Consider the following 144,179-nt stretch of genomic DNA (forward strand, 5'->3'; position numbering starts at 1 on the left):
TTGGAAATGAGTGAGGACTTTAAGACAAAAGGCAAAAATGACTACATAAGCACTGTACTCCAGTTAATAATGCACACATCTGAAACCTTTCTATACATGTACTGGAATTCAACCAGTAAGTAAGCAGATGACAATGGTTGGAGTCATTTCTCACTATTAGAGTTGGAGGTTGTCCATAGACAATGGGGGATAAGGTTAGAATGATCCATGTGGAATTAGGTTAGAGTTGGAGATGTTAGTGTGAACTTATGTGTGGTTTGCAATAGATACAGATAGGTATGTGTGTATACATGGGTTAGATAAACACCTATGTCCTTCCTCTGACAGTTTCACGAGGCCTAGAAGCAACCTCACCCAGTAGCAACAAGCATGTCCAGTCCTCAGATCTTCAATTCTAATACCATTTTCAATCAAAAGAATCAAGGGATCCTTGGAGAAATGGCTGATTCTAGGACTGGGGCCAGAAATATTATGAGTCTGGAGCATCTTGTAGTGTTAGAAAATATGGGAATGTATGAAAGACTCCACAGGGGAATGTATGAAAGAGTCACAGGAATCAACTGTAAGAACTCCTATTGATCAAAGCTTAAACACTTTGAGCAAGAATATAAATAAAGTCATACTGGATTATAACTCAAGGTATAAAATAAATATCATTGAGTACACTGATATAAATAAGTGGTTGAATAAATAAATAAGTGAGGGAGGAGAGATAAATCATGCAGAAGGATTTAAAATATTTATGTAAATACCTTAAGGAGTACTTAAAATTTATGAGAACACTTTAAGGAGGTTGATCATAACTCCTCATTCCTTATGTGTGGGCTGTGAACACTGACATTCTTCAGTTAAAGAGCACAGTATAGAGAGGGAGGTAAAAAAGAGTAACTTTACAGTACAGAAATCTGACAGTGTGTCAACCCAGGTGATCAAGGTCAACATCAACATTGGTAGGTCATGTTGATAGTATGTATCCTTGATATGATCTGATGAGAATGGCACTTTATCTTTGTAGTCTTCCTCTCCAAACCCACAACCTCAGTTTAATCACAATAAAAACATCAACAAACCCTAACTGAAGGGCAGTCTGCAAAATAGCAGAACAGTACTCCTCAAAACTATCAAGCTCAGTGAAAACCAGACATGACTGAAAAACTATCCTGACCAAAAGAAGCTCAAGAAGACATGATATCTCAATGTGATGCTGTGTCTCACATAAAATCTTGGAACATAAAGACAGGAGGTAAAAACTAAGAAAATCTTAATCTTTAAAGTATGGTCTTGGGGCGCCTGGGTGGCTCAGTTGGTTAAGTGCCCGACTCTTAGTTTTACTTCAGGTCATGATCTCATGGTTCATGGGATCAAGCCCTGCATCAGGCTCCATGCTGACAGTGTGGAGCCTGCTTGGGATTCTCTCTCTTCCTCTCCCCCTCCCCCTCCCCTCCCCCCCCCTCCTCCTCCTCCTCCTCCTCCTCCTCCTCCTCCTCCTTCTTCTTCTTCTTCTTCTTCTTCTTCTTCTCTCTTTCCCTCTCTCTCTCTTTCTCTCTCTCTGTCTCACTCAAAATAATTTAATAAACTTAAAAAATAAAGTATGGTCTTTAGTTAATAATAATGCATCAGTATTCTTTCATTAGTTGGAAAAACATTTACTAATGTTGGATGTTAACAATAGTGGATACTGGGTATTGAATATGAGAATTCTCTGTACTATCTCCACAATCTTCTTAAAAGCTAAAATTTTTCTAAATTTAAAAGTTTACTGAAACACAATGACAAAAACATAATATTTGCTATATGCTTTTAGAAGATGAACTTAGATTTAGAAGATGAAATTAGATTAAAGTAGCTTCCTTTAATCCTAGGTTGGTTATTTGTCAATTATAAATAAGAATTGAATTTTATTCAATATATGTTGACATGATATTTTTGTTGGCCTGTTAACATAGTAATGAGTACAGGAATACCTCATTTTATTGTGCTGTGCACATTTTTTTTTCTTATACACTGAAGGTTTGTGGCAACCCTACATTGTGCAGTGCAAGTCTGTTGGAACCATTTTTCCAAAAGCATTTCCTCACTTTGTGTTTCTGTGTTACATTTTGGTAATTCTCACAACATTTTAAACTTTTTTTATTGCTATTTTATTTTAATTGCTGCAATCTCATGATAAAACTTTAATGGATGAGGAGTTGCTGCTTATGGATGAGCAAAGAAAGTGATTTCTTGAGATGGAATCTACTCCTGGTGAAGATGTTGTGAAGATTATTGAAATGACAACAAAGGATTTAGAATATCACATAAAGTTAATTGATAAAGCAGCAGCAGTGTTTGAGATGACTGACTCCAAGTTTGAAAGTTCTACTGTGGGTAAAGTGCTATCAAATAGCACCACATGTTATAGGAGAAATTGTTCGTGAAACGAGAGTCAATGTGTCAAACTTCATTGTTATTTTAGGAAATTACCAGTCACCCCAACTTCAATAAACACCACCATGATCAATCAGTAGCCACAAACATTGAAGCAAAATCCTTCACCAGAAAAATGATTACATTTGCTGAAAGGTCAGATGATGGTTAGCAACTTTTAGCAATCATATTTTTCTTAAATTAAGATGTGAGGGGTGCCTGGTTGGCTGAGTCAGTTGAACATCCAACTTTGGCTCAGGTCATGATCTTGCGGTTAATGAGTTTGAGCCCTGCATCAAGTTCTGTGCTGACAGCTCAGAGCCTGGAGCCTGATTCGGATTCTGTGTCTCTCTCTCTGCCCCTCCCTGGATCATGCTCTGTCTCTCTCTGTTTCAAAAATAAAATAAACATTAAACAATTTTTAAACTAAGGTGTGTACACTAGTTTCTTTTTCTTTCTTTCTTTTTTTTTTTTTTTTTGAATAGTGCTACTGCATACTTAATATACTACGGTATATTGTAAACATAACTTTTACATGCACTGGGAAACCAAAAGATTCATTTGTCTTGCTTTATTATAATATCTGCTTTATTGGGATATTCACTTTACTGTTGTAGTCTGGAATCAAATACGATATATCTCCTAAGTCTGCCTATATCTCGCTTTCCAGGGATACACCTTTTTTACAGACTTTATTGTGTTCTCCCAGATTCATATGTTTAAGTCATAACTCCCTACTATGACTGTATTCGGATATAGGGCTTATAAGATGATAATTAAGGTTAAATGGGGTCATAAAGGCAGGACCCTAATCCGATAGGACTGTGTCCTTAGAAGAAGAGAAAGAAACATCAGACCTGTTTCACTTTCTCTCTGTGTGTGCACAGGGAAAAGGCAGCCATCTACAAGCCAGGAAGAGGCCTAACCAGAAACTCACCCTAATACCTCCTTGATCTTAGACCCCAGCCCCTAGAACTATGAGAAAATAAATTTGTTGGTTAAGCCATCAATACTGGAGTGTTTTGTTATGGTAGCCTGAGCTGACTAATACAATCCTATTTGATGATTATTAATTTTTATGTTTTTTTAATTTGGTTTGCTATTTGCAGTGTGGTTTCTATTTCTAATTCTATAAGCTGTACTGTCCCAAATTTCTTTCTTTTCATAGTACTTAACTAGCTTTAGTAGTTTGGTTTGTTTTTCTATTAGACAAGAAAAAATTAAACATTAATGATGTAATCATTTAACTAAGAAGTTATAATAGAAATAAACTAGAAACATATAGGCATGAAGGAATTTAAAAAGATATGAATTAATGAAAAAATAATCAAGTGCATAATAGCAATTTTAAAAACTAAAATACTAAAATAGAGTAGTTAAGAAAAAAAATAATATAACAAGATAATATCAAGAATGAAGAGTAGGAACCAAATATATATATACATATATATATATGTATATATACGTATATGTATATATATATGTATATATATTTCATTTATTTAAGAAGAACGTGTTTTCACTAATTGTTGGGTGTGCATGCTTTTATAAATGCTCACCATACCAAATTTCTTAATTTCTTAATGTTTGTCAATCTCCAATATACTTTGTCATTTTGGCCGGTTGGATTTTTTTTTTCAGCAGATTTTGCCTGTTACCTGAATTTGCTGTCTTACAAGGGCCAGAAATGTCCTCTTCAATTATACCCTTTCGCTTCCAAAGTGTTCTTACTACTTAACAGTCATTGATTATTTAGATTTGCATTTAAGTTAATGCTCTTTGTCTCCTTTAAAATCTGTGTTTTATTTTTTTGCTGTTTAATAGTTTCACCAGCTTCACTATCTAATGATGAATCTTTTGTTTACTTAACATGATCGCCACTTTTTTTTTTTAGATTTTATTTTTAAATAATCTCTACTCCCAACATGATGTCTGAACTCATGACCCTAAGATCAAGAGTCACGTGTTCTACCAACAAAGCCAGCCTGGTGCCAGATCATTGCTTATTGTACTTCCTCAATTTGATATTTATATTTTTTTCAGAACTGAAACCTCTTAGTCATTTTATCTTTAAATTTGTTTTTAATGTTTATTCATTTTTGAAAGAGAGAAAGAGATAGAACGATAGGGAGACAGCATGAGGGGGGAGGGGCAGAGAGAGACGGGGACAGAGAATCCAAAGCAGACTCCAGGATCCCAGCTGTCAGCACAGAGCCCAATGCAGGGCTCGAACCTGTGAACTGAGAGATCACAACCTGAGACAAAGTTGGACGCTTACCCAGCTGAGCCACCGAGGCATCTCTTAGTCATTTTTTCTTTAAATAATTTCTCACCTATTCTTTTTATTAATGTTTTTTAGGACTCCTAGTAGATGAGTTCTTATTCTATCCTTCTTATCCCTTAACCTTTCTTATCCAGGTGATTTTCTGGGTACATTTTTCAGCTCTTGCTCCCAGAGTACCAATGCTTTCTTCATCATTAGTCAGTCTCCTCTTTAACACATTTGCTAGATTTTCAATTTTAATTGTTATGGGTTTTTTCCTAGATGCTCGTGTTTTATTTTCTGTTTGTTTCTTTTCCTCCGTGGTTTGTTCTCTCCTTATGCTATTAATTCCTACTTTATCCCCTGTATATCATATTACTGATACTGCTTACCTTTGTCCTCTCTGCCCAGGCACAGATAAAAAGATTGCTTTCCAGCTTCTCTTGCTTGAAGTTGTGATTAAGAGACTTGGCTCTGGCCAGAAAATGTGGGCAGAGATGATACAAGGAACTTTAGTCTTGGTCCAGGTACGCCTCTACTTGTTTGCAGGCTGTGTAAAGGTTGAGGCTCCAGCAGACTTCAATTAGCACATTCCTCCGGTCCCCAGAACACAGTCAATCCAGTTGTTGAAAGGATCTTGTATCTTTAAAAGACTTGAGGAGCTTAGCCACCTAGGGAAGTCACTGGAACTTTTTGATTATGGTATGAGAGAGAAATAAACTTTATAGTGTTATGCCAACAGGATTTGTGGATTATTATTGCAGCTGATATTACTTAATAAGTTTGGCATTTTAAACATACTTATTTTATAGTTTTTTTCCCCAAATCATCCTCTTATCTCATATTGTGGGGTACTAACTTTTTTTGCCTGTGGTCTGTGTACTTTCACTTACTATTGGCTATTGCCTCATAGGGGATGTAGTTTATTTCGGAGTGGGTTTTATATTTTTTAGTTGGAGTTCATTTTCATGAAAGTCATAGTTTTTTTGAGCTCCATGTGTGTAAATTTATAGAAGCTGTTCCCAGAGGGATTCTTGAATTCTAAACCATGTAAGTTGTATACAGTTGGGCACACACCTAAGCACTATGCATTTTTTTCAAAGTTTGTATTTACTTATTTTGAGAGAGACAAAAAGAGAGAGGGAGAGAGAGAGAGAGAGAGAGAGAGCGAGCAGGGGAGGGGCAGAGAGAGAGGAAGACAAAGAATCCCAAGCAGGCTCTGCGCTGACAGCACAGATGAACCCAATGTGGGTCTCGAACCTATGAATCACGAGATCATGACCTGAGCCGAAATAAAGTGTCAGACGTTCAACTGACTGAGCCACCCAGGTGCCCCTGCAATTTTGGGTTTATAAATGTATAGTTACCTTTTCTGCCTATCCAGACTCAAAGCAGAAAACATGTTTCCTCCCATTACCCTTGGTCATGTTTAGGGTTTGCTGGTCTATTTTTACATGAAAGGGGAGATTTTTGCAGGCTCTAGATTTATCTGGATATTTTTGTTCCAGTCCCCCACCTCTCATAGACTCAAGACCAGTTTGCTTCATTGAGGTTTGTTAAAATTTAAGACTCTTATCCTTGGAGCCCATGTCTAGATATGCCTCTCTCCTGGACTATGATAATAGCACCAGCTTGTGAGTAACTATTCTGGGTTTGTTTCTGGTCCCTGCCTTTCTAAGCTCAAGTATGTATTAATTTTCTCTTACATTTTACTTACTATTCATGTTGGGAATGGGAGTGAAAGGGGTACCTGCAGCTCTGTCAGCTCAACTCCCAGAAAGTCCCACTCCTTTCTTTATTTTACAAATGAAAAAACTGAGTCTTATATGGGATGAACACAGCCACACTCACAGACCTATTTACTGGCACAGCACAGACTGAAATTTATTTATCCACACTCATGTTAGCTCTAAATTGTAAACTGAGTGAGTGGATTGTGCTTGTAGGTCCTACAGGCATCTAGCAGAACATAGGACATACATAAAAACTCATTGACTGGTTGTCCCACTAGAAAACAGTTTAATTCTAGGTTTCTGATATTATGGGTACAAGGGACAAAAGAAGTTTTTATGCTTTTAGGAAGGTGATCCCAATGGCCAAACTCAAGGTACATGAATTCCCTTGGCCCCTCTAGGCTCATGTCCCTCTAGAATGGAAGGCTGGGCTTTTAGACACTTTCAGGAAATGTGTTTGAGAGCTAGTGTTGCATTCAGATGACCAGTGGGGATGGCATGCCGGTGAGAATCTCTCTGTTGTGTCCTATGCCCCCTCTATTCTGATATTTTATTTTCTTTCTCTGACTCTTTGCCAGCAGCTGAAACCCTTTAGTTGATTTCTTCAGCAGTGCCAGCTCTGTGGGTATCCAGACTGCCAGATTGCAGAACTCAGGAGCTCGATTAAAGCTAAGAGCATACCTGTCTGCTCACCAGGAAATTCTATTCTGGTGTTCCCTTCTCCTGGCTGGACCCTTCCTTTGTGGCAAGCCCAGGTTGGCTGTCATGTGTATGAACTCTTCCCCAGAAAGAATCAATCTTTCTTTCCTCTAGGACCTTCTCTTAGTTCAAAGCTTACACTCATTATTTGCTTATACATGCATCAGTTAACAGGTGTGAATTTGCTATCAGACACTTCCTTGCAAGACTGTCACATTTCTTTGTTTTTTTCCAAATCAAATAACTGGCTCAGTCACCCATTCCTGCCGCTCCGGTAAATTCAAAGGCAGTCACGTTTTGGTGAGCTTTTCTGGTGTTTTGTTTGTTTGTTTGTTTTTAATGTCATCCAAAAATCCCGTGTCTTATGCAGTGCCCAAATGTGGGCTTTGCCTCTGCCGGTCCAACCTGCCTGAGCTCTTGGTGTAGATCACTTTGGGGCAGCGCCCCCTACGTGGGTGCAGGGAACCTGCTGCACTCAACTTTCTGCAACCTTCTTGCAGAGAGCTAGTGGGACAGAGCTTTCCGCCTCTCTATCCTCACCCCCTTCCTCTTCCAAATCCAAGCCCCCTCCTTAACGTCTAGGACTCGACTTAGCCTCTGACCATTTGACTGATGTTTACTCTGAGCCTCCCCATGTCAATTAACTCTCTCCCGAGTTAAAAAGGAGAAGGAGAAGGAAAAGGAGAAAAGCCTAAATCACACCACCAAGTTTTGGTTGTCTTTCCAGAAAGGGGTGGGAAGTAACTTTTCAATTTTAAATCTCCTTTAAAAGAGAACGAGACACAAAGAGGGTGTCCACTGGGATTGCCATCACACACTTCTGCGGCGTTTCTCCTCCCCTATATAATGTCTTCCAGGCAGAGATTTCCCCTCTTCTCCCAGCACCTAGATGAGAACCTAGATGAGAATCGGACTGGTGATGCCCAGCAAATGGTTGCTGACAGAACACCCTGGCGGGAGGTAGGAGGGGGGCTTCCTCTCATGTCTGTTTTGTCTGGTTGGAGAGACGTCCCAACCTGTGGGAGCCTGGTTCCTAGTCGCTGTCACCCAGCCACTGTCGTAAGGGAGGGGAGGACCCTGGAAGACTGGACCCCAGAATTGTCCCGCTCTCTCTCAAGGACCCGTGCAGCTTCTGTCTGAGAGCAGGAGGGAGCGGAGTGGGGACCAAGGACAAAAGGGAGAGACAAAACCTGGCCTCGGACAGCCCCTGGCTCGGCCGGAGGTGTGATGCGGAGGGACCGGGACAACGGTGGAGACGGAGGCGGGGCGGGGTGCCCTGGCTGTAACCAGTACTCCGGAGCGCACTTCCCACTTATACCAGAGGGCTGCAGTTCCCTGGGCGGCCGCCGAGCCGCCAAGGGCCCCGCTGGCTGGCTGGGGTGGGGGCGGGGGCGGGGGCGGGGCTCGTCACGTGGAGAAGCGCGCGGAGGCGGGCGGGGCGGGGGCGCGCGCTCGGCTCTTTAAAGGCGCGCGAGCCGAACCGGGAGAGGCGGCTCCGCGGCCGCAGGCGCAGGCCCGGGCCGACTAGCGAGACGCTGGGCGCGCCGGCCGCGGCAGCTCAGAGTCCCAACATGCGCCGGTCGGTGTGGCTGGCGCTGGCCGCGTCGCTCTTGCACGGTAAAGCCGCCGGATCTCCCAGTCCTCTACTCCTCCTCCGCGGGATCCCGGGCGCATCCTGGCTGCTCCGTGCGCCCCGCGCCCGGGCCAGGTTTGGGGGCTCGCGCCAGCGAGGGACAGTGGGCGGCGCTGCCGGGGGCTGTCCTGGGAATGAGAGCCCCTTTCGTTTGGGTTGCTTGCTTTGGGCGGTGGGGATCCGCGGGCAGGGGGTGTGGGGTGCACCCCCGGTGGCCTTCCCTAAGCAGCCTGCTGGGCTCTCCCTAAGTGTCCCTGCAAGGCGAGTTCCAGAGGAAGCTCTACAAGGAGCTGGTCAAGAACTACAACCCCTTGGAGAGGCCCGTGGCCAACGACTCGCAGCCGCTCACCGTCTACTTCTCCCTGAGCCTCCTGCAGATCATGGACGTGGTGAGTCCTGGCCCCGGCCACAGGGCTGCCCTCTCCCCACCTTGGGCTCTGAGGGGTCGCGGAAGCATCAGGCGGGGTGGCTTGGCTTGGACGCGCTAGTTGGCTCAGGGTGAGGCGGGCCTGCCCTCTGCTTCCTACCTCAGTTTCCCCATCTGCTGCGTGCCTCAGTTTCCCCACCAATCGAGGAGGAACCCCGTGAAGCATGTTTCACTGCCCCAGCTACTTGTGCATGGGTACTTCAGTCCCACCTTTCCCTCAGCTTAGAAACTCAGGATGAAAGTATCCCCATCCTGAGCCAGAATCAGCAAGAATAAGGTCCAAATGATCACATTTTAGTGCTCCTTATGTGCTAAGCGTTAGCATACAGTCTGTGCCAATTTAGCCATCTCTAGACTTTGCTGGTGCCTGAGGTATGTAATTTCTTTGGGTAGGGGCTTGGCCTTGGGCTTTGTAGTTGGTTAATGTGTCCAGGCAGTTGGCCAGCTGTGAGCATTTACACGCCCCTCACCACAATACCAGTAATGGACTTTCCCTGGCCCCTTACTGGTGAGAGTAGTGCTGGTAGTCCAGCTTTGGGTCCACACCCGAGATGCACTTGTCTGTTCCTTCAGGCACCTGCTCTCAGCCCCATGGGGTTTTTTCTTTGTGGACTTGCTAGTGCTCATTTCAGTGGACAAATCTGTATCATATGTACGACAAGTTCTTTTTTGCTCTTCTAGGCTGCTCTGAAGGTTCAGTTTTCATTGTTATATCCTTCATACAATACAAATATTTTACAAAAGCGTTTCATTGTTAAAAATGGGTTTCTGTGCGGTGTCTGTACAAGGCATCAGATTCTGTTCTGGGGCACATGAGGATAAGAGTGGGACACAGGGATGGTGGTGTTCAGGGAGGAAAGAGGTGTGCAAATGGCCTAAGTTCCACACAGAAAGTGCTAAGAGCCACCAGAGAGGTTCAGATAAGTGGTGTAAGAAGACATGTGATATTTCATAATTTTACAAAGAGTACCCACACTACCACACTGATGCGTGCTGCATCACTTAACCTAGTTAGAATTGCCACAATGAATGCCTTCCTCTCCCATACTACACCTGTGTTAAATGTGTACTTTCTCCTACAGACAGAACTATGCTTTAAAATATTCAATGCATATGTGATGACATGGTCAACTTATCATGAAAGGAGGGCTGTAAAGAAAGACAAGTGCCATCATACAGTTTGCAAAAATTGCTGTTTACAGAGCTCGGATTATAGGAGAGGGGAAAGGATTAAGAGTTGGAGTTAGGGGAAGAGAGACTGAAAAAGAAGCTCTAGCATTGAATGAAGCCAGGTCAGAGAAATCCAAGTACAGAGGCCTTGGGAGGGGCACAAGTCTCTGGGTGTTTGGAGAGGCAAGTACTTTACAGAGCAACTTCTCTTTTACTTCAAGAGGTTCAGGATTTGTACTTGGGAGCCTTGATGGGTTCTGGCTTTGACAGTTTGTGGATGATTGCTATTAGGTAAGTTTTATAAGTGATCGGAGTCTGTACTGTGCATGATAGCATTTCATTGGTCACTGATGAGCTAAATATGTGAATGCACTTTGAGAGACCACAAAGTTAGCACATGACTGTGGTCATTTTCAGTAAAACATACCAAACCAAACAGCACTCCCCACCCCATCCCCTACACACATGATAAAGGACCAGTCAACACACTCCACAGTTGGTGCATGATAGTCTGGGAAGGTGAAACCCACCTCCCACTGTCCCATTTGCCTAGGATTGGCTCCAGCCAGCAAGACAGCCTTACCATGGGTATGCTACACAGTTGCCTCTCTTGAGTGGTCCTTGTGCTGGCTGGATGGTATGTGAAGTTACAGTGGCTACTTAGCCAAGGAATAGGAACAGTGAGCAAGTGAAGCTGTCCTCCTAAGGCTGGCCATCTCTTTTGGAGAGGAGACCACTCACTGAGCAGCTGCAAGCCTTTCTGAGTGCTTTTGACTCTTTAAGAGACCCTTAAGGGATCAGGTTATATAAGGGATTTGGGGGTCTTATGAGAAGTTTAGGCATAAACTTGAGTTACACAATGTGACAAATAATAAAACACAAACTTGTGTCAAGTTAGGAAGTTTAAAAAAAAAACAAAAATCATGAATACTGGATATCATCATCATTACAGTATTAGAGAAACACATGAAGACAGCCATTAGCAGTGTGAGGTAATGGGAAGGTGGGAGGGGAAAAAGCCTTGATCTCACCTTGGCTGTCCAGCCATGACCCCATTGAACTTCCTAGGCAGGCAATGCTGCTAGCTCATGGTGTGGCCTTGAACAGATTTCTTTACCTCTTTAATCCCTGTTTCTTCATGTGTATAATGAGAATGGTAATACCCACTTCACTAGGTTTCAAGAGGATTAAATAAGAAAAAGTGCTTGACATACGCTAGTGATTCACTGAAGGTTTGCTCAATCTTAATTATGTAGCTACTCAACTCAGAGATTGGGAAGTTGATGCCTAGAAAGCTGTGGTCACTTGCCCAAAGTTGCTCATTGGTTAGAGGCAGGGCTGCAAGGAAAACCCACATCTGACTTGCAAGTTCTTTGCATCTCTTGCCTCCTTTAGAATTGATAACTACTTTTGCAGAATAGTTAGCTTGATTTATTTAAACTGGCTGAACTGTAACTGATTGAGTGTGACTGTCCTGAGATCCTAGGTGAAAAGGAAGTCTCTGTATCAGAAGTAATGAAATATGCAAACATTTGTATTCCAGTTGGAATTGACTCTGCCTGGTTTTGAAGCAGGGCTCTTCAGCTGGAATCTTAGCACCGTGGACAGAGACACAGTGGCTCTCATAAGGGATTCATGTGACAGTCTTGACTGGTGCAAAATTCTCTTTATAAATCTGGTAACAGGGGTCATTTATGCACTCTGACTGAGCTGTTCTAGAGACCATTATCCCTCCCCCTAAGTCTTGCTTTGTTCCCCTTTTTGCCAGCAGAGGTTTCCTGGATGGAATGATGGAGAGTTGGCATATGATGTTGCATATCTTATTTTCATGAAAGATCATTTCTCTTTCACCAATTTATTCCACACATATTTACTGAACTTGTTTTTGTGAACATTACTTGATTCAGAGGATTCATAAATGAATAAGGGATGGTTTCTACTTTTAAAACTCCTCACAATCTGGCTGGGGAGACTGACATGGAGATCCAAGACTACGACGTGTGTAATTTAACATACATGCCTATACAAAGTGCTACAAATACACATAGGAGAAAACATTTATTTCCAGCTAGCATGGCTGGGAATGGTTTCAAAGCGGAGGTAGTTATATTTCTAAAAATGAGTAGGAATTTGACAGTTGGAGAAAGTAGGAGAGACTTTCCAGGTGATGGGGGCAGGGTGAGGAAAGACAGAGATTTTGGTGGAGGGCAGCATACCTTCAGCAAGATGGGTTCTATGAAGCACTGTCTCCTGGTAAACCTTCACTACAAGTTTTACTGCAAGACTTCTTAGAATATTGAATGTCCTTATGTTTATTGAGAATTTCTAAAAGAGGGATATAGCATTGACCAAACTACTAATTTTTCTTTACAGACTCTTTTGTAAGAATTATGTTCTAGAAACACACCTTGCAGGGTGAAGGATAGGATTATTTTTTTGGTAGGATTATGAGTTGAGTTCAGAGACAGGAGGGGAATAGAGTGTAATGTGTCGTGTATGCTTTTGCAGAGTTGAGCTTTTGCCCTCGTCTGGGTATCTCAGAGGGCATGAGGAGGCAGTGAGCCAGGGGATTTGTGAAGCTGCAAGATCAGCTTGCCATAGCATATTTTCCTAGAAATGGAAACAATCCAAACTGTGATATTTGTATTAAATCCAACAAGTATAAATTATAGATTAGACTGAAAAAAAAGATGCACACATTTTTAAAGACAAAGCATGTGTTTTCAAAGGGATTGTTTTACCTGCTGTGGTCTGTTCTAGCTATTTAATAGGCTCCTTGGTGAAGTGCTAGGTGTAGAGTGGGAAGGCCTGGTGGATTTTTAAGGAGAGGAGGGATGTAACCAGATCTGTGTTTATTTAGATAGAGGATGTTGAGGGCAGTATGTGTGCAGAATTGTTTGGAGAGGAGGTGAAGTGTATGTAGGCAAGGGATGAAGAGGTCGAAAAGTGGACAGATTCCAAAGACACTTTGCATAGCCAATCTGTGATGTATAACTGTTTACGTAAACTTCATGTAGCTACATAGATAAATTTGTTATGTAAAAGTGCCTGAGTTATTCCTAAATGCATACTCTGACTCACAGAGTTTATTAATTTACTTCGTGGGTTTGTAACTGGGCTGCGAATGAGATAAGACACAAGAAATCATTTTGAAGTGTTGCAAATGCAGGGTTCTAAACTGCCAACAGTTTCCATAATATTTCTCCTTTATTTGTGCCATTTAGTCATTCACCTGTATGCATACATCTTAAGGCCATTCTAAGTGTTGATTTGCATAAAATAAATGTGCACAGTTATGAAAGCCTGTCCAGAAGGCAAAGTATTTAAAATGAGTAATGTGAATCAACACATAATTATTATACAATGTAAAACACATAATTATGCACAAATGATTTTTGGTATTTTATAGATTTTACTTTTAGATTCAGCCTTTTAGAAGCGTTAGTCACAAGACAGTTGAACTAAGTGGTCATGCATTTGGGGTTTGCTGCTACCAGTGGCGGGCATGGTTGTGGAGCCTGATATCCTAAGGGCTTGTGTGTTACCTGACACATCCTCACGGGGCCTTTGCTTTTTCCAGGCTTAGAATTTTTCATCTACCAGCCACTATTTAAAATGCTATAACTCTAACTTAATGTTATCAAATATTAACTGTAAAAATTGTACATCTTGAACATCATGTGTGAAGAAAACCCAGTGTTCAATTAAGTATCCTAATGTTTGTAGACATATTTCTTAAAACTACAAAGGTAATATATATTTTGTGTAGGAAACAAACAAACAAAAAGGCCCGAGGGGAAAATCATCACCCAAATTACCATTACTCAAGCCATTCTGGTGTAGTTCATGGTCTCTTTTCTCTATAGAGTGTGTAGAGAAATATTTAAAAATTAAAAGTTTCCTAGGTAACTCATTTGGTGAAACATCAGACTCTCAATTTCAGCTTATGTCATGATCTCATCATTCATGAGTATGAGCCCCACATCAGGCTTAGTGCTGGGGATAGAATCTGCTTAAGGTAACCTCTCTCCCCCTGTCCCTCTGCCCCTCCCCTGCTTGTGCATGCACTGCACACATGCTCTCTCTCTCTCTATCAAAAAAAAAGTGGGGGCTCCTGGGTGGCTCAGTTGGTTAATCATCTAACTCTTCTCCTCCCCCCTCTCAAAAATAAACTTAAAAAAAAGTGTATAACCCCATTACAACACCTTAAACCATATTAACAGGCATCAATTTTAAAGTGATGCAAAGAAAGCCCAGGGTCCCCCAACTTCTCCACCATATTAACTCCTCCCCCCAATATGCCATGTAGTAAACAAATACGAGTTTTAAAATAAAATCAAATTCATTTTCCACTATCCTGCATTTCTCACATTAGTGCATGTTCAATCTCTGTCCCTCTTTTTATTTTAGAAATCGTTTAAAAAGTGTATATTGAAATGATTCATGATGTGACTTTTAAGTTACATGAAATGATTCATGATGTTGTTTCTAAACCTGGTTGCCTTTTTATTTTGTCCCAGTGCATATGAAGAATTGTAGGTATACTTTGAGGGTCTTGAGGATACTATCTTTATCAACTTTCATGTTTGTTTCTGGCCGACATCTGGGTCATGGCACCAGCACAAGCACAAACTGCCTTAATCCAGTTAATCATTGAGATGATGAGGGCCTGGACTTCCATCCCTGTAAGGGCTGCTCTGCTGTTTATTTTTGCTTATACATACCTAGATATAAATATAAAGAATTTGCTAGAGTCTTCTTTCTTTTCAGTGGAACTTGAACTCCTGTTTGGTTCCCCTAGCTCTCAAGTCTGTCAAGATGTGCTTAATTTTTTGGTCTTTTAGGCATTGTTTCAGGAATCATCAAATGGTTCCCAAAAGGTGCCCCAAACTCTGTTATCTACCCAGGGCTTCCCTCTCCTTCTGGATCTTGGTGCTGCAATTTCTCATTGCTCTATTAATTTCTCTGGTGTTTTTATGCATGTGATCATTGCATTTTCCATCCTAATTGTTCTAACTGGAGGATTCGTGAGAACCACTTTGTTCATCATTGATGGTAGCAGAATTGAAATTCTAAATTAAGGCATGTTTACAATGCATCCTTATAATTGATCCAGATTTATTATGGTGGAGATTTTATCCCTCTCAAACCTCTTTATGGCTTTGGGACATAAATAAACATACAAATTTTTTAGCTTTATAAACTGAGAAGTATGGACACTTTTACTAAAGGAATCTTTCTTGTAAATGTTGCTTTTCAGGTCTACCACTGAAGGTATTCCCCAAAGGGTTCAGTTTTCTCAGAGTTCCTGATTCATCCTTGACATGCTGTTAAAGGAAGAGAAATAGTCTTGTTATGGAGGGATGCCAACCAAAATCTCTGTTCTCTTATTGATTTATTAGGATTAGGTAGTGTTTTACTCCTCAGAGAAAAGGAGAGTCATTTGGAACCTTCTAATAGCAATTCCCATGGTATTTATTTCAGTAATTTATTGACAGTCAACATCAGCTATAAATCATTTTAGCAAAAACCAAAAACAAACAACTCCCCTAAACCAAAACTATTATAAAAATAATGGGTCTGTGTACTTATTTATGTGTATATAAACACACACACACACACACACACACACACACACACACACACACACATACGTTCTTATCTCTCCTTGTTGAATATTTTCTTTGGGTACCTCTAAATGAGATATCATATAGTATGCTTAAGTTTCCATGAAAAAAAGCTAGAAGTTACAGAAAAATCTAAGGAATCACAGCTCCCAGATTTCCAAAATAATTGGATAAAACTAACATGATATTAAATAAGGAATTGTACAGGGGCGCCTGGGTGGCGCAGTTGGTTAAGCGTCCGACATCAGCCAGGGCGCGATCTCTCGGTCTGTGAGTTCGAGCCCCGCGTCAGGCTCTGGGCTGATGGCTCGGAGCCTGGAGCCTGTTTCCGATTCTGTGTCTCCCTCTCTCTCTCTGCCCCTCCCCCGTTCATGCTCTGTCTCTCTCTGTCCCAAAAATAAATAAAAAACGTTGAAAAAAAATTAAAAAAAAATAAATAAGGAATTGTACAAAAACCCACATTTTGTTTTAAAAGTCACTGAAGGAGAATGGGCTCTGGGAGAGTGTTGGACATGTGCTGACTCCAGGCCCCAAGTCAGGTAGTAGATGAAGGAGCTGATCTGTCCCAGTGACAGGTAGAAGTTGGTAAAGGGGGAGGGAATTGTAACTGTCATAGTTAACAAATGCCATTTGTGTGAGATGATTCTCAAAGTGGGGAATTTACTCCCAGATCATTGTAAAGATTCCTGACTTGGGGTAAAAGAGGTAGTGTCTATATTCCATGGAGAAGGCATATCGATAAAGTAAGAAAATTGCATTTATTTCTCACTGAAAAACCATTAGTATGACACTGAGCACCACGATTTAGTTTTTCCCTTCTCTGGAAGTTTATGCAGGTGGAATAATGCAAGCACATGGTGTGTATTCTTTTGGGTCTGGTTATTTTTGCTCAATTTTATTTTTGTGAGAGTGCATTCAAGTTGTTGCCTATTGTAATTTATTCATCTTTATTGCTATTCTGTTGATGGATATTCGGATTCCAGCTTTTGTCTATTAATAAGAACTCTGCCATGAATATTCCTATTGTACATATATTTTGATGCACATGTGTATGCATTTCTGCCTATCACATGCATATATGTATAGAAATGGACTAAGTCATAAAGTGGCAATATCTTTAAGTTTTCCAAATGAAGCCAAATTGTTTTATTTATTTATTTGTAAGTGTTTATTTTATTTATTTTGAGAGAGAGACGTAGAGAGAGAGAGAGAGAGAGAGAGAGGGAAGAGAGGGGCAGAGAGAGAGAGAGAGAGAGAGAGAGAGAGAGAGAGAATCCCAAGCAGGGTCCACGCTGTTAAGTGCAGAGCCCGATGTAGGGCTTGAACTCATGAACCGTGACATCATGACCAGAGCTGAAATCAAGAGCTGGCTGCTTAGCCCACTGGGCCACCCAAGTGCCCCCAAATGTTTTAAAAAATGGTTATATACCAATTAGTATTCTCACAGAAGTGTATGAAAAATTCTTATTGCTCTACATACTCACCAACTCTTGGTATTTTCAATCTTTTTTATTCACCATTCTGGTGGGTGGGGATTTTATTATTTATTTATTTATTTACATGTTTATTTATTCTGAGAGAGAGAGAAGGAGACAGCATGAGCGGGGGGGGGGGGGAGAGAGAGAGAGAGAGAGAGAGAGAGAGAATCCCAAGCAGGCTCAGTGGGGCTCAACACCATGAAACTTGAGATAATGACTGGAGCTGAGATCAAGAGCCAATCCTTAACCAGCTGAGCCACTCAGGCCCCCTTCTTTGTGATTTTAGTTTATTTTTGAGAGAGAGAGAGAGAGAGACAGAGAGAGACAGAGAGAGATAGAGAGAGACAGAGAAAGCAGGGGAGGGTTTGAGAGAGAGGGAGAGAATCCCAAGCAGGCTCCACAATGTCAGTGCAGAGCCCAATGTAGGGCTCGAACTCACAAACTGAGAGGTCATGACCTGAGCTGAAATCAAGAGTCAGGTGCTTAACAGACTGAGTCACCCTGGCAGAAGTGTCTATTCATGTCTCTTGCCTGTTTTTATCATTTCTATTTTTTTGTTTTGTGTTGTTTTTCCTTTTTGATTTGTATGAGTTATTCTGTATTATGGATATGAGTCCTTAGGCACTTAAATGCTTTTGCAAATATTCCCTCAGACTCTTGGCTTGTCTTTTTGCTCTTTTAATGTTCTTTCTGTCTTTTGTAAATCTTTAATCAAAGTATAATATACTTCTAGAGAGATGCTGTCTTGATGAACAGCAATTCATTATAATGTGGCCCAACTCATGAAACCGTATTTTCTATGTTTAATGCTTATTGTGTCCTATTTAAAAACTCTTTCTTTTTCTCAACATCATGAAGATATTTTCCCATAGAGGCGTTTTGTTGTTCTTGTTTTACCTTTCATATTTTATGTACCATCTACCTAGAATCGATTTTTAGTTGAGCATAGTTTATTTTTTTAATGTTTATTTATTTTATTTTGAGAGAGAGAGAGCGAGAGCAAAAGAGAAAGAGAGAGAGCAGGAGCAGGGGACTAGCAGAGAGAGGGAGAGAGAATTCTAAGCGGGCTCTACACTGTCAGTGCAGAGCCCGATGCGGAACTCCATCCCATGATCCATGAGATCATGACCTGAGCTGAAATCAAGAGTCAGATGCTGCCCAGGTGTCTCTTAATTTAGTATAGTTTAAAGGGTATCACTTTTAAAGTAGTTTTGTGGAAATCTTGACTGATGATTAATTTATTTTGTTTTTTAAAAGATAATTAAAGGATTGTAGTGTATTTGCTGCGTGAATGTTGAACTATATCACACTTGGACATTGTGTATCCACTGTGTCTGCCTTCAGATAGATGTTTCAGTTATTTAATGTGTGTATAATATGGATAAAGTGTATAGGCTGTGACATTTTTAAGTGTTTAAACATGTCAATATGACATACAGCAGTTACAGAGCCAACAGTAAAGGATTTATAAGAAGCCCTAACCCCTAACCCCACATTTCCCATTGCTGTTCATTCCTCAGAGACCTCCAGTGGTCTGTTTCTGGTTATGACTCCTGTTTTAATACTCCATTTATTATTCCTTGATTGATCAACTGTATCCACTTGCTATTGACTTCTTGTTATGACAGGATATGAACTTGGCTCACTCACCACAGCTCCCCCCTTCTACTCTCATACCACTGTTGTCATTTTCACTGATCACTTTTATACCTTCAAAAGACAGTTCTTAAGGCTTTTTTTCATTTCTGTTATCCATAATTGGGTTTCCCTCTCTGTAAGCACTCTAGTTCTGTCCCTACTTTTCTTTAACTCCTTCTGCCTCCATGTTGGTAACCTTTACATTCTCTCTTTTAATCATATTTAATTTCTCTGCAATTTGATTCTGTTTTTTTAAAGCAGTCTTTATGATTTTGTGACAATGTAAACTGTATTGTCTGCAAAGCCATTTTTCTGAGCCTATACTTCCTTCTGTATGGGTCCAATGCTGTGGCTTCTGTGCCATTCAGTGGGGTGGAGTGTATCTGTTGTCTACTGATCCTGGTGTCTGTCAAATTCAAATGTTCTTCTCTTTTTAAATGTTTTGTTTATTTTTATTTTTGAGAGAGAGAGAGAGAGTGAGAGAGAACACACACGCATGAGAGAGCGCGCATGAGCAGGGGAGGGGCAGAGAGAGAGAGAGAGACACAGAATCCAAAGCAGTCTCCAGGCTCTGACCTGTCAGCTCAGAGTCCGATGTGGGGCTCAAACTCCTGAACCATGAAATCATGACCTGAGTCGAAGTCAGATGCTCAACTGACTGAGCCACCCAGGCGCCCCTATTTGTCTTTTTTTATACTCTTTACCAAGTCATATCATACCTTTCTTTTTCTAAATCTTTAGTCATGCAGTTTATTCTGTGGATCCTCCTTTTATTATTCTCTCTGTTCATTATACAGTTGATCACCTTTCTCAAATGATATCAGTTGAAGATTATTGTTCATTTCTTTAGTTAGTTTATGTGTTTTAAACTGGATTATATTATTTCTTCTAAGGTAATTTATTCTTTTTCTTTTAATTTTGCTCATTTATTTATTTGTCTTTCTGTTTATTTTTACGGTTTGTTTGGCAAGCTTTCCTAAAATGACTTCTGATTCTTAGAATTCTTTTTGTATTTTATTTTTTATTTTTATTTTTAAATTTTTTTTTAACTTTTTTAAAATTTATTTTTGAGACAGAGACAGAGCATGAATGGGGGAGGGTCAGAGAGAGGGGAGACACAGAATCTGAAACAGGCTCCAGGCTCTGAGCGGTCAGCACAGAGCCCGATGTGGGCCTTGAACCCACGGACCGCGAGATCATGACCTGAGCCAAAGTCGGCCGCTTAACCGACTGAGCCACCCAGGCACCCCATCTTTTTGTATTTTAAAATTAGGGAAGAGAAGCATTGGTGGAAGTGCTATATTTGAGAGTAGGATTTAGTGTCTTTCAGCTCTGGTTTTAGGGCCTGAGTGAGGACTGTTAAAATTTTTGAGGCCCCTAAATGCCAAAGAGCTGGATGGTTTGCCTCAGGGGCATCTCTTATCACATTAACTTCTTTATTCTCTAATTCATTACTATCCAATAGAAGTATAATGTCGGCTACAGATGTAATTTTAGATTTCCTAGTGGCCACACTTAAAAACATATAGGTGAAATTAATTTTAATAATATATTTTACTTAACCCAATATATCTAAATTATTAACATTTCAACACATAGCAAATGCAGAAACATTGTTAATAAGATGGTTTACACTTCTGGGGGAGGGCAGAGCTGAGTCTTAGAAATCACATGTGTATGTTGCACTCAGCACATTTCAGCAGTGGTCACTTATCAAGGACTCACCTTTTCCTTGCTCCTCCCACCCTGCAGTCAGTCCCCTCTCCAGTATTTAGCAGTGGCTACCTTCACTCTACCTTTGCAGTCACCAAGCCTCCATGCACATGCTGTTTTCCTGTAATGTATTGAAATATTTTTATTTATGATTCCATTTATGATTTAATTCCCATTCTCTTTGTTTGGGGGTTTTTATACCACTTCCCTTCTTTATTTTAATTTCAGTGGTCTTAGAGGGAAAGGGGAAATAAATGGGTATGTTTAGGCTGACATCTCAAAGTGGAAACTTACAGGATATTCTTATCAGCAACTTAGCCAATGGCATAAATATGTTGTTTTGTATTTTTAATCCATTGTTTGATTCACATGTCCATGTTGATACTTCTGTAATACATTTATATTTAAAGGTATCCTTTAAACTGATTGGGCAGTGAACACTTGGGCACAGTTGTTTCTGTCATTTTCTTATATTAGTGCAGTTCCTTGGAATGCTGTATGACCATGTCCTTCAGATGGCATTCTGTGACCTGTTGAATATATGCTTAGTAGGTATTGTCTAAAAAATACAGGTAGAAGTTATAATTTCCTCGTCCTTGGCAACACCCTTGAATTTACCAAGAATGAGATAATAAGCATTTTCACATATGTCTTACATATACAGTTTATTTAAATGTAAATAAATGTTTTCTTTTAAAGTAGCCTCTGTAGAAAGTGATACATTTACTCTAATGAACTACTATATTATCAAATACTTTTGGACTCCTGTTAGGGTTAAAGCACTGTTATTTGAAAATTTTCAGTAGGGAATTTTTAGTTTCAGGATAAGTTTGTTTATGATGAATGACAGGGTGTTTCTTAAAGTGGGGTCTCATGATGAAGATTCATGGCTCCTAAATGAGATGGAAATGGATATTCTGTTCTCTTTCTTTTGGATGCTTATAATCTGATACTGAAGAAAAATCAAAATAAAGTTCTCCAAAGTGTCCTAAGCAACTTAAAATCTTTCTATACTATTTTCAAAGAGAGCCTGTAATGAGATAATGAACTTACTGGTACGTAAGCTTGAAAAATCTTTAGTTTATATTCATACCTTATATATTAAATGAAATGTTTTGTGGGTTTTAAAAATTAATTAATTTAAAAATTAAATGGTTAAAGCTTTTTTTAAAAAAAGTTTTTATTTATATTCCAGTTAGTTAACATACAGTGTTAATATTACTTTCAGGTATACAATATAGTGATTCAACAATTCCATATAACACCCAGTGCTCATCACTACAAGTGTACTCCTTAATCCTCATCACCTACTTAACCCATCCCCAACCCAACTCCCCTCTGGTAACCCTTAGTTTGTTCTCTATAGTTAAGAGTTTGCTTCTTGGTTTTCCTCTCTCTCTTTTTTCCCTTTGCTCATTTGTTTTGTGTCTTAAATTCCACATATGAATGGAATCATATGGTATTTGACTTTCTCTGACTGATTTTGCTCAGCATAATAATCTCTAGTTTCATCCATGTCATTGCAAATGGCAAGATTTCATTATTTTTATGGCTGAATAACATTCCATTGCATATATACACCACTTTTCTTTATCCATTCATCATTTGATGGACACTTGAGCTGTTTCCATAAAATGACTATTGTAAATAGTGCTGCTATAAATATTAGGGTGCCTGTATCCCTTTGAATTAGTACTTTTGTATCCTTTGGATAAAAACCTAGTAGTGCAATTGCTGGATTGAGGGTAGTTCTATTTTTAACATTTTGAGGAGCCTCTATACTGTTTTCCAGAGTGGCTGCATCAGTTTTTTCAGTTTGCATTCCCACCAACAGGGCAAGAAGGTTCCCCTTTCTCGCATCCTTTATAATACCTGATGCTTCTTGATGTTTCTTTCTTGTATTCTTGAGTTTAGCCATTCTGACTGATAATGAAGTGATATCTCATTGTAGTTTTGATTTGCATTTCCCTGACGATCAGTAATGTTGAACATCTTTTCATATGTCTGTTGGCCATCTGGATGTCTTCTTTGTAAAAGTGTCTATTCATGTCTTCTGTCCATTTTTTAATTGGATTGTTTTTTTTGTTTGTTTGTTTGGTTTTTTTTGGGGGGGTTTGAGTTCTTTATATATTTTGGATACTAACCCTTTACCAGGTATGCCATTTGCAAATATCTTCTTCCATTCTTTTGGTTGCCTTTTAGTTTTGTTGATTCCTTCACTGTGCAAAACCTTTTTATTTTGATGAAGTCCCAATAATTTATTTTTTCTTTTCTTTCCCTTGCCTCTGAAGACATATCTAGTAAGATGTTGCTCCAACTAAGGTCAAAGAGATTGCTGCCTGTGTTCTCCCCTAGGATTTTGACGGTTTCCTGTCTCACATTTAGGTTTTTCATCCATTTTGAATTTATTTTTGTGTATGGTATAAGAAAGTGGTCCAATTTCATCTTCTGTGTGTCACTATCCAGTTTTCTCAACAGCATTTGTTGAAGAGACTGTCTTTTTCCCATTGGATGTTTTTTCCTATTTTGTCGAAGATTAATTGACCATATAATCATGGGTTTATTTCTGGGTTTTCTATTCTGTTCCAATGATCTATGTGTGTGTTTCTATGAATTGGCAAAACCTTTACAAATACTTAGTAAAATCCTCAACATTTAAAAACTTCTTTAAAAGGTTTTCTTTTTAAAACTAAAATGTAACTCTTAGATTTTTCATTAAATGTTATAGTTATACTCAGAAAATTATTCCTGAATCACTTACAACAGTATTTTATATTTGCCTCACATATCTGTAGATTGAGGATCAATACAATTCTGAGTGATGAAAACTAAAGAATAACAGGTATGTTGATTAAAAATGGGCAAAGTCCATAGAATCTTGGTATTTGTGAACATTCAGATATTTCTGGTTATTTTTCAGGGGCATATCCTAGAGGCAGTTGGAAGTCAGGAGATAGGTTTTTGGGTTTTTTTGTTGTTTGTTTGTTTGTTTTCTTTTGTTTGTTTTAAGTGACATAAAGAGCCGGCCGTGTAGATAGCTAAAGCAGGAGAATTTATCTAAATTTGTCTTTGAGGCTTCCCTGTTCTTTATATTAGTAGTCATGTGTTTTATTGTTCCAGAATATTGCATCAAGGGCTTTTTTCTCAAAGTCATTAGGCCAAGGAGTTGTATTTTCTGACTTAGGGTCCCAGGAATGAGAGAGGATTTTAAAGCAGCTCTCTGGAAGCTGGAACAGAACTGGAATACAGTCCATAGCCACAGGGAGTTTCTCCTTATTTTATTTCCCTCAGAGGGAGTCAGGACAGTTGGACCCTTCATCTTCTTCCCACGTATGGAGCAATTAATGTAACAGGCATGGCCTTGGATGATCCTTTGTCAGTAACCATTGGGTGTGTATTAAAACAGCAACATACAGATGGCACCTTCATTGCTTATGACAGAGAAAATTAGGGGCAGTGGATTACATGAAAAACTGAAAGGGAATATTCATGATAGCAAATGCGTTTCCTTTCCAGTAGTGGTTTGCACCAGCAGGGAGCAGCTGGTCACTGAAGTCTCTTCACAAACAATCTTTCCACTGGCTTCCTGCATTTTTCCAAATAGCATACCAGATTAGAGAGAAATGCTTATAAAGTGCTTGAAACTTAATCTCAAACAGAGGAAATGAATAGCAAGATGGAATACATGGTGTAGCATTGTGTAGATGGGAAAGATTGCACTGATTTCAGAAATCTATTTTTTTGAAAATGAGTGTCCTTCTGACATTATCATTGTATCTGCCAGGAAATCTGGAAAAGGCTGTGGGTAGGTGGGTAAGACCTGAGGTGGGTAGGATTCAGGGTCTGGTTCCCCTACCTATAAGTAGCTTTGATGGTTTGACTTTGGGTGTATAGCTCAGTGTCTGTATTTGAAAAGAGCTTTAAAATGTCATCATCTGTATGTATATAACTTTAAAGTTTCAAACACTGTCACACACCTTATTTTTGTCTCTTCAGTAATCATGTGAACTACACGTTATATTATTATGGTCATTCTTGTTTAGGCAGAGAAACTTTGGGGTTCGAGCCCAGGTCTTCTCCTTTTTTTTTTTTTTTTTTTTTTTTAATTTGGGGATTTTTAAATAATATATTATGCAATATTGAAGATTTTAAATGGGTGACCAATGAGATTTTATTATCATTTTGAATTATTCTGGGGGATATTTGATATGTTTTATTGCATTGCAGTAAATATTTCTAAATGCTCAAAATGTCGGGTTACCTCCTGTGTCTTTTTGGCATGGTTTCTGTGACCATGGATATTTTCTCTGTTTCTAGCACAAAATAAAATGAGGTGTCACAAGTTCATTGTGTATCTCCCACTCTAGACCTAGATCCCCTTTTATCAAGAAGCCTGTCAGTGGGAAATTGTGTTTGGAAATCACTGATTGACAGTAGGTAATAGAATAAATTCTGACTTGAGTCTACTATATATCTCAGAAAGAGATAACTGAGAAAATGGGAAGTAAGAATAATAAAGAAATGATTAAAAAAAACCTTCTAGAGTTCAAGGAAAACATGAAAACTTAGATGAAAAAGTCACACTGAATACTTCAATTTTAACACGCCAAGTAAAGGAAAAGAAAATCTTTAATTCGTGCAGAACAGGCAAAAATCATTTTGCCAGAGGATGATGGCCAAAATGACATCTGTCATATAGGAGGAAACCTTGGATTTGAGAAGACAATGGGCTATAATGCCAAAGCTTAGATGAGGAACTGATTATTATTATCCCCCAAATCTCTACAAAGTCAAGTAGAAAAGAAAAAAAAAAAGTTTCAAATATGTAAGGATTCAAGGTTTACCACCCACAAATTATTTAAAAGAATTGCTATCCAATGTATTCTAGTTATGCAAAAACAAAAAGCAAACCCTAACCAAACCTTTATAGGTGGGGTATAAGAAATACAAGTAGTCAGAGATAAGAAAAAAAGTCTCATTAAGCCTAATTAAAGTGTCAGGCAACAACAATGCCTGCAATTTTAATAGCAGTCTATAACCCACATCTCTCTTTTGCTCTCTCAATGTATATATGAATGAAAATATTTTTTTTCAAAAATTTAAATAAGCACTATAAGAAAATTATAAAATTTTCAACCTTGAATGGGAAAAATGAAGCAAAGAAACTTGAATATTCCAGTAATATATACAGATGGTTTCAAGAAACACACCAAAAACACTGTGGGGAAAATAGCAACCCATTTTGATGACAGAAACAAGGCCAGTCTTAATCCATAATCACTACTGTGAAATGGGTAGATGCACCTTTAAAAACAGGAAGCCCAGATTCATTTTTCAAAGTTCCAGCTAAATGCCACTTCCAAATTAATTTCAAATTAATCAAATTATGCCACTTTTAAATTAAAACTACTCAGGTACTAATAGATAAAAAGACATAGATAAATATTAGATGGGAAAATGCTGCAACTGGGAGATATAACAGTGGACTCACTATTGTATCTTCCTCTATTGGAGGCTCACTGTGATGGTTAATTTTATGTCAACTTGACTGGGTAAGGGATGCTTAGATAGCTGGTAAAACATTATTTATAGGGATGTATGTGAGGGTGTTTCTGGAAGAGATTAGCATTTGAATCTACAGACTGAGTAAAGAATATCACTTTCATCCATGCTGCTGGGCATCAACCAATTCATTGAGGGCCCTAATGGAACAAAAAGGCAGATGAAGGGTGAATTTGTTCTCCATATTTAAACTGGGACATCCACTTTCTGCCCATGGACATCAGTGCTCCTGGTTCATGGGTTTTCCAACTTCACACTTCTGGAAGGACTTATACTGTTGGCCCCTAGTTCTTGGGCTTTTGGACTCAGACTCAGACTGAATTACACCAAGATCTTTTCTTGTTCTCCAGCTTGCAGACAGCAGGTCATGGGACTTTTTGGCCTTTGTAATTGTGTAAGCCAATTCCTATAATAAATTTCGTGTGTGTGTGTGTGTGTGTGTGTGTGTGTGTGTGTGTCCTATAGTTACTGTTTTTTAGGGGAATGCTGACTAATGCACTCATCAAGGGAGGCCATCTGCAATTGGGCTGGGAGGGAAGGTGGCTTCAGTGAGGTGGGAAGGCATTGAAGCAAGTATTCAAAGTCCACTGGAAGGACAGAGCATACATGTCAAGGGGTGATGGCAGAGCTGTGTACCCTGAGGAGCATTGTGGGCCTTGGGGGCTCTGGATGCTCACTGTGAATTATAACATCAGAGGGATGACAGCAGTAACCAATGTCAGTACCTGGCTCTGGATTTAGTCCTTGCTGCAGCCCTGCAAATGAACTGCTATTCACTGTATTTTGTTAATTGGACACCAAAGTTGGTGTGAGTTCATGGTAATTGTAAAAGTGGAGCTGCCATGTGTTGAGAAACTACAAATGGCTTAAAAACCATTGAGAGCTCAGCAGCCCTTGCATCAGGAGTCATGAAGTGGACTGTACTTACTGCTTCCTTCACCCAGCCCAGACCAGAAGCCAAGTCAAGGCAAGAGAGAAGGGAGGAAAATTGTCTAGGCATTTACCCTGCCTGTAAAGAGCAGTCTGAAATGGTTCCTGGCCTAGTTCAAATGACATTTCTATAAAGAGATTTCCTGGTCTCTTCTAGTCAGAATTAATCTTTTTCCCTTTGGTGATATCAAAACACTTCACTTATTTCTAAGTTGCTGCTAGGTAGATTCAGACAGATACACAAGATTTGACATCATAAGAAGAGAGTTTAAAACTGAGCTCAGGGGTGCCTGGGTGGCTCAGTCAGTTAAGTGTCCACCTCTTGATGGTCATGATCTCACAGTTGTGAGATGGAGCCACCTTCAGCTCCACGCTGGGACTGGAGCCTGACTGAGATTCTTTTTCCCTCAGGCCTTCCTCCCTTCCCTGAAAATCAGTCAATCTGAGCTCAAACCCTCCTAAGTTGTGTGAGCTCGGGAATGCTGCCACACCTCTTGGATACTGTCCCCTAAAATAATAATACTTACTGTGATAATGTCACAGTACTGTTGTAGGTGGTGATACTTTTAAAAATTTGTATTTTTGTTAATATAATTCTTGCACATAAATTAAGAACTGAAATAGATCTCTATGGCTTATTTATATATCTGCCTCCATTTACATTTTCCAGAAGCAACTACTTTCATTTCTTAGCTCTTTCTTTGAGATTCACATCTATATCTTTAAATGAAATGCTTGCAATAACCACTACCTTTTGGTTTAGAGTTATGTTCACTATCTAAGTACTTCCCAATGCTGAAGTGAAGATTTATTTCTCCATTCACTCCCCACCCCCAAACAAGTAATACACTTCCCCCTTTCTTCCCATTTTCTCTCAATGGAATTATATCATCATTTTTGGTTAAGTTAATATACAGTATGAAATATAATTATGAAATTACTATTCACATCTGAGCCATGTAGTAGACTTTGATTGTATTTATTTTCTAGCATATTTTTTTATTTTCCTCAAAGCTAATGTTATTATCTTTTTCCAGTCATTGAATTTCTTGTGTAAAAATCACTGTTTCATCCCTAAACGTTTTAGTAGAAGTATAAATTGTACTTCTTATGTTCAGACACATGTTGTTTTTTATTTTTCAGGTTCTCAGAGACATATCTTTTGAAGCATTTTGTCTTCCTGTTTGAAACTAAATTGGTTGTTCCCTAGGTCTGCTGCATAGCTGTCACACTGGTATTTTCTTTAACTATTGGGTTCTGTCAACAAATCTCAAATACCAATGGGGTGTCCTACAATTCAATTCAATTCTCATCCCAACTACCCAAAGTTAGCATCAGATCTGACAAGATAAGGGCATAGAACCCAGCCAGACTGCTCTTCCTTCAGATACCAGCCACAAGTGGGGTCTCCAGGCTATCAGCACTTCTGCCAGGGCTTTCCAAAACCCCTCAGGTTTGATAATTTCCTAGAACAATGCACACAACTCAGGAAAATGCTATGCTTGCAATTATTGTTTTATTATAAAGAATATAAAGGAGTAGCCAAATAAAGCAGTATGTAGGGCAAGGTCTAGGAGGGTCCCAAACACAGAAACCAGATCATGTCACCCTCCCTGTACACCAACCAGGAAATTCTTCCAACCTCTGTTGTCTAGAATTTTTAATGAAATTCCATTTTGTAGGCACCCTTAATTAAATTATTGGCCGCATTATTGAACTCGATTTCCAGCATCTCATCCTCCTCCTCCTCGAAGGCTGAGCTGAAAGTTCCAGCCCTTTACTCTCATCTAGGGTTTTTCTGATGATCACCCTCCATCCTGAATCCTTTTAGGGAATCCCCTGCTTTTGCCTTAAGTGCTTCATTAGCGTAATGAAATCATTATTATCATTCAGGAAATTCTAAGAAGTTTTAAAACTAATTTCAGGAACATGGAACAAAGATTGTGTGTGTGTGCGTGTGTGTGTGTGTGTGTGTGTTATTTTTTACTATGCCACAACTATCAAGTACAGAATTTCTGTTGCTCATTCTCTAGTTATGTCCTTTTTAGGAACCCATGATGTCTTTCTATGTTTCTGTTCTCATTCTGTTGGATGGTGACCATCAGTAGCAGTTCGAGAAAGGGAGCATAGAGGAATATGCTTATATGAAGCAAGGTCTTTTTGTGACTTTATTTTTTGTTGTACTTGATGGATAGTTTAGCTGGAAATAAGCTAAATAATGTTTCCTCAGAATTTTGTTGTTTCTTTGTCCTCTATCTTCCAGTGTTCCAGCTTTCAAGAGCTCTGTTTTGCATTCTGAATGTTTCTTGTTGGTAGTGTCTGCTTCTTGTTGAAACTTGTTCTTCTTGCATTGATGCCATAGCTTCTCTTCCATCTCTGAAGTTATTTTTTTAAAGTTTTGAAAGTTTTCATCTGCTCCTCATATTGTCTGTTTCTTCAGAGTCTCCTTATTCATTGCTTATTTTGGTCTCTGTTTTTCATGTTAGAGGCTTTCTCACAGTGAGGTGATCTTTGGTAAGAGTGGTGTTGTATGTATCCATGAATATCTTGGTGATGGTGGGGGAGCGGATTTCACTATAGCATGGTCTGGCTGGGAAGATATTTTGTGGACCTTAGTACTTTTAGATCTTTTCTTTGGGGCTTTTCAGTTTGCCACGAGAAAATATTTCTATTATGCAACCTGGACAGTATGAGCCTGACAGAGTTCTGGGAGCCAGGAAGGGACAGGGGCTAGGGAAGTCAAGTACTCTTAACCCCACATCTATTTTCAGTGTGTTATCTCTGTTGAACCTGTGTGTCTCATACAGAGCCCAGAGAGTAAAGTTCTAAAATTCTACCAGGACAGGGAGGAGCAATTGCCAGATGTGAATGTGAGTATATTGGGGCATTTAAATGATTCTTATAAATACTTTGCTCCAGTCCTCCTGTTTTAACCCCATCTACACTTTTAGTGTCACAGTTAGGTGCTCCCTTTAATTTGTGACCTGTACTGGGTCCTGTCTCAGCTTCCTCTATGTTGACTTTGATTTGTACTTTTCAGACTCTGACAAGTCATCATCATTTCTTGTCCACTTAGGTTTCAGATTCCAAGCTGTTTATGTTGTGTCTCCTTTCACCTTTCATATTTGTCTTTTATTGTAAATGTGAATTTATGTCTTGACACATTTTGTTAACATTTTTTTTTAATTTGGGAAGAAGAGAATGCATATCCCAATTTCAGTTTTAATAGGAATTTTCTGAATGGTGGTGTTGAACCAGGACTATGTGCCAGAGCCCTATGAAGAACTTGGTCAAATATGAGTGCCTTAAGGGTATAAGTGAAAATGTAGAGTAAGGAACCCCTGAGAATTCTCTCCTCCAGAAAATCAAGAAGAAAAGTGAAATTTTTTTTATAAAAACAACTTCTTGGGGCACCTAGGTAGTTCAGTCATTTGGATGTCTGAGTTCGGCTCAGGTCATGATCTCCCAGTTCACAAGTCTGGGCCCCACGTCAGGCTCTGTGCTGACAGCTCGGAGCCTGGAGCCTGCTTCAGATTGTATCTCCCTCTTTCTCTCTATTCCTCCCCTGCTTGTGCTCTTTCTCTGTATCTCAAAAATAAATAAAAAAACATTAAAAAAATTAAAAAAGAAACTTCTTAAAAGCTTTGGAAATTAACCAAAGACTTGTAGAAGTCTGGGGGAGCATTAAAGAAAGTCAACTGAATCTTGGTAAGAAGAGTGAGCTTTGTAACTTGCCCTGTTTCCCTCTGCATATTTCCAGCTGTCCAGGAGCCTTGAAACCTACAGTCTGCAATCATGCTCAAAGCCATCAGCTTACCAGCACTGAAGGGAACAGAACAGCATTAGGGTTCCTTGAAAGTCTCATTGTCAGAGAATGGCCATTATTTGATCCGTCTGGTGATTCTTTAGTAAACACTACTTGCAGGGCTATCTTTAACAGGCCTAATCCAGATCTTTACGGAAAAAGGTCCATAAGACCTTTTCCATGGGAGCATTTGTTGAAAAAAAATTTTTTTTTTCCTCTGACTTTCATTTCTATATTCCTTCGGTACCATCATAATTTCTTTGTTTTTGTATTTTTTTTCTTTTTACCTATTGACTCCTTTTGCCCATTTCTCCCCCCACTCCAACCCCACATATTCTCTGTCTGTATTCATGAGCTTGTTTTTTGTTTTCCTTTTAGATTCCACATATAAGAGAGATCATATGGTATTTGTTTTTCTGTGTCTGACTTGTTTCACTTTGTATAATATCCTCTAGGTCTATCCATGTTGACACAAATGGCAAGATCTCACTTTTTTTATGGCTGAATAATATACCATTGTATATATGTATCCCACAATTTCCCTATCCGTTCATATATTGATGGACAGTTAATTAGGATGCTATTGGCTATTGTAAACATATCTTGGCTATTGTAAACAATGCTGCCATGAACATGGAAATGCAGATACCTTTTTGAGTTAGGTTTTTCATTTCTTTGGATACTCAAACATTGAATTGCTAGATCGTATGGCAGTGCTATTTTTAATTTTTTTTTCAACGTTTATTTATTTTTGGGACAGAGAGAGACAGAACATGAACGGGGGAGGGGCAGAGAGAGAGGGAGACACAGAATCGGAAACAGGCTCCAGGCTCTGAGCCATCAGCCCAGAGCCCGACGCAGGGCTCGAACTCACGGACTGCGAGATCGTGACCTGGCTGAAGTCGGACGCTTAACCGACTGCGCCACCCAGGCGCCCCAGTGCTATTTTTAATTTTTTGAGGAATCTCCAGACTATTTTCCATAGTGGCCGCACCAAATTATGTTCCCACCAAAAGTGAATAAAGGTTTCCTTTTCTCCACATCCTTGCTACCATTTCTTATTTCTTGTGGTTTTTTGTGTTTGTTTGTTTGTTTGTTTGATTGATTTGGTAAGAGTTATTCCCACAGGTATGAGGTGATATTGTGGTTTTGATTTACATTTCCCTATGGTTGACCCTTTTGATCATCTTATAATGTACGTGTTGTCCATCTATATGTCTTTGAAAAATGTCTGTTCAAACCTCATTTTTTAAGTTGGATTTTTTTTTTGCTATTGAGTTGTGTTTTCCAGTTTGAAAATTTTAGAAGCATTTGCTTAAGCTTAGAATTGCCTGAGTCAATGGATGGCATGTGGGGGAAAATACCAATCTAACCAAAAGACTAATAGTAAAAGTTAGGGAATTAGATGCCGATAGGGTCTTTGAAAATCTCCAAAAAGCATATGTAAGGCTATGCACATGCTAAGCAAAGACCTGAGAAGCCCTAACTTTTCACCTTTGATTGACCTTGAGGCTGTGTGCAAGCAGGAAGTAAATGTCAAAGAAAAGTAGTCACCTGCCTGGCTGACTGTTGAAAATTTACTTCAACACATACACAGAGCCTGTTGACAAAGATTAGGAGACTTACTTGTTACAGGTGTTTAAGGAAATCTCTATTCCATTATTAACTATAACAGATACTTCAGTGGCCACACACAAGGATACAGACTAAACAAATAAATAAACAACAACAAGATCAAACCTGGGGGAGGGAAAAATGATTTCCAGAGTTGTGACATTATATTATATAAAGTGTGTACTTTTCAACAAAAATATACAAGATGTGCAGCAAAAGAAGAGAGTGTGGCCCATATACAGAAACAAAGCAATCAATAGAAACTACTCTGAGGAAGCCCACTTATTGGATATGCTAAACAAAGACTTTAAATCAGCTGTTTTACATATGTCCAATGAACTAAAGAGAATTATGTCTAAAGAACTTAAGGAAAGTATAAGAATAAGAATGATGCCTCACCACATACAGGATAAAAAGATATAAATTATTAAAAGGAGCCAGATATAAATTCTGGAGTTAAAATTACAGTAACTGAAATGATAAACTCACCAGGGAGTTTCAACAGCAGATTTGAGCAAGTGGTAGAATATAACTAGGCATCTGAATATAAACTAATGAGATTATCCAATCTGAAGAATTTAAAAAGAAAAAACAAATGAAGATAAATGAACTAAACTTCAAAGACCTGTGAGACACCAACAAATGTATCAATGTATGTAAAATGGGAGTCCTATGAGGGAAGATAAAGGGAAATAGATAATATTTACAAATATAATGGATGAAAATGCTCCAAATTTGATGAAAAACATGAATCTATACATGCAAAAAGCTCATTGAACTACAAGATCAACACTTCATAACTGATAAATGAATGGATACAGAATATGTGATATATGCAATGGAATGATATTTAGCCATAAAAAAGAATGAGATCTTGCCATTTGGAACAACATGGATGGAGCTAGAGAGTATAATGCTAAGTGAATTAAATCAGAGAAAGACAAATACCATGTGATTTCACTCATATATGTAATTTAAGAAACAAAACAAATGAACAGAAGAGAGGGAGGGAGGGAGGGAGAGAGAGAGAGAGAGAGAGAGAGAGAGAGAGACCAAGAAACTAACTTGTAATTATAGAGAACAAACTGATGGTTACCAGAGGGGAGGTGGGTGAGGGGGATGAGTTAATTAGGTGATGGAGATTAAGGAGTGCACTTGTCATGATGAACACCAGTATGGAATTGTTGGATCACTATATAGTACACCTGAAACTAACTAACACTGTATGTTAACTAACTTGAATTAAAATAAAAACTTAAAAAAAAAACCTTCATTATCAAACTATTGAATGCCAAATTCAGAAAGAATCTTGAAAACAGTAGAATGCAAAGTATCCTCAGATTAACAGCTGATTTATCTATACAAATCATGAAGGCTAGAAGGCAGTAGGATGAAATATTCAAAATGCTGAAAGAAAAAAGACTCAACTAAGAATTGTATATCTCTCAAAATTATCTTTCAAAAATGAAGAAGAAATTAATATATTTTCAGATTTCAAAATTGCACATCATTTTGTAACTATATATGGCGATGGATGTTAACTAGACTTATTGTGGTGATCATTTTACAATATATGCAAATATTGAATCATTATGTCGTATACCTGAAACTAATATATGCAATTATACCTCAATAAAAAATGAAGAATAACTGAATAATTGGAAAGATATCCCATATCTGTGGATTTAGTATTGTTAAAATGGGACTACTCTTCAAATTAATCTGCAGATTCAATGCAATTTGTATCAAATTCCTAGCTGACTCTTTTTGGACAAAAGAATCTTGAAAAAAATGTTGGAGGACTTGCTCCAGTAATCAAGACTGTATGATACTTACATAAAATTAGACATGAAGATCCAAGGATTAGAGTTGAGGATCTTGAAATCTATAAATTGTTGGCTAATTGCTTTTTGATGAGTGTGCCAAGATAATATGAGTAAGAATTTTTTAATAGGAGTTTCTAGGTGGCTCAGTCCATTGGGTGTCCAACTCTTGATTTTGGCTCAGGTCATAATCTCATAGTTTATGAGATCAAACTCAGTGTTGGGCTTTGTGCTGTCAGCCCTCTCTCTCTCACTCCCCTGTTCATGCTCACTCTCTCTCTCTCAAAATCAAATAATAATAAAAAAATATGTAGCTTTAAAAAAGAATACTTTTCAATAAACAATTCTGAGACAATTGGATATCATGTTAAAAAAATAAAATTGGACCTCTACCTCATACCATATACCAATATTAGCTCAAAATGTATCAAAAAACTAAATGTAATTGCTAAAAACTATGTAGCTCTGGGAAAAAAATATGGGGTGTATCTTCATGACCTTGGATTAGGCAGTAGTTTCTCTTCATGACCTTGGATTAGGCAATGGTTTCTTAACATCTAAAGCACAAGTAATAAAACCAAAAATACATTGGATATTGTCAAAATTAAAAACATGAGAAGTTACTATAAGAAAGTGAAAAGGCAAGCCCAAGGTCCTAAAGATTTTCTCCTATGTTTTCTTTAAAAGTTTAAAGTTTTACATTTTACATTTAAATCTGTGATCCAATTTACTTTTTTTTATAAGTTATGATACTTAGGTTTACTTTCTAAAATATGATATCTAATTGCTACAGCCCTACTTGTCAAGAAGATTATCCTTTATCTCTTGAATTTTTGCATTCTTGTAAAAATCAATTGACCACACTACTGTGGGTCTTCAAATAGGTTCTTTATTTTATTCCATTGATCTGTGTGGTAAACCCTCTGCTAATACCACACAGTCTTTATTAATGAATCTTTTTAATAAGAACTGAAATATAGTAGAGTATATTCTTCACATTTTTTCAAAGTTGTTTTAGTTATTCTTGTTTCTTATTATCTTTCCATATATATTTTAAATAATATTGTGAATATCTACAACTATCTTTCAGAGATTTTGATATAAATTGCATCAAATCTATGTATAAATTTAGAGTATTGAGTCTTCTAATTCTTGAATGTGTTATGACTACATATTTATTTATATCTTTGACTTTTATCACCCATATTTGTAGTTTATAGCATATATGTCCAGCAGATATTTTATAAGATTTACTTCCTCCCTCCTACCTCCCTCCCTTCCTTCCTTCTTCCTTTCCCTTCCTTTCATTTATTCTTTCCTTTCTTTTTGTAAACAAATATAAATAGTAATGTATTTTTTTTTAATTTTCATGTTTTGTTCACTGCTAGTGTGTATAAATAGAATTGATTTTGGTGTATTCATTTTGTATCACCACATTGCTAAACTCATTTATTATTGGAGCTATTATTGTAGATTCCTTGGAGTTTTCTATGCAGACAGTCATGTTTTCTGCAAATAGTAGCACTTTATTTCACCCTTCTCCATATGTATGCCTTTCATTTTTTTTTTTTTTTTATCTTGAACTTACTGTCCTGGCTAGAACTTCCAGCGCTATGTTGAATAAGAATATTGAGAGCAGACTTCTTTGCCTTATTTCTGATCTTGAGGAAAAATTGTTTTTTTGCCACTAAATATAATGTTAGCTGTAGATTTCTTGTAGATGTTCCTTAAGAAGTTGAAGGCATTCCCCTCTACTCCTTTTATTTCTAAATTTATTATTATTTTTTTAGAGTTTAGTGCTTATTTTGATGCAGTAGATATGATTGGATGATTTTTCTTGTTTGCCTGTTAATATTTTGATTTTTATATTGACTGATCTTTAAATGTTAAACAAGCATCAAATCCTTGGAATAAACTGTGCTTGGTCAGGACACATCATTCTTTTTTTATATTGCTGAATTCCATTTGTTCACGTTCTGTTACTGATTTTTCTGTCAATGTTCATGAGAGATATTGTCATATGTTTTATCTTTTGTACTTTTTTGTTTTCAGGGTAATACTAGTTTCATAAATATGTTGGTATGTCTTCCTCTTCTAATTCTGGAAGCAGTAGCATATAATTGCTGTTAATTCTTCTTCAAATGTTTGGTATAATTTAGTGAAATCATCTCAGCTTTGAGATTTCATTTTTGACAGTTCTAAAATTACAAATTCAGTTTATTTATTAGTTATTGGGCTTTTTATGTTATTTTGTATTGGATGCATTGTGATAGTTTCTTTTTCTTTTTTGAGGGAGGTGGGAGGAAGAATTGGTCTATTTCTTCTAAACTTTCAAACTTTCATGAATTGAGTTCTTTGTAATATATTATCTTATTATCTATTGGTTGTCTGAAGGATCTTTTCATATCCTGTTTTATTCTTTATGTTTGTTTTCTTTCATTTCTTTGTTGGTCTTGCTAAGTGTATATTACTTTTATTGATCTTTTTAAAAATTATCTCTTTGTTTCATTGATTTTCTCTATTTGTTTTAAAATTTATTGGTTTCTGCTCTTTATTTTTTTATTATCTTTGCTTTGGGTGTTTTTTCTCTTCTTTTGATAGATTCTTCAGGTGGTAATATAGATTATTAATTTGAGACTTCTCTTTTCTCATGTATGCATTCAAATGCTATAAGTTTCTCTCTCAGCACTGCTTCATTTCTCTTCTACAAATTTTGATGTTATATTTTCATTTTCAATGTAGTTTTTAAAATTTCTCTCGTATCTTCCTCTTTGACCCACTCATTATTTAGAAATATGTTTTGCAGGGGGTGCCTGGGTGGCTCAGTTGGTTGAGTGTCTGACTTCAGCTCAGGTCATGATCTCACAGTCTGTGGGTTTGAGCCCCGTGTCAGGCCCTGTGCTGGTAGCTCTGCGCCAGCAGCTTGGGGCCTGGAGCCTGCTTTGGATTCTGTCTCTCTCTCTCTCTCTCTCTCTCTGTCCCACCCAACACTCACACTCTCTTTCTGTCTCTCTCAAAAATAAATAAACATTAAAAAAATTGAAAAAAAAGAAATATGTTTTTCAGCATTTTAGCCTTTGAATAATTTCTTATTGTCCTACTATTACAGATTTCTAGTTTAATTTCATTGTTGTTGGAGAACACACACTTTGTATGATTTCAATTATATTAAAATTTTTAAGGTTTGTTTATGGACCAGAATATGATCTATCTTGGTATACATTCAATGGACACTTGAAAAGAGAGTGTTCTGATATTGTTGGTTGAAGTGTTATATAAATGTTGATTAAAGCCTGTTCATAGGTATTGTTGTTAAGTTCTTCTGTAAGCTTGCTGATTTTTTTTCTGCTTGTTCTTTCAAGTACTGAGAGAAGTATGGAGAGCTCCAACTATAATAGTGGGTGTTTCTGTTTCTCCTCTGATTTTTTTTTCCAGTTTTTTTCTTCTATGTGTTTTGCAGTTCTGTTGTTTTGTGCACACACATATAGAATTGCTATATCTTCTTGGTGAATTGACTCTTTTATCATTATGTAATGCCCTTATCTGTCTCTAATAATTTTCTTGCCTTGAAGGCTATTTTATCTGACACTAATATAGCCAGTTCTGATATATCTGGATAAGGTTTACATGCTATTTATTTTTCTTTCTTTTTACTTTCAACTTTCCTGTATTGTTATTTTGATGTAAGTTTCTTGTAGACAGCATAGTTAGGTCACTTTTTTAAATCTACTTTGCCAGTCTGTGTCTTTAAATTGCTGTATTTAGGCTGTTTACATTTAATATAATTAATGATATGTTAGTGCCTAAGTCTGTCACTTTGTTTTTGTTTTCTGATTGTTTCTCTCTTTTTTCATTTTTCTATTTTATTTTACCGACTTTCTATAGGTTATTTAAACGTTTTCTTGGAATTTCATCTTGATTTATCAAAAGTGTTTTTTTGTTGTTGTTTGTTTTGTTTTGTTTTGATAGAGATAGACAGCACAAGAGCAGGGGAGAGGGGCGGGTGGGGGGGTGGAGGGAGAATCCCAAGCAGGCTCCCTGCTCATTATGGAGACTGTTGCAGGACTTGATGCCATGACCCTGGGATCATGATCTGAGCCAAAATGAAGAGTCAGGTGCTCAACTGATGGAGCCACCCAGGCACCCCATATCAATAGTGTTTTTGAGCAAAATTATTTGTATAAATTTCTAGTGGGTGTCTAGGATTATGTTATGTAGAAATAGCTTATTGGTTACTGATGTGGTCATTTTACCTGCTTCAGTACAGCATAGAAGTCTTACCTCTGTTTGCATCCTTTACCATCCGTTGTTTATAATATAATCATCTCCACTATTTCTTCTTCATACATTTAGAGCCATCTCAGACAGTTGTATAATTTTTGTTTCAACCATCAAACACAATGCAGAAAACTTAACAGGAGAAATAAAGCTGTATTGTATTACTTGCTCTGTTTTTTTCTCCTTTATGTCCAAGTTTTCTTCTTTCACTGTCTCCTTTGTTTAATGAACTTTATTTATCCATTCTTTTAAGGTAGGATAATAGGCCACAAATTCTTTTAGTTGCTTTCATCTGAAAATGTCTTGAGTTCTCCTTTATTCCTGACCAATATATTTCACTTGATATGGGATTCTGAATTGACGTTTATTTTAACATATCAAACTGTTATGCCACTTCCTTCTCGTCAGTATGGTTTAGGATAAATAATACACCATCATTTAAATTACTTTTGCCCTATAGGTAAGTTATTGTTTTTATCTTGCTGTTTTTAAAGTTTTTTCATTGTCTTTAGTTTTTGACTATGATGTATCTTGGTGGAGATTTCTTTAGATTTACCTTGTTTGGAGTTTACTCACTTCTTGAATCTATAGATTTGTTTCTTTTGTCAAATTTAGGAAGTGTCAGACATTATTTCTTCATGTGCTTTTTCAGTTACACCTTCTTTTGATTCACGACTCCAGTAGTACCATTATTATATCTTTGTTGTAGTCCCATAGGTCCCTGAGGCTTTATGTTTTCTTTTTCTTAGTTTAATTTTTCTCCTTTTTTTTTTTTTCAAATTGGGTAATTTCCATTGGTCTATCCTCCAGTTCACTCATTCTTCAATCATTCTGGTGTTGAGCCTATCCATTTATTTAGGTTATTTTATTTTTAAGCTCTGAAGTTTTTATGATTCTTACTTAAATCTTCCATCTCTTTGCCGAGAATATCTTTTCATTTATTACTGTCATGTTTGTAATTGATCATTGAAGTACTTTTATGATGTTTGCTTTAAAATTTTTAGCAGATAATTCTGACATATTTTGCTTGTCATCTTGTTGTTGGCAACATTTGATTGCCTTTTTAAATTCACTTTGAGATCTTCCTGGTCCTTTGTATGATGAGAGGTTTTCAACTGGAACCTAGACAATTTGTTATTATGTTGTGAGACTCTGGGTCTTCTTTAAACTTTCTAGCTACCTGGCTTTTTCTGACACCATTCTAGCAGAGGAAGAAGGGGTATTGTCTAACTGCTAGGTGAGGGTGGAAGTTGAGATTTTCTGTTTGGCTTCTGTTGACATGAGGGGAGGCAAAAAGGATAAACTCCTCCTTACTCCTGGACAGATACGGAGTTCCTACTCTGCCCCCCCCCACCCCCACCCCGGCTTACTGACTAGTGGAAATGAAACTCATGGCTTCCAAATTATCTTTATGGGATGTAAGAATCAAAAATAAAACCCAGGAAAGTCACTGCAGTATTGTTCCATGGGTACTAAGGCATATAGGCAGTCTACTTTCTCCTGTATACTTTTAAGAGTCTTCCTGTGTTTACTTTACATGTAATATCCAGAATTTTTAGTTGCTTTTAGTTGTATTTAGTGGTAATAATGGGAACAAGTATATCTATTCCATCTTTCTGGAACTTAGGCATTTTTATTGCTCTTGCTATAAGCATTTAAAAATTCTATAATAAGTCAAAATATATACTATCAAAAAATCAGATAAAAATCATAACTCCTGTAGTTTTTTATATGTAAGGTCAGTATCACATCCTGCATATATTTTATTTGGAGAGGTCAAGTAATTCTTAGTAAAGCAGGTTGGATGTAAAGAAAGATTTAAGAGATCAGTTCAATATTGAAATGATCAGATCATATTCATGACTAAACAGGGAGTGAGAAATATGAGGATCACAGAATAGAATTTAAACAATGGAAAATGTTATAAGTACAATTTATGGGATGCTTTTCTCCCATTTTATATTTTAATGTGTTTTTCATATGATTACATTCTTTTTTTTTAACTTTTTAAAAATTTATTTATTTTGAGAGAGAGAGCACGCCCACATGTGTGTGAGCAGGAAAGGGTCAGAGAGAGAAGAGAGAATTCCAAGCAGCTCTGCACTAACAGTGGGGAGCCCTGAAGTGGGGCTCAATCCCAGGAACCATGAGATCATGACCTAAACCAAGATCAAGAGTCCAGTGCTCAACTGACTGAGCCACCCAGGCACCCTGATTACATTCTTTTAAAAACATTTTAATAATTAATTACATAGTATTCCCTTTTATGGATGTGCTGCAATTTATTATGGCCATTTAACTTGTTTATAATATTGTTGGCACTATCCATTACATAATCAATACCTTTGTACTTATTTGTTTATTCTGACTCCCAGCTATTTCTTTAAGGTTATTTCTTAGATGTGGAATTAGCCCAAAAAGTTAATAGTTTTGTTTTTTAAATCTTTTGACATAAAGGCAAATTTAAATGTTTCTTTGAAGAAAGTACATAACAGTTTACAAACTGACTCACAGTGCTGGAAACTGCCAGTTTCACTATACTGTCATCAACTTTTACATCTCATCATTTTAAAATACTTAAAAGGAGATTTGGTTTATTTTATATACATACACCTTTGCATTAGTACAGATTTAAGAAAATGGTCTACAGTTGTGGAAACCAATAATTCTTTCTTTCTCAGGATCATATCTTACTATCTACAGTGAAAAATCCATGAGCCCACACCCAGAGGAGGACGAGTCCAGGATGTGAACATGTAGCAATATTTCAAAGTTTTGTGCACTATTTATAAATTTGATGTTAGAATTAATCCAATACAATGGGAGAAGACAAGCATATTCAATGGCAACCTGCCACTTGTTTCCCCATGTGTATATTTTGGGAAGCCTCATTTTACCCCTCAGCCAAAACAGCAATACATATTCATAATGTTTGTGATTTTATTCTTTCCCTCTTTATTTGTGAGTTTATTGGGCAAGATTTTCTTATTAGTGTGTTTATTCAGTTTTCAAAAGCAGAAAGAGAAGGTGTGTACTAATTACCTTAACCATCATTCCCCTAGGCCTTTCTGATGGAGATGACCACCATCAGAGACTGTAGAAACACAGGAGAACAGAGGAGTGCCTTTAAACTCCTGGTAAAACAACTCCGGTTGCATCTTGGGAAGGTCCTTCTGGGGGCAGAGGAGGAAGTGAGTGTTGAGTCATGTGGTTGGTCAGGGGAGGGTAAGATGTGTCTTTGTGAACTGGGAAGACTATAGAGAACTTTCAGAAGTTATTGAAAGTTCTTAAGAAATGTCAAAGGGGCACTTCCCTGGGGATCTCTTCTTATTTTATAACCTAATCTTTTTTAATAATTTGTCTATGAAATCCAAGTTAGGGTAAATGCATCCCCTTGTTATATTGAAGAGAAACCAATTGTTGTTCTAGATTACAATGAGTATAAAATAGGTGCAAGTTTATTCTGATCTACAGGTTAAGGCATGATTGTAGATAGAGGTGAGGAGGTGGGAAATTGTGGAATAGAGATTCAGCTATAATTGTTGTAGATTCAAACTCAAGCATCCCCTGCACTAAACATTTTCTACCTAGCTAATTCAGGGTTTATAATGAAAAAAATTTCCCTGACATATTAAGTGGCTTATACATAACAAAAGGTCATTTATTAAGGAAGGGCATACTTTGGAACTTCATGCAAACTATTTAATCACTGGAATTACAAAAAAGTTCCAAAGTCATTCTGTTCCTGATTTTGTGATAGGAACATTTTTCTTGGTAATTGGTATAGTGTGCTTTATGGCATGAATCACTTCATTGTACTTCCCAGAAGAAGAAATGAGGTCTGTGAATAGTCTGAATTTGGCTTATTTAGCTCCTCATTGTTCCTTATAGAATAGGACATCTGAATATGCTGTGTATTAGGAGAAATGGACTTTTGGGCTGGGGAAGAGGTATAGAATTTCCTTTCTTAGTGTTAGAACTCTGCAGTGATTGGTTAGAATGAATTGCCAAGTTATTTCTGGGCACTGGTAATTTATTCGCTTTCTACATACAAGTCTGTAAGAAAAGGATTAGAGCCTAAAGATCTGTAGAGGACTCATTATTTATAGATTGTATAGGATCCTATAGTTCCATTGTAAACCACAAGTTCTTCGAGACTTCTCAAAATCCTTGTGGTAACAGTGTGAACCAGGAATCTGTGAGAGAGCACTGTAGTGCTTTCTCTTCATTGATGTACATCTTTTGAGTAGTACTCTTTAGCCCTCAGGTTTCCACAGTGACCCTGATGAAATTTAAAGTGTGGCTCATGAGCAAATGGCTAAGAAAGAATTCTTGAGACATTTTTGGTGCTAAAATATGGTTTTATTATAGCACAGGGACAGGACCTGTGGGCAGAAAGAGCTGCACTGGAATTGTGAGGAGTGACTGATTATATACTTTTAAGTTTGTGGAGGGAGAGCCAATAGAGATAAAGTAAGTTTCCAAGGAATTTTGAAGCAAGGCTTTGAAGACCTTATGGGGTAGCTGCTGTTAAGATAAAGACTTTTAGTCTTTAATAAAACAAAATTATTAAGGCACTAAGGCAGCCATGAGTTCCTTAAGGAAGGTCATGCTCTGTATGCCTCAGGTATCTATCAGTGGGCTGCAAGCTGTAGGGAGATTTAATTTAAGCTACATTTCTCTTGCCTTTGTTTCCCTCATCAACTCCAGCCCAGTTTCCTTAAAGGGTGGAACCTCAAATGCAAAGTCCTCTGCTACTGTGTTCCTAGGCTCAGAGTTGGCACTGGGGGCTGCCTCGGTAGCAACATTAATGAGAACATTAAAAACTCAGAACAGGTGGGTTGGGCCACCTTTAGGTCAGGGTGGGGCCTGTGGAGCCTCTGTAGAGGGTAAAGTGTTGCCATGTAATGCTCAGTGCTCCTGCTACTCCCTCAGGTATCTATATGGCAGAGAGTAGGAACTTAATAAAAGCGCATCACCAGGACTGGGCATTTAGTCCCATAATTAGCTTGAAGAGGAAGACCTTTTGAGTCAACTGTGTGGGAGGGACCTGCTACTTTAATGGTGTTCACTTCCCCATGCTCATGTGTCAGGGACCCACTGTACAGACTGTACCCACCCCTGCTCTCAGATACCACCTGACCTCTGACTCCTCTGAAGGCGTCTCGGAGTAGATATTGGCTTCTCTTTTTACAGAAGCCCCCACTATCTTGCCTCTCTCTTACTAGATCTTTGCTTGCTTTAAATGTCCATCTTTTCTGTTCCTGTTGTATTTTGTTGAAATCTTTAGAAGAGGGAAGTATTCCCATTTTGCTTCTTATAATCCTTTTTTATTTAAAACATTTTTTAATGTTTATTTATTTTTGAGAGAGAGAGAGAGAGAGAGAGAGACACAGAGCATGAGCAGGGGAGGGGTAGAGAAAGAGGGAGACACAGAATCTGAAGCACACTCCAGGATCTGAGCTGTCAGCACAGAGACTGACATGGGGCTTGAACTCCTGAACCATGAGATCATGACCTGAGCTGAAGTCAGACGCCTAACCAAGCCACACAGGCATGACTTTATAATCCTTGATTGAGGTGTGCAGGGTAACATGCTACTGGGGAATGGGTGACAAGGATTCTCAACTTCTTTTCCTGAGTTGCAGTTGTTTATTTCTCTGACATCACCACAATGAAATTCATTATTTCTGTAATTCCCATAGTTTAGCAACATATTCCTATAGGTTATTCCCAATTAGCCTTCTCTGCTTGAATGAGTTTAAGAATATCTGCAAACTTAGAAATTTCTCTGCCTTTCAGATAATGTATAAAAATCTCCATGTTGGTTCTGGAAGGAACTCCCATGTAGGCTCTTTGCCCCCACTTGTTTTTCGAACATTGGAGTGAATGATGTTGAGATGGATTAGAGAAGTCTCTGCTACTTTTCATTCTTTATCTTTCATTATCTGTAAAAATAACATTTTACACCATAGTCCATCAGTTCTGAGATGTTTATTTTTTTCACGTTTTAACATTTTTGGAAAATATATATGTCTTACAGTTGAGTGGCGTTTGAAATTTGATGTCAGAGCCTTGTTCTGATGCTTGCTTTGTCTCTTTTGGATTATTTTTTTCTTGTCTTTTAGTTGCCTTTTGGTTTTTCTGTGACAAGCTAGAAATGACCTTTAAGGTAATAGGAATTGAAGTAAATACACCTTTAGCATGAGAATTATGTTTGTTTGACTACGGTTACACTTTACTGTTTGCTGTAGCTGTACATTCTTCTAGTGTCCATATTTTTGTCTCCCCTCCCTGAACCTTGGCCTTCCCTTGGCACTCCTGGGCAGAGAGTCTGTAACTCTTTCAGTTGTACCCACTGGTGTCCTACTGGAGCCTTGTGGTGTGGTGAAAAGGTGGGGAGAAGAAGCATTCTGTAATCTTACGATAAAATCTCACTCTTTTGGTAGGCCTGTGCTCCTGGGCTTGAACTTCTCAGGTATTTCCTGGTGATACAGCTCTTCCCTCTCCCATTCTGGTGAGAGAGAAAGACTACAGGGTACTGATGTGGGCAGGATGTCCTCTCCCCAGCAGGAATAAACCTCTCATGAAGTCTGGAGGATAGGCTTGTGCTGAGGAGAAGGTGCTGGATGGCTTATTTCCCTAGAGTTGCTCCTTCCCTCCCCATGTCAGAGTTTCAAGATGATTTTTCTTGCATAGTTTTCATGAGAACTTGGTTGAGGCGGGGGGCTCCTGGAGATAAAATCCATGAAAGTGTAGGGGTGTCCATAGGATTGTGGCCTGTGTCACGTGGATGAATGAGGTGTGGGGGTTTGGTTCAGCTCCCCTCTACCTGTGGAATCAAAGTTTGTCCTCAGTACCAACAAGGCACTGTTCAAACTCTCTGTGAACATAAGTAGTCACCATTCACATTCACTCTGTGACTGTAAGTAGTCACAGATCTCTGCCAGCATCAACTTGTGCACTCACAATGTGCTTTTTACGTTCCTCTTGAATTTTTTGTTTGGGGGATTTCTTGTGCTTTTTTTATGAGCTTAGATTTGTATTTTAATAGATTTCAGAATTTCTAGGTGTTTTATGGCACAATGGTGTTAAGGTTATGGAGTCTACCATTTCACCAGGACCAGGGGTATGTCTTCTGTGCATTATCCCAGAACACTTACTATTTCTCATGTGTCTGTTCTCCATTTCAGCTCTAGTCCTGTCTTCCTGTGTCACCTCCATCTCCGACCTCTTCTTTAATTGACTTAATCTCTTTGTGTTTTTCCTCTGCACAAACTGTGATTATCTCATGCCTTGCTTTCATGCCAATAACTCAATTTTTAGCTGGATCTGTTTTGTCCCTTTCTGTGTCTAATTTACTAGCTATGTAATCATGTTGTTTTGGTTCTAAGTTTATTTATTTAACTCTGCAGTTTCCCTTTCACTTCATTTGGTTATTTAATGATCTTGTCTTTGAAATCATGTTTAATTTGATTCAAGGCTTTATTAAGTTATATTGTATAAAGAACTCATGGGAAGCATGTCCTTGTTTGGGCTTTTTTTCCAGACTATATTTTATATTTTATTTGTGCCTATCTGCTTGCCTTCCTTTCTTCCTTGTATTTGCTATTTTAAAAAAGTGTATCCATCCCTTCATTCATATACTGCTATATTTTGTTTGTGCAGCTGTCATTCCAGATTTTTTTTCAACTTGCCAAGAACTTGCCCTCATGATATGTATACCCATAATTTTTAATAATCTGTATTATAATGGTGGCGAGCTATTTTTTATATCATTTTTCCTTATTTTTGGTCTTATTTATTTGTCCTTAATTCATGAAACCAATTAATCTACATTACTTGTAGAAATATTAGAAATGCCAAATAACTGGGCACTGGATGACTTGGTTAAGCATCCAACTTAAAATATTTTTTTTAATATTTATTTTTGAGAGAGAGAGAGAGAGCATGAGCGGAGGAGGAGCAGAGAGAGAGACACAGAATCCAAAGCAGGCTCCAGCCTCTGTGCTGTCAGCACAGAGCCCGACGTGGGGCTTGAACCTACGAACTGTGAGATCATGACCTGAGCTGAAGTTGGATGCTTAACCAACTGAGCCACCCAGGTGCCCTAAGTGTCCAACTCTTGATTTCAACTCAGGTTATGATCTCACAGTTTGTGAGTTCGAGCCCTGCGTCAGGCTGTATACAGACAGTGTGGAGCCTGCTACAGATTCTCTGTCTACCTTTCTCTCTGCCTCTCCCCTGCTGGCACTTTCTTTCTCTCTCTCTCTCTCTCTCTCTCTCTCTCTCTCTCTCTCTCTCTCTCTCTCCTTCAAAAATAAATAAAAATTAAAAAGTTTAATAAAGGGGCGCCTGGGTGGCTCAGTCGGTTAAGCGGCCGACCTCAGCTCAGGTCATGATCTCGCGGTCCGTGAGTTCGAGCCCCGCGTCGGGCTCTGTGCTGACAGCTCAGAGCCTGGAGCCTGTTTCAGATTCTGTGTCTCCCTCTCTCTGACCCTCCCCCCGTTCATGCTCTGTCTCTCTCTGTCTCAAAAATAAATAAACGTTAAAAAAAATTTTTTTTTGAAAAAAAAAGTTTAATAAAAATTGCACATGGGTGGCTCAGTTGGCTGAGTGTCCAACTTTGGCTCAGGTCTTGATCTTGTGGTCTGTGAGTTCAAGCCCTGCATCAGGCTCTGTGCTGACATCTCAGAGCCTGGAGCCTGCTTCGGATTCTGTGTCTCCCTCTCTCTCTGCCCCTCCCCTGCTCATATTCTGTCTCTCTCTCTCTCTCTCTCTCTCTCTGTCAAAAATAAATAAACATTAAAAAAATGTAATAAAAATGTCAAATAACAACAAAGAAAAATGTTACTGTTTTTACATCCTGCTCCTTCCTTTCACGTACATCATCCCCTTCCCTTCGTCCTTTTAAACACACCTTTGCACCAGTTTCACATGGAGTGTTATGTTGGGATCCCTGTATCTATAGTTCATGTCTTTAGAGGACCCTAACTGTGATAAGATGTGCCAGGACCAGTTCCTGCTTTTCATTGGAAAAGCCTGGTGTTGAAGCTGCACACATTTCTGTAATTTCTCAGGCATTTGTGGGGTCTGGCGGTGGGTGCAGTTGTTTACTCTTAGCCCTGTAGGAGATAATGTGTTATGTGTGTTGCGTTTGTTGTAAACAGTGAAGGCAATGCTTGGACGCTAATTCAGTTACAATGATGGTTTAAGTGTAAAAGGGAAATTTGTCGTGTCTGTTCAAGGAGAGTAGAGATAAATCTTCATTCTGGGGTCACTGAGTGCATCTGGAGCCCTTCTGCCTCTCCTGCACTCCATAATCTTCTTCCCACACTCCTGCTTCCTCCTTCCACCACCCCCTCCACCTCTCAGCTCTTCTAAGTCAAGGTGCTGTGTCTTTGTCAGGTTCCACTCTCACAATCCCCTTTCACAGCTTTGTTCCTCCAGATTTGGGTCTTCTGGGGGAGATAAGGAGGCCCTTCCTTTTACAGAAGTGGAAAGAAGACCTTTTAGTCCCAGTTAAAAGTACACTCTTGAAACTCCATGCCTCCCTTGGGGAACCTGGGCAGTGCTGGGTATGGGGTCCACCCAGCGGGAACCAAATGGCTACACCGTCAGGGTGGGTCACTTCCCTAGAATATCCCTCTCATACCTTCACACACAGACAGCTGGAGTGGCTCAGTGATGGGCCCTAGTCCCTTCAATATTGCACTGGGCAGTGGGTTTTATGGGGGAAAGAAAATCAGTTACCATAGGTGCAAGGACCTAAGTGCCTGAGACACGCTTGTCACTAGTTCACCTGGCATGCATACTTCCCAAAGGAGTCAGCCTGATGGGGTCAGTTTTGTACCGTTCATTATGATGTGTCTTACCTGGGATTAAGTCAGTAAAGAATTACACACTGACCTATTGGGAGGAAAAAAATGTGTATCTGTTATATACTCTGGCATGATTTTAGAGATTTCCTCAAGTCTTTTTCTGAATTGCTCCTGAAAACAGTGTTCTAGAGATATGTAGGATTAACTTTGGTAGCTAAAAATGGAATAAAAGGGTCCTAAATCACTTTGGGGAGTTCTAGAGACAATTTTCCAAGGGCTATAGCCTGTCTCTGTGGAGTTCTTTGGAGCAGTATCTACAGTATCACGCTCTTCAGAGTGCTGTGTTTTAAAGGGACAGAGCACACACGTTTCCTTTATTTGTTAGTACTTAAAAATACTGCTAGAAATAAGTGTATATCTCTAAACAGGTAAGTGATGATTAAGGGGTTCCAGAACCTGGGTGGGAAAATAGTGAGATTCCTTGGCCAAGCCTGCTGTGAGGCTGGGTAGCTGGTGGAGGGACGTTAGATCCAATGCTTGAAGGAAACTGTGTTGCATACATTCTTTTTGAAAAGATTCATATCTGAACATGCATACATCACAGAATAACCCTCAACCCATTAAGAAAATTAAGTGTTGAGAGGTGCCTGGGTGGCTTAGTCGGTTGAATGTCCTACTCTTGATTTTTGGCTCAGGTCATGATCTGACAGTTTGTGAGATCAAGCCCCGAATTGGGCTCTGCACTGACAGTGTGGAGCCTGCTTAGGATTCTCACTCTCCCTATTTTCTGCCTCTCTCTCTCAAAATGAATAAACTTACAAAAATTAAATGCTGACATTGAGACATTAACCTCATAGGCCCAGATTTCAGTGAGAATAAAACTAATGTAATGATACACCACACTGAAAGGTAGGCAGTTGGAGAAAGAGAGATGTTACCTATTTGGGCCAAACTTTCTAAGCCTCTCCAGTACCTTTGTGTTGGAAGAACTTATTTCTGATAATTGAAAGTTGGAAAGTTTTCCTATGTTTTAGTCACTTTTGGTGTGGTACTCATTTAATCCTTGCAACTTGCTGGTGATGTGGCAATCAGTTTCCTATTTTTTGTTTTTATTTATTTATTTATTTATTTATTTATTCGTTTATTTATTTAGAGAGACAGAGAGAGAGAGCCAACACAAACTGGGGAGGGGCAGAGAGAGGGAATCTGCCAGCACAGAGCCCAGTGCAGGGCTCAGTCTTGTGAACTGCAACATCATGACCTGAGCTGAAACCAAGAGTTCTATGTTTAAGCCAACTGAGCTACCCAGGTGCCCCTCAGTTTCCTATTTTTACATATAGGAAACCGAGTCTCAGAAAAGCTCAATGACTATTCCAAGTCTACACAGCTTGATGGTGACCCAACCAGGTCTGCTTGTGATAGATACCTAGATTTTTCATTTGCACTCCCAAGACAAAGATCATGAGCAACCCCAAATGAAAACAAAGATGGAATAGGGGTCTGCACCCTGAGAGGGCCAGGTCTTTAGGTACAAGAAACAGGGTGTCTTATGAATGCCTAGCCCTATACCAGTGGCTCTCAAACTTTTAAGCTTCAGAATCCCTTTGCTCTCATAAAAGCTATTGAGAATTCCCCCCATTTTTATGTGGATTATATCTATCAATATTTACCATGTTAGAAACGAAAACTAAGAAAATGTTTCAAGTTCATTAATTCATTTTTAAATTGTAATAAACAATTACAAATTGTTAACGTAACTAATATTTTGTGGAAATTAACCATTTTTCCCAAGCAAAACAATTTTACTGAGAATGGTGGCATTGTTTTATATTTTGTAAATCTCCTAAATACCAAGATTAATAGAAGACAGCTGGATTCTCTTATCTGCCTCTGCATTCAGTCTGCTGCTGACATCATGAGCCATATGGTCTCTGCAAAGCTCTCCCCTCTGCTCATGAGGAAATGAGGGGGAAACAGCCTAAAAACTTCTAATGATTATGGAAAAAGTTTTGACTTCACTGATCCTCTAAAGCATCTCAGAACCTCAGAGGTTTCCATACAGTAATTGAGAATTTCTCTGCTATACAGATACCAAAGGGGACCATTTTTTTATTAGCATCACCAAGGTGCTCACTGTTGTGATATTTGGAGGAGTCTCAGGGTGCCTCAAACACAGGTGTTGAGATAAACAGATAAAGATAAGGGGTTGGATCTCAGATTCTACACTGAGCTGTGTGACCTAGGGCTAGGAACTTACTTTGTTTACAGATGCTATCTTTATTCACCCCTTCTCTCTTGATTATAAAGGTTATATATGCTCACTGCAAAACATTGGAGCAGAACAGAGACATATTAGGTTAAATTTGGGAGCCTTCCCATTATCTCAATTGGTAAATGAGAATAATAATAGTACTGATTTTCCTGGGTTGTTGTCACAAGACTGATATAGTTTAAAAAAAGTGTGTGTGTGTGTGTGTGTGTGTGTGTGTGTGTGTGTGTGTGCGCACGCACACATCCACGCATGACATTTGCAAGAATCCAAATGTCTACTGAAGGTTTAGCTATGTTTTTTTTTTTTTCAAAAAAAAGTTAATGTTTATTTTTGAGAAAGAGAGAAAGAACGAGCACTAGCTGGGGAAGGGCAGAGAGAGAGGGAGACACAGAATCTGAAGCAGATTCCAGGCTCTGAGCTGTCAGTACAGAGCCTGATGTGGGGCTTAAACTCATGAACTGCAAGATCATGACCTGAGGCAAAGTCAGATGCCCAACTGACTGAGCCACCCAGGTACCCTAGCTATGTTATTACTGATATTCTTTGTGGTGAAAATCATGTGCTTGTTCATCTTTTGCCCATTTTTCTCTTGGATTGTCTGCCTTTTTCTTATTGATATGTAGGAGTTTATTTCTTATTCTGGGTATGAGTTTTTTGTCAGACCTGCGATCTCGCTGACTTAGGGGAAGTCACGGACTCTCGGTTTATTATTCTGTAAAACTAGGGCAAAAAAATGGTTGGTGTAAAATTAAATTTGATAAAAGAAGTAATCCTTGCTATAAACTACAAAGACTACCGAATAGGAATTTATGTTATCCAGCAATTTTCTCTGCAAACAAGAACTTAGACAAAGTGAGATGTATTGTTATCTCCTTTTCTCAGTGTCTACACAAAAGCAAAAAGAAAGTGTTGGGAACTATGAAAAATAATTTTGAATAATGTTGCTGTATAACTTCCAGAAGAATAATTGCTATATGAAATGAAAGGTAGCACATTACACATTATCAGAACCATTGTACTCAAAACAGATACATAATTATTCTGGGAGATTGATTCAAAAAAGCATAGCTACTTAAATCAAAGTGTACTTTAAAAAAAACACCAACTTTATTGAAGTATGATTGACGTACAAAAACTGTACATATTTGATGTACACAATTTGACAGGTTTGGAGACAAGCATATACCTGTGAAACCCTCCCTAAAATCTGTATCATAAACATAGCCATCACTTCAAAAATTCCCTCCAGCCCTCTTTATTTATTTATTATCATTATTAATTTCTGTGATAAAGTTTAACATTAGATCTACCCTTTTAGAAATTTTTTAAATATGTAATATGGCATTGTTAAGTATAGGCTCCATGCTGCACAGATCTCCAGGAATTATTTATCTTACAGAGCTGAACATTTGTCCCCATGGACTAAGACCTTCCATCTCCCCCTCCCCTAGCCTCTGGTAGCCACCTTTCTACACTGTGCTTCTGTGAGTTCAACTAATTTAGATTCCTCATGTAAGTGTAATCAGGTAGTACCTGTTTTTCTATGTCTGGCTTATTTCACTTAGGATAGTGTCCTCCAGGCTCATCTATGCTATCACAAATAGCAGAATTTCCATCTTTTTTTAAGGCTGAATTATATTCTGAAGTGCTCAGATTTTTTTTTTTTTTAAATGAGGCATTAGACTAGTTGGCTATGGGGGTGCTTTGTCACAAGGGCATCCTGTGATTCCATAGCAACCGTCAGTAGTGTCTCCTCTTGTGTGGTCCCAGGGTTAGGAAGGAGTGTGGGTCTTGTAAGAGAATTGTGTGTGTGAGGGCAGCCCCACAGGAACAGCCACTGGCACTGAGTCACATGTCACAGCTTGTATGAGGCTGCCCTCGCCTCTCCCACTCTGGGCGGTGGTCAAGAAAGCTGTTGTCTCCTTATTTTCTGGGAGAGAAAATTGAAACCCACAGAAACTGAGTGCCTGAGATTAGAGGGCTGAGATTAGAGTCTGGAGGGTCTTCCTCTGCATGGGGTCTGCTCCACCATGCTGTCCTGCCAGGCAGGGTCATCACTGAAACCATATTCAGATTCCGTTCTGCTTGCTGGTTATTTATTCAGAGGCCCTTGGGCTGGGGTTTGGATTCCTTCCCACAGGAATCCCAGTGTTTGACCAGTGTGACATCCAACTCATGAGGAAAGAGACTACTGAATGCAGTTTCATCAGCTGATTCAGGATTTAAACAAGCTCAAGCGCAGTACAGGAGGCTGGTGGCTTTGCTGTCAGTGGAGGATGTTTAGATGAGAGGGAAGGAAGTTTCCCTCCTGGGTAGAATAAGTAGATTTTGGGAGAGGGAATGGAGCCCCTGTATGTTCTTCCAGGAACATCCTAATGCCTGAAGCCAGAGAGACATCTGGGAACTGCAGATCCATCTGCCAACTTTCTAAGCCAAAGGCTCAGTCTCCATGCCCAGTTCTCCACATCACCTCATCATGCACAGCAATGTGTAAACTCTGAGGCATGGCAGTTGAATGCAGGCTGAAGTTGTGCCTTGGGCCCTCTTGCAGAAGGCTCAGGAAGCAGGACACTGGCTATCCTCAGGGTGGCAGGAAGGAAGGCCAAGTGGCTGGTGTAGGGGGTGTAAGTGTGGGCACTGGGATGTGTAGGAGACCTGGCCACTGTAGACTGCACAGGCCCTAGGTCACCAGGACTATACCTTCAGAGGGCCACCGAAGGATGAAAGTGTCCTTTCCAGGTAGGTGGCTGTCCTCTGTGTTTATAACTCCAGGAGCTGGTTGCCACATCCTTTCTGAAGTAGGCTGAACTGTTCTAGGCCAGGGAGGTTCTTCCTCATGTTGAACTGAAATCTGCCTCTCCTCACTGACTTTCATTCTCCTATGCAAAGCCAAGGTCTGTCTGGGTTGCTGGCTCTGTGCTGGAATCCCTGGTGATCGAGGAGGCAACTTCAGTCCAGGGCTGCCTGTTGGGGGTCCTGGCCTGGAGCAGGAGAAAGGAGGAAGGTATGGGACAGGGAAGGCCCTGGGAGGTAAGGAGGAGTGAGTTCTTAAAGGGCAAGTGGTACAGGTGATGGCGTGAGGGATCTGTGTCTTTCAGTATTCCAATATCATAGGGTGTAAAAGTGAAGGCTCATCCTTGGGACTCTACCCCTGTCATCCTCTCTGAAGGTGTCTCATTCCTTTACTATCACCTTTTGAAATTATATCATTGTTGAGTTGTGTAATCCCACCCCCCACTCACATTTTGTATTCCATGAGCTCAAGAACAATGTTCAATTCCTACTCTACATGTCTGGATAGCATAATGCGTGAGACAGGAAGTACTCTGCAAACATTTGTTGAATGAGTGAATAAATGAATAAATGAATGAATGAATGAGCACATGGCTGGACTATGGCTTGTAGAAAAGGCTGTGTGCTACACTGAGAACCTTGGTCTTAATTCTTTGATCAGTGCAGCTGAAGGAGGGCAGAGAGCTCCATCTGGAGCTTAGTGGAGGTCAGACTGTGTGTGGTCTTCATCAGCTTGGGCTACCATAACTTAAATACCACAGACTGGGTGGCTTAAACAACATGCATTTCTTCCTTACAGTTGTGATGCTGTTTGTAAATCCAAGATCCATGCACTGGTAGATCTGGTATCTAGTGAGAACCTGCTTCTTGGTTCATAGACAGCCATCTTCTCCCTATGTCCTCACATGGCAGAAGGGGCGAGGGAGCTTTCTGGAGTCTCTTTTATAAGGCACTAATCCTATTCCTGGGGGCTCTGCTATCATGACCTAATCTCCTTCCAAAGGTCATCTCCAGATACTGTCCCAGTGGGGTTGAGTTTGAACATGTGAATTTCAGGGGAATGCAAACATTCAGTGTGTAGTGTGGAGAGGACGCTGCATCTCAGGGGTGGTGAAGAGGTAGGACACCTTGTCTCTGTGCGGACTGAGAGAGGTGAGAGCCTCAGCCAGCCGGTGGCCCTGGGATGGAAGCTGGGAGGAAAGAGACCTACTCTGGGAATGCCAACAGCAGCCTCCTTGCTGATCTGCAGGCTGGTCCTCTCAAATCTCCACGGAAGGCTCCCTTACCTGGCATCTTTGTGCTCTCCAGCAGTGGCTGGCTGCTGCTCAGTGTTGATTACAGTTTGAAATGCTGGCACTTTAGTCCCATGCTGCTACACACCACAGAAATTCCGTTTCACTCTAATGAGGTTTCAGTTCAAATGTTGGAAAGAAGAAAGCCTTTTAATTAGATTGGTAGTAATTGAGCTCCCAAACCACAGAAGCCTTTTTCTCAGAAGCTGAAGACACAGATGCAATTAAAAGAAGGAAAGCCACCCAAGTGGAACACCGGCTAATTTTAAGTCCATTAAAAACAACAACTCCTTAATAAGTTGACACAACGGATGTATGTCCTAAAAGAGTTCACTGATGCTTTCAAATAATATTGGAGATTGAACCGGAACTAGAGTACTCATGCAGTTCAAATATATGGCTCCGTTGGGAACCATTTGCTTAGTACGGAGTACAGAGAAATGTTAGCTCCATAACTTTTTCCACCCAGAAGACTCTGCCATGTTTTATTTTGGAAAATAGAATGTATTTTTCCTGTAACCAAACTGACATCTACTTCTGGATTCAGCTGTGTCCTGAGACCCTACTAGGACATTCTTCCCTGTCCCTCCTCAAGTAGCCCTGTTCTTTCTTCAGGATTCAGATACCTCCCTACCTCCTAGTTTCACCTCTCAAAGGTGCTCAGAGTGTGAGTTGCTGGGCCAGGGCCATTGATGCATCAAGTAATCTTTGCCAACTCCTTACATGTTCAATACATTTTTATTTTAATGAGAAGCAGCATTTGTTTCTCGTTTGCATCCCTCCCTATGACCACGCCCCAGCAGATGCCATGTTCTCTCTGCCATTGGGATTGTTTTTGTGTATGCCATAACTGGACCAGGTAATTCCTGCTGGAGGAGCTCACAGTCTCAGCTTCTAGGCACTCTGCTTGGGGGCATTAATAAATACTTTCTCTTAGAGAGAATGGCAGTTGTCAATTTGTAGAGTCCTTTGGGTGGGAATTGAGTGCTAAGTAGTGAATACCACTATCTCAGTATAAGTATTGCATGGAACTTGGTCATTGGTGTATGCACACTGGTTTTTGCTAGGCCATGTTGGGCTCAACCAGCTGTGGTAAAACACTGCTTGCATCCCAGTTGGAAAGGCTGTTGTTGACTAGAATTTTCTTTAGGTGTCCTGTGCTGGGACAAAGCCATGGTTAGTACACTATCCCAAGCTCTGATTAAAGCACAGACTTGGCACTCTTCTGGATGCCACCCGTAGGTGGTTCAGAAATGTGGAAAAAGGGGCTTTGGGTCAGAAAGATCCAAGTTTGAATAGCTCCTTCATAGAGTCACCTCACCTTTCTGAAACTTGGTTTGCTCGTTAGGACAGAATTTACCTTGCAAGTGTGTGTCAAGGGCCAGGAATACTTCCTGGTAGATAAAAGATGAGAGAAAAGGTAAGCAGATCCACAGGGACCAGGGAGAAATGTGGCCCACACACTACCATTGGCATATGGTACAACAGCTGTCATAGGTCATGCTCCCTTTCCTGGGGGAGGGAAGCGTGAGATTTATATTTGTTTAAAACTCTATACTTTCTGGTAATAAACTTGACTTTAAAAAATTGGAATTTGTACCCAACTTTATTTTTTAAGCATATAAATTATTTTAAAGAGTACAAAGGAAAGTAAGCTAAATCATTAGGAAGTGTCATCTCTGGATGGTGGGGCTGTGGGTTTTAATTTTCTTCTTTATACTTTGCATTTTGTAAGTGCTCTGTAATAAATGTCTGTTACTTCAGAATAAAGAGAACAAGCTTAACTCTGGGGAAATGCGGCTTGAGTGTGTTTGGAAGTGCTTGGTTCCTCCTAGTTTCCATGCATTCCCACAGCCCCAGTAGTATGATTCCTGCATGAATAATGGCATCAGTCCCTCTTTTGTAAACCATATAAGCAATATTTATGGTTCTTTCTTTTTCTTTGAAGGATGAGAAGAACCAAGTTCTAACTACCAACATTTGGCTGCAAATGGTAAGTTGAGACAAGGGCAGTCCTCTCCCGTGGGTCTTCCTGCTGTGGTTTCTCAGATGCTCCTGCTTGAAATGCAGCGGAGGAAGAGAGCCCCTGAGAAGAGTCAGGATTGTCCTCCCTAACTCCACACATGCCAACTTATGTGAAGTAGAACATCCACTTTTGGGTATTTCTCACTGCGTCCAGCAGGGCTCAGTGAATGCGTGTATTTCCTACAGGGTGATTTGGGGAAATTTTAAAAGCACTCATGCAAAACAAGTAATAAGATGAAGATCTACATTGTTGGTAACCTGTTTGTAACATGCACCTTAACTGGTCCCCAGGGTTTAGGGACACCCGCCTCACTCTCTATGCCCTCTAGATGCGCATAATGGGAATCCTAGAGAGTTGCCTAAGCCAGAGGCTGTCACAGTCATGCTTAGTGCTCTGGGGACCCCTGCAAGAATTCTGAAATGCTGTATTCCATTCATGCATTTTTAGCTTGACATGTAAAATTCTCACCTAAATTTAATGAATTGCAAATGATGTCTCTTCCAGCAAATTGTAAATATTGGCATTTAAAAGTAAAACTGTTAGTCTCTATTTTAAGTGGAAACTAAATACCATAATGATTTGATGCCCATATCATTCATGTAGGAAATATATAAAGAAGGCCTTCTAGCTGCAGATGTCTTGCACAGTCCCTTCCTTTTATTATTGCACTTGTATTGCTATGCCACTTTTCACACAGAACTTATCCTAATGTTCTGTAATTTCATGTTTGCAGGTTATCAATCACTCTGTCTTGGTTCTCTCAAATGTAGATATTAACATGAAGTCATTCTTTTAGACAATAAGTGTTAATTTTTTTTTCTTCTGGATTGATTTAGGATTACAATGATTATTGGTTCTTAATTCATCACGGTGGCATTCATGTCTCTACCAAAGATGGGGCTTTGTTTTAAATTAATTCATATGTTTGTAGATGATGATTTTTTTCATTACGAAATGAGACACTAATGCAGATTTCACCATCAATTCTATGACTTTTTAAAATAGATGTAGTAGTGTATCGTTCATTATGAAAGGCATTTTGTTAAAACGTTAGTCAATTCCTTGAACTTCTTCCAGATTACATGACAAAAATAATATAGTTTCATTGGAATGTATTAGCTGACAGCTTGCTTAGTTTCTCATTCAATTTTGTTGAAAACAAGGAATTAAAACCTGCCTGATCTTTGAAAGTTTTTGTCACCTGATTTTTAGCACAATTTACACAGACACTGGTATTTTGAATCTGCCTTTTGTTGTTTGCTTCTTGGGTCAATGTCCCAAGACAGGAGTTGAGGTGAGGGAAATTCCCTTTCTTTGTAAGGCAGAAATCAGAGTAGTAAATGTGGGGAAAGGGATATTCCCAGGTGGTTGTTGGGCAGGTGAGTTTTGGTGGGAATGCAAGTGGAAGTTGGGGAATAGAAAACAGATTCACTTAAAGCCATCTGCTGTATGTCCCCAGAGCAGGCTTTGCTATATAAGAGATGCCTCACAGAACCTGCCTGTAATGAATAAAGTAGAACCTTTGCAGAATTTCCCTGCAGGATTTAAAGCAACATTCTTTTTTTTTTTTTTTAAGTTTTCCTTTGAAATTTATATACTACTTTCCCTTTTTTAAAAGACTTGATCTTTTTAGAGCCGTTTTAGGTTCATAACAAAATAGAAGGAAAGGTGTGGAGAATTCCCATTTACCCCCTGCCCCCACATCCCCTTTCTCTCTCTTTTTTTTTTAATATGAAATTTATTGTCAAATTGGTTTCCATACAACACCCAGTGCTCATCCCAACAGGTGCCCTCCTCAGTACCCATCACCCACCCTCCCTGCCCTCCCATCCCCCATCAACCCTCAGTTTGTTCTCAGTTTTTAAGAGTCTCTTATGTTTTGGCTCCCTCCCTGTCTAACCTTTCTTTCTTTTTTTTTTTTTTTTTCCTTCCCCTCCCCCATGGTCCTCTGGTAAGTTTCTCAGGATCCACAAAGAGTGAAATAATATGGTATCTGTCTTTCTCTGTATGACTTATTTCACTTAGCATAACATTCTCCAGTAAAGCAACATTCTTTAGTAAGCACATCCTATCTTCAGCCTGTGCACATCTGCTCTAGCTTCCCTCCTTTTGTCTGGGCACATGGGCTTGGGTCTGTGCTCCCCTTGGAGATGGCGCCTCCCTCCTGGGAAGAAGTTCCCTCTTCTGGGGCCTGCTGAGAGCCTTACTGTCACAGTTGTCTCTGTTGCTTCTAAAGTCATGTCCTAATAGTGTCTAGAGGTTGGCCTCATTAGCATACAAACTGCAGTTTGTTTGTCTCCATTAACTTTCCCCAGTGACTCTCGTTTCCTTCTCACCTTTACAGCAATGTTCCTTCAAGCAGCATCCTCCCCAGACATCCCCACTCTCTTCCCATGAATTCTCAGTTAAACTCACCCCTAGCTGACTTGGGGTGAGCAAACCACTAACCCCCAGGTTGTGAATGCTGTACTCTAATGTTTTTCCCCGTTTTTCTTTTTTTTTTCTTTTTTCTTTTCTTTTCTTTCCTTTTCTTTCTTCTTCTTCTTCTTCTTCTTCTTCTTCTTCTTCTTCTTCTTCTTCTTCTTTGAGAGAATGAGAGAGTTCATGCATGAGTGGGAGATGGACAGAGGAAGAGGTAGAGAGAATCTTAAGCAGGCTCCATGCCCAGCACAGAGCCTAAACTCTTAACTCTGAGATCATTGACCTAAGCCAAAATCAAGAGTCAGACACTTAACTGATTGAGCCACCCAGGTGCCCCTTCCCTAATTTTTTGATGAAAATTTTCAAATATACCTAACATTTGAACTTATGGGGAGTCTATAGCCTCACCTCTTAGATTCTGTAATTAGCATTTTTTTTTTTTAATTCTTACTTTATCCCATTTGGCTATTTATCCATCTTTCTATCAGCCTAGCTTATTTTTTTAGTTCATTTCAAAGAGGAATAGCAGACAGTGGTGCATTTTCAACTGCATGTTTCAGGTAGCTCTTTGACCAGGGTTTCTTTCAAGGTAAAAATTTTGCATACAATGTGATGTATAGATCCTAAGTGTATCAGTCAATGAATAGCCAGGAATGCTTTCAGCTCCTCAGTCCCACCCCCATCAGGAAGCAGAACTTCACCATCACCCCAGGTGATGCCTGATGTCCCTTACCTGTCAATACCTGTCCTATCTTTCCACTCTCCACCAAGGATAGAACACCTTTATTCTGGTTTTTCCAGGGATCGGTTTCTTCCCTCTTACCTTGGGTCTCTCAGGAACATTTGGTAGAGTGGATTGGTCCCTCTTACTGGAAATCCTTCTACATTTAGTGTTTGGCTGCCTGTCCTTAGGTTTTCCTCCTAATTCTCTAGTGACTCCTGAGTTCCCCCTGCTAGTCTCTTCATCTCTGTGCAGTCATTCCTTGTCCCAAGAGTTGGAGGACCCAGTATCCTGGCTTAAAGCACCAACCCAACTGCCTTCCTGGTGCCCCTACATGGGCACCCAGTAGGCTCTTAAATCCAGTGTGTCCTTTCTTTCTCTTTCTCACTTGCTCCCTCTATAGTGAAGGGAAGGAAAAATTCTTCTCTACCCTTTGGGTCTTCCACTTGGACTAAGATTGAATTTACATGAGACTGATTAACAGGAGAAAAAAAAAAAAAACAGAGTTTTATTATGTGCACACGGAGGCCAAATAATGACTTTGACAACTTTGACACCTAAGGAAATGACAAAGGCAGATAGTTTTTAAACTTTTCAGACAAAGACACGATAAATCTATGAGGAGTTAACAGGACAAAAAGCCTTAACTTTGGGAGCTTTAATTAGTAAGGAATTCTAAAAGGAACTTGGGCTGGGGTGGTAAATTAGTAAAAAGTCACAGGGGTTGTTTATGTAGTCTTCTTGGCTCTAAATTCCCTATCTCTGGTGATAAGGATGTCTCTACATCCTAATTGAGGGAGGACACCTCTCACATGGTAGATTTATTTCCTGCTTTCAGGGGGACAGTGGAGGGTCTGAGTGTCCCTCTTGAACAAGCTGTATCGTAATTAACTTTAATTTAAAGTAATCAGTATGACAAAGTGGCACGTTTTGGGCAGCCTGCCCTTGGCCCCTACAATTGCTGTCTCCATTTGGATAAATGGTAACTCCGTGTATTCATTTGCTCAGATCAGAAGCCTCAGAGTCACCCTTAACTCTAGTCTCTCACACCTACCTCTGATCTCAACCTTCAAAACAGAGCCAAGGTCTAACTACTGCACATCAACCCCAATGCTTCCACCTTGGTCTAAACCAGCATAATTTCTCACCTATGTTACTATGGAGATTCATAGCTGGGCCTTGTGTTTCAGCCCTTACCTCCACTAGCGATGTCTGTTCTCAATATAGCAGTCAGCGTGATCCCAGTAAGAGAAGAAGAAGGCTTAGCCACAAGCCTCATTGACCCAGATCCTTCCAGGGGCTCCTGTCTCACCCAGTAGCAAGCTGAGGTCCTTGAGGTGGTCTTTGACTTTGCATGCCAGGCCCTCGCTTCTTCTACATCCTCCCCAGCCCTCTTCTTCTTGCTGTGTTCCCTGCCCTGCTTGTTGCCCTATGCACATCATCTACCTCAGGGCCTTTGCATTTGCTCCCCCTGCCTGGAAGGCTCTTTCCCCAAGAACCACTTGCTTTTCTTTCTCACTTCTTAGTAGTATCTACCTGAAGATCACCTTTTCAGTGAGGTCTTCTCTGAGTTCCTCTCAAACCCTACTATCTCAAACCCTCATTGCCTACCCCCAGCCCATACCATTCTCTTCACCTCGGTATCTTAGTCTTTCTGGCTGCTATAACAAAATACCATAAACAGGGTGACTTATCAACAACAGATATTTATTTCTCACAGTTTTGAAGGCTGGAAGTCCAAGGTGCCACCATGGTTGCATTCTATTCAGAGCTCTTTTTTGAGTTGCATTTCTGTTGCCTCCTCACTAGGTGAAATGGGAGTGCTAATCTCTTAGGGAGGGATCTGTCCCATTGTATAAGGGTACTAATCTCATTTGGGAGGGCTCTCTCCTCATGATCTGATTACCTACTAAAGGCCCCACCTCTGATATCCCTCACACTGAGATTAGAGTTCAACATAGGAATTTGGGGGAACACAACATGTATTCCCTAAGTCTACTTCATTTTGTTTTTAAAGCCCTTGTCCCATACTTTGTATTGTTTATTTGTTCTCTGGCTCTGAGTTCTCATCCCCCATTTGGAATGTGTCCTCTGTGAGGGCAGGACTCCAGTTGTATTCACTACTCTACCCCCAGTAGGCATGAGTAAGTTTTGTAGAATGAATGAATGAAACAAAAAACTCAACGTGAACCTAGGAAGGGCTAAGATATTATGATACAAAATAAAGCCAACTCCACCTCACATTTAAACACTGTAGTGTAAGCTCTGGGAATTCTGGGAGATAATACAAATGTTTCCTTTTTTATATAAAACCAGGTATTTCCCATGTTTTCTATGGTACAGAGCTGCTGTTGAATTTTTTTTTTTTATAAAGAGAGAAACACCTAATATGCTCACTACATATTAGGTCAAAGACAGGTCTGTCTTCCTGGTGCCTATATCCTTATCCCTCAGTAAGCAAATGATCGTTAATAACATATATGATTTGGCATTTTTTTTTCAAAGAGTGTTGTTTTCTAGGAAAAAATTAACTAGATTATTACTTATTGCATTGAGTTCAGGTGCTCCATAAATAAGCATGCTTGCTTTGGAGGATGTCACTGGAGACCTCTAAATTTCTTTCAAGCACAGCTTATTTCTAATTCATTATTGCACTTGCAAAAACGTCCACAGCTTCATTTGTTTTAAAAATCACCTTTTTATCTCACTTACCTATTCACCTTATCTTTTTGAATGCCTGCTACAGGGAAGACATTGAAGTAGGTCACATGAGGGGGAACCCAGAAATGGATGAGACCCAATTTCTTCTCTTAAGCCATTTACAATCGGGCTGTGCAATTTACAGCCCAACAAAAAGGTTAAAATATTGTGAACAAGTGACTCCCTTGAAGTATGGCAGGAGGCCAGCTGGTGGTGTGGACAGTGGAGTTCAGAGGTGGGAAAAAATCTCTGCTTTACAGAAATGGAAGGGAGAGAAGGAAAGGCATAGACCCTTCTAAATGTGAAGATCAGGAAGCATTGGTGTGTGTAGGTGTTGCATCATTAATTAATACTTGTTTCCACATGCCCACCACCTGGAAACATGCTGGGTGCCTTTTTAGCATGTGTCCTTACAAAGCAGGGGTGACATATTTATCTGGAAGGTGGCATCTATAGCTCATGTAGCAGCTTTAACACTGGCTTCTGAATGAATTTTAAGGAATCATAGGTATCTTGGGTTTAGAACAGACCTTAACAGGTACCTAATCGAAGCTCTTTCCCCCTGGAAAGCCTTGGAATTCCTTTGAGGCCACAGCATGGAAACAAGGAACTTGAATGTCACCATGGCAGGCCTTGGAAGTTGCACTGGGGCCATTTATAAAGCCACCATCACCTAGATTCCTGCTTGTTATGTTCTCTAGCTGGTGACCAGCCTGACCTGACCTAGCCTGAATAAAGGGTATGAATAAGAAGTGAAGCTCCATATTGAAGACCAAGAGGGCAGAAGACCCAAGGGAAGCAGAAATATGGACAGGAGAGGACAGAAAATCAAGGAAATTGCCTTCAGCCACTTTTCTTCCCCAGAGCTTCATGTTGCTGAATTGCTGTTCTGAAAATCTGAATCTGAATAATCTTTTTCCCAGGGTATTTAAACTCTGAGGTCAATATTCTGCAAATTAGAGATTTTCTATACAGTCAGAATAGAAGGGCAAAAAAGTAAAATAAATTAAATTCTCTTTTGACTTACAGTTTGTTATTTTGTTTTCCTTTCTTTCACTTCCCCTTGATTTTGTAGGACTTTCTGGTTATTTAAATAACCCGAAGGAAGAGAAAGTTGCTGTTCTATATACCTCTTCTTATTCCCAGCAGGAAGCAATTGGGGTAGTTTCTCTGTAGATTAGTTTTATCATTTTGGGAGGCCTGTCAGATATGATCTGATTTAATCTATAAGAAGAAGTGGCAGCAGCATTTCAGTTTCTGAAGAGACAGTTGAGCCATCCAAAGACTTGCCTGTGCTTTTCTTCTATGGAATTTTAACCATTCTTCTGACTCTACATTTTCCATCCTTCTTATGTTTATTCCCTATTTTTTATTTCCTGATTATGGATTATAATTATGGAATGAATAGCATTCACACTGTAGAATGCTAGGTTGCAAACCATGTTTATTTCTAAAATACTTAATTGCTGCATTTTCTACCACTTCATCTCTGAGAATGCCACACCTTATGTTCACACACAGGCTAGCCAGTGGCTTGCTTAGGCCCTCATGATGACCCATAGTTAATGGTGATTTCAATCATTCTGTCACAATGAGAGAAAAAGTGTTGGGAGCAGGAGGAAGAAGGAGGCCCACTTTCTTCATCTGAGATCAAAATGGTTGACTGGAAGAATTTCCAAAACATGTTTATATGGAGTTTTCCAACACCAAGTACATGCTGTCTTTCACACCAGCAACTGATTCTCTGATTCTCAGGATACCAACTGGGTAGATCCTCTCTATTTGGAGTTAGCATCAGATCATACAAGTTAAGGACTCAATCCCACAAGACTACCCCATCAGATGCCAGGTGCAAAGGGGGTGTCCAGGCTGCCCACACTTCTATCCAGCTGAGTTTGAATGCTGAACAGCTCATGGAATTCAAGAAAACACTTACATTTACCAATTTATTATAAAGAATCCTGGTCAGGAACAGCTGAATGGAAGAGATGCATAGGGCAAGGTGTGAGGGAGGCCCAGAACTTTCATGCCTTCTGTGGGCTAGTTACTGTCCTGGCACTTGGATGTATTCACCAATCTGGAAACTTTCCGAATCTTGTGGTTCAAGAGTTTTTATAACCCAGTCCCCATTCTCTCTCTTCTCCCTGGAGACTGAGGTTGGGTGGGGCTGAAGGTTGCCACCCTGTAATCAAAGCTTGATCTTTCTGATGACCGGCTGCATGCTGGCAACCTGAGGTGATCTCAGTCACCTCACCTCAATAGAATAACCTCTGGTGGGCTCAGAAGGTGCTCTATATGAATAATAAGAGACACTCCTATCCTCAGGAAATTCCCAAGGTTTTAGAAACCATGTGCCAAGAACCTGGGACATAGACCAAATATGTTTCTTATTATACTATAATGTCCTTTTTTTTAAACAAAGAAAATGTTCCATTTCTTCTCTCTCATTATCCTGCTATAAATATTTTCATGCATGTACATGCACACAAACTTAAAGTTTCCTATGGCCTCAAGGTAGATGTTAATGGGGGCCAGTTCTGAGACCCATGGAAGAATTAGGGTTCTTATGGTACATCTCAGATCAAGGGCCCCTTCCTCCCTTGTATGTCCCCTTAAAACCCCACATAGTCATATCTTGAAGATTAAATGAGAAGGGGTCCCACAGAAATAGGGAGAGAAGGAAAAGCACAGACTCTTCCAGATGGTCTGGGAGTATTGGCGTTTCTAGACTGACACTATCAGCTGCCCAACATGCCACACACTGTCTGTAGGAAGATTTTGTGCAGGGCCTCTTGCCCTCCAGAGATCTGAGTGGGGAGTAAGTGCTTTAAGAGGATAGAAAAGCTCCTTCTGGAACATTATTATTCACAAGCCCCTTTACACATCCATTCTTCAGAAATGCTCATGGAAACCTGTGGCGTCCTGGGCTCTCCCGCTCCCAGGGCACACAGCCCCAACATTCCCACTCCGGCTCCCAGTGCCCAGTTGATGGGGCTTCTGCACCTTTAGCTGTAGCTTGGTTGTTACAGCTCTCCTGTCCTGTAGTATCTTATGAAATGGAAGAATCCCTCTTTTTTTTTTTTTTTTAAGCCGTCATTTGTCATGGGCTTACCAGGGCCACATGACTTACCTGCTGCTGCACACATTTCATCCTTCCAGTGCCGTCCTGCCCTGTGAGGCAGGCACCTGTGAGGAAGCTGCAGCTCCCAGAGGGGGTATTTACCTTGTTAAAAAAACAAAATTCAACCAAGTAAACCTGAAGATCTAATTGGCTTAATTAAAGGATTTGTGAGTTGGGCAGCACCCTATCTAGCAAGTAGAGAGAGCTCCCACAAGTTGTACAAAATGGAAAGTTTTTATAGGAAGGAGGGTGGGGCAAGAAAGTTATAAGCAAGGGAAAAGAAAGGATTGTTTCAGGCAAGGTAACCTTATCTTTGGGGGAGGGGCAGGGGGTTTTATCAAGCAGATTATATCTCATCTTCCATTGAGGGATGGAGAGGACCCTGTGGCGATGGATGACTTCACAGAGGCTGATCAGAAAATTCCTGATTGGCCCTTTAAGACTTAGGTTTCTGTGGGAGGTTGAAAATACAGTTAAGTATTAAGCCTCAGTTTGGTGACTTGGCCTAAGTAATTTTGGGCCCATGTTTTTGTTGTTGTTGTTTGTTTGTTTTTAATGTTTGTTTATTTTTGAGAGAGATGGGCGAGGGAGAGCATGAGCTGGGGAGGGACAGAGAGAGAGGGAGACAGAGGATCCGAAGCAGTCTCTACACTGACAACAGAAGGCCTGATGTGAGGCTTGAACTCCTGAACCCTGAGATCATGACCTTAGCAGAAGTCTGACACTTGACAGACTGAGCCACCCAGGTGCCCTGGGTTGTTTGTTTTTAACAATCTGCTTGAGGGGCGCCTGGGTGGCTCAGTCAGTTAAGTGTCCGACTTCATCTCAGGTCATGATCTCGCAGTCCGTGAGTTCAAGTCCCGCATCAGGCTCTGTGCTGATGGCTCAGAGCCTGGAGCCTGTTTCAGATTCTGTGTCTCCCTCTCTCTCTGACCCTCCCCCGTTCATGCTCTGTCTCTCTCTGTCTCAAAAATAAATAAACGTTAAAAAAAAATTAACAATCTGCTTGAGCTCACACAGCTGGTCTCTGCCACAGCCTTGGTGTAAACCCAGATGTGCCTGAGTTCCACAGCTCTCTGCAGCCCCCCTTTTCTTTCCTGAGGGTGGAGGAGACCCAGGTTGGCTTTTGAGTGAGCAGATGGGGGGCTCCTTCAGAGAGGATGAACAGCCCCCAACTGCCAGTGTAGAGAGATTGGGTTGGAAGAAACATCAATGGTAGAGCCTACTGATCACTCTTCTTAAAGTCAAATAATGCAGTTCTGAGTCCTGACCCAGTGTCTGACTGAAAGGATGTTGCTTCTCTGTGCCCCGGTCTCCTCTTATAAATACGAATAGTAATCATGCTGGCATCCCTGGATCATGGCAAGCAAGGTGTACACGTGACTCTGAACAAACCAAATGGTCAGGATACATACCCATGGGACACATGCAGCTAAGATGATGGGTTGGGTTGAGGAGATGTGAAATTGCTGGAGAGGTATTGTGCAGCTCACACGTGCCATCTGAAGAGGTTGCGGTTTGACCAACCAAGGGCTTCTACTTCCCTGCCTTCCTCCCTGCTCTGCCCATCATTTCAGCAGGTGTGGGAGATGGGCACTTGCCTGCCATGCCCACCTTCGCTCTGGGAGCCCTATGACCATGATTAGCATGGTGGCAATAGTGACAGTGACAGGCATCCCAGGGTGAGATATGAGATCCTGGTAAGGAAGGCACAGGTGTTGAGTGTGGAAGGGCTTATCCCCCTGACAAGGGAGAGAAAAGAAGGGAGCACTGGGCAAATGGTACAGAGACAGAGAAGGCTGGAGCAAACACAGTTTAGTTCATGCCTAGGCATTCCTGCAAACCAGCTTCAACAAGACTGGCCCTTCTGGGTACTGTCCTTCTCCTCCCCTTGCGTATCCTTCCTGCTCTTCTCCCCTCCTCCCTTCCCCACTACTAACTACCCACATCAATTAGAAACATCAGTAGGGTGGCTCTATCCTAAATGTTCCAAGTGATTTTTCACCATGTTATACATTGACGGATCTTCATTCTCAGAGGCCCATGGCTATAAAGTCACATTACTCACCTGGCTATTTCCTCTCATCTGACTTCGTATGGTCCCAGAACTGGAACAGCCTTTTTGGATGCTTGCCTGTCCTCTCCAGAGGATGGTGGGATCTCTGGGACGTGCTCTGTGATCCACAACCCCTTGGCTACAATTCCCAAATCTCAATAGCTTTGAAAATTAAAGGGTTTTTGTCCCCCTTGATGTTGTTTTTGTAACTTTGCATCAAATTCACTGAGTCTAAAATCAAACCGAAATAGATGTGCAGTGGAGGCATTTATTTTTCTTACTTAGTATCAGTATGCACGTTTTGCTGCAGAAATAATGATATGTTTGATTATGGGGAGTTGCCTAGATCCCAGCTGGAAGTGTTGCATCACATACCTTTCTAAATCTGAGGTCTGAGCTCCAGATCATGGGTGACCCCAGGGAGACTGGGTACAGGATGGGGCCTTTACTGGGGGTCTGCCCTGATTATGGCACATTTGTAGGAGGTGCTGAGTCCAAACGGGCCAGCCCTGCAACCCTGGCTTGGTGGAGCTGTTTGTATAGCAGCTGTAGGTGGGATCTTACCTGAGCAGTCTTTACAGAGCTAGTGGACCCTAGGTAGGGCTGAGCTATGTGGTCCTTGGACAAGGGACCCCAGGCATGGGCCTTCCTCTGGCAAAGGTCACTCAAGAACCAATTTTGGACCTGACGTCAAGCAGATGCACCTGTGTTGGTGTGTTTATGACTATTTCCTGAGTCCCCATCTTCACCCTTGTCCTGATTCAGTGTTTTACCACCAAGGCCATGTGTTTGCATTTTGGGGTTGTGGCATCAGAAGCACTGTTCCTGCATGAAAATAAGAACTCCAGTCCAAAAACACATCCTCCTTAGAAGCTTCTGAGAGGTTCCCCAGCAGCTGCAAAAAGTTGTTTCATGGAAATAAATATTCTTAATTTTTCTAGCTTAGTTCATATTCCAATGGAAATAAGTGAATTTATTTTTCCAAAGTGTCCTTTCAGTGGAGAACTTTGAAAGCAAAACAGTTACTCATTTGGCTAGGAAAAAAACCCATCTGCTGTGGGAGGGGAAGCCTTCGGGGCATGCAGTGGACTGGAATTAACTTTAATGCTACTGTTTGAATGTGGTCATGGTGACAGCAGGATCTTAAATGTGATTTTTATGCTGTTCATGGTCATTTTGCAAGAGATTACTTAATTCTCAGTTTCCTTATATTTTATAGATAACAATTCAATTATGTAAATAGTATCTGGAACTCTTTTTGGCTTTGAATGTATCTAATAATCCCTTATAAGAAATATTAGTAGGCAAGGAAGCAAAGTGCTGCTAATGTCATTGTCTGTGTGTGTTAGTCTTGGACAGATCACTATTTACAATGGAATATGTCAGAATATCCGGGCGTGAAGACTGTTCGTTTCCCAGATGGCCTGATTTGGAAGCCAGACATTCTTCTCTATAACAGGTAAGCACACTGGACAAAAGGAGAAATGATTTTAGTTTTGCATATATGTAACAACCATGCATATTTGAATATTTCATCGAAATGCCAGACCCATGATCTGTAATTTGGGACCATTGCTGCCCATGATGCTTTGTAAATGGCCAGGCCTTTGAGAAACATTCTGTCCCCCTCTCCCATGTTCTCTGCCTTGGCATGCAGACTTGCATTACCCAGCACTCTGCCTGAGCACATGTCTATAGGGCTGTGCATTATAGGTACATATATACTTTTGTGCATATTGGCACTGAGGCATTTTTTACATGTGGAATTACCTTTGCACTTGAATGGCAGCAATTATGGTCACAGCATAAGTTGCTGGCCCTTGACATGCATGACTGGAGTCCACTGTTTGGACCCAGGTCCTCATCTGATGTATTCCCATTGTGCATTGGGAGAGTCCTGCTGCCTATAGCTGAGTGCATGAAGACCATCACCTTAGCTGTGCTCAGAAGCTTGTGATGCAGGTGGAGTACTTGATAGAAAAAGACAGATAATAGTCATATTCTAATATGGATTAAGAACAGGAATCCTGCTCCTGAGGTCAAGAAATGAGGGATTCATTGTGAACCAGGACAGTCTGATTTGTAAACCAGATGCCTAAAAGGTATTCAGGCAAGGTAAATTTCTAGAAGCACTAAATCTTTTTTTGCTAAGCTACATAATCAAAATAAGGGGATCCAGAGCATCTCTTCCCAGTAAGGTTTAGAATGTGATAACAAGCTTAATATTAAAGAAAGATACTTCCTAATTACAACTGCTGCATTTGGTCCTACCGGGAAGAGAAGGAAGTCCCATGCCTTCCTGACTTAGAAAACAGTGTGACCATTGGTTACTGTCCTTGGTTGTCACCAGCTGATGTGTTTGTCCTACACTGACTGCTTCTAGGAGGCTGGGTGATTTCATTTCTTGTGTCAACTTTTAATTCTGTCTTTCTTGCTGGCAGTTACATTTCATTTGAATAATTGGGCTTGTTTCTAGAAGAATAGTATTCCCTTCTGATTCGCTGCCACTCTTCAGTTTCTTAAATTAGTTCAGACACCTGAGCTCTGAAACATGTCTAAAGTTAGAGTAAGTGGTCCCCAACTGAGTAGGTGAAGCACATGGAACCCCATGGCTCATCTTTGGATCATTAGTTTCCCAGCCACTGACATCAAAAGACCACAGAAATACATTTTATTTTGGAGGCTGGAAATACAAGATTAAGGTGTCTGCAGGTTTTGTTTCTTCTGAGTCTCATCTCTTACAACTTGTAGATGTCCATCTTCTCTCTGTGTCTTCACATGGTCTTCCCTCTGCACATGTCTGTGTTCTCTGATGTACTCTTGTGCCGACTACCATCACATTGGATTAGGGACCACACTAACAACCTCATTTTAACTTAGCTACCTCTTTAAAACCTCCAAATACAGTCACATACTGTGGAACTTCAACATACGAACTAGGACTTCAGCATGTGAATTTGGCGGGAGTGGGGGGGTGGGGAACAAAATTCAGCCCATAACAGGGGCATTGCAGTTGACTTCTTAAGGACAAAGAGTCAGCATTGGAGAAGTCTGGGTATAAATTGTAGCTGTAATATTTAGTATGTTATAAACATTAAGTCTCAGATTCCTCCTTTGAAAAATGGGGGAGATGCCAGCTTCAGAGTTTGGAAGGGATAACTCTGCGGATGCACCTAGCATGCTTAGTGTGGTACTTGGCAAAGATTGAATGCTCAGTGATGGTGGTTGTGCATTTACAGACATGGTGATGAGGATTTCTGCTCAGAGTAATTCAAAAAGAAATGTCAATAGTGTTTTTACATTGTGCCTAATTTAGTTCTTTTTCATTTGAAATCAAGAATAGATATTACAATGTGGTAGAAACTTCATGAGGTTATAGAGGTGCTTCTTATCACTTATATGTAGCACCTCAAAACCTAATAAGTAAAATGTTTGATGCTTTTAATGTTCTGGCTAAGGAAGAGTTACCACGTATTCTATGCAAACTGAATTTCAAGGAGCAAAGATGCAGTCTCCACCTGCTGTCACCAGGGAGCGGGATCTCAGAAATAATGGTACCCACACCCCCCCCACATCTGACCCAGCTGATGGTCCCAGAGCCCCTTTCCTCTCATGTTTCCCCTTGAGCTCTAAATAACTATTTTTCTCTTTTCTCTTTTCCTCATCTCCCCATTGACCACATCCACCAGCTTCTATCATGGAATCTGTAGAGGCTGCCTCCTCTTCTGCTTTAGTTTTTCTGAAAAATGGGATATAGAACTTCCTTTCTGAAGTAACTGTTAAATATATGGCTTGCATGTCCACACAGACATGATGTAGGATAAGCAGGTTACAGAATACATGTAAGCCAGTCATAGACACAGTGTCAGTTATTTTTTGCTGCTTGAGAGACTATCCTGAACTTAGTGTCTTAAAAAAAATGTATGCATATGACTTCTCACCACACTGTGGGCTGACTGACCCATGTGGTGGCCTGTCTGTTTAAGTCAGTTCTTGGCAAAAAGCAGGGGGCTGAGGCTCTGATGGGCTGGAATGTGGAGAGCCACACCCCCCAGCTGTTGGTGGGAGCGCAGCTGGGACAGTTACCTGTGCCACCTTAGCTTCCTCCGTGAGCCTTTTCCACAGGATGCAGGCAACCCCCAGTGTGTGGCAAGAAGTGTTCAGAGAGGAAGGAAGTGGCAGCCACCAGGCTCCTTATGAACTGAGCATATGAATCCTAGAACAGCCCCTTCACTGCACTCTGTTGGGCAGAGTAGGCAGGAGCTCAGCCTGGATCAGGGAAGCAGAAGTCAGCCTCACGTCTCTAGGGCACACAGGTTGTGGGGGAGGAAGGAAGATGAAGGTGTGCTCTATGGAAGGGAAGAGGTGAAACAGGAAGGCCAGATTAGAGTTGAGGGGGGAATGAAGGACCAAAACAAACATTTGTAATGAAGGAGCACTCAGTTAAGTGCATGCTGGAGGGACTGGTAGGAAGGAGACAGAGGGTAGGTAGGCAAGCAGACAGAGTTTCCAAACACAGAGTGATCTCCTTATCCCTTGCCTCTATTCGCTGGCTTCCCTCTACTGTCTGGACACAAGTCATGTGGCCTGGCTGGCAGGGATGAGTGGTCCAGCCCACCCCTGCAGCTGCCTCTTACACCTCCTGCTTCCTGGCTAGATGTTTGTCTTTCACCTCCTTGGTGTGTCTGGACTCTTTTCCACTACAGGACATTTCTGTGAGCTCCCCTCTTGGTGTGGAATGCCTACCCTTCTTTCATCCCTCAGACCTCAGCTTGACTCCCGTTCCACTGAATCCCTGTTGTGTCTTTTTGTCATGCCTTACAGAAAGGCATTCCTGTCCCCTATGGCACATGGGCTCTGCCACCCCCCCGGGGGTCTAGAGAGTGCTTAATAAATATTTGTGCACAGACAGGATGGAAGGAGGAAGCAGGGATGCAGGAATTAAGAGAAAGGGGGTAGGGGATGGGTCTCTGTGACATGAGCACTGCTAATAACAACAAGAGAAGGAAGGAAGGAAATCATATTGGCAAGCTGGAAAATATGAACCTGGGCCTGAGCCAAAAAATTGACAGAGGAAGTAGCAAAAACAGGCTTGAATTTAATAGGATCCTGACCTTCTGATATTCTGTTATTGGAGATTTTGAGAGATGTTGAGCTTAATACTTTCTGCCAGCTTCCAGGCACTCCAAATAGTATGTTCTCTCAGTAGGCTTGTGTGATGGTTTATTAAATTGTTGTGTTTGCAGGGGGAGCTTTTCCTTAAGGAGGGGAGCATGCCATCATTCTGCATAAGCCATGATTTTGAAGGGAGCATTGATTCAGGTTAGGGGAAGCATCACAAACACGTCCATCACGTTTCTTGCTCTATTCTGGTTTGATATTGGAGTCCAAGCTTGAGCCACTAATGGTTTTGGGGATATAATACATTTTTCTGTGCTTTGAAGAGGTTGGGTCATTGCAAAGCAGCCATCTCGGCATCATTTCTGGGATGGGCTTCTTTATTTCCCTGATGTATGGTGAACAAGTTACAGTGCTGCCAGCCAGCTGGCCGGGTTGCTCTGAGGAGAGGACAGGCGCTGATAAAAGCATCCCTGCCGGATGCTGATCCCAGTACTTTCTTGGTTGCTTTATTCTGCTTTACTTTAAGCCTGCAGTTCAAGGATTTTTCTGAACACAGTCTTGCTCAAAGTGAGTAGCAGTTGTGGATAGCTTTTCATGATTTTCCCATTTGGACGGAATGAAAGGCCTCACTCTTATCAGCAGTCGGCTTGCAGAAGAAAGCCTGAACTGCAGTGACACCTTGGCCACCCCTGCCTGCCCTGTGCAACTGCAGGCAGCTACCTCAGCCTCTCTGAGCTTCTCCATTCTTAAGCTGCTCAGTCAGAAAATCCCGTAATAATAGTGGAATCTTTGTTGATGAATGCATTTGAAGACATTTTTGTTGGCTCTGTATTGGTAGGACATGAGGTATCAACCACCCCTTTCTTATAGCCTGTGCAAAGCTGCATTTGCACATCTGCAGACTCATGTTTACCTCTGAGATTAGAGTCCTCTGGCTATAACCCTCTTTCTGTCACAGATTCCCATGACCCTGTGGCTGACAGCAGAGCCTGGAGAGGGGGTGATGTAGGCAGGACACACCTGGGTGGAACGTGGTGATCCAGCCGATAAGGGTTAATGATTGTGTGCTGATCAGTGAGTCACTGATTTGGTTCACCCAGAAGTCAGCCTACAACAAGTACTTCAGCATATGGTTTATGGATTTTATTTTTTATTTTAGAGAGAGAGAGAGAGCACTGTGAGTGCTGGAGGGGCAGAGAAAGAGAGGGAGAGAGAACCCCAAGCAGGTTCCACGCTGTCAGCACAGAGCCCGATGCGGGCCTTGAACTCACAAACGATGAGATCATGACTTGAGCTGATACCAAGAGTCTGATGCTTAACTGAGCCACCCAGGTGCCCCTCAGCGCATGGTTTATTTGGGAGAGGAAGTGACTCAGAGAAGGGAGGGAAGATAATATATGCATTAAAAATGCGCTAAAAAGCAAGCTGCTGCTCTGGGCAGTGGGGACCCATTCCTGCTGGAAACCTCTGTGGTGTTTGTCTGTCAATTGCCTTCTGTCATAGATTGACAGTTGCTTCCAGGAATGGCAGCTCCCTGACACCGGCTCTGCTTGCCTGCCCCATGCATGGACCGAATGTGTGCTGGTGGCCAGAACCTCAAGCCTCAAGCTGGGCTGGTGATAGTTGGAAAAGGCAGCTGTCAGGGCCTTGGGTCTGATAAGGACAGCTGTTGACATGGTTAGCTACAGCACACATGGGTTTCACACTCAAGTTTCAGTTGTTGTCACCTTTGCCTGATTGAAGTTCCAATCCTGACTCCTGATGGGGAGGACAGCAATGAAGTGAGTAGGAAGGAGAACATCATAAGGACTTAGGGGGTTTTTCAGCCAAAGCAGAGAGGAGACAGACAGGTAGCAAGGATAATGTAGAAGAGCCGGGACCTGCCTCCTTGTGAATGGCTGTAGCCCTATTGTGGGCTTCATGTCTTATCATGGTATCACATCAGTCCACATAAAGAATGGGATCTTAGGGAGCACGTCTCTTATTCAATTTAATGCCTCTTGAAGAAGGTTAACCAGTTGGTGTTCAAGGGCCCAAAGTTCAATCATGGCTGGTCTGGGGCTGGGGATGGGAACAGAAGGCCATTACCAAAAGAATATGAGTTAGCAGCTCTTGGATGTGGCATGAATCTTCAGTTAAGCAAAGATAATTTTTCAGCTTTGGACCTCCCAGAGAATGAGGTTTTATGATGTGCTGTTATAGCATGATATGCATTATCAAATATTCAGACCTAATCTGGAGGGAGGCTGTTTCTAACAAGGTGTGGTGGGAAAAGAGTGGAGCAGTTACCTGTTTTTAAGTAGTGAGTGGAAGCGGCCAACCTATGTGTGCATCTCCAAAATCATCCTCTGAACTGTCTGTCCAACCCTCCCCTTTCTCACCCCTGCCCCTTTGATGTTTGTTTTTAATTTGTTCGTTCACTGAACCAATATTTAGTGAAGGCTTACGTGCTGTTATCACACACTGTCCTAGGATCTGAGGACACAGAAGTGACCAAGCCAGACAAAAATCCCTGTGCTGTAGACAAATAGAAGAGGGGAGCACACATGCCAGATATCAGGGGCTCCAAGAAAAAGAAAGCATGGAGAGCATGTAGGGAGTGGTAGAGCCTAGGGTGGGACGTGAGGCCAACAGAAGAGCCAGAAGGAGGTGGAGGAACAAGTCATAGAGCATCAACGAGGTAAACGTTCTTGATGGAAAGAATAACAAGGGCACAGGCCTTTCAGGGAAGGTTGTGAAAAGCCTTGAAATGTGAGAACAAAACAGACAAGAGAAAGATGACCCAGTAGCCTATGGCATGTTATGTGTGGTTTCACACACCTTCCATGTTATCAGAAACTATCTCGGACTATGTCATGGTCTTTGAACTACTTTCCAACTCTGTAAGTTCTAGGAAACCAATAGTAATGCAAAGGACTCCAGTCCATAGAGAAGCAAATGGATTTTGTCTGGTGGACTGATTCCTGTTAACATATCTGATCCATGTTTCTGGTTGCCTTTTTATGTGTCAGCTTTTTGGATGCTTCTTGGAATTGGTTTTTGACACCTTGCTTGTTCCCTCATTAATTAATGACTTAAGTAAAAACTTTGACACATGTTCATTTTATATTTGTGCATCATGCTTTTATCTTTGAAACAAATTGATCTTTTTTGACCACCCTGAGATGGAAACATGCCATCTGGGTCTGCCGAGGAACACAAGGGGGTGATGTGGCTGGAGTGCGAGGGTGGAGAAGGTCAGAGAAACAACAGGGTGTGGCCCAAGTGTTGGGGGTCTTGGCTTTTACTATGAATGACATGGGAGAGGCTCTCATCCTTTGGTAGAATTCCTTTCTTTTTTTGCTCTGAATAATTGTCAAAATACTTATTCATATTCTTCATCTGACTTCTTCTGCTATCAACTGATTCACATTCCATGGTTATTTTGTTCAGAAGTTACCTGTTCTTCTCTGCTTATACACTTCTCCAAGATGATGGTGGTAGATGTGTTTAGTTTTTGTTATTTCCTCTAGCTTCTTGGAAACGTTGATGGAGGGTGGGCACACGAACACGTGTCATTCAGCCACTGTCAGCCCAGATACTTGTCTGCCCCAGGCTGACTCAGGGCCCAGCCTGTCTACACTGGACAGCATGGACTGTCCCTAGTGAACCTTTAGCACCTCTGCCTGGTTCTACTCTTTCTGCAAAGGGCTGGATGGCTCCAGAGTTCGTCTTTACATCCACATTTCTCAGGGCTGGAAACTGGTGCTCAGAGAGGTCCAGCCACTTGCCCAAGGTCACCCAGCAGGGTGTGCCTGACTCCAGAGTCTCATGTCCCTAGGCTGGCCTGACTGTGGTCATACTTTTTAGAGCTCTTTTATTTTTCTGTAACTTAGAAAAAGCAAAATAATTCCTCTCTCACTCCCTCTGAGTTGACTCTGCTTTTAGACCTTCTCTGGGCGTCTCTTTTGTCTTTCATTCTGGAAAGGTGAGTCTGTCTCTTCCCGGTTTCAGAGCATCTGACATCCAACTTTTCTTTCACCAAATCCTTTGCCAGCCAGAGTGGGATGACAAAATGCAAACCACTGTGCAAGGGTTTGAGCAGAATTTCAAACAGAGGGCCAGGTGCTGCAGCAAGCAGAGTTTTCTACGGACGGCTTTGCATCCAGATGGCCCAGGCAAACTGTCTTTCTGCCTATGGCACGGGGCCAGTCCACTGAGTGCCCGCTCCCTCCCTGCACCCTGAGGGCCTTGTGAGACTGATTGAGTCCAAGAGCGTGGCTTTTGGAGATGAGCTTATTGATCTTAGTGGCATCGGACACAGAGCCAACATGATTGTAAGGGTCTGTGTAATAAATATGTGAGACAGGAATTCAATGGAAAGTTCAGTCATCATCATGAGCTGCCTGAGAGAGGACTGGACAGGTAGCACAGTGGTGGGGGCCAAGATCAACCCTTGCCTGCACTTCTCAGACTGCTGTGGGGGTCCCTGCAAATTTCCACTGCCCACCCAGGGCTGTATTCAAAGCCACCTGCATGGAGGAGCACATAGGAGTGTGTTATTCACAGGAAGAGATGAAAGAAAGAGAAACTGGCCCTCCCCAGCAAGCCCTGGGAGGCTGACCTACAGAATGCACTGCCCAAGCAGAACATGCCCCATAGAGAGTATGAAAGCCTGGAGAAATGGGTACTTTAACTTGCAGGGCAGTGCCACAGGTGTGATGTGGTTGATGCTGTCAGTTCAGCTCAGGAGAATTTTCTGAGGACCTACTATGTGTGAGATGCTGTGCTTCTAAGAGGACACATATTCAGTGTCCTGGAGGCACTTGTAATCATTAAAAAATCACTTTATCCTGGGTGGTCTCATATGATTTGATTTCATGGCTGGGAATTAAGATCCCCAGTTCATCTGTTTCTGAGACTAAATGACCTGCACGCAGAACCACAGCCTTGACTCCAGGCCTTCTCACTTTTCCCAGTGCTTAACACCTTCTTCGTGGATATTGACAAAGGCTCAGAAAATCATTTTACAGGGGAGAAATGATGTGTGTCAGTGATCTGGCATCTTAGAAAGATCTGGAAGAGGGAGATCCTCATCCAGAAGGCATAGGGGAGTAGTTGTTTATGGGATGGTGGTCGGGACTGTCTTCCTGAGACAGTTGTGGGTTTTTAGGCTGCTGTCCTGGCACAGCTGTGAATAGTGCCCCTTTAACTTCTAAGAGTGACTCAGTTTAGACAATAATATATGTGGTCTCCTCATTTTGGGACAGTGGCTATCTAGAGAGAACAGTTAGATTAAGACATGGGTGCCAAGAGAGGGCATTTTCGTGAGGAAAAATATGAAGTTAGGCCATAACACATACCTCTTTAAAAGAAGTGGTGGGGAAGAATCCTACAAGAGATCAAATGTTGCAGATATGTGCTTTGAATGCAAGGAAGGGGATGAAGAATAGGATAAGGTCAGGATGAACTATAATCAGGAATTCAGTTCAGTCTGGCCAGGCTTCTCTTCAGGGGCTGTCCCTACCTGAGCCACTGTGTGCCATGGGGACTTGGTGTTTCTAAGTAGCATGCCACATGGAAAAATCAGGTTTAACATTCTCCTCCCTCCCTGCTGGGTAGTGATCTCTGTCAGAGAGACCATGTGCTGTATGCATGCTTTATCCCCCGAAGTTAGTGTGGCAAATAGCACATGGAGAACATCAAATTACAGTGAACAGGTGCTCTATTGGGGACATTACCTGGGTCCCCAGTAGGGAATTTCTGGAGGTCAGAACTCGGGTAATAGCGCTAGGAACTCACACTGGATTGATTATTCTTCCCAACACCAAGTACATACATACATTACACATACATACATACATACATAAATTCTGGTTGTTTGGGGTGGGAATGTTGGGTATGAGTCATTAAGATATACATGGATTTTGGCCTGAGAAACAAATTAGCCTAGAGATTATCATTCTTCTTTGTCCTTCACTTTCCATACCAAAATTTCATGAAGGATTATTCAATGATAATTGCTTAAGTTGTCTTTTAGTATGGTTCATGGTCTTTTATTTAAAACAAATTTTGCATTCTTAGTGAAGGAAACCTATTTCGTTATTTTATTTATGTATCCTCTATGGCTTTGGGATCCCATACTAGAAGATTATATATGCATCCATTTAATACTTTAAAAAGTTTATATGAAACTAAACTACTAAGGTAAACCAAAGAGGTTGCTTTGTATTTTGTGGTTTTTTTTCTTTAAATTTTCATAAATGGTATGAGGTAAGAGTCTCCCTTTATTTCACTTTCAAGACTAGGAAATGATTGAACATGATTTAATGAGCATTTCGTCTTTTCCTCAGTGAATTAAAATAGGATGGTTGTATTTGTCTCTTCATGTGCCAATAACATACTGAATACTAAGCAGGGTAAACAAAAAAAGAAACATATCTTGAATATCACACTGAAATTTAAAAACATTGAGGATGAGAGAAAAATCAAAGCTCTCAAAGTGAAAAATCATTGTAACAAGAAACAAATTTGCCCAAGTTAATAGAGCATTACTTTCTAGTATTAGAGGGAAATTCTTTTCAAAAGAAAATATTTTACTGAACTGAACTATCCAGGCAAAAACTAACGTAGTTTCAAATTTGTGAATACTTGAGTGATTTACGTACTCAAGGATATTCTTAGCAAAATGGGATGAAACCCAAAAAAAGGGGCAAGCATGGAACATATTCATGAATTGTTATCAAGGAAAACACTAAAATCATAGTTAAGTTTAAATATTTGATAATATGTTTAAAATAATAACTAAGAGGTTTGGGTCAGTAGGAGATTGAGATACAGAGGAGTGTGGCATGGAAATTTGCTGTTCTGTGGTTTGTATATGGTAAAGATACCCCTGTTAAATGTACAAAATGGCAAAAAAAAAACATATAAAGTAAATTTATATATTGCATATTTGAGTAGATATATTAGAGGAGAAGTGGTATTATAACTTCCAAACCACTAGACATAAAACAAATAATGAGAAGAAATTGACTAGTACACCAAAATTCAGGAATAGAAAAATAAGAAATAATATAAGAAAGTATGGTAAAATGACAATAGAAAAGCAGAAATAAGTTAATGTAGTCACTAAGCACAAAAATGCAAATAGGTTTAAATCCCATAACAATCCCCAAAGTAAAATAGACCCTCTGATTGAGTTGGCATACAGGGGTGCTGGGGTGGCTCAGTCAGTTGAGCATCTAATTCTTGATTTTGACTCAGGTCATGATCCCAGGATCGTAGGATCAAGCCCAGGGTTAGCCTCTGTGCTGAGCTTGAAGCCTGCTTAAGATTCTCTCTCCCTTGCCCTCTGCCCCTCTCCCCCACTCATGTTCTCTCTCTCTCTAAAATAAATAAAATTTAAAAAAGAAAAAAAAAAACAAAAACCCAATGGTGTGCTATATACAGAAGACAGATTTTAATAAAAATGATCTAGCAGAATTAAAGGGATTGAAAAAGTTTTGTATTAAAAATGCCAAAAAAAGACACCTGATTTAGCAGTGTTCTTATTCAACAAATAAAAAATAAAACATAAAAGGCATGAAAAGAACAACATAACTAAAATTTAAATTAAAAAAAAAGGCATGAACAGGGACAAAATTAATCTTTTTATATTGATTAAAGGAAAATTTACTGAGTAAACAAAGTTGTTATGAACAATTACATGGCAAACAATCTAGCTTCAAGATATTTGCAACTAATACTGATAAAATATATAAGAGAAATGGAGAAAACCAGAATTTTAGGAAATAATATGGTTAATAGGATTAAATAAAATAATTGATAAGACTGAACCAAGAAATAGATTTGTACCCAATAAACAAAAAATATTAAAAAAATTTTTTTTTACCTTTATTTATTTTGAGAGAGAGACAGAGTGTGAGCAGGGGAGGAGCTGAGGGGAGGGAGACACAGAATCAGAAGCAGGCTCCAGGCCCTGAGCTGTCAACACAGATCCCAACGCGGGGCTCGAACTCACAAACCATGAGATCATGACCTGAGCCGAAGTTCAGAACCTTTCAAGAAATATCTTTTAAGGAATGAATGATAATGAAAGCAAACATAGCAAGACCAGGGAGATATGTAAAAGTAATGCCTACAAAATAGGAAACAAAGAAGTTTGAAATTTGGTTAATAAGCCTGTACCTCAAAAAGTTAGAAAATGCATACCAAAATAAACCTGAAGAAAGCAGAAGGAAGGAATTAATGAAGAGATAAGCAGAAAAAAAATTTAAAGACACAAAACAAACGCACATTTAGAAACAAGAAAGTCAGAACTAAAATCTAGTTCTTTAAAAACATAAAAAAACCTAAATGACTAAATGAAAGAACACACACACACACACACACGCAGAATATCTCATTTAAATGGGTGATTTTCTAGGGGAATACAAATTACTGAGTATACCTAAAAAGTAGAAAATCAGAATAGATTTAAAAATACATTTTAAAAATGTAAAAGATAGGCAAATATTTACATTTTAAAAAATACATTTTTACATTTGAATTTTAAATATTCAAAGAATAGATAAATCTACATTATATAAATTATTCTAGAACATGGATAAAAGATGGAAAATTTATACCACTGTTATAAATTAACATGGCAAAGACATCTCAATAGAAGAGAACTATCAACAAATCTTGCATGTGAATATGGAATGCAGATATTCTAAATGAAACACTGACAGATAAAATCAAGCAGTGCATTAAGTGAAAAAGACCAAATAAATTTTATCCCAGGTATGCAAAGATGGATTAACGTGATAGGCTTGCTAATGGAATTCACTACATATCCATGTTAAACAAGGAAACAAAGAAAAAAATCTCAACTGACAGAAAAATATATTAAGTTCAGCTAAATTCTTGATCCAAACACATTATAAACTAAGACTAGAAGAAAACTTTTATAATTGGATAAATATTATCCACAAGAAAACTTCAACAAACATAAAGTTAACTGTTGAAAAGTTAGATCCACATCCGAGTCAGAGATAAAGCAAAGATGCCAGATATTCCTGCTGCCAGCGATCTGTTGGAAGGCCCTAGCCAGAGCAAATTAAAAATAAGAGATCTAGATATTACAGAGCAAGACATAACAGTCATTGCTACTAGTTGATTATTTGTCTAAATATAGAATTAGCTGACAAACTTTGAGCTAATAAGAGAATTCAACAAGGAAGAGAGATAGCAGCTGAGTTACATATCAGCAGATAGTAATGTGGAATAAAAGACCTCATTTACAATAGTAAAGATAACTGTGAGATACTGAGGGAAAAAACCTGGTACAAATGTGCCATACCATTGTGAGGAAAACTATAAAATTCACCAAAGCATCTCAAAGAGAGTGAAATGGCATGTGTGTTCTTCCCAACCCTCTTTCCAATGTGGCCACCCAGACATTGAAAGCAGGATGCAGTAGCAGAACTGCTATGGAAGGTTCCTAGGTCAGGCTCTAGAACCATGTCTGCAGTCTTTTTGCACCCGGTCAAAGGGTCCATGAGGAGACAGTAGATTAGCTTTGAAACTTCTCAGATTCTTCAGTGGTTCCTTTGGTGGCCCTCTGAATCCTAAGAGCATTCTACATTCTGCTGCCCACTTTGACTCTTCTGTTTTGATTCTCTGACTTCTGCTCTGACTTAAGAAGCTCCTTGAGTACTTGTTAACAATGGAGACATCATCTCTACCTCCTCAGGGTCAAATATAGCAATGTGAAGTACAGCTCAGGAATCTGCCACATATGGTCCCCAGGCCAAACTTTGGAAGACCCTGCCTGCTGAGCACTAATACCAGCTTGCATTCCTTTAATTAGATGGAAGCCAGCAGGGATTTGGTGGCTGGAAGTTATGAATTTCAGCCCATACACTACCTCAATTTTATTCTTGTCTCCCTATTGCTGTTGAGAAAAAGACCAACTGAATGGTAAATTGTGCTCATGCCATTGGAGACTATGGCAAAAGAACCAATGAGAACTTGATTTTAACCATCTGAATGTTTCTTTCTGGTACTTACTTATTTAGTGCTTCTTATTTTTCCCAGGGTTGCATTAATGCTAGACAATTTTAGTGACTCATTACAGGATTCCTTACTCATTTTTGTAATCAACAGGTAAGATGTGTTATGATTATAACATAGTCCTTTGATGTTCTTGGTAAGCAGAACATAGTGTGGATTCCATTTTATGGTCTTCCAGATGGTTCCTCTAAAAAGTTTACTGAAGGGACTCCTGGGTGGCTCAGTCAGTTGAGCATCCAACTCTTGATTTTGGCTCAGGTCATGACTCCAGGGTCATGGGATTCAGTCCGTGTCCAAGCCCAGCTCCACACCTAGCACAGATCTTCCTTAAGATTCTCTCTCTCTCTCTCTCTCTCTCTCTCTCTGTCTCTCTCTCTCTCCCCCTCTGCCACTCTCCCCTTAATGCTCACTTGCTCTCTCTCTCTCTCTTAAAGAAAAAAATAAATAAATAAATAAAAGGCTTATGGAAGACCTGTGGCAGTAGCATCTAGGTGTGAAGGTTGCAGTTCTCTCTCAACTTCCAATACATGTTGTCACTTTTTATCTTGTTTTTGTTGACCCTTATTTATTATGAAAGCTAACTTCATATTGAAGGCAAATTAAAGACAGACATCTTCATATTTCAAAAGACTATCATTAATGGCCATGACAAAGTCAAAATGCTTAATTTCTGTCCCCCCTTCCCTAAACAGCTAAATTTCATTTTATATGTCTTCCTTCAGTCCATCCACTTAATACATTTTTAGGTGATTGTAATGACTTCATCTTTCAGTCATCATAAACATTTTCCATGTTTCCATGGATTTTTCGTAATCATCATTTTAATGGTGACATAATAGTCCATTGAGAAGATGTATTTTAATTGACCATTGTTGGATATTTGGTAAAGTTTCTAATTTTTTAAAAAAATAATCCTACCCTGGGGCGCCTGGGTGGCTCAGTTGGTTAAGTGTCTGACTTCAGCTCGGGTTATGATGTCCCGGTTCGTGGGTTCGAGCCCTGCATAGGGCTCTGTGCTAATAGCTTGGAGCCTGGAGCCTGATTCAGATTCTGTGTCTCCCTCTCTCTCTCTGCCCCTCACTCACTCATACTCTGTCTCTCTCTTTCTCTCAAAAATAAATAAACATTAGAAAAAAAATAATCCTACCTTGGGGCACCCGGGTGACTGTCGGTTAAGTGTCCAACTTTGGCTTAGGTCATGATCTCATGTTTTGTGAGCTCAAGCCCCCCATTGGGTTCCATGTGCACAGCTCAGAGCCTGGAGCCTGCTTCACATTCTGTGTCTCCCTCTCTCTCTCTCCTCCTCCACTCACACTGTGTCTCTCTGACTCTCTCTCTCTCTCTCAAAAATATACATTATCCATTCATCCATCGATGGACATTTGGGCTCTTTCCATACTTTGGCTATTGTTGATAGTGCTGCTGTAAACATGGGGGTGCATGTGTCCCTTTGAAACAGCACACCTGTATCCTGTGGATAAATGCCTAGTAGTGCAATTGCTGGGTCTTAGGTTAGTTCTATTTTTAGTTTTTTGAGGAACCTCCACACTGTTTTCCAGAGTGGCTGCACCAGCTTGCATTGCCACCAACAATGCAAAAGAGAGCCTCTTTCTCCACATCCTCACCAACATCTGTTGTTGCCTGAGTTGTTAATGTTAGCTATTCTGACAGGTGTGAGGTGGTATCTCATTGTGGTTTTGATTTATATTTCCCTGATGATAGTGATGTTGAGCATTTTTTCATGTGTCTGTTGGCCATCTGGATGTTTTCCTTGGAGAAGTGTCTAAGATGTGGTATATATATATATATATATATATATATATATATATATATATATACACACACACCACACACACACATATACACAATATCTTTATGCCTTTTATTTCCTTTATTTTCCTTGTGAGGACATACAGTATTATGTTGACTAAGAGTGTCGAAAAAGGTATCTTTGCCTTGTCCCTGATCTTAGAGGAAAAGCATTCAGTCCTTTTACCATTAAGTATAATGCTAGCTTAGTTTTTTCTGTAAATGTTCTTTATCAGACTGAGGAAGTTCCTTTCTATTCCGGTTTTCTGAATTTTTTTTTAATGGATGAGTATTGAATATTACCACTCTCTTTTCCATATGAATTGAGATAGTCATGTTCTTTTTCTTCTTTAGGCTCTTAAATATGGTTGATGCCACTGATCAGTTTTAAAATACTAAACCAGCTTTGTACCCATAGACTAAACCCCTCTTGGTTATATATGTGTGATTACTTATACATGCTGCTGAATTATATTTCCTAACATTTTGTTAAGGGTTTTTATGTCTATTTATGAGGGAATGTAGTTTGTAGCTTTCTTCCCACCCACCCCCCCCCCGCTTCTCTTTCTTTTTTCTTCTTTTTTTGTTTTGCTTTTTTGTTTTTTTGATACTATCTTTGTGGTTTTCATTTCAGAATAATTTTAGCCTCTTAATATTAGTTGATAGACATTCTCTCATCCTCTACTTCCTGGGAGAGAGTTATAGAGTTAGTATTAATTCTTCTTTAATCATAGGATAAAATACTCTAGTAAAACCATCAGGATCTAGAGAACTAATTAAAGAGTTTTTGGTGTTTATTAATTTAATTTGTTTTAATAGTTTTAGGACTATTCATCTTACTTGTTTACTCTTGGTTAAATTTTAGCAGTTTGTGCTTTCTGAGAAATTTGTGTATTTCACCTAGCCAGTCAAATTTATGTATAAGGAGTTGTTTATAGCATTCCCTTATCACTCTTTTGATGTCTACAGGGCATATAGTGCTATACTCAGATTCATTCCTAATACTGGTTTGTCAATTTTATTGATCTTTTCACAGAAGTAAATTTTTGTTTCATTGATTTTCCCTATTTTTTTTTCTCTTCTCACTTTGTTTGACTTTTGTTCCTATCTTTATTATTTCCTTCCATCTACTTACTATAGATTTATTTTTCTCTTCTTTTTCCAGTTCCTTGGGGGGTGATCACAGATTATAGAATTGAGACTTTTTTCTAATGTAAGCATTTGCTACCATAAATTTCCTTGTGGGCACCTTACCTACATCTTATAGGTTTTGATATGCATTTTTTATTTTCATTCAAATCAGTGTATGTCTTGAATTCCCTCTAGACTTCCTCTTTGACTCAGAAATTATTTAGAAATTTGGTGTTTTGACTCCGAGTGTTTTGAGACTTTGCTGTTAACTTCCTGTTATTTGTTTCTAATTTGATTTTCTTGTGGGCACATGTCACACTCTGTATAGTTTCAGTTCTAACAAATGTTGTCAAGATTTGTCTTATGGCTCAGGATATGGTCTTATTATATCTCCCATGGGGTCTTGAAAAGAATGTGTTTTTGCTGTTGTTAGGGAAAGGATTTTCTGTCCATTAGGTCCTATTGGTTGAGGATGTGTTAAGTTCTTTTGTATCCTTGCAGATTTTCTATTTGTCCTGTCGTCAGTTGTTGAGGGAGGAGTGTTGAAGTCTCCAACTGTAACTGTGGATTTGTCTGTTCCTTTTTTTCACTTCCATATGGTTTTGGTTCACATATTCTGCAGCTTCTTTGTGGAAAGAATGTATGATTACTATGTCTTTTTGGTGGACTGAGACTTTATCAATATGTAAATTTATGCCTACCCTTTGTAATGATCTTTCCTCTAATGTCTACTTTATCTGATGATAATGTAATTGTTCTTGCTTTTTTGGATAATATTTTCTTGGTATATATAATTTGGTTGGAAGTCTAGAGTCCTCACTTAGCTGTTGTTGATGGGGTTAGTAGTGGAACGTGATTTTCTTTGGTGTTTAGCTGAGACATGAATATTGTCTAAAAGTTTTCTGTGTGACTGGCTGCCCTTCTGATCACTGGGCTACACAGAGAAGGCTTTTTCTCAGGGCTTTATTGTTTTGTTTTGGTTTGGTTTTGGTCTATGCCTATTTGTGCTTCTCAAGTACCCAGTTTGGAATATAGGAGGCAAATGGAACACATAGGGACCTCATGTCATTCCTTCTGCCTTCTTCTATGCACTTCCCGTGTCTCCTTATACTTATTTATTATATTCAGAGTTTTTAGTCATAAATCATGGAAGGACTAGTGGATTAGTCAACTTGAGCTGCCATAACAACGTACTATATATCGGGTGGGTTTTTTTTTTTCTTTTTTGTACTAAAGTAGATATTTTGGACTGAATCCTGAAGCCATTAAATTTTATTTCTTATTTATTTATATACAGTGCTGCTCCCAAGAATAATTCAAAGTGATCTTAATGGATACATAAAAATGGAGACACTTATTTCTCACAGTTCTGGAGGCTGGAAGTCCAAGATCAAGGAGCAAGCCAATTCCGTTCCTGTTGATAGCTTTCTTCCTGGCTTGTAGATTGCTGCCTTCTCACTGTGTCCTCATATGGCATATAAATAGGAGTGGGGGGGGGGAAGGAAGATGGAAAGAGAGATATCTTCTTATAAGGTTACCAGTCCTATTGGATTAGAGCCTCATCCTTATGCCTTCATTTAACCTTATTTACCTCCTTTCAACCTTTAAGCCCTGTCTTCAAGTACAGTCACATTGGGAGTTAGGGATTCAATATGTGGATTGGTGAGGGGTGGAGGGGGACAAAAATCAGTCAATAGAAAATAGTTAAAAGTATGTCTTTCTATAACTGAAAGTCTGAGCTCTATTTTTTATTCTATCAAAATGGTAATAAGTGCATTTGTGACTATAATTGTTTTAATCTTAGATAACTTTCCAGACCAAACATGGAATTTTTAAGGCTCTTAAATGCTCTTATTGTGTTTTGTGAAATTTTTTTCCAAGCATGTTATCCCAACTTGGTTTACTCCTAAAGAAAATTAGGTTCACTTCATTCCCAACAGCTGTTTTTATTTTACCTCTTTGGCCTAAACTTTGCACACTTTCAAAAAAAAGAAAGGAAAGGAAAGGGGAAAATAAAGGAAAAGGAAAAGGAAAAAGAAAAGAAATTAGGCCCCAGTATTATATTCCACTTAATGTAAACCAAGTTTGGTTTTTATAATTCATTATAAACCTTTTTGCTTCAGTGTTTTGGTAGAAATAGTATCATTATGGGCAGAAAATTTTTAGATTGACTTCTTGAAGACAAAAATAATGTTTTTTATCTTTTTTTTTAATATGTCATAGCAAGTGGCAGTTTTTGAAAACATATCCTTAGTTTATTTAGGCATCTTAATCATTCAGATTAATGTTGATCAGTTTCTTTACTATCTTTAATCTGAAGAGAAAAGCTCCCTTAAAATATTAATGTAGTCACTTTTTAGCCAGTTACGTTAGTAAGGACTCAGGCCCCCTTTTATTTAGGGGGTTCCCAAGCTCATAGAGATCTCTGGAGTACAGGTGGGCAGAGTTGGATATTGTTACCTTTACCATCGTGTTTTCTAGTCACTCTGCACACACACATATGTGAATTTCTGCATATAATTTATAGTCTTTTAATACATGGTCATACCAATGGCAGAACACTTTGTCTTCCACTGACAAGGGTGATTAATTTTTTCCAATTTTCTCTTTGTTTCATATATCTAGAGTCAGAAAAGGTGTCATGGGCTACATAGTTCAGGAATGAAAAATTACTTCTTCTTTCATTGACTTCTTCACATCAATTTATATAGGCTACCTAAAACACTGTGTTAGAAGGAATGCCCAGGCCACAAGCAGACCTTGGAAAACAGAGATCATCTCTCTCTTTCCCACATGGGGCCCTGGAGAGGTCAATGAGCTGTTCTGTGTCACAAAACTAATCACCCACCGAGGCAGGAGTAATACATGTGCTTCCTCTCACTTGCCCCCTAAGAGGTGGGGTGAAACTGAGAAAGCTGGCATGGTGTGGGAATGCTGCTGTCACTGAGAAGTGGACTAAGAAAGCACTTACTTTTCAGTGCAGGAAAATGAAAAAGAAGTTTGCCTGTTTCAGGCTGCGCTGGGGGAAGCTGCCTTCTGGGTCTAGTGGGCTGAAGGTTCATTCCAGTCTGTCCCATTAGGAAGCTTCTTTGTGCCCTGTTCAAGCTCCACAGGTGGTAAATCTGTGTTTGAGCCATGTGATTTCTGCAGCCTGACAAATAGTACAAGGCAAGACAAGGAGAAGTGTCCATGGACAAGGGCTGTACAGCTGTGACAGGAAAGCCACAGGACTCTGTTCTTTCCACCCACTGTCCCCTCACTTCCCTGCCCTCCTCTCCCACCAATGCTGTTTCTGCAACACCAACATGAGCTCTTGTTCTTACAGAAAATGGTACAAAGACTCTATAAGGAATGAAACAGCAGAGAAAGTAAGATGGAACTCACTTAAAAAGTATACACATACACAAAAACAAAAACCCTGCTAAAGAGGAGTTGAAAATTAAAATTATAAAACAAAGAAACCACTCACTTGGAACAAATGGAAAACACAGCAAATAGATTTAGATCTAAACTTTAGATAATTGAAACTAACAAATATTTTTAAGAGAATTAAACATGATTAAGAATTGAAAACACAAGAAAAGAGGAATGTACCATTTAAAAAGCAGCTTTAAGGGGCACCTGGGTGGCTCAGTCAGTTAAGCGTCTGACTTTGGCTCAGGTCATGATATCACGGTCCGCAAGTTCGAGCCCTGTGTCGGGCTCTGTGCTGACAGCTCAGAGCCTGGAGCCTGCTTCAGATTCTGTGTCTCCCTCTCTCTCTGACCCTCCCCTGTTCATGCTCTGTCTCTCTGTCTCAAAAATAAATAAACATTAAAGATTTTTTTTTTTTAAAAAGCAGCTTTAAAAAGTCAAGCAAGGGGCACCTGGGTGGCTCAGTCGGTTAAGCGTCCGACTTCGGCTCAGGTCATGATCTCACGGTCCGTGAGTTCAAGCCCCACGTTGGGCTCTGTGCTGACAGCTCAGAGCCTGGAGCCTGCTTCAGATTCTGTGTCTCCCTCTCTCTCTGACCCTCCCTCGTTCATGCTCTGTCTCTCTCTGTCTCAAAAATAAATAAACATTAAAAAAAATTTTTTTAAGGTCAAGCAGGATTAACAGGGGTGAGAAATTTAACCATCAAAATTTAAAACTCAGTGGAGGCATTGGGTATCATGAGACATAGTCGAAGAAGAGGCTATTTCCTGAATGAATTATAGCAAGCTAAATAGATGGAAAATATGAAAAGAATAGTGAATAATTGCAAAAAAAATCTAGCACTTCTGTGATGTTTCTGTGTGCCAGGTCCTGGTCCAGATGTCTTACATATATTAACAACCTTATGAGAAAGGTACTATTATTATTCCTATTTTGCAAATAGGGTAAAATAGGAATAAATAATCATGATCATAATCATATTAAAGCACAGTGTGTCTGAGGTCATGCAGAAAGCAGATATGCAAGCATGAATCTAAGGGATACCATGTACTTAATTCTGCAAGACATGGAGTATGGGTTCCTCTCATATGTAGGATTAGTGTTCCCACACATGTTTGCTAGTAAAATAGAAGGAACTAATAGAATGTGGGAGAAGTTTCACGAGATTATTCTGAAAATAATCAGAAGAAAGGTAAAATTGTGACTTGTATATAGATATAAAAAGTGAACACATGTTAAAGAATTTATTTTACAGTTATATAACTGACCGATGTTAGAGCCAGTTCAAAGAAGTTAAATCAGGAAGATTTATATGGAGGAGGGGAATATTGAGATAAATTGTAGGTGGACACAAAACTTGTTTATCTACAATGCACAGAAAGTAAAATCACCACCAGTTAAATCACTACCAGACAGCATATAATTTATACATCTATCAATTGCTTGGAGCTTACAAAGAACTGCTAAATAGCTCAAACACAATGACAGGGTAACTCAGAACCGTGTGTTAGCAAGGATACAGTTTTTCATTGAAACAACACTTTTTTTCAACATAAGCCGTGTTCCAAAAGAGTGGCTGAAAATTTAATAATATTGATGAAAAACATAAATCCTCAGATTTAGGACATACAAGTCTGAGGAAAGGTAGATAGTAGGAAATGAGCCCCTAGACATACCATTTCTAAAAGCTGCAGATCATTCAAAGCTAAGGAGATCCTGAGAACAATGAAAGAAAAAAGGGCAGCTTACTAACAAAGATGTGACAATTAGACTGCAGACCTTTTAGAAGCCACAGTAGAATCCATTAATAAAAACAAGAGAGAGAGAATATTGTCTAAGTACTGAAAGAAAATAATTATCAACCTAGAAGTCTTTCCCCAGCCAAATCATTTTTTACATGAGGGGCAAAATCAGACATTTTCAGGAAAACAAAGACTAAAAAAGTTTCCCATGCAGTGGGAAACTGCCAGAAATACTACTATTAAGGAAACTGCCAGAATAAACATTTAGGAACAAGGTTTGAAAAGGAATGGTAAGCAAAGAAGTTGGTTAAAAAGTCAGGTAAATACAAACAAATTAGAATATATAAAATAATAATGATGAACTTGGAGGTATTAAAAGCAAAGAGATTAAAATGCTGGAAATAATTATGTGGAAGGCAGTACTTGGAGAGCAAGTGCAGGTAAAACACTGTTGTACTTAAGTTGCTCTGGCAGGGCATAGAGTTGTCATTTTTGAGTAAGACACATTAAAAATATAAGAATAACCATCAGAAGCGTAAGAATATAGTGAACTTTCAAACAGGTAGAGAGCAAGTAGGGAGAAAAATAAGGAAAACACAAGAAACCCAAAGAAAGGAGACAATCAAAGGAGAGAGAAACTGAAAGCACAAAATTAAGTAGTAGAAATAAAACCAAGCATTAGCAACATAGAAGATAAAAGTAAATGGATTAGGTAGCTAGGTAAAAGTACCGAGGTTTCCCAACTATATATACTTTTAAAAAAATCCAGCTATTGGCTGTTTGGATGGAACTAAAGCACTTAAGTACATGAGACAAAAATAAACACACTAATGAAAATAAAAAGTAAAAAATGAAAAGATGATACCTGACAAACAGGAACCAGGAATGAGAATGGCTGTATTTACAACAGGAAAACAACAGCAACAAACAAAACAACTCCCCCCCCACACACACAAAAAAAGAAAACAAAAACACAACACACACTGTAAGAAAAAAGAACAACTAAAATTCAAGGTAAAGTCAGTGATAAAAGAGAAACAGTTTCTAAAAAATCATGAGGAACCTGGGTGGCTTAATTAGTGGAGTGTCTGACTCTTGATTTTGGCTCATGGTTCATGGGATTGAGCCTCACATCAGGCTCTATGCAGACAGTGCAGAGCCTGATTAAGATTCTCTCTTCCCCTCCTCCCACTCACACACACTCTCTCTCTCTCTCTCTATCTCAAAATAAATAAATAAACATTTAAAAAAGGACTATATAACAAATCTCATATGTATGTATGCAATAAACACAAAATATCTTTGAAACAAATAAAGACAATTGACAGACAAATCCATAATTATGGCAGAAGATTTTGATGTACTTCTTTCAGTAATTGATAGTTTAAGAAAAGAAAACAAAACAAGGATATCTAAGTTTTTAACTACACAGTTAACAAGACTTATCCAATATATAAATATGATAGTTAATAGAGATATACATAGACACAGATATAGGAATAGATTTATCCTTGTTTTACTAAAAGTAAATATCTGGAGAACTAAATATCTTTAGTGTGAGAGTGTATGTGTGTGTCTATGTGTCTTTGTTTCTGTGTGTATGTAGGGGGAATATGTAACCTTAAATATTTACATTAGAAAAGGTTTTATGGAGTATTGCTTGGCAATCAAAAAGAATGAAATCTTGCCATTTGCAACTAGGTGAATGGAACTGGAGGGTATTATGCCAAGTGAAATTAGTCAGTCACAGAAAGACAAAAATCATATGACTTCACTCATATGAAGACTTTAAGAGACAAAACAGATTGACATAAGGGAAGGGGAACAAAAATAATATAAAACAGGGAGGGAAACAAAACAGAAGAGACTTATAAATATGGGGAACAAACTGAGGGTTACTGGAGGGGTTGTGGGAGGGGGGGATGGGCTAAATGGGTAAGGGGCACTAAGGAATCTACTCCTGAAATCATTGTTGCACTGTATGCTAACTAACTTGGATGTAAATTTTAAAAAATAAAAAATAAAAATAAAAAAACAAAAACAAAGAAAACATTTTAAAAGGAAATTTGTGAGTTAATCACCAATCTCAAGAAGTTAGAAAATATTAATATTAAGTAAATAGAAGGGACAACAAAGAGTAGAAATACATTAAACAAGTAAGATAGAAATCAAGAAATAAACTGTTTTTAAAAAGAACTAATAGGGATGCCTGGGTGGCTCAGTCAGTTGAGCGTCTGACCCTTGAATTCAGCTCAGGTCATGATGCTAGGGTTGTGGGATCGAGCCTCAAGTTGTGCTCCATGTTGAGTGTGGAACTTGCTTAAGATTCACTCTCTGTCCCTCTGTCCACCTCACCTGCTCATGCTCGCTGTCTCTCTCTAAAATAAAAAAAATAAAATAAAAAAATAAAGATAATTAAGAACTAATAAAATGAACACACCTCAGAGTAATTATTTAGGAAATAAAGAAGATACAAACAAATGTTTATTAGGTATGTAAAGGGTTTATAACCACCAACAGGCATTTTAAAACAAGTGAGACTTTACAGAAGACCATGGGGGAGGGGAAGGGAAGAAAAAGTAAGAGAGGGAGGGAGCCAAACCATAAGAGACTCTTAAAGACTGAGAATAAACTGAGGGTTGATGGGGGTTGGGAGGGAGGGGAAAGTGGATAATGGGCATTAAGGAGGGCACCTGTTGGGATGAGCACTGGGTGTTGTATGGAAACCAATTTGACAATAAATTTCATATATTTTAAAAACAAAAACAAAAACAAAAACAAGTGAGATTAATATAGACAACTTTATGCCAATAAATTTGGAAATTTAGCCAGAATTAACTTTTTCTAGAAAAATAGAAGCTGGTTCTAGACAAAATAGAAAAAATAGACAAGAAAATTGAATCAATATATATTTCTTAAAAATAGACTTTATTGGGGTTCCTGGGTGGCTCAGTAGGTTAAGCGTCAGACTTAAGCTCAGGTCATGATTTCACAGCTTGTGGGTTTGAGTCCTCTGTCAGACTCTGTGCTGACAGCTCAGGGACTGCAGCCTGTTTCAGATTCTGTTTCCCTCTCTCTTTCTGCCCCTCCCCTGCTTGTGCTCTCTCTCTGTCAAAAATAAATCAACTTTTAAAAATAATTAGACTTTATTTTTTAGAGCAGTTTTAGGTTCACAGGATAATTGAATGGAAAATACGAAGATTTCCCCTATATCCTCTGCCCCCACATTTGCATAACCTCCTCCATTATCAATGTCTCACATCAGAGTGGTACATTTGATACAACTGATGAACTTACATTAACACATCATTATTACCTAAGTATAGTTTCATTTAGGGTTCACTCTTCATATACATTCTTTGGGTTTGGACAAATGTATAATAACATATATCCACCATTGTGATATCACACAGAGTTGTTTCACTGCCCTAAACATTTTCTACCCCACCTATTTATCCCTCCCTCACCACAACCCCTGGCAGTTTTGCCTTTTCTGGAATGTCTTATAGTTGGAATCCTACATATGTAGCCTTTTCAAATTGGCCTAGTAATAAGCATTTAAGGTTCCTACATGTCTTTTCATGGCTTGTTAGCTCATTTCTTTTTATTGCTGAATAATTTCCCATTGTCTGGATGTATCACAGTTGATTTATCCAGTCACCCACTGAAAGACATCTTGGTTGCTTCCAAATTTTGGGAAGTATGGGTAAAGCTACTACAAACATCCATGTGCAGATTTTTGTGTATTACATACATAAGCTTTCAGCTCCTTTGGGTAAATACCAAGGAGTATGATTGTTGGATTGTGTGGTAAGAGTATGTTTAGTTTTGTAAAAAACTGCCAAACTATAGCCCCAAGTGACTGTACCATTTTGTATTCCCACCATTAATGAATCAGAGTTTTTCTTGCTCCATATCCTTGTCAGCATTTGGTGTCAGTGTTCTGGATTTTGGCCATCTAAGAAGTGTTTCTCATTTTAATTTGCATTTCCCTAATGACATGTGATGTGGAGAATCTTTTCTTATGCTTATTTGACATCTGTATATCTTTGTTGATGTGTCTGTTCAGGTTTCTGGCTCATTTTTTAATTAGATTGGTTTTTTTATTCCCCCTTATTGTTGAGTTTCAAGAGTTCTTTGTGTATTTTAGATTATACTCTTTATCAGGTATGTCTTTTTCAAACATTTTCTCCACATCTGAAGCCTGCAATTTCATTTTCTTGGTTAATATGTTTTGAAAAAGAAAGGAAAAGGTGGGTTTTATAGGCAAGTTCCATCTAGTGTATAATGTCAATTATGAATATACATGTATAAATCTTAACTACAATATTAGCTCACTAAATCTAGCAATAATTAAAAATAAATCCTATCAAATTTAGTTTTCTGTTAGAAATATAAGTTTTGTTTAACTTTAGAAAAATCCATTTATATGACTCATCCTATTTACAGAAAGGAGAAAAATTATGTGATCATCTTGGTAAGTGCAGAAAAATCAACTGACAGTGTTTAATACCCACTTGTGAAATAGAATAAAACTTTTGTTTTAAGTTTATTTTTTTGAGAGAGAGAGCACACATGGGCAAGCTGGCTATTGGCAGAGAGAGAGGGAGAGAGAGAGAATCCAAAGCAGACTCCTCACTATCAGCGAGGAGCTCGAACACACAAACCATGAGATCATGACCTGAGCTGAGATCAAAAGTCAGACACTTAATCAACTGAGCCACCAGGTACCCTGAAATAGAATAAAACTTAATTTCACTTGATGTAAGGTCTTTACCCATTTAAAGTTGAAACATTTAAAAGTTTCTGTATGTGGAACAAATAAGGATAATCATTGTCATCACATATCTTAACAATGGTATGAGTTTAAGTAGTAATGAAAACAAAGGAATAAAACATCAAGTATTAGAAAGGAATAAACTAAATTGTCATCATTCATAGAATATGCAATTTCTTTACATAAAAAAAAAACTTTTAGAGACTACCTAGACAAAATATATTGGATATAAGACAAGTGTAAAAATATTGAATGTATTTCTTTACCCATGTGACAATTAGAAAATGTAATTTAACAAATTTTATTTCCAATATCTGCAAGTGTTTATAAGTACCAATAAAAATAAATATAAGAAAGACCAAAATAAATGATGAGTTATATCATATTTATATGAAAATTGAATATTGCAAAGATGCCCAATTTTCCCAAACTATTCTATAAATTTAATGTGATTGCAACTGAAGTCTCAACAAGGTCTTAGTGGGAGTGGACAAGTGGATCCTGTAATTTACAATGATGAGTAAAGGGTAGGTGATGCAACATTTAAAATTTTTTTTTAAGTTTATTTATTTTGAGAAAGATAGTGAGTTGTGGAGGGGCAGGGAGGAAGGGAGAGAGAATCCCAAGCAGGCAGTACAGAGCCTGATGCAGGGCTCAAACCCAATAACCATGAAATCATGACCTGAGCTGAAGTCAGATACTTAATAGACTGAGCCACCCAGGTGCCCCAGTGATACAATGTTTAAACAAAAGAACAAAGTTGGGGGACTTACTCTGCCAAATACCAACATTTCATTATGTTGTAGTGATTAAGATGATATTGTACTAGGTCAGAGATAGTCATATAATTCAAGGAACAAAATAGGGAGCTCAGAAACTTGATACATACTGTAATAACATTTTCTTATTTATAACATGGTTATAATCCATCCAATGTTACATTCAATTATTATAATAACATCCATGTTACATGCCACTTAACATGTAAATTGGCGGATAAAGAACAGATTGAATATATTGCTCTGGAAGCTTCCAGCTGATGCCCAGATATCTGTCCCTTGGGATCTCTGACAGGTAGAAATGGCCATAAAATTTCAGTTCTGCTCAAGACTTTTTGTTCACAGACTGTGACTGGCCACATTGCTGGCAGTAGACCTTTAACATTTTAGAGTAAAATACAGAACTAAAAGTATCCCGAAAAAGGACTTACTACTCTTTTTTTTTTTTAATATAATTTATTGTCAAGTTGGCTAACATACAGTGTATGCAGTGTGCTCTTGGTTTTGGGGGTAGATTCCAATGATTCATTGCTTACGTACAACACCCAGTGTTCATCCCAACAAGTGCCCTCCTCAATGCCCATCACCCATTTTTCCCTCTCTCCTACCTCCCCATCACCCCTCAGTTTGTTTCCTGTATTTAAGAGTCTCATATTACTCTCTTTTGAAAAAAAATTCATCTATTCTAAACAGACTGTTTTCCCCTCTGAAATCTAAACATACTTTATATCAGAGATGTCTTAACATGTAATTGATAGCTTTTTTAAAAAAAGAGATTTAAAATAAATGATACCTTGATCCACTGTCTTTTGAGATAGAATGGCTCTCTATTTCTTCCCCCTTTACTTTTTTTCCTTCCAATGTTTTTATTTTATTTTTTAAAAAATTTTATTGAGATGTAATTGACCTATAACCGTATGTAAGTGTACTGTGTGCAATGTATTGATACAAATATATATTGCAATTTAATTACCACTGTAACATTAGCTAATACTTCTATCACATCACATAATCATTATTTCATTTTGTGGTAAGAACAGTTGAGATCATTTTTCATCTCCTGCTTTTCCGTCCTTCTTTCAAGGACAATGTGAGCTCAGAGGGAATGGGGCGGATTGTACATGAATCCTTATTCATTAGAGTCTTCATGAACCCACATACCTAGTGCCTACCCTCTTTGGTACAGCAGGGTGACCCTGGATTTTTTTTTTCCTCTTTCTTTCAGAATTACCTGCATGTAGAATCATAGTTTAGTGAGTATGTGGCCTGATGGGAGTTTACTTTCTGGGCTTTCTTGATGGCTGGTCACCCTGTTCTTCTCTCTCAGGGCACTGACAGCCAGACTCCAGGACCAAAGGATTCTGGGGGTGGCATGTCCAGTTTCTTTTCCTTGGCTTGAGGCTGAGCTCCTCCATGCTCCTCAGTGGGGGTCACTGCTGTAGGGCAGGCTAAGCAGGAGGCTGCACTGAGCTGGGTTCAGAGGCTCTGCTTCCCAGGCCAGGAGTCAGGGGTGGAACTAGGCACAGAGCAAGCCCTAGGGAATGGAAAACAGGAAGAAATCTAATCCCAGACCTCCAGGGTTCACCTCTGCTGGCCCGTGCCTTCAATGGCTTCTGAAAGCACAGCTTGTAATTAATTCCATAAGCATTGATTGACTCCTGGATCCTGCAGTCATAGCCACCCACAGTTTGCTCTCAAGCCTCCATGCTAGCCTTTGCTGCTGAGGCAAGTGCTAAGATAAGGTATTGGGGCAATACCTCACTCACCTCAGGGTCCAGACAAACCACACCTTCATGAAGTTTCCCTCAGTCTAGTTAACCTCCAGATATGTGATCAGATCATGCCTTCTGTTGGGGATATAGCAACTTTCCTTTCCACCTGCTGGAGTTCTGCCCATCTTTAGAGCATATCCAGATGCCCTTTCTTCCTGACCACCCCACTAAGGACATAGGGCCTGAACCCTGAATATTTAGGCTAAATATCCCTCCTGTCCGTGGTCACTTTTCAGTGACCAAGGCCCATTGCCCTTGTTGCCCCATCAGTGGTGGGGGTGGGAGCCTGTCTGCCCTTCGCTGGCTGGACAAGGACCCAGGCAGCTGGAGAGAGGAGCCCTCGAAGGTAATGAAGGGGCCATGTGCCTAAGCTGTCAAGAACTCCGTGAGCACATCGTGTTCTAATATATATTAGTATATATATTCAAACTGTTTAATACAGAAAGGTTCACATGCACAACAGAGCAGAAAGAGGAATAAACTGAGTCCTTGGACCCATCCCAACCCATGGTTATCAGTTTCTGCTGGCTGCAAGGCTGTGTTACCACATGGCCTCATGGTCATTATCTGCTGCCCCCCCATTGTACATCACTGAATGCACATAGTGCTGGGCCGGAAGCCAAACAGCACTGACACTGTCACCTCCTGTGTCACTGCAGTGGTTTCGGCTACTCATGTTTCATAGGGACTTCATTACCTGCCTTGGAGAGCTGTTTTCAGACTCAGTTTTTAGCAATAGGGCCCTTTTTCGAACTTTATCTCCAGTTATCATGGCCAAAACAGATAAAGTGGTATTAACATACAATTATTACAGGAGTTTACTTTTATATCATTTATGTATAAAATGGAAAAGAATTCTAAAACTGCCAAAAAAATATTAAGATTTGAATTTTGATAATGATGACAGAGTTACAATTCTGTTTGTCTTCAATATTCTATTTTGGTTGGACCGCATTTAAAAATCAGTGAGTCACATAGGTAAACTGTTGGCTAATGGAAACAGATTTTTATCTTGATTTTACTCATTTGTCTTGTGATCTCAAGAGTCTTCAATTAAAATTGATCCAAATGTATGGAGGAAGAGCTTGGAGGAATTTTTTTTTTTTCCTTCCAGAATTGAGTCACTGATCTAACAGATGATCACAGTCTTTGTTATAAATGTAAAAATCAGAGAAGAAACCCAAGCTTAAAATAAGCAAAACTATGTATCCTCTGTCATGAATCGCACGGTGCTCTCAGTTGTAGCTACAGAGGTGGAAACGTGCTGGTTCTGAGCTGGAATTGTAGGCTCAAATGTGAAGTTTTAAAAAGAGCAGTGCAAAACTGAAGTCTTACTGGGTAACTCATTCACAAGAGGTTTATAAATATAGCATAACCATGCCAAGAGAAGTTTTAGCTTAAACTTCCACCAAAAAAGGAGTTAAATGGGCCACATGCATTAATCCACTGGTAGGTAGTCTATTCTGAAGAGTTAAAATTTTGTAAAAATTTGAGTGGGTTTGGACTTTTATTAGCATTTTAAAATACAAGGAAATGAGACATTGGAATAAACATTTACAGAAACTCCAAAGCACATCCACAGAATCTCACGGTTCCTGAGAACTCAGTTTGAAAATCATGATATGATATAAAGTGATTTTGTGAAGGTCCACATTTTCAGTTATTTTGTGCCTAGTCCCTGTTTATCATGTGATTCATTGAGACAGTCGGGTACAGACCACAGTCAAGCAAAGAATATTTGCACCTTGAGCCTGCCCCCTCCTCCTTCTCCCTTTGCATGTGCTCAGAGTTAAGGAGGTGGGTGTGTCCTTCATCTCAAAGGATTATCCTTTTGTGGTGGCTTAGTCTCTCTCTCTTCCTTCTTCCTCTGCACATCATCACATTTCTGTTTCATATTCACACCCTGACTTTTTTTGTACAGTGTTTTCCGCAGAGTTTGTGGTTGACATTTCTTTTTCTTATTACAGTGATTTTTTTTAATGTGTCTTTAATAGAATCTGTGGTGTTTTCCAGCTTATTTCTTCTCTCCATTGCTCTGAATCTACTTGAGTCTCTTCAGAGACACCTCATATCTTGCTGTAATGTGTAAACACACCCCCTCTGTGCCTTTTCTAGGTCCACTGCACAGCTCATCATGGAAATCCATTTTCTTGATCCCTAGTTTTATTTATTTATTTATTTATTTATTTATTTATTTATTTAATAATTTTTTATTAAAAAAATTAATGTTTATTTTTGAGAGAGGGAAGGGGCAGAGAGAGGGGGAGACACTGAAACTGAAGCAGGGTCCAGGCTCTGAGCTGTCAGCACAGAGACTGATGTGGGGTTCGAACTCACAAACCGTGAGATCATGACCTGAGCTGAAGTCAGACACTCAACCAACTGAGCCACCCAGGCACCCCAATTTATTTGTTTATTTAAATATTTATTTATTTATTTTGAGAGAGAGAGCATATACACGAGCAGGGGAGGGGCAGAGAGAGGGTGACAGAATCCCAAGCAGGCTCCACTCTGTCGGCGCAGAGCCCCATGCAGGTGCTAGATCTTGAGCCATGATATCAGGACCTGAGCTGAAATCCAGAATCGGACACTTAACCCTCTGAACCACCCACCTGCCCTCATACTTAGTTTTAGTTCAAAAGTTTATTTCTTCTTTTTCAGTATTCACCCTCATTTTCCTAGAGCTCATCCTCAAGTCTAGCACGTGGGACACAAGCTCTGTAAGGCCTTTAATGTTCTTGAAGGTGCCTCTCTTTGCCTTCATGCTTGACTGGTTTCTTTCAGCCCTAGAATTTCTCTGTGTGATTTCTTTGGCCCTTCCCTCCCACCCATTGCCCCTGTTGTTTCTCCAGCAGCTGTTGAGTGAGTTCTCCTGGCCTTGTACTCTGAAGGCCCTCTTCATCAATGTCTCACATTTCATCTTTGTGATTCTTATCAGCCAGACCTCCTACCTGTCTATAAACATTTATTTCATAAGTGAAAATTTAATTTTCATATTGCTGTGTTTTACTAAATGCAATATCCTCTTGAATTATTGTGAGGATATTACTTTTTTAAGGAGCAAATTTTTTTTGTTCCTTTTGTTCACTTCTTCTTCTTGGATATTTTCTGTGTCTTTAATTGTGTCTCTCATGCGGAGTGCTGTCCTCAAATATCTTGTGACTCTGAGTTTCCCTTTCAGAGGACCTCGGGATTAGAAAAGGCTGCCCCAGCCTCTGCAGAAGTATGCAGCCTTACTACAGGTCCCCAGTTGCTAAAAGGAGAGGAACTTAACTCCTTGGTGCTAGCATTTTGACCTGACTGCCTGTATTTTCTTGAGGGAGTTCTGTTTCTTTTTATTTAAGGATAGCCAGGATTTGTTTTAATGAGGTATGCTAAGAGATGCAGACACAGAAGTAGCCGTCATGGAGGAAGCAGTTTTTATTCACAGTTCCCTAGAAACAGGAGACATAGCACACCATGCAGACCCACACAAGAAAACACCGGGGTGGGTCAGGAGGCAGAGGGAGTGAAGGGGGAACATGGGCAAGAGCCTTTGTTGTGGTTTCCATGGAATGGAACTGGTGAGGCAGGATGAGCAGAGTTAATATTGGCCAGTGTGAATAATTTCAGTGGGCTCTGGGTGATAGGGGCTGTCCCTAGCTGTCTGGTACCTGGCCCTCTGGTTATTAGAGCAGAGGGACAGAGGCCTAGAATATGAAACCCTGATAAAGGAGGTGGCTGGGGTGTGGGCTCTGGATTTGATGGTTTGCATTTGAGGGATACACTGGTGAACAAGTTGTCTGCTATCTCTGGGAACTGGCTAACCTGGGAGCGGAAGGGGGGCACACTTCATCCAGGGTCAGCAAAGTATCGTAATACAGAAAATAAAAGACATGGATATTAAGGGCTGTTGGCTTTAATTGTTGTTCTTTCTTTGTGTTTTGTGTCTTCTTCCCATCCCCTTTATAGAATTTGTTAACTGCTGGCTGCAGGAGTTTCTGAACATGTGCAGGGAGGGGGCTGGGGAGGATCTATCTAAAACTTATACCTAATTCTTCTCTCTTCACCTGCCCACATTCCCGTCATTGCTATTCATGGTACCCAGTATGCCTCTGGGCTCTGCCTATGCCTGGCAACCTCCTGCGCTTGCAGCTTCAGTCATTCAAGATGTATTGGATAAGCATCAACCAAGCATTGGGCACATTCAGGAGACTGGAACTGGAGCTTTGAGGACAGTGGATCAAAATCCATGCCTGAATGGGGCTGTCAATGGCAGAGAGCTTCTACCCTACAGATAGATAGAAATTTCTCATCTGCTCCTGTCCTATGAAACTGTCTTCAGGATTGACTTTTGCTAAGAACTTTGTTTTATATGCATATGAAAATCACAGTTCATATGAAATGAGGGGATGGTGGTGGACATTGGCCTCTACCAACCTCTGCTCTGAGATCTCCCAGGCAGGCTGTGAATGGTGGCATGACCCAAGCACGAAGAGTAGCACCTGCCAGAGCTATTCCAGCACAGTCACAACAGACCTAAGGGCATGGGAAACCCACTGCCTGGCAGTGCTGACTCATGAAATCCTTTTTGTGTTTCTAGTGCTGATGAGCGATTTGATGCCACATTCCACACCAACGTGTTAGTTAATTCTTCTGGGCATTGCCAGTACCTCCCTCCAGGTAAGATCCACTTCCTTTGTCCTCCTGTAGTTAGACAATTTCGGCATGCTTGGGGTGCTAATCCCCCAATGGTTGCTCACACTAGTGGTGGGCCTCCTTTGCCTCATTCACAACCACCCCTTGCTGTTTTCTTCCCTGTGTGCTTGCATGTATTTCCTGAACTTGATGATGCCATCTTTCCCTTTTTTTGTCTTGGGGTCATGGCTCAAACTGTCTTTGGTGGCATGTGTCGTATGTTCTTATTGTGTGCCTCATGTTCTTTAAATTGAATCCACAGTGAATGCAAGTCCCCCTTGTCAGGTCATTTTCAGTTCTCCTTAAAACCTGCAAGCTGGGCAACCTTGCCATTCTCTCCACCCATTTCAGCTCACCATTTCCCCTCCCACCAGACTGTGTATCTTGGCAGGTGCTGCTCTTCAGGTGTTGGGGCGAGATGGTGGACTTGCTGGCTTCTTGAGTGTGTGTGTTACAGAGGACTTGGGTGTTGGGTATAAGAGCAAGTGATTTCAAAGCGGGGCCCATCAATGACTTATTCCTAACTGAGCTTCTCTTCTCCTTCCCAACCAGTTGATGGTTAACTGCTTCCTGGGATTGATGTTTTTCCCAAAAGCCCATCATTTCTGTCAATTCACTGGGCCCTGGGCTGTTCACTGAATAATATAGAGCATGAGGAACCTGGGTTTTAATGCTTTGAGGCATGTAGGTATTAACAGAGTTTTAGAAATCTTTGAGATGAGTTTTTACATGTTCTTTCCAGGATTATTTCCCCACTGCAACCATTTAACTTCCTGCTCCCAGGCAATCTGCAACCACCCCCCACCTCACCACCAACACACACACACACACACACACACACACACCATACCCACACACCTACCACCCCCTGCACAACACATACATGCATACACATTACACACCACCTACCAGAAAATGTCCAGGGTTGCCCAGATTGCAGGTTTTAAGGAGAACGGGAAATGACCTGACAAGGGGGACTTGCATTCACTGTGGATTAAATTTATAGAACATGAGGCACACAAAACACCCTACATATATACCTCCCCCATACACATACATGCACCACACCACCCCCCGCATACACACACACACCTACACCACACACACACCTACACACACCACACCACCCCCCACATACACACATGCCACACTATACCCACCTACCTACCACCCCCAACACAACACACACACACACACACACACACACACATACATTATACACCATACACATACCACAAACCCCACATATACACCCCACACACATACCTCCCTCACACATACCCACACACCAACAACACACCCCCCCACATACACACACTGTACACCACACGTATACGTTCTTATTCATTTCACAGCACAGCAAAGCTGGCCTTGCCTCCTGAGTTGTTGCTTAAATGCTCTTCCTCCTTAGTGGAGGATAAGCATCCCATGGGCAGATTCCATGTTTATACACCTTAGAACCACCACTAATCAACCAGGTACCTGTCCATAAATGAATGTGTAAGTAATTAAATCCATCAAAGGCAGGTAATGCTCAATAATGTTTGTACAGACTGAAGAGCTATAGATTTTCAGGTTTCCTGTCTTAAAGCATGTACTTCCATTTTACTTTCCCCAGTTCCTTCACCCCTCCCCCAGCCCAAGCAGGCTTTCCACCTAACAGTAGGCCCCTTGGAGACTGAAGCTATGGGATGAGCCTTCCATCACATGCACAGACATTCTTTTTCACCAGGCTGTGAGTTGCAGCTTTTATTATGAGGGCTATTTTAAAAAACTATCTCCAGTAGTCATCAGTATACAAGAATATGGTCTTACAGATTGTTTTGAAGGCTGAAGCTATTTTCAGCTACAAGAAGCAGTACTCCTGAGCCCCAAGCTGCCTGTGTGCAATAGCCCCCTCTGGGGCTTCATTCCTGTGTCCCAGCCTCCATGGCCCCAGGAGCCTGGTAAGGACAGGCATGTTGTGCTGTGAGTGTGGGAGTCTTCCATACATTGGCAGGAGAAGTTTGGAGCTTTCTGGCCTGGGGCAGCAAGACTGTGCCCTGGGGGTCATGTAGAACAGATCTGGGATGATGTTCTGTTCATGTAATGAAGCACAGGCAAAAAAAAAAAAAATGTTTTGGGTACAAGATTTGAAATAGATACTTGGTTATGAAATTACCTTCTTTTCTATTTCATATTTTTATAACAGCTTTATTGAAGTATAATTTGCATATCATACAATTCACTGCTTTTAACCGCATAATTCAATGATTTTTAGTGAATTCACAGAGTTGTACAGCCATTACCACAATCTAGTGTTAGGACTTATTTTTTTAAGGTTATTTATTTTGAGAGTGAAAGTGCAAGCAAGGGAGGGGCAGAGAGAGAGGGAGAGAGACACTCCCACACAGACCCCGAGCTATCAGCCTGTAGAGCCAATATGAGGATCCATCTTACGAACCATGAGATCATGACCTGAGCCGCAACCAAGAGTCAGACACTTAACTGACTAACCCACCCAGGCGCTCCTAGAACATTTTTTATCACCCTGAAAAGATCCTTTGTGCTGGTCTGCAGTTAATCCCCATACTCACTGCCAACCTCAGGCCACCATTGATCTGCTTTCTGTCACTAGAGATTTTCTTTCTCTGGCCATTTCATAGAAATGGAATAATTCAGTTATAGAGTTACATTTTCTACAGGCAATGTAGGTTTGAAGGGATCTAGCCCATTAATGGGAGGGCAGTGTCTGTATTAACTTCCAGATGCCCATGAACATTGGGTGTAACACTGAACATCATATTTAAAGGGACTTGAGGGGACAGGAAGTTATTACCCTCTCCTAACTTGGTTGTGGGCTGAGGGTTGTGTTTGCAAGGCTGTTACATCCCTTCCTCCATTCATTATTTTTTAAATTTAGTAGCAGAAATGTACAGAGCTGACTCTGTCCGCAGGAATAGAGGCACCTTTAGTTAGCTCTTTGTGCCTTCTCTTGCCTTCTGGCCTTTCTCTGGGCAGGGAGGAGTACATGGGCATAAATTGCTAGAAGGGTTTATCTGGTCTCCTCTCTGACCTGGAAGAAATTCACTCCCAACTTGTCTTAGCTTGGACTTACTCTTTTTCTTTGTTGTTTTTTTTTTTTAATTTTTTTTACATTTATTTATTTTTGATAGAGAGAGACAGAGCACAAGTAGGGAAGGGGCAGAGAGAGAAGGAGACACAGAATCTGAACCAGGATCCAGGCTCTGAGCTGTCAGCCCAGAGCCCGACGTGGGGCTCGAACTCACAAACAGTGAGATAATGACCTGAGCCGAGGTCAGACGCCCAACGGACTGAGCCACCCAGGTGCCCCTGGAATCACTCTTTTCAATGGAAACTGTCACTTGTGCCCAAGCGCTATGCCTTCAATTTAAACTTACCAGTCTTTGTTCTGTTCGTAATCTAGAATTTAAACTAGTTAAAATTATTCCCTACATACATTTCTAGATAACCAAGTATTTTCTCAATTTTTAACATAAGGAAAATGCCCACGCTGTGCCCCCCCCCCCACCAAACAGAGACACACAAACACACAGGCACAGACACACATATTCTTTCATATTCATATCCCTTTCATATTCTGCTTCTAAATAAACCCTTTGTCATTTTTATCAATTTCTCTGGGATTTTTTTCTATTCTTCTTTCTTATTATTTAGAGATTGAAGATACACAGGCATGGCAAGTTTACAGAACTTCTAATTCTTTGCACAGAAATCCCTCAGAACAGTCTTTGATGGAGCATAAAGGTGTTGTCTTTGAATTTAAAAAAAAAAAAAAAAAAAAAACAAGAAAGCTTCACCCAAGTTTTCTTTCTAGACATCTCCCAAAAATGTCCAAGCTTATTCTGGACAGGTCTAGCTGTAGTTTGGAGGAGAAGGGGCTGAATGCTTCTCTACTCACCCCTAGTCTAGATGCCCAGAAGCCTACGTCACCTCCTCTCGAAGGGAACACAGGTGGGTCAGAACAATGTGTGCATGAGGCCCTCCTTAAAAAGACGTGCTGAAATCATAAGTAATGTATTGTATAACTCGTCAGCCCTTTCCTAGGCCATGAAGAATAGGCACTGCATATTATGAACAGCATATTGAGGATCGAAATCAAAGGATTGCTCTGTATGTATGTATTTATTTATTTGAATTATTTATATTTTAAATTTAAAAATATATTTTTTATATTTAAAAATTTTTAAACATTAATATATTTATTTTTGAAGGAGAGAGAGAGCATTGCGGGGGAGGGGCAGAGAGAGAGGGAGACACAGAATCTGAAGCAAGCTCCAGACTCTGAACTGTCAGCACAGAGCTCAATGCAAGCGTTTGAACTCATGAACCGCGAGTTCATGACCTGAGTTGAAGTCAGACACTTAACTGACTGAGCAACCCAGGCGCCCCTGTATTTTTTTGTATTTTAAAATATATTATTTATATTTTAATTTTTTTCCAGCTTCATTGAAGTACAGTTGGCAAATGAAAATGTAATGAGGTGTACAACATGATGACAATGTACATATACATTGTAAAATGATTTCCACAATCAAGTTAACATATCTATCCCCTCACATGGCTGAGTTTGGTTTTGCTTTCCATGAGAATGTTTAAGATCCACTCTCTTAGCAAATTTCAAGTATACGATATTTTTAACTAGAGTCAGCATGTAGTACATTTGAGCCTTAGAACTTACTCATCTTGTAACTGAAAGATTGTCCCCTTTGACCAACCCCTCTCCGTTTCCCCACCACCCCCAGCTCCTGGCATTTCAACACTTCTGTGAGTTCAGTTGTTTCCTTTTTTTTTTTTTTTTTTTTTTCAAAATCTACATATGAGATCACATAGTATTTGTCTTTGGTTTATTTCACTTGGCACAGTGCTCTCCAGCTTCACCCTTGTTATTGCAAATGACAGGATTTCCATCTTATTTTAAGGCTGAATAGTATTATCCATTGTGTGTGTGTGTGTGCGTGAGAGAGAGAGAGAGAGATTTGATAATCTTTGCCTTTATTTATTTGTCCATCAATGAATACTTAGGTTGATTCTGTGTCTTGGCTATTGCAAATGATGCTGTAATGAACATGATGAACATGGGAGTGAAGATATCTCTTCCAAGTAATGATTTTGTTTCCTTCAGATATATACCCAAAAGTGGGGTCATTGGATCATATAGTAGTTCTATTTTTAATTTTTTTAGGAATCTCCATACAGTTTTCTTAATGACTGCACCAGTTTACATTCCCACCAACAGTATGAGATGCTGTGTATTTAAAGCAGTCACCTTCCATTTTAGTCACCTTCCATTTCAGTTTTTCTGGCCGTTTTCATTGTCCACGTAGGCATATTCAAGAGCTCCTGTTACATTGATGTGCGCTGGTTCCCCTTTGATGTGCAGCAGTGCAAACTCAAGTTCGGGTCCTGGTCCTACGGAGGGTGGTCCTTGGATCTACAGATGCAAGAGGCAGATATCAGCGGCTATATCCCAAACGGAGAATGGGACCTTGTGGGTAAGTCTAGCAAAGACATGAGACCAGTGGCCTTGTAGAAAGCCACTTTATTCCTGTGCTGGCTTTAAAAGTTTGGGATTTTCCACTCTGCTTTTCAGTGTGAACATTTATTGAACCCTGCAGCAATCTCTGTAATTTACTGAGAGCTATACAATGAGAACAACAACCAAAAAAAAAAAAAAAAAAAATAGAAAATTCAATGCTTTCCATGAAAAGTATGTAGTTAAACAAGTCAGTGCTAGTATAGGCATCTTTATATTAGAATCTGCTCCATTCCTAAAATCAGGCTGGACAGTAAATTGCAATTCGTGGGAAACTATATTTGATGATTTTAAATAGAAAAACAATAATTACATTTATAATGGTGTAAAGCTTATAATGTATTATTTATAATCCTGGTGTCTTAGTCCCTTCAGGCTGCTATAATGGAATACCATAGACTGGGTGGCTTATAAACAATAGAAATTTATTTCTCACAGTTCTGAAGGCTAGAAGTTTAAGATCAAGGCACTGGCAGATCTGGTGTCTGCTGAGGGCCTGCTTCCTGATTCATAGATGGCTGTCTTCTGGCTGTGTTCTTACATAGAAAAGATTAGGGAGTTTTCTGGGCCTCTTTGAATAAACAAATAGTTTATTCAAACACTGATTATCCAGGTTTTTAGCACTCAACAAACCCCATGGTCATTTGTGTGATATGCTCATTAAAATAAACAAGCAGGGTAATTTTATTCAGACAATGGTTCCTTCCCACCCCCTGCTAATGGAGGAATCCCAGGCAAGCGGAGTGAGAAGTTCTATGAGTGCTGCAAAGAGCCGTACCCAGACGTCACCTTCACAGTGACCATTCGCCGCAGGACCCTCTACTATGGCCTCAACCTGCTCATCCCCTGTGTGCTCATCTCTGCTCTGGCCCTCCTCGTCTTCTTGCTCCCTGCAGATTCTGGGGAGAAAATATCCCTGGGTAAGTGTCCTGATCTTGGGTGGGAGTCTGCAACAGGACAGGAGGCCTTGCCTCCAGGTCAGTGCTGTAGGGATCACTGTGGACAGTGCAGGACTTGTCACGGCTCTGGGTGCAGAGATGTTGCAGAGCCTTCTTGGTGCATCACACACTGACCTGCCAGCCCAGGACATCTTCCCGATACCACAGGCTCCTGATCTAGGCTCCATGCTGGATGTCCATGCCCTCCTGAGAATCTGAAGGATCCTGTGATCCTGCATAGAATATAAAAATGCCCAGGGAGAGACTACTGAGTTCTGTCCTGAGGGGCCTTGCTTTCTCCTCTCCTGCCACCCAATCCTGTTCCTTGGTAGCAACTGACCAGCATTTGTTATGGACAGGGAACAGTTTAGTCTAGTACCAGTTTGCATCTGTATATTGCTGTCCACAGGGTGATTCCTTAAGATCCAATACAAAGATAAGAAAACTAAGATTTGTAATGGTGAGATGAATTTCTCAACATCTTAAAGAGTTACCAAGGCCATATTTAGTACATGTAGAAATCATCCTCAAACCCGTATCTTAAGTGCAAGGCTCAGACACGTTAAGTGACTTATCGAAGTAAATAGCAAAGTCAAGACCAAAACCCAGGTCTTTGGATAGCATGTTTTTTTGTTTTTGTTTTGTTTTGTCATGCTATATGAAACTACCTCTAGATCCTAGTGTAATAAAGAAAACGAGACATACTTGTGTTCAGTTCCGTAATTCATTTTGTATTGTTGTTCTAAAATTCTGGCTCCTAAACTTATCTCTATCTAGGACTCTGGTAAATGATGAGAAGTCCCCAGAAAAAATGGCCATCCCTATATGTACAGAGAATTCTGCATCTAGTTTCAGGATGTCACTGACCCCTCCCCCATACCTCTGTAGTTATTTGGATGTCAGGTTAGGCACAGTTAAGTGGAATTGAGTCCCTATAATCTGTTCTATCTCAGGCACCTTTGTGTTTATGTTTCAGGGATAACAGTTTTACTCTCTCTTACTGTCTTCATGTTGCTGGTGGCTGAGATCATGCCTGCGACATCTGACTCAGTGCCCTTGATAGGTAAGCAAGTGTTGGGCCTCTCTTGAAGACACAGACTTAGAGAGTACCCAGGATTTCCTAGCATGGAAACAGAGCATAAATCTGTCCTCCGTGCCCTGAAGAGCCCCCAATCCTCTCTTTGCCATAAGGAGTGACTGTACCTATAGTGACTATATACCTATAGTGACTATAACTATACCTTGAGTCATTGTTTTTCCACAAATTCTTTGCCAAAATGTAAGGATCTCACATTTTAACTCTTAGCCGTTGTTTCCTGAGATACCTCAATGTCTCTGTATAAAGTTAAAGCTTGTGAGGAAATGTAAACAGGACAAATATATTTATATTTTGGCCAAGACAGATGTAAGGCATGACTTTCTGCCCAGGGCAGGATGGCAGAAATAGAAGACAGCATCACTTGTTGCTACACCCCTCTCTGGATTGGAATAAGCAGGAACATGCAAAGGGGTGCTCAGTGGTCTAGTGGTTAGGATTGGTACTCTCACCAATAGCCAGGGTTCCATTCCTGGTTAGGGAATCAGACCTCCAGCCAGTTTTGAGAATGGGAAGCAAACATTCTGACAGTGGATATTAGGTTTAATATAAGAATCCCTACTCTAGTTTGGTGATGGAGATCAGAAACAGGAAAGGAGTCTATGATTATTCCTGTTGACCCATGCCACCTGAGGGCTGCCATATGTGGTTAATTAGGGAGGACAGGAGTAGGGGAGCTTATATGGATACTCCCAGGCTTCACAAACTAAGAAGCCAAGGCTCATCTTTGTGGAGTTCCCTTAATGTGTAATAGTTTGGCCAGAGAGAGTAATTGTTGGTATGAAAAGCCTTTGTGGGTGTTCCTAGTTCTCTCAGTACCATCCAGAGAGCAAGGAACCATGTTTCAACTTGAGTGTCTGACCCCATTATTTCTACCTTCCAACACAATACTTTCAATAGAGACTTTCAGCAGAAAGCACTCCCTGTGGGGCAGTTGGCAGAAACTGCCTTGACTGATGAACCAATGGAGAAAAAGCATGGTTGATGCATAGCCTATTTCTAGAACGATGTGATGCTGTTGGCCTCTGACCTCTGTTGTTGAGACTTCAGCTTGACCATGGACACCTCCACAAGTCATTGTATTAGTCTTCTAGGGAGACCACAATAAAATTTCACAGACTAGGTGGCCTACACAACATAAATATATTTGCTTACAGTTCTGGGGGTTTGGAAGTTCAAGATCAAGATGCCAGAAGGTTTGAGATCTTCTGAAGCCTCTCTGCTTTACTTGCAGATGACCACCTTCTTGCTGTGTCCTCACATTGGTCTTGCTGGGTGCATCCTTGGTACCCCTTTGTATGTCCAAATTTCCTGTTCTTATAAGGACACCAGTCATAATGAATCAGATCCCACTCTAAGAACCCCATTTTAACTTAATCATCTCTTTAAAAGGATGGCCTTCAAATACAGTCACAATCTGAGGTACCACGGGTTAGAGCTTCCACATATAAATTTAAGGAGGCCACAGTTCAGCCCATACCAGTAAGAGTTTTGTTTACTACCCTTCCCTTTCTTAGAAATCCCTGATGCTAACTGTAAGCCTCAAATGTCCATCTCTGGCAACTCCTCACCAAGGTACCTCTTGGTCTCCACAGTGGGGCAGTGAGTTCCTTCCTGCCTGGAGAGAAGGAAGTGTTCTTAACCAGGTGTGTGGCCACACGCTTAGCCTCTACACCAGAATGTCTTCTGCTTAGACCTCACCCCCCTTGAGCTGAAAGCCACACCAAAGTTCTAATAATCAGAGTTGCTGATCAAGGAATGTCTTCCTTGTGTCAGACTTTCTCCTAGATCCTGGGCTCATATAATTGCTAATTCTTGCACCAACCCTGCAAAGAATGCACTGCTTGCTATCCCTGTTATACTGGTGAATAACCTAAAGCCCAAACAGGCTGAGTAGCCTGTGTAAACTCACAGATGGCAGCCACTGGATGGGGGCAGGGGGTTGGGGGAGGGCTGTTTTGGATGCTCCATGCTGCTTCTCCTTGGGGCCAAGATGGAGAAACCCATTCTTGCCCATCAGAGCTGAAGCTAATGTTCTCCTGGAAAGTCACTGCCTTCCACATCTTCCTCACACCAACTGGCACCTCCTCCTATCTCTCATTAGATGGGGCCAGACTCATTTTCTTAACTTTTTTGTTTTTAAATGTTTATTTATTTATTTTGAGAGAGAGAGAGAATGAGCAGGGGAGGGGCAGAGACAGAGGGAGAGACAGAATCCCAAGCAGGCTCCCCACTGTCAGTGCAGAGCCTGATGCGGGTTTTGAACTCATGAATCATGAACTGAGCCGAAATCAAGAGTCAGACGCTTAACCAACTGAGCTACTGGGTGCCCCAGCCTCATTTTCTCCACTAATACTAGCTATCCAGGCCTCATAAGACAGCCGGTGATGTCCAGGTTTGCCCTTGTTCCATCCCCACCCCCAGCACGTTCACAGCCTGTAGTCATCCCTGTGGTGACCACACCCTCACCACCCAAGTGTTTTCAGTTCCATGACAGTCCACATCCTTTATCCTGGGAACAATCATTTCAGCATCTGGTGATCTGCCTCAATAAAGGAGGCAATGGACGGAGTTCAAAACAGTGTAGTTAGGTAGGCCAGGCTGCTTTCGTGGACAGGAAACCAGGTCTCTGTGCTCTGGGCTGGCCTCTGCCTGCCAGGAATGTGGACAGGAGTCTGCAGGCCTGGAGGTGGCCCTGCCCTGCTCTTGGATTCCTCATCCAGCCCCAGGCAATCAGTCACCGCCGTCTGGGTCTGCCTGCCACCCTGTGATAATTGTGCCATGGAGGCCCCAGGTCTCACCCTGTGTCTCTTGTCTCTGCAGCCCAGTACTTTGCCAGCACCATGATCATCGTGGGCCTCTCTGTGGTCGTGACAGTGATTGTGCTGCAGTATCACCACCACGACCCCGATGGCGGCAAGATGCCCAAGTGGGTGCGTTCCTCCTGTGCTTCACCACAGGGAGTCAGGGCTCCTCCCCAAGGGAGGCTCTAGGAATGATTTATCTATCTGAAAAATCCCACACACAGCCCAGCATTCCTAAACAGAACCATATTTCTCATAGCACCCCACCCATCTACATTATTGCATGGTCTATATGTAGAGGACAGTTCTGGTGAGCATGCTCTTAGGCTCCCATGGCATTGTTCTTACAATCGGACATTCCAGAAGAGGGCTCACACACAGACTGCTCTGTACATTTTGCTACCATAGTGTTTGTGAAACTACTTTTTGCATGTACACCACAGAGAACTGTGCAGTGGTTGGAAGCAACAGACAAGATAAGCACACAGCCATGTGGTTGGATCTTCCAAACAGAATGAGGAGTAATAGGGTAAGAAAGAGTGAGCCATGTAATAACCTGTGTAGTCAATATATGTAGGAATGTAAACTTACCACAGGCCTATAAAATAAAGGTTAGTAGTTACCAGTGGGGAAGGGAGTATAGGATGAAAGCTAAAGGATGAAAACCAAATGATTGAATACAACAGCCTGTTGTGTCAGCCCAGAGCATGCCACACCTTCCCAGCACCTGCTTAGCACCGGCACGCAGGCTGATGCTTACCTAGTCACATGCTGTGCTCCTTAGGAGTCCAGTATCTGACGCTCACCTGACACTCAGGAAACCTTGATTAAGGCCACATGGGTCCTGGGCTTTCCTCACCTTACACCCAAGGCAGGGGAGGGATGCCCCCCACCCAAGATACTTACTTGGGCCCTGCAATCCTTCCAGTCTTCTTGCCCAGAGAGCATAGCCTAAGGGCAGTAGGAGCTAAAGGAGCCTCTTATGTGAAAACAAGATTGTTTTTCTTTGGAGATCTGTAACCTTGCATCCAAGTTCAGAAAGGAGTCTAGGACTCACCAACTTGCTAAAATGCAGCTGCAAGAAGCAAGATGCATTTTGTGAACCTCCAGCAACAGGGAGTTTCCAGGCCTTCTAAAAATATTCATTGTGCAATAATTTACAGTTACCCAAAAGTGAACTTAAGAAAAACTACTTAAAAAAAAATGGCTTTACCAAGTTAATGTGTCCTCTTAGATTCTCTTCCAAAGGAAATTCTTACACTTAACAAAAACTTTCTCTCATAGCTCATTGCATCAGCAGTAGAGTGAGCTCCCAGAAATGGTGTTATCTCCCACACACGTCTAATCACTGTAGTCCGTTGGCTTGTTTTCAGAAGGTGCCCTCATTAAAAGCTGGGACACATCTGTCCACATTAACCTGCATTCTCATCTGACTTTTATAACCCTGACACACTTTCTGTCTACCCATCCTTCCATTTGAAATAAGTAATACAGTTACGTGTTCCCAAAGTCGAAATAAAAGTAAAATTGTAAGGAAGAATATCAGCTCTCATCCCTGCCCGTCACTCTGATTCCACCACCAATATTGATGGCCATTTCAATTAATTCTTCCATTATCCTTCAAGTGTTTATTTATGCAAATGTAAAGCTAAAAATGTATATTATTATTTCTTATGTTTAAGACATGAAGGAAAAACAATTTTACCAACCTGGTAGTACTTTAGTATCCAGAAAAATATCTTTTTTTAAAATTGTTTTTAATTTTAAATTTAAATTTTGAGAGACAGAGAGCACAAGCAGGGGAAGGGCAGAGAGAGGAGACACAGAATCTGAAGCAGGCTCCAGGCTCCAAGCTGTCAGCACAGAGCCCAACATGGGGCTTGAACTGATGAACAACAAGATTATGACCTGAGCTGAAGTTGGACGCCTAACCAACTGAGCCACCCAGGCGCCCCCAGAAAGAAAATCTTAATTAAGACGATATGCTAATTATTCACCTCTCAGCACAAATGTGTCCAAACCAATGGCTGCAAATGAAACATGAAGCTTGTATGTCTTGCTTTCAATATATATACCCTACTGCATTTTTCTTTCTTTCTGTGTGTATTTGAAACATAAACAGCCTCCAAGGAACTTTTATTATGATGTGTTGCTATGAAGAAGATACTGCTGGTGCAGCGGCATTATGTGACATTTGCACAGCCAGACACAAAACCATAACCTAATAGAAGAGGTCATGAGCACAGTTTGATAAGTGCCAAGAGGATAATTTCATCTTTTGAGATGCTTTATCCTTGAAAGCTAATGATTCAGGCCATGGAATTCAAAATAGACCTGGCAGCATGGATAATATTAGTTTGAGATGTGCCCCAGGGTATGCACAAACACCCCCTGTCCCCCCCCCCCCCACCACCACCACAGACACACCTGGCCTTAGCTCTCCGTGTGCACAGTTGCCTCTGGGTTTGGACACATTCAATGCCCACTGCACTCCCTTGAGCTCTGGTTCAGTCTTCCCTGTGCCTTCAAAGTGAGGGTAGGGGGTGGGCTGAAGTCACAGGTGTTTTGAGGAAGACATTGTAGACCCTTTTACAGATGAGGCTGTGGAAGTCTAAACACGTAAGTAACTTGCTTACTATGTGACCTTGAGCCAATTTATTAGCCTCTTTAAAGCCTCTGTTTCTTTGTCTGTAAAGTGGGGAGATTATACTCACTTCACAGAACCTCTGAGAGGCCCAAGTGAAATGGCATGCCTTAGGAGCCTCCTGTGGAGGGACACATGTGGGGCCATGTGGCCCTGTCCCTTAATGATCACAGAAAACCCTCCAGGGTCTACAAAAAGCCCTTTCCAGGCTCTGGAGGTTTGTCCATAGAGTGTGGGCAGGATATATAGACTGCCATCTGCTATGAACAAAAGGTTATCTTTACAGCTTAAGTGAACCTGCTCTTATGCCTTCTTGTTCTTTCATTACCTTTCTCCAGACCGGTCTATTGCAGTTATCTCTGATAAGATGTTATAAAAACGATTACCAAGAAAGTGCTGCAGGCATGAACTTCACAACTTACTGCCTAAACTTATAGATGTGAAACATACCTGCTATGTTGCTGATGGAGTTCGCCCACAATCATAAACCAAAGTTAAAATCAATATCTGGATAATTTCAGGGAAAGAGCCTACTTTTCACACACTTGTCTAAATAGGCTTCCAAGAATTTTTTTTTTTTTAATCTGGATTGAGTCTTCACATGGCTCCCTTCTTTTCATTAAAGGGAAAACAAGAAAGATCAGTGATTTCTCTCGAGCATCTTGTATGCATGTGGGCGATATATGTTGATAAAACACTTTAAACCAGAGATTGACAAACTATGGCCTTGATGGTCAAATCTGGCCCACCAATTGTTTTTGCAAATAAAATGTTATTAGAAAAAAGCCACGTTTGCTTCTTTACATGCTTTCTATGACTATTTTGTACTTTATTAGCAAAGCCAAGTAGTTGCAATGGAGACCTTATGGACTTTATTGTGTGGCCCTTTAAAGATAAAGTCTGCCAACCCCTGCTTTAGATTTTTCCAAGTACTTTCCCACATATCATGTTACTCAGTCTTCACTGTGTCCTGATGAATTAGGTGAGAGATTCCTAAACTTCCCTGGTTCACAGCACCTTTAGTGTTTCAGGGATCTTTTCACAGCCCCCCGGGGCAAAACAAACAAACAAACAACCTAATGACTCTCTCTATTACATTAGTCAAAACAACTTAATAAGTATTTATGTCCTGACCACTTAGCACCTGTTGGTACAGCACAACCTCTCAAATCTTAGGAGCACACTACCCTAATTTCCTGTCCCATGTTGGCTTTCTTGGCACTTGCTTTTCATCAGGACAACAAAAACTGCTTTGTAATGATATGTCATCACTGCAAGGGATCTGGTGTCTCAGTCTGGACTGCTTCAAGTTAGGCGTTCATGCAGCATCTGAGAGGTGTCACAGGGTCACCCTTGAAAATCTTTAAATCTCCAGGGGTGTGCCATGGGACACTGGGGTGCCTTACAGGCAGTTAGGTATGATGGCTGTTAGTTACAGTTGAGGAAAGATTGGAGAAGGAAAATGGTCTTATTCACACAGCTCAGGCAGGACTCTCCTAAGATAACCCTCGCTTCCCACCTGCTTATCTGTCCAGAGATTGCTGTGTGTCTGCCACTGAGAATTCACTCAATCCTGGGGGGGCCTTTCTGCATTGCCTTCATCTGCGTAGCTCACATTTGACTCAACCATTGTAAGGCGTTGGCACTGCCTGCCTGTGGAAACTCACCCCGGAAGGAGCAGGGGCATGTCACCCTTCGGGTCCACTAAGTAGGGCTGAGGTCCTAGGATCACCTTGCTGTTAGGATCAGCTGAGGCTCACCACCCACCCTGCTAACTGCCCCGTTGTCTCCCCAGACCAGAGTCATCCTTCTGAACTGGTGCGCATGGTTCCTGCGCATGAAGAGGCCCGGGGAGGACAAGGTGCGGCCGGCCTGCCAGCACAAGCCGCGCCGCTGCAGCCTGGCCAGCGTGGAGATGAGCGCGGTGGCAGGGCCACCGACCACCAACGGCAACCTGCTCTACATCGGCTTCCGCGGCCTGGACGGTGTGCACTGTGCCCCCACCCCCGACTCAGGCGTCGTGTGTGGCCGCATGGCCTGCTCCCCCACGCACGACGAGCAGCTCCTACATGGCGGGCAGCCCCCCGAGGGGGATCCCGACCTGGCCAAGATCCTGGAGGAGGTCCGCTACATTGCCAATCGCTTCCGCTGCCAGGACGAGAGCGAGGCCATCTGCAGTGAGTGGAAGTTTGCCGCCTGCGTGGTGGACCGCCTGTGTCTCATGGCCTTCTCCGTCTTCACCATCATCTGCACCATCGGCATCCTGATGTCCGCCCCAAACTTCGTGGAGGCTGTGTCCAAAGACTTTGCTTAATCTGGTTCTGGTCCCCAGCATGTAGGAAAACGCACAGACAGGTGATGTCATTAGCTTGGGGATAATTTGGGGTGCTAATCCCATAGCCACACCAAACGTGAGGACACTGATGTACCCGTAGCTGTCAGTCATGTCGTTACAGTCTCCTTGTTCCTTTCAGTAATAGGATCTCAGCACGTTTTTGTTTCATCCTCTTAGAGGGGCTCCTTGATATCCTTGGAACATCCTTAGGGTCCCCAGAACCACTGAGAGGTCATTTTGCCCATTCCCCAGTGCCTGGTGAGCCCTTTAGAGAGGTCAGAGTGGCTCAGGACTGCCAAGGGAAGCCTGTACACCTGGTTTGCATGCCTGCATGTCACTTGCCAAGAAGGCCTACATGAAAATTCAACATATGCTTTTGCCTGTTTACAAACCTAGATTGAAAAAAATAATAATAATAATAAGCTGCAGTCACTAGATCCATTCAAATTATTGCTCAAAGGAAACAAAACTAAAACTAAAAACCTAACTGCTGGTGTTTTCTGCAATTCAGGTTTTATTTTTCTCTACCATAGACAGTTGGTAGAGAGAAACAGTTTTACGCTGTTCCTACATTTTAAAACACACACACACACACACACACACACACACACACACACACACACACAGTTGATCTTATAAATTATGCTTTTACCAGCCTGAGTCCTGCCAGTCTACCCTGTGGAGGGAATTAGGACAGACACAGATGTGTGTTGATTCTGAACTAGGACTAGATCCAGGCAAGTCAGAGGGATTGCTATAGCTCCTAGTGACTCACATTTCCTGTGCTGCCCCCAGACACTGGGGACTTGAGTCTGCTCTATTCTGAAACACCCAAAGGGCAAATAGAGTTCTATTAGAATTACCAGCCCTGTGTAATAGAGGTTAAATTAAACCAGCTATGTATTTCTTTTTTTTTTAATAATATATTAGATATTTCACATGTACTAGAGTTGATTAGTGTTAGAAACTTGTGAGTCCATACAAATGCACAACATAAAGTGAAAATATGCCAAGCTTTTCTTTATGTGTCAAGGCCAGGGGCAAGGTCTGGGACATCTTCTCGTTCCCTGTATGGCAGGAACTGGGAAGGGAATGATGTGGCCACTGGCTTTCCTGGATGAAAGGCCAATGGAAGTCAACAGAAGGGGCTGGCAGGCTAAAAATGGCTATACAACCAGTAACTCCAGTCTCTGATTTTTAGGGATCTGCTTACCCACAGCTCATCTACCCCAGTGTTAGCCCAGAAAGGTGGCTTGAGCAGGTAGATTCCCTGGAGATAAGTGTTTTGAAAGCCAGGGAAACTTTAATTTTAAACCTACGTGGTGACATGGTTCACCACTTAACATAATCCAGCTGACAAAAGTCACTTTGCCTTTTCCCATTCTCCTTATTTTTTAATGACAGGAGAGGGAAACACAACAGAACCTCTCCTGTTCTATTGTTTCATATAGTAATTGCTCAGAGCTCAAAACTACAGAAGGCTTTGAGCTCCTGGGGATCTTTAATTTGCTTCTAACCCCTGAAATGGGTATATATTATGAGGGAAGATTAGATTTTCAGAGGAAAAGAAATTGCATACCTTTCTCCAGCCATTTATTTCACTCATTTCTGGGTAATGAGCATGGATTGGTTTGCACTGAGGAATATGGAGGCTTGGTGCATGCTCTGTGGGCACGTAAGCTCTGTGGAGGCTTGTGCATGTGGGCGCGTGAGCACTGATTGCAGCTGCAGAGAGGATACCTTGTTTATAAGGCGGTTGATAAATAAAAGCATTCCAGCATCACACCATTGGGAGTATGGCTGTTCTCAGAGTTTACCCATTCTACATGGGATAGATGAACAATGCACAATCTTTTCTTTTTGTGTTTATTTTTTTTCTATTTTAGAAATCAGTAAAGGTGTTTTGATATCTAAGAGAATGTTTCATTTGTTACTGCTATCTGAAAATTAATGTCTACAACATTTTTCCTTGGAAAAAACCTTTTTTGGTTTTGTATTTTATACGGAAAAACATAAAAAAGCAAATAAAAGTATGTTGACCACTAAAATAATGCTCTGCCATTTTAAAAAGTAATAATAAGGAAAAGATGCACATGTAGTAAAAAAAAAAAAAAAGAGAGAGAGAGAAAGAAAGAGCAAGCAAGAAAAAGAAAAGAAAAACATGAATGGCCACAGGGACCACCTATGAGTGAGCTTCTGAGGACTAGGAGGCATTTCCAGAAGGGAAGAAAAAGAAAGGGAAGGAGGCCAGGAGAGGGAGAAATGGAGTGTGGAAAGAGACTCCTTTTTTTTTTTTTTTTTACCACTCATGCTATGCACACAGCACTCTGTACTTCGCTTTCTGCACTTAGTGTTTTATCTTTACATAACAACATATAAAGATCTACCTCATTCTTCTTAATAGCTGCTTGGCATACCATTGTCTCAGTGGATGTAATTTCTTTGGTTAGTCTATTAGTGAACATATAGAATATTTCCAGTTTTTACTTTTATACACAAATCTGTAATTAGCATCCTTGATTTATATTTTAGCATACTTTTGTGACTATACCTTGGTGTAAATTCTAAGTTGGAAATGGAATTGCTGGATTTAAGGACATGTGCATTTAACATTTTGGTAGGTATTGCCAAATTACCCCCCAAAGACCGATCAATGGATACACCTACCAAGAGTGTAATGAAAAGGCCAATTTCTCAGCTTTCTCAACACTATTATCAAACTTAATATTTTTTTTCTAATCTGGTGACAGATTATATTGCAATGTTATTCTGATTAAGTTAATTTTATTATAAATGGAGTATCTTTTCAGATATTTTTTGTAAATTTCAGTTTTTGTAAATTTATGTCATTTATACAATTTACAGTTGGGTTATTTGGCTTTTTCTTAATTTGCCTGTGTACTTTGGAACTTTTCTGTCTTATGTCTTGAAAATATTTTTATTTGTTTAGAAACATTTTTATTTGTTTATTATTTGTGTTTTGATGTTATTTATTTTGTAGCATATATAAAGTTTTAAGTTTTATGTTGTCAATTTATCCATATTTGCCTCGGTAGATCTTGGGATTTGTTTCCAGTTTTAAAAGGCCTTCCCCATTCTGATTATAAATAAATTTACTCATATTTTCTTCTAAATTCTTATGGTTTCATTTGTTTACCTTTACATCTTCTTACTCCCTGGAATTCATTTATTACAGGAAATTAAGGTAAAAATGCATTTGTTTTTTGGTTGGTCACTTGTGCCAACAAAATATATAATGGGGTATCCCTGTAAGGCAGTTAGTGTTTTCCCCATTTTGATCAAAATGCCACCTCATTTGTAAACTAAGTTTCTATAAGTGTTTGGGGCTATTTTTACTCATGATTTGTCTAAGAATGCCTTTCACATCTGAAGCTTTATCCATGTTAATATCAAATACTCAAATATTCAAATATCAATATTTTCAAAACAACCATCCCCTCCACCCATTCTTCCCTCTCCCTTCTGCTCTCTTTCTATCCCCCTCCCTCTGTATTCTCTAACTCTCTCTCTACTACACACACACATTTTTTTTAAATTGAGGTCACAATGAGTTTATAGATTGAGTCTTCCTACTTAAGACTGCTACAGTCTAGGCTTGTATTCAGTCTAAGTTTATACCACTTGGTAAATTTTTATGGTTCTGTTCATACAGGCCTATGAATTTCTTGTCTATTTCTAGATATTTTATCATTTGGGTACCATTTTCAGTGGAATGATTTCTTCCATTTTATTTACTAACTGGATGTGTAGGAATGTAGTTGATTTTGTATATTAATGTCATAATCAAGCACTTTAATGGTAATTTCTTACTGTTTCTAAGATTTTCTTTTGCCTTGTCCTTTCCAATAATTTCCCTTATTTCTTTCTTTTAGGCAATTGCATTTGGGAACAGTGTCAAATAATAGTGATTCAGGTGGCATACCTATTTTGTTCTTGACATTAATGGGATGGTTCAGTGTCTCACCATTCAATTTGTATGAAGACATGTATTTTCCTTGTCATAATAAAAAAGTATCCTTGTATTCTCAAACTATTAAGGCTTTCTGGGGAAGTTAGATTTTTGTCATAGCCTCTCAGTATCCATGGAGATGATCAGAAGGTTTTCCTCCTTTGCTCTAGTAGTTGTATTATATTTATAGACTTAAGACCAAACCACTATTATGTTCCTGAGATGATCCCTACCTGTGATTTTTCCTACTAATATTGATAATTGAGATTAATCATTCTGCTGCTTGCTTTTGTGTGCTAAACAAAAATCTCTACATTCTGCAACCAGATACTTGGTTTTAGAATCATTTTTGTAAGTGAAAAAGAAAGCACCTGGTGGCTGTCTGGGCATCCACTGGTATGTTTCTGAATTCCTCCCATGGGGCCAGTTAGGTCCTCAAGCACTTCTGAAGTCACCTTTAGTTACATATTCTTTTAAAGAAAAAAAAATTTTAATGTTTATTTAATTTTGAGAGAGAGACAGAGTGTGAGTGGGGTAGGAGCAGAGGGAGAGGGAGACACAGAATCTGAAGCTCCAGGCTCTGAGTCGTCAGCACAGAGCCCGATGTGGGGCTTGAACCCATGAACCGTGAGATCATGACCTGAGCCGAAATCAGACGCTTAACCAACTGAGCCACCCAGGGGCCCCTAGTTACATATTGTTTTAAGAAAACTAGTTACGATCAATTTTTTAAAACATATTTGCATAGATTTACAATACAGGCACTTAGAATTTTTTAATTTCCTCTGTATTGGTGGCTATTCCTTAGTTTTTTATTTCTAACTGTGTACATTTCTCCTTTCTTCTGATTTTATTGATTTGACTCACCAAGGATTTTGTGTTTGTATTTTCAAGCACCGAACCCTTAGATTTATTCATCAGTTTGGGGGAACTGGCCGCAGCCCCTGTTGGATTTGCGCTGACCTGACCTGTTCTGGAACAGCTTACACACTGTGCAAGGAGGAGCCACAGGTGGGAGAAACTGCCACCCTCACTGGCTTACAGGCCCAGGACAGGAGCTTCACTTGGCAGAGGGAGCCAGAGGGTCAAACAGGCCAGGCATCACAGATATGTCAGACATGATTAGCCATTGTATTGATATGATGGCCACAGTTACTTGGAGAACAGACCAACTTAAAGCTTTAATTAACCAGAAGTCATCTTGAGGCACATGCTTCTGGAGGTAACTCTTTCTACATAATTTAATATTCTCTCATTACTACATTCTTCCTGACCCAAACCCTCCTGAAATTCTCCCTACACTTGACTTCACTGCTCTTGGCTCCTTTTCTAATTACCACTTACTTCATTTGCATATGGCTTTGATTTTCTGATATCAGAACTTACCATAATATGGTTAGGAGGTCCTGATGTCTCACACCTGGGAGGAGGGAGGTACTGTCCACAATTTCAGCCTTTTTGAACTCTTGGGGTCAAATATCATTGTATTTTCAGCACACCCCATTTAGGAATCACAGGATTGCAAAATATTCCACAATTCTGCCCAGTTCTTCAGAATTTCTTGTCTGACTCTTCAATATCTCATTTAAAATTGTACAGTCTCGTAATTTTTTTTCTCCAAAAACGTTGTTATCAGTCCCACTTCTGGTTGTGTTGGATTTTTATGAATTTGCCTTCTAACATATACTGCCCATCAACAAATTCTGCTGTTTTATAATTTTTAGATTTCTGCTTTTATTTTAATATTTCAGTCCTTTTCCTTTATTTATTTATTTATTTATTTATTATGTAAGATTTATTTTTAGAGCAGTTTTAAGTATAGAAAAATTGGGGAAGGTTCAGAGAGTTCCCATATACCCCCACCTACTCGCATGCATAGCCTCTCCCAGTATCAACATCCTCTACCAGATTGGCACATTTGTTATAACCAATGAAGATACATTGGCACAACATAACCACCAGAAGTTCATTGTTTAAAGTTCACTCTTGATATTACACTTTCTATGGGCTTGGACAAATGTGTAATGATATGTACCCACCATTACAGTAACACACTGAATAGTTTCACTGTCCTAAAAATCTGTGCTCTGTTTATTCCCTCATCCCCACCAATCTCTGGCAACCACTGATCTTTTCCTCCATAATTCTGTTCCTTTTTTTACCCCAAAATGCCATATAGTTGGAATCATACTGTATATAGCCTTTTTAGATTGGCTTCTTAGTAATAATGAATTTAGGGTCTCTCCATGTCGTTTCATGGCTTGATAGCTCATTTCTTTCTACAGGTGAATAATATTCCATTGTCTGGATGTATCACAGTTTATTTATCCATTCACTTACTAAAGGACATCTTGGTTACTTCCAAGTTTTAGCAATTATGTGTAAAGATGCTATAAACATTCATGTGCAGATTTTTGTTTGGAAATAACTTTTCAACACCTTTGAGTAAATTCCAAGGAGTACGATTGGTGGATCATATGGTGAGAATATATTTAGTTTTGCATAGAATACATTAGAATGCATTTTGCATTCCCACCAGCAATGAATGAGAGTTTCTGTTCCTTCCCTTCCTTTCCATAACTTGGTGTTGTCAGTCTTCCAGATTTTGGCCATCTAATAGGAAAGTAGTGCTATCTCAGGGCGCCTGGGTGGTTCAGTCGGTTAAGTATCTGACTTTGGCTCAGGTCATGATCTTGTGGTTCATGGGTTCGAGCCCCGCATCAGGCTCTCTGCTGACAGCTCAAAACCTGGAGCCTACTTCAGATTCTGTGTCTCCCTCTCTCTCCGTCCCTCCCATACTCACACTCTATCTCTCTCTGTCTCTCAAAAATGAATAAACATCAAAAAAAAAAAAAAGGAAAGTAGGGGTATCTCATTGTTGCTTTCATTTTCATTTTCCTGGTGACAAATGATGTGGAGCATCTATCCATATGCTTCTTCGTCATATATCTATCTTTGAAGAAGTGTTTGCTAAGGACATTGGGCCAATTGTTATTTAAATGTTTATTTATTTTTTAGAGAAAGAGAGCACAGGAGCAGGGGAGGGGCAAAGAGAGAGGGAGACAGAAGATCCAAAGCGGGCTCTGGGCTGACAGCAGAAAGCCCAATGCAGGGCCAACTCATGAACTGCAAGATCATAACCTGAGCTAAGTTGGACACTTAACCATTTGAGCCACCCAAGCACCCTGGCCCATTTTTAAATCAGGTTATTTGCTTCCTTACTGTTGAATTTTAAGAGTTCTTCGTGTATATATATTGGATAACAGACCTTTATCAAATGTTTTTTCAAAATATTTTCTCCCAATCTATGATTTGTCTTTCTTTCTCTTAACATTGTTTTTTACAGAGCAGAAGTTTTGCATTTAAATGAAATCTAGGAGCACCTGGGTGGCTCAGTGGGTTAAGTGACCCACTTCATCTCAGGTCATGATCTCACGGTTGGTTTGTGAGTTTGAGCCCAGTGTTGGGCTCTGTGCAGACAGCTCAGAACCTGGAGCCTGCTTCAAATTCTGTGTCTCCCTCTCTCTCTGCTCTCCTCACTTGCACTCTGTCTTTGTCTCTCTCTCTCAAAAATAAATAAACATTAAAAAAAATTAAAAGTAAATATATAAATGAAATCTAGCTTATCAATTATTTCTTTCAAGGATCATGCCTTTGCTATTGTATATAAAAAGTCATTTCCATACCCAAGGTCATCTAGGTTTTCTCCTACATTATCTTCTAGGAGTTTTGTAATACTGTGTTTTACATTTAGGCCTGTAGTTCATCTTGAGCTAATTTTTTGAGCAGTGTAAAGTCTGTATCTTTTTCTCTTTTTTTTTTTTGCATGTGCATATCCAGTACCATTTATTGAAAAGACTGTTTGCTCCATTGTATTGCATACGTACATTCAGTTGCTCTGGCATCCATTGTTTAAAAAAAAGAAAAAAAAAGACAACTATCCTTTCCCACTGAATTACCTTTGCTCCTTTGTCAAAAATTAATTGAGTATATTTATGTGTGTCTTCTGCTGGGCTCTCTATTCTGTTCCACTGGCTTCCATCTGAGTTCTCTACTCTGTCCTGTTCTTTTTTTTTATATGAAATGTATTGTCAAATTGGTTTCCATACAACACCAGTGCTCAACCCAACAGGTGCCCTCCTCAATGCCCATCACCCACTTTCCCCTTGCCCCCATCAACCCTCAGTTTATTCTCAGTATTTAAGAGTCTCTTATGGTTTGCCTCCTTCCCTGTCTGTAAGTTTTTTTTTTTTTTTCCCCTTCTCCTCTCCCCTGGTCTTCTGTTGAGTTTCTCAGGATCCACATAAGAGTGAAACCATATGGTATCTGTCTTTCCCTGCCTGACTTATTTCACTTAGCATAACACTCTCCAGTTCCATCCATGTTGCTACAAAAGGCCATATTTCATTCTTTCTTATTGCCACGTAGTATTCTATTGTGTATATAAACCACAATTTCTTTACCATTCATCAGCTGGTGGACATTTAGGCTCTTTTCATAATTTGGCTATTGTTGAAAGCACTGCTATAAACATTGGGGTACAAGTGCCCCTATGCATCAGCACTCCTGAATCCCTTGGGTAAATTCCTAGCAGTGCTATTGCTGGGTCATAGGGTAAATCTATTTTTAATTTTTTGAGGAACCTCCACACTGTTTTCCAGAGTGGCCACACCAGTTTGTATTCCCACCAATAGTGCAAGAGGGTTCTCGTTTCTCCACATCCTTTCCAGCATCTATAGTCTCCTGATTTGTTCATTTTAGACACTCTGACTGGCATGAGGTGATATCTGAGTGTGGTTTTGGTTTGTATTTCCCTGATGAGGATTGATGTTCAGTATCTCTTCATGTGTTTGTTGGCCATATGGATGTCTTCTTTAGAGAAGTGTCTATTCATGTTTTCTGCCCATTTCTTCACTGGATTATTTATTTTTCGGGTGTGGAGTTTGGTGAGTTCTTTAATTTTTTTTTTTTTTACATTTATTTATTTTTGAGAAACAGAGTGAGACAAAGCGTGAGCAGGGGAGGGGCAGAGAGAGAAGGAGACACAGAATCTGAAGCAGGCTCCAGACTCTGATCGAGTCTGGTCAGCACAGAGCCTGATGCGGGGCTTGAACCCACAAACTGTGAGATCATGAGCTGAGCCGAAGTTGGATGCTCAACGGACTGAGCCACCCAGGTGCCCCTGGTGAGTTCTTTATAAATTTTGGATACTAGCCCTTTCTCTGATATGTCATTTGCAAATAAATATCTTTTCCCATTCCGTCCGTTGCCTTTTAGTTTTGTTGATTATTTCCTTTGCAGTGCAGATTTTTATCTTGATGAGGTCCCAATAGTTCAGTTTTGCTTTTAATTCCCTTGCCTTTGGAGATGAGGCAAGTAAGAAATTGCTGCGGCTGAGGTCAGAGAGGATTTTCCTGCTTTCTCCTCTAGGGTTTTGATGGTTTCCTGTCTCACATTCAGGTCTTCATCCATTTTGAGTATGTTTTTGTGAATGGTGTAAGAAAGTGGTTTAGTTTCATTCTTTTGCATGTTGCTGACCAGTTTTCCCAGCACTTTAAAGAGACTTTTTTCCATTGGATATTCTTTCCTGCTTTGTCAAAGATTAGTTGGCCATACTTTTGTGGGTCCAATTCTGGAGTCTCTATCCTATTCCATTGGTCTATGTGTCTGTTTTTGTGCCAATACCATGCTGTCTTGATGATTACAGCTTTGTAGTAGAGGCTAAAGTCTGGGATTGTGATGCCCTCCCGCTTTGGTCTTCTTCATCTTCTTCAATATTACTTTGGCTATTTGGGGTCTTTTGTGGTTCCATACAAACTTTAGGATTGCTTGTTCTAGTTTCGAGAAGAATATTGGTGCAATTTTGATTGGGATTGCATTGAATGTGTAGATTGCTTTGGGTAAGTATTGACATTTTAACAATATTCCCTGCTCATGGGTTGGAAGAATAAATATTGTTAAAATGTCAATACTACCCAAAGCAATATGTCCTGTTCTTTTGTTAATACCATACTGTGTTGATTACTATAGCTTTATAGTAAGTCTTGAAGTTGATCCTATTTATTTATTTATTTATTTATTTTAATGTTTATTTATTTTTGAGAGAGAGAGAGAGAGACAGAGTGTGAGTTGGGGAGGGGCAGAGAGAGGGAGACACAGAATCTGAAGCAGGCTCCAGACTCTGAGCTGTCAGCACAGAGCCCGACACTGGGCTTGAGCGCACAAACCACGAGATCATGACCCAAGCCGAAGTTAGTTGCTTACCCCTGAGCCACCGTGGAGCCCCATGATCCTCTTTTTTTTAGAAAATTATATAGGATATATAAAATTTAGGATTTTAACCATTTTTAAATGTACAGTTCAGTGGCATTAAGTACATTCACATTGTCGTGCAACCATCTCCACCATCCATCTCCAGAATTGCTTTCATCTTGCAAAATTGAAACTCTGCACCCAACTCTGTGCTAACTCCCCATCTCCCATCTCCCCAGATCCTGGCAGTCACCATTCTACTGTCTGTCTCTACAAATGTGATTATTCTAGGTACCTTATACAAGTGAAATAATACAGTATTTGTCATACTCTGACTGACTTATTTTACTTATCATGATGTCCTCAAGGTTCATCCAACTTACAGCTTATCTTCTATTTTTATTGCTTACTTTGTTGTTCTAACTTATTCAGTAGATATATAGTTCATTGATTTTCATTAGTTCTGTTTTAATTATTTAAGTACCTTTAGCTCTGAGTATTCTCACCAAAGCTTTCACAGCAATCCATGTTTTAATATGTAGTTTTTTTTTAACCTTCATTTTCTAGATATTCTATAATTTCAGTTTTGATATCTTCTTTGAACTGAGCTTTTTTGAGCATTTTAAAAATGCCCAGATTTTTTTTAAAGTTAAAATTTAATTTATAATTGTAGCACACTGTTCTTTGAGCACCATGCATTCTGCACTATTTGTAATAATTATAACTTATTGAGGTATGGTTTGAGTTATTCTTAATATAATCAGTTTGTACAAATGGGTCCTTCCCAGAGTACGACCTTGGAGTTCTACCCTTAGACACTGACCTGTTAGAGTCAGGCAGGAGCAGTTGCTCTCCCCATTTACAGTACTTCTCAGTTTTCCTTTCTGTCCCTGATATTGAACAATTAATATATCATATTTAGATTCTATCCTAAATGTCTAGTTTGAATACACACAATTGTCTGATCTTAAAATCAGATCCCCAGATTTCCTTTCCTGAGCTAATGCCTCATATATCTTCACTCATAACTTTATTTTTAACTGTTTTTGAGTCATTTTTTGTAGGTCTATCTTGAATGTTCATTTACATTTTAATACAACTGATATGTTTGTTTCTAATATTAATTTTCCTCAAATGATTTCTGTAGTTAATATTTCTTTTGCATCCTATGTTTTAGGTTTTCTTTCCCCTCTTTTGGGCATATGGGTATTCCTTTTGTTAAAATTGAAGATTTATTCTTTCTATCTGTTTAAAGTGGCTACGTATATACTTTTGCATACTATAACTAAATCTATATTTCATGATTTATCCATCTGAACCTGTCTCCAGTCTTCTCATGTATTCTGAAATGGTGGGTTTGATTCTCAATTTGTCTCCCAAGCTCTGCAATTTGCCTTTCATTTTATTCACTGATATCTTTTAGATCTTGTTTTATTGAAATCAATTTTTCATTAACTTCTTATATTCAATTTTGGAGCATTTCCTTCTGTTCATTTGGCTCTCTGTCCCTACAGAGTGGAATCTTTGCCTCTCCCACATGCCATGGCCACACTTTCTTTTCTGTTCTCCAACAGCATGTTTGCATGGATGCCTTCCATTTATTTTCATCTTGCTTCTGCTTAGTTTGGGCAGCTCTGGGTGGGCTTTCTATTTCCTCTAATTGAGAAGGTCTCAGACCCTCTTTCCCAAATCTCTAATTATTCTCCCATTCAAGCTTGAAGTGAAGGCCCACTCCGCCCCCTTTTTCTGCTATTCTGCCCTGAGGTTCTGAGAGGAAGGATAGAGGATCTAGGGTTTATGTTTCCTTGTTGCTGCAGTTGTTGGTCTGTTAAGTGCCAGTAACATTTGAGGTACAAGTCTGAGAGAAGACTTCATTTATTTCTTAAATTCAGCATGAACTCCTGGGGCCTCCCACCAGCTCATCTCTGCAGCAGCTTTGCCCAAACCTTATCCTTACACCCACTCTGCTCAGGACAGAGAGAAGAAAAGATACTCATGGATGGAGCTGCTAGTCCCACCAGTGGGTGGGACATGGGAACATTCCCTTTTTATCTGGTTGTGCCTTGTAGGTGGTTAATATCACATTCCTTTTTTTTTTTTTTTTTTTTTTTTCTGTCCGTCTGGGAAAGACAATGTGAAGATCCCTGGTGGGTTTTCTGCTTCTGCTGAGATCCGCAAGGGGTCAACAGGACATTCTGCATTCATGGGATTTCTAGACGTGTTCCCCTCTGGATTACATTTTCCCTTCTCAGTCAGCCTCACTCAAGATTGGTGTGGCGGGGTCAGGGAAAGTGGAGTGAGGTGTTTCAATAGGACGTGTATGTGGAAGCGTCTCACTGAGGCAAGGTCTGTGCCTTGCAGACCCACACCGCTCTTGTCTCTCTTGTCTTGGCTGCAGTATTTTGAAGAGTGTGGCATGCAGCTTTGTCACTTCACTTACCTCCCTGCTGCTTTTAGTATTCTTGCTGTTTCAGCAGGGAGCATATCTGGTCCTGCTTTCCTCCACTCACAACACCTTTTAAGATGCTTGACCTATATTCAGAAAAATGAGTGTGGAGAGTAAGTGTTCTACTTAAATTCCAAAGCTAGTGGAAAATTATATTCTCAATATTTTGAGAGTATCCTGACAGGTGTTTTTAACTTTATGTTGAAGCTGTTGATCTTTATGTTGAAGGAGCATCTACAGTTGTGGAGCTTAGTATTCCTCCACTGTGTTTGCCCATTTTTCTCCCCATTGTAAATGAAAGTAACCAAGAACTGGCCATGTATTGTCATATATCTTTCTATTAATACTAACTACATAGCTGTTTTTTAAGACATACAATACTGACCTATCTTTTAAGATACAGACAGTCTTGCAGGAATGAATATTTCAGAGATAAAATGAGTCTTATGGGTCCTCCTGTGCATTTTGGTAATTACTATACAGTAGAAACTGTTGTTACACTCTGTAAGCATAATAAAGGCTCAGAAAATGACCGCCCACTGTTCATGCCTCAGCCTGCTCCCTATACCCTGTCATCCTTGGCCTTCTGGTTCCTCTGTGACAACCTCAGGCATCTGCATTTGCCAAGGCCCACATGCTTTCTAAGTAGAGGGAAGAATGGTTGTGCATTTGAGAAAGGAGTGTCTTAAATCCTTTGTAGAACGAGGTTAAGTTTGTCATCAGCTAGACCCCAGACCTGACCTTCACTGCCTACCTGCTTGTACTCATTGACTTTTGTCCCACATTTTTCCTTAAGCTCTCCTTTCCAGCTTATCTCTTAACTCAGGCAAATGGACAGTGAAACTTCCCCTTAAGCGATAGCAACTGCCCAGACCAGACCTCCTACCAGCCCAGACCACCCAGACCAGTTTGAGTGTCACCCATGACCTTTACCTGTGCAGATGGACCACAGAGTGATGTCTAGAATGACCAAAAACTACTTACTAAAATCTCCACCCAGGGAACCTCAGCCTCATTTACATAACATGCACTATATGTATAGGCATGTTTCCTTAAGGTGCATGTGTCACCTTAAGCCCACGTCAACATATGATGACAAGCCTTTTATATCTAAATATTCATCCCAACCCTAAATAAAAGGAATCCATCCACCTTTGCTCGAGGAGTCAAGGCTTTGGAACTTATTCCCCATGATATCCTTATTTGTTGCAAATAAAGTTTTCTTTGTGTGACAGCTCAGCCTGGTGCAGTTTCTGACTCACCAGAGAGCAAACTCACATTGGTTAGATTACAATATAGGTGGGCCCTAATCCAATCTGACTGGTCTCCTAATAACAGATGATTAGAACACAGACACCCACAGAGGGAAGACCGTGTGGGACACGTGGAGAAGAGGGTCATTTGCAAACCAACTGGAGAGGCCTCATAAGACACCAACTCTGCTGGCACCTTGATCTCAGACTTCTAGCCTCCAGAAGTGTGAGATAATAAGCTTCTGATGTGTAAGCCCTAGTCCATGGCATTTTGTTACAGCAACCCCAGCAGACTAATAAAGACAGTTTGGTATGACATGATGTCCTCTCTTCCAGGCTCTGAGGAGCAAAGTAGATACAGTCATGTGAAAAAACAGTCCCTTAGCTGGAACAAGAGCTCTTTCTCAGTAAGAGACTTAGATATAAGAGAAAAGAAGTAAGGTATCCTGGCCTTGGGAAATCATGGAAGACTTCCTAGAGAAGGTGGCTCCTTGGCTACAGACAGCAAGACTGAGGCCAAAACTGGTCATTTTCTCAGTCTCTCACAAATGCTTGTTTTTGAATTAGGACTAGAGACTCAATGTCCCAACATTGTACTCATTAACCCCAAACATGTCTGCCTGCCTTGGAAACGGCAGCAAAGAACGGTGTCCTGTCTTTCAATATCTGGAATTATAGGAAATGTGAAGATGCTATGGCTGCTTTGTCAACTCAACTTTATTTCCATTCAAAGTATTTATTGTTTTTGTTACTGGTGAGTGCTGTCTTCAATAGCTGTGAATGAAATTTGGTGCTGAAACCATTTTTCTTCGAAAGATATATCTTCAATACCATGATTTTTGAGGCACTGGTCATTCCTAAAAGTGCTTTCAGTTGGAGCCTGGGCAGCAGGGGTGGCTGAGAATAATGCCCTGAGGCCATGTAGTTAGAGCTTTCCAGGAGTATTCTAAGGCTGTGTTAAGGCACCGCTAATCTAATAAGTTTGGGTTGGCAATGATTAAGAAAACCCCTCCAATGCACTTTGTGGCTTGTAAATCCATTCCCTTCAAACCCTCTGTCATTTCTCTAGTGAAGTGGTTAGAAATGGCCACCCCAGGTCAGCCCATCTCACCCGCAAACCCAACTCTGCCTCCCACTGACTGACTTCCAGCACACTCTATATAGGCACCTAATTGAAACCTCAGTGTCCCCATCTGTAAAGAGTAAATGACTAATAGCAGAGCCTGCTGAGACAGGTGTCTCGATACAGTCCAGGACAGAGGAAACACTCAGAAATGTCAGCTAAATTTATTTTCACCAGGATCAAACGTCATCTCACACAGGGAACACTCCATTCTTGTTTTCAAAGGCTTATAACAGGGGCTCCTGTGGCTCAGTCAGTTGAACATCTGACTTCGGCTTAGGTCATGATCTCACAGTTCATGAGTTCGAACCCTGCATTGGGCTCTGTGCTGACAGTGTGGAGTCTGCTTGGGATTCTCGGTCTCTCCCCCTCTCGCTGCTCCTCCCCCACTCATGCTGTCTCTGTTTCTATCAAAATAAATACATAAACTTTAAAATAAATATATAAAGGCTTATAACAAACAGCTTCCCAGCTGTTCTGTCACAGGTGTCCCTTTCAAGTTTAACAAACTGCTCTTGACCCCATGGGCAAGGGCCTCTAGCCACATGTTTTCTGGTGAGAAAAAACAAAGTTTAGAGAGACAGTGTCAGTCGTCTCTTCCAAGTGGTATTTTCTAAGACCCCAATACTGCAAAGCACAAATCAAAAATAAAGAAAAGGGCTTTGGCAGTGAACCCCACGAGAAGCTGGCAGGTCAGCAGGAAGAGATCATTACACATGAAAAGCGGCAGAGCCCCTCATAGAATAAGTACTTGAATACTACATGTTCTGCACATTCCCACATGGAAAGGGGGAGAAGAAAATCTATGTGGAGCTGGGAGGCTTTCAGGGAGGGTAGGAAACTCCTAAAGGGACACGGACATGATTGAGACAGGATATGTGTGACAGGGTGAAGACCTGGGAGAGTGGAGTGGAAAGAAGGGGCCAGGAAAGTATCTCTGGAGGCAACCTTGTGCAGCACATGGAGAATGAGCAGAGTTACCCAGAAGGACAGATAGGAGTGGCAGTAGCTCAGCAGAGGCCCCTGACCATGTGCAGCACCAGACAGACAAGCGATCAAGTAAGGTTAAGAGCTGGGAGGTGTGACATTGGGGTGTCACTGCTTTTCCTCAGAGCAATGTGGGGGGCATTGAAAGTTATCAGCAGGGGCGCCTGGGTGGCTCAGTTGGCTGAGTGACCGACTTCGGCTCAGGTCATGATCTCATGGTTCGTGAGTTCGAGCCCCGTGTCAGGCTCTGGATTCTGTGTCTTCCTCTCTCTCTGCCCCTCCCCCACTCATTCTCTGTCTCTCTCTGTCTCAGAAATAAATAAACATTTAAAAAAATAAATAAAAGAAAGTTGTCATCAGTGCAGTGGTATAATCCAATTTGTCTTCAGATTCTTGAAGACAGAATCAAGGGAGACATCATATCTGCCTCATTTCCACCTCAGAGGGCAGGTGTTGAGGACTATGCTGAAAATCTGAGCAAGTTTGAAGGCAGGATCTGAAGTCCCCCCAGTTTTTAAGGTGAGATACTGTGTGAGGTTTGCAGGATGTGGGATAGAAGATCACAGCCAACTTGGTTGATGAATTAGTAACCTACAGTCAAAGACAGGACAGAAGGACCCAGATGAAAAACAAAAACAAAAACAAAAAAACAAAGTGAAAAGAGGATTTTGAAGCATTTTCTGGATAAGTATGATATAAACTCTCTTCTCCACCTCACTAAATGGTATTTTCTAAACTTTGCAAAGCTCCCTGTGCCAGTCAGTGCAGACAGGAGGCAGAAATGTGAACATGGAAGATTTCATAGGAAGAAACATCAAACAGACAAAAGCAGGCAGCTGAGACTGAAGGAGTGATCAAGGACTCTAAGGTGTAGAGAAGCGGGAATCACAGAAAGCAGCTGCCAGCCTGGAGCTGAGGGGAATGACAGATTTTCCAGTGTTTCATTTATTTCAGGAAAATGTATCATTGTATAGGCATTTTTTGTAATGGCTACTTTAAAGTTCTTGTCAGACAGTTCCAATATCTGATTCACTCTGTGTTGGCTGCACTGTCTTTTCTCATTCAAGTTGTGATTTTCTTGCTTTGTGGTGTGGTGAGTGATTTTTTTCCCTTGTGTCGTAGACATTTTGTCTGTCATGTAGGGGACTCTGGGTCCTTTTCAAATCTTTTACTTTAGCAGACAGTCTCCTGTTTAGGCATGCATGCCCTGGCATATTTTGTGGGCTGTGGTTTCAGTGACAGTGTCATAGTCTCTGCCGTGTTATTTTCCCCTGCTGGGTTTATCTGGTGTCCCTGGAGCTCCCGTAGTCCCTGCTGATGCTGCCTGAGGGGCAGAGGGGTTTTCCCAGGCCCAGCACTGAGTGTCTCTCAGTGAGGCAGGGTGTCCTGTGCTGCACAAAGAGGCTTCCCAGGCAGGGTCCTTCTGCAGGTGCTATTTATCCACCAGGTATTTCTAGATGGGGAGGAAGTTCTCAGCTTGTAAGAAAGAAGAGTGCAGGCTATTCACACTGGCAGGTCTCAGGATCCATCCACCTTGTTAGTGGTGTTGAGCTGGTATTGTCAAAAGGACCCTGTTGAATCAGAGGAAGAGCAAACTCATCTGGCCACCTTCAGACACTGTGCTGGGATCTTCTGTTGGATGGGAGAGACACCAATTTTCCTGCCAGTGTTCTTTCCTTCATAGGGTCCCAAACCAGCCCTCCATCCTCTGATCACCTTTTACAGTTCTTGGATTGCCTCTTGTGTGTTATTCTAGGCTTCTGGTTGTGCTTGGAGCAGCAGGGAGGGGTCTACCCATATTGCCCAGATAGTAGATGGGGGGAGTGAAATGGACATCTTATGTCTTTATCATACACTGTCCTTGAGGTGGGAGGCTGCACTGCCAAGGACTGTTGGGGAACATTCCATGGAGTCCAGGAAGTGTGAAGGTGTTCGATAGATATCCCTGGGGCTGTGGGCAGAGAGGCAGCCCAAGTGAGGGAACCACAGTGAGAGAGGCACACTCAGAAGGGGGTGCCTGCACTCATAGGGACAGACGTATCCTCTCTGTAGTCTCCTGGGGTTTTGTTCAGTGGCTGCATCACAATGGAATCTTTGGATATTGCATTGTCTTTAGCCCAAGAATTTTAAATTACTTTTCCTTTATGTATCCCATAATTTCAAATATCATACTACCCACTTAATAACATTCCAGTGTTTCTAAAGAAAAGAACATTGATATCTTATTCATCAATAGTAATAATCCTGCAGTGAACAAAAACAAAAGAGTGCTAATGTAGTCATATTTTGCATTGATTATTATTGCTTGGATTTGAGAAAGAGAAAAGCAGCCCCAGTTGATGGGCAGGAGCCTGCCTGGCACTCACAGCTGGGCCTTCGTGCTCTCCCAATGAATGCAAACAACTATACCACACACAAAGTCAGGCAAGGCCATTCCAAGCATGTGATGGATCAGGATGAGAGCAAAAGCAGTACATCATCATGTCTGAATACCGACAAAACAGGAACACTGTCCAAACCACAAAACTGGCCAAATATCCGCCTCTCCCAGATAGAGTGAGAGAGTGCTGCTTCTTTATAAGTAGAACAATGCCACCTCGCTCTAGTCTGCCCTCCTTCTAGATGTAATTTATTAGGATACCTGAGTGCAACATTATGCTTCCTGACAGCATCCAATCCAGAGGAAAGCCCCACTTCTTTGAACTCCTCCATAGTCATTCAACACAAACCCTAGTCCTGTAATGAGTCCTTTCTGACACCCTCTTACTCAGATGCCCCGTGACTCCCCATGGGGTGCACTATGTGTGGTTTCTCTAGCTCCAAGGGACAATAAGCCTACCTTGTTCACCTGCAAGCATGTTCCTGGGGGTCTCCGGTTGGAGGACATTTTCATTTACAATATATTCAGGTAGCATTCATGGGCTAATTTCCATGAGGTCTTTGACATATATAAAAGTTTATATATTCCACCCTCACCTGGCCACCAACACCATGATAGTATAACTTTTGTTAAACCCTAGGATTCTGGAACACTCAGGATTTTAATTTCTGAACTAAGAATATCCTTGCATATTTTTGTGGTGTCTGGATAATAACAGGGGTAACTTTGTGAGAAAGGAGATCATATCTTCTTCACTTATCAATCTGCTGATTCTATTAATGACTAATGAGAACCACCTGGGGCCTTTAAACTCTCCTTCCCACCTCTCCTGTTATTTGCCCCTAAGACACACACTCCATTAGTTTTTAATTACTGTGTATCTGCTTTCAAAGAACATTTTTTTCAGAAAACAGAACAAAACAAAACAAAACAAAAGGTACAAAAATGGATGTTCACCACCAGTTTTCTCACTGAACTGCACAAAAATTGTTAATTTTAAATGTTAGCAAAAAGAAACAAAAAACAAATAAAATTTACTTAAAGTTTCTGGATACAGACTTTTAGCAAAATGGCTCACAGGAAGATATCCAAAGTCAGGGAGACTTTGTACATCATATGGAGCCTTTGACACACATGTCTGAGCCCCCTACATGTCCTCTGTGTCTGGAGTTGATGATGGAGTTAGGGAAGCTTCCAGAAGACATCTCCAGCTGTGCATACTAATTCTTTTCACCCCTCCCAGGAGTATAAGACATGGAGGAGATCTGAACACGCACGGTTTACACTACTGGATGGCCCCTCCCTCATGGAACTCACTGTGTGGGCATGAAATAGTTACCACTGTATCCCTCTTAACACACCAATCTAAACAAACAAGCAAATAAAGCTTTTAAACATGTATTTTTGATATTATACAACCATGATATGATTTTGGAAAATATCTCCTTGAGTTTGGGGGAGGGTAATGAGGGAAGGTAGGGTTAGTAGATTTAGAAAATAAAAATACATGATGAGATAAATACTGCATGAGACATCTTTACACTAAAAAAATGTTATTCAACTGAAATTAAAATTTCACTGGGTATTCTGTGTTTTCTCTGCCCACACAAGGGGGAAGGAGTTCATCACACACACACAAAATATTAAAAACCTGACAAGTGGAAGTGATGTTCTTTTTTTTTTAATGTTCATTCATTTTTGAGAGACAAAGCGTGAGTGGGGGAGGGGCAGAGAGAGAGGGAAGCACAAAATATGCGACAGGTTCTAGGCTCTGAGCTGTCAGCATAGAGTCTGACGTGGGGCTCAAACCCACAAACTGTGAGCTCATGACCTGAGCCGAGGTCAAATGCTTAACCAGCTGAGCTACCCGGGCATCCTGGGGTGTTCTAAATTAAGAATGGTCTGGTCTGTGATGGCATTCCAGATGTGTGATTCTGGACTGTTCTGCAAATGACCCAGAGGCTTTGGCTGGCTCTTTTAGGAAGTAGGAACCCAATGGTTGGCCAAAAGAGAACTTGGGAGCAGTGTGTGTGGCACAGGATTACCTGTTGATGGGTTCTAGAGAACCCTGATCTCTACGAAGTTCTGGTTGCCCATCGGAGCCTAGAATGGTAGAATGGGATGCTGGGGTACGTGCTGCTAAGTTGAGACAAATTTCTTGACTGTCTGGTTCTAATCAGATGGTGTTCTTGGCTAAAGGGAATGAAGAGGACAGTGTCCTGCTTCTCCACCCCAGACCCTTGGGGGTCTAAGGCTCTCCTGGAAGCCTAAGACAGCCACAGGTCTGTAGTGTTCAGTGTGAATGAGAGAACACAGAAGCCTGACAGAAGGACCACCTGTTTTTATTTTCCTTGTCCCAGCTGCAGTCCCACTCTGGACTGGTCATGCCACTGTCTGGTTGGAGCTTGCCAATTCCAGCAGATACATTGTCTCAGGTTGGCAATGCTGCTTTTAATGCAGAAGTATCCTGCTGTGAATGATAAATTACACCATCATCCTATTCTTAGCCCAGGGGCCTCTGTGCATTGAATGGATTGCATCAGCTTTGTTTTAACCACAGAACGAACCTTTTCTATAGGCGGGCAATATGATTCTGGCAGACAGAGCAAGGATGAGGAAAAACAGGACAAAAAGGAAACAAGGTAAAGATAGCCAGTATAGAAAATGGTAGGAATGGGGAGAAAATATCCTACTCTTCCCTCCTGGGTCTCCTTACCTACAGAGGCCTCAAAGAACAGGGTCACGGGAGCTGACCTGAGAAACTCCAAAAAAGCTTCCAAAAAGCTGATTCTGGAGATACTGAGGCCCAGCTCTGGCATAAACTGTGCCAGCTCATAAATAGAGCTCTGGCTCTATCCTAGATCTGAATTTTGAAGAGGTAGTTAGCATTTTTTCCAGAGATGCTTCATTCGGGTGGGGCAAATGGACTGGGGAAATGGACAATTGCAGATCATGTCAGGCTGATATTGAACTGCAGTGTGCTAGGCACTTAGTGAGTGTCTTGTCAATGTTGGTGTAGTAAATATATATGAGTTCAAACTGCCTTATTAGCGTTTCAGGTACTTCTCCTCTGTAAATTATTAAACTATTTCCCTTACTTTCTTAGAAATAATTTTATTTAAAAACCCACCTGTGTTAGTTTCCTATGGCTGGTGTAACAAATGACCATAAACTTGGTGGCTCAAAATAATATAAATATATTCCCCTACTGTTCTGATGGTCAGAAATCTGAAATGAGTCTCATGAAGATAGCACACTGAGATATACGTAGCACTGGCTCCTTCTGGAACATCTCAGGGAAGATCCATTTCCTTGCCTTCTCCAGCTTCTGAAAACCACTTACATTCTTTGGATTTTACACTTTCCTTGCAGAACCCAGCCCTTTCTTCCCCTACTTCTCTGTCATATTGCTTTTCCTTTCTATTGTCAAATCTCCCTCTGCCTTTCTCTTTAGAAGGCCACCTATGATTGCATTTATGACCCACTTGGATAATCCTGGATAATCTCCCCATCTCAAAGTCCTTAATTTCATCACATTGCAAAGTCATTTTGCCATGTAAGACATTTACAGATTCCAGGGATTAGGACAGGGACATCTGGAGGGCTCATTCATCTGACCACACAGCCTTCAGATTGAACTGGTGTGGTGGTCTTGTCACTCTTTCAAGACAAGGGAAGGAATTCAGGGTTCTCTGCTCCTGTGGAGCTATCTTATCTGTAGAGAGTATCCTTCACATACAACCAATGTAATCTTCAAAACTACCCACCAACCAGGAGTCACTTCCATGATCAGTTTGCAAATGAAAAATTGAGAGGAAAACTAACACTTACTGAATTAAATCAGATATCATTATATACAAGGTCCTGTCCTTTCATTGCTTCAATCACTTTACAATCTGGAAAGGAGTTTTGTTCTTTAGTGTGTTTGTTCCCATTTTATAGGTAGAGAACCTAACAATGGAAAGCTTAAGCACAATAACTCATGACTGCAGAGCCAGACATTAGGTTCAGACATGAAGATTCATAATTTCCAGCCCTCACATATTCCACAACCCCATTTCAACTCTCCAAGCATTCTTTAGCACAGTCCTGCAATGGTCTGAGTATGGGGTGGTTGATGGCTGCAGGGAACTTTGTGGCTGCTCCTCTGTGGTATGCAGTAACATCTTTGGATGTGTCCAGAACTACAGAACATTAAGACAAAAATGTGTCTTGATGAAAACTCTCCCCAAGTGCTGTGAAACTACAGCATATACAGAACTATCTGGGGGGCTTATAAAACATAAAAGTTTCTGAGCCCAATTCTTAGATATTTTTAACCTAGAAGGTCAGGAGTAAAGACCAGAAATCCAATTTTTAACATGCCCGTAATATGCCCTGATACAACTGGATGGAAAAGAAAGACACCAAGATGAGAGGATAATGCATGTTTTCTAGAATGTAGCATTAACTTTTCTTCTGAGAGCATGGATTTGTTTGTTACCAAAGCTAATCATGGTAGGCCATATAATTAGAAAATGGCAAAAAATTCTTAACAGCTTTCAGATTGTTTAGCAGATTTAGTCAGGTAAAGAATTTTGGCAGTCTGAGGTCTTATTTAAGAGAAACAAGTGAAATGTGGATTCCTAGTTGTGGAACAGGACATTTGGGGATGCCTCGAGTCTAACTTGTGCATTTGCTGTAAGTAAATCTGGAATGGCCACTAGAATTTCTACATTACAATCTTTCCAACTGTGCTTTCCAGAATATGGGATCAACAGACTGCTGAGGAATATTCCAAATCAGGAAGTAGATGGGCAGTGTGCAGATGCTATGAATTCACCAGAGATGTTAGCAAAGACTTGAGGTTTGTTACTGCTTAGAATATTGAGAAATGGAGCATCAGAACTTAATGTTTAGGGCTGGGAGAGTATGCCCTAGACCAAATTCCTGGACATCTGGTTGTCTTAGGCAAATTTTCCCTATAGGCATCTGTTTTCTTTGTATTTATAAACTTACCAAGTTACCTGTTCTTTATGTTGCATTTCCCTAGCTGAATTACCAGGGACATATATACAGTGAATCTGCTTGACTGGCATATTTGTTGTCATACAAATGAGACACATGAATGATGATTCATGGCCTATTATGAATGATATAACTTCTCACACTGGGATCTGACTTTGCAGTTCACTTGGGCTTACTACAAGCTGATTTCTTGAAAGAGCTCAGATTCCTGGCTCTAGCAGGCCTTTGCTAGAAGAGTGTGCTCTGAATGGAAGAGAAGCAATAGTTCCATTTTTTTCTCAGTGGACCACTTCTAAAGCGAAGTCAGAGTTTTAAACAATGTTCAATGTCTCTTTTTAAAATCCCCACCTCTCTATTTCCCATATGAAAATATCCAGGCCAGAGTTTATGCAGACATTATTTTTTTGATGTCAAGGTCAGCAAATTGTGCTATGTGTCCTACAATCTCCATAAAAGGGAATCATTGAATTTTCTGTCCACTTAGTGGTGTCTTTTGTTAATGATGGGCAAGAGGCTTGCATTATTTATGGAACACTTTGACAGCTCAGCAGTTTATAGAGTATATATGAAGAAAGGGAGCTCTTTATCATCTAATAAAATGCTGCATAACAACTTCAGTATTGAACTGAAAGAATCCTGTATTATCATGCAGCCAAGTATAAAGGACTTACTTTGGTCTCACATTCCAACTTTTATGACTATGTCCCTGTATGTCTGCTGGCAAAAATGAAGTACTACTTCAAAGATAAGAAGATTTATTTTATCCATTATAAATACTTCCCAAAGCAAAAAACCATCTTGTTAAAATGCTGTAAGTCCGTCCACGTGGGACTTAGGTGAAAGCAATTTTGGACAAGTCACTGTGTACCAGTAATGAAAACAGAAATGAATTCAACCCTCTAATGGGAAAGTGACAAGCAAATATATTAGTCTTCAGGTTATCCAATGTTAGAAAATTATCTAAGACAAAAATATGACCACAAATTGAAATACAAAGTTAAAAGAGTCTCCAGGTTTCTATATGGATAATTGGTAATTTAAAATAGTTGGGGGCGGGAAGGGCAAATTTGGATATCAGGATTTGCCCCCAGTTTCTCTGCTGCTTCTTAAACTTTTACTGCACCTCTACCTTCTCCACTTCTGCATAAGTGTTGGCAAAATTCACATGTAACTATCACCAGTCTGAAATACACGTAGTCTGCCTGCTGCCTGAGACTGGCCAGAGACACCCCCTTAGTTTTGTCTTTTACATAAACAAGTTATCACCTCTGCTTAATTATAACATAGGTAGAAGCTGTATGTTGCAAGTCCAGGACATATGACTAGCATTAAGTTACACCTTGATATTTAGGAAACAGAGTGGTGAAGGACCTATCCTGGACATGTGTTGCTCTTTTTCCCTAGAATTCTAACACACTTATGTCACACTTTAGTCCTAAAAACCCACCCTCAAAGTCTTGCTTTCCTCAAAGTACACCATGCCCCAGAAGTAGCACTTGATCCTCCTCCCTCTACTTTGTCCTACCTCCTCATATAAGGCACTATGCCAGGAATGTGGGTTTCTATAAGCAGAGTCATTGTACTGGCCTCCAAGATAGTGTGGCAAACTCTCAGTTAGAAAGTAAATAAGTCATTATGGAGATGCAAAGTATAGCTTGGGGAATATAGTCAATAATATTGTAATGGTTCGGATGGTGACAGATAGTGAGTACACTTATTGTAGTAAACATTGAGTAATGTATAGAAATATTGAATCTCTGTGTTATAAAGGTGAAATTAATATAACATTATATGGTAGTTATATATCAATTAAAAAAAAATACTGTTGAGACAGTTGCATAGAAAGGAGGCGGATGTAGGGCTCCTGTAGTTCCCCCAGCTCTTGTTCTGGAATAGTGGAACAGAAGACATGAGAGGTCTTATTTTTTAACCCAGGGGTTCAGCCTGAAACTCCTTGCCTGAAGCCAAACAGCTGAGATGTTAAGGAGCCTGGACTGATCCCAGTTTTAAGATACTTAAAGATTCTTCTTCCTGTGTCCAGGTATTTATGAAACCCACCCCATTCAGGTAGGCAGAAAAATCAATGATGTGTCGGACACAAAGAA

The 144,179-nt window shown here is 40.3% G+C and overlaps 1 protein-coding gene across 2 annotated transcripts; it reads left to right on the forward strand.

Annotated features, from left to right (window-relative positions):
- Nucleotides 1-8,558: 8,558 nt before the first annotated feature.
- CHRNA7 (cholinergic receptor nicotinic alpha 7 subunit) lies at nt 8,559-120,781 on the forward strand. 2 transcript variants are annotated; one of them, XM_027067879.2, is made up of 10 exons: nt 8,559-8,718; nt 8,984-9,123; nt 56,926-56,970; nt 69,372-69,481; nt 103,188-103,267; nt 108,631-108,798; nt 109,565-109,759; nt 110,754-110,840; nt 113,697-113,806; nt 118,117-120,781. In XM_027067879.2, exons 1-10 carry the CDS (start codon nt 8,673-8,675, stop codon nt 118,633-118,635), a joined length of 1,500 nt encoding a protein of 499 aa, XP_026923680.1. In that variant the 5' UTR covers nt 8,559-8,672; the 3' UTR covers nt 118,636-120,781. The 2 variants fall into 2 exon arrangements, with proteins under 2 accessions (XP_026923680.1, XP_026923681.1); XM_027067880.2 differs by lacking the exon at nt 113,697-113,806.
- The last annotated feature ends 23,398 nt before the right edge of the window (nt 120,782-144,179 follow it).

Source organism: Acinonyx jubatus, chromosome B3 (genome assembly GCF_027475565.1).
Source record: "Acinonyx jubatus isolate Ajub_Pintada_27869175 chromosome B3, VMU_Ajub_asm_v1.0, whole genome shotgun sequence".
Classification (NCBI taxonomy): Eukaryota; Metazoa; Chordata; class Mammalia; order Carnivora; family Felidae; genus Acinonyx; species Acinonyx jubatus.

Excerpts from the sequence above, each read along its gene's own strand:
- CHRNA7 (XM_027067879.2), top strand. The coding sequence starts at position 8,673 with ATGCGCCGGTCGGTGTGGCTGGCGCTGGCCGCGTCGCTCTTGCACG. Across the intron at positions 9,124-56,925 it reads TCCTGCAGATCATGGACGTG|GATGAGAAGAACCAAGTTCT; the intron begins GTGAGTCCTGGC and ends TTTTCTTTGAAG. Across the intron at positions 110,841-113,696 it reads TGACTCAGTGCCCTTGATAG|CCCAGTACTTTGCCAGCACC; the intron begins GTAAGCAAGTGT and ends TTGTCTCTGCAG.